General features: G+C 39.5%; 1 pseudogene; it reads right to left on the bottom strand.

The window, feature by feature from the left end:
• Positions 1-28,273: 28,273 nt before the first annotated feature.
• LOC118592041 lies at positions 28,274-130,426 on the bottom strand (annotated as a pseudogene).
• Positions 130,427-144,179: the final 13,753 nt, after the last annotated feature.

The following is a 144,179-nucleotide window of genomic DNA, read 5'->3' as shown; positions in this document are numbered from 1 at the left end:
TCAATTTCTTTTTGAAGGGACTTAAAGTTCTTGTCATATAGGTCCTTCACATGCTTAGTTAGAGTAACCCCAAGGTATTTTATATCATTTGTGGCTATTGAAAAGGGTGATGTATCTCTGATTTCCTTCTCAGCCTGTTTGTCTATTGTATATAGGAGAGCTACTGATTTTTTTTAAGTTGATCTTGTATCCTGCTATGTTGCTAAAGGTTTTTATATGCTCTACCAGTCCCTTGGTTGAAGTTTTGGGGTCACTCATGTATACTATCATGTCATCTGCAAATAGGGAAAGCTTGACTTCTTCCTTTCCAATTTGTATCCCCTTAAACTCCTTGTGTTGTCTTATAGCTATGGCTAGAACTTCAAGTACTATATTGAATAAGTATGGGGGAGGGGACAGCCTTGCCTTGTTCCTGATTTTAGCGGTTTTGCTTTGAGTTTATCTCCATTTAATTTGATGTTGGCTTGCTGTAGATTGCCTTTATTATGTTTAGGTATGTTCCATGTATTCCTGATCGCTCCAAGACCCTTATCATGAAGGGGTGTTGGATTTTGTCAAATGCCTTTTCTGAATCTACTAAGATGATCTTTTTTTTTTTCTTTGAGTTTGTTTATATGGTGTATTACATTGATAAACTTTTGTATGTTGAACCACGCTTGCATCCCTGGGATGAAGTCTACTGGATCATGGTGGATAATTGTTTTGATGTGTTCTTGGAGTCTGTTTGCCAGTATTTTTGCATCAATTTTCATGACAGAGTTTGGTCTGTAGTTCTCTTTCTTTGTTGCATCTTTGTTTGGTTTAGGAATCAGGGTAATTGTAGCCTCATAGAAGGAGTTTGGTAATATACCTTCTGCTTCCATTGTGTGGGACAATTTAAAGAGTATTGGTATTAAGTCTTCTCTGAAGATCTGGTCCAGGGCTTTTTTTTGGTTGGGAGACTTTTAATGACTGATTCTATTTCCTTAGGTGTTATTAGACTATTTAAATGTTTTATGTAGTCTTGATTTAACTTAGGTATGTGGTACCTATCCAGAAAATTATCCATTTCTTTTAGATTTTCCAGTTTTGTGGAGTAGAGGTTTTTAAAGTATGTCTTGATGATTCTCTGGATTTCCTCATTGTCTGTTGTTATGTCCCCCTTTTCATTTCTGATTTTATTAATTTGGATGCTCTCTCTCTGTCTTTTGGTTAGTTTGGATAAGGGCTTGTCTATCTTGTTGATCTTCTCAAAGTACCAACTCTTTGCTTCATTAATCCTTTGTATTGTTCTCTTTATTTCTATTTTATTGATTTCAGCTCTCAATTTGATAATTTCCTGGCATGTGTTCCTCCTGGGAGACTTTGCTTCTTCCTGTTCAAGGCCTTTCAGGTGTGCTGTCAAGTCACTAGTGTGAGATTTCTCCAGCTTCTCCCTCTTAGCACTGCTTTCATAGTATCCCATAAGTTTGGGTATGTGGTGTATTCATTTTCATTGATCTCTAGGAAGTCTTTAATTTCTTTCTTTATTTCTTCCTTAACCCACTGATGATCCAGTTGAGCATTATTCAGTTTCCATGAGATTGTAGGATTTCTGTAGATTTTTTCTGTTGTTGAAATCTAACTTTAAGCCATGGTGGTCTGATAGAACACAGGAGGTTATTCCAATTGTTTTGTATCTGTTGAGATTTGCTTTGTGGCCAAGTATGTGGTCGATTTTAGAGAAGGTTCCCTGAGGTGCTGAGAAGAAGGTATGTTCTTTTTTGTTTTGAGTGGAATGTTCTGTAGATATCGATTAAGTCCATTTGATCTATAACATCAGTTAAGTCCATTATGTCTCTGTTAAGTTTTAATTTGGCAGATCTGTCCAGTGGTGAAAGTGGGGTGTTGAAGTATCCCACTATTAATATGTGGGGTTTTATATGTGATTTAAGCTTTAGTAATGTTTCTTTTACATATGTGGGTGCCCTTGTGTTTGGGGCATAAATGCTCAGAATTGAGACTTTTTCTTGGTGGATCTTTCCTGCAATGAGTATGCAATGTCCTTCATCATCTCTTTTGGTTGATTTTAGTTTGAAATCTATTTTACTGGATATTAGGATGGCTACACCAGCTTGCTTCTTAAAACCATTTGATTGGAAAGTCTTTTCCCAGCCTTTTTTATTCTTAGGAGGTGTCTCTCTTTGAGTTTGAGGTGTGTTTCTTGTATGAAGCAGAAACATGGGTCCTGTTTTTGAATCCATTCTGTCAGTCTGTGTCTTTTTATAGGTGAATTAAGTCCATTGATATTAAGGGATATTAATGACCAGTGATTGTTCGTTCCTTTTGTTATTTTTAATTTTTTGGTGGTAGTGTGTATGTACTTCTCTTCTTTGGGGTTTGCTGCTGTGGTGTAATCTATTGCCTGTTTTTTCATGGGTGTATCTGCCTTACTTAGGTTGGAATTTTCCTTCTAGTGCTTTCTGTAGGGCTGGGTTTGTGGATAAGTATTGTTTAAATCTGGTTTTGTCTTGGAAGGTCTTTTTCACTCCATCTATGATGATTGAAAGTTTTGCTGGGTATATTAGTCTAGGTTGGCATCCATGGTCTCTTAGTGTCTGCATTATATCTGTCCAGGTCCTTCTGGCTTTCAAAGTCTCCATTGAGAAGTCAGGTGTTATTCTGATGGCTTTGCCTTTATAAGTCACTTGGCCTTTTTCCTTTACTGCCCTTAATATTCTTTCTTTATTCTGTACGTTTAGTTGTTTAATTATTATGTCGCAAGGGGACATTTTTGGGGGTCTAGTCTGTTTGGTGTTCTATAGGCTCCTTGTATCTTCATAGGCATTTCCTGTTTTAAGTTGGGAAAGTTTTCTTCTATGATCTTGTTAAATATATTTTCTGTGCCTTTGAGTTGGTATTCTTCTCCTTCCTCTATCCCTATTATTCATAGGTTTGGTCTTTTCATCGTGTCCCAAATTTCTTGGACATTTCAGATCATGACTTTGTTGGCTTTAGTGTTTTCTTTGACTCATGAATCTATTTCTTCTACCGTATGTTCAACACTAGAGATCCTCTCTTCCATCTCTTGCATTCTGTTGGTTATACTTGCCTCTGAAGTTCCTGTTTGTTTACTCAGATTTTCTATTTCCAGCATTCCCTCTACTTGTGTCTTCTTCCTTTTTTCTATTTCCCTCTTCAGGTCTTGGACCTGATGATTTTCATGATTTTCTTTCTAGGACTTATTTTTTTCTTCTGCTTTAATTGTCCTTTCCTCTAGTTTTTTTTTTTTTATAGCATTCTTGCCATTTTTTGTTTGTCTGTTCCTCCACTTTATTTTTGATTTTTCTATATAAGGCTCTAGCGTCTTCATGGTGTTACTTTTAAGGTTGTTTTCTTCTTCTTCTTCTTCTTCTTCTTCTTCTTCTTCTTCTTCTTCTTCTTCTTCTTCTTCTTCTTCTTCCATTCTGTGATGCTCAGGTCCAGCTGTTGGAGAAGGGCTAGGTTCTGGTGATGCTGTATTGCTCTTTATTTTGTTGTTTGTACTTCTGCCTTGACGTCTGCCCATCTCTTCTTTGGTTCGTTCTTGGTTGTATCAGTGTACTTGGTCCAGGGATAGCTGACAGATTTAGGGAGCCTGTCTCTGATCCAGATTATAAGCTTTGGGCCAGATGGGAGTGCTGGTCCAGATGAGAGTGCTGGCCGGATAGGAGCTGTGGGTCTGGACTCTGAGTCTTGGGAAGTCCCTGGGGTCTCCTTATTTTGTCCAGATGGGAGCTCCTCTTGTCTACATTGGAGTTCCTCTGGTCTCTGTTCCAGATGGGAGTTCCAGGGCAGGATGGAAACTGGGGGCTGGTCTCTGATTCTTAGGATGTGGCTGGGGTCTCTGGCAGATGGGTGTGGGGGCATGGTGTGGAGACTGCAGTGTCTCCCTGCAGTCTTGGAAAAGGGGAGTCTTCCAGCATTTCCTTCTTTAAGTTGGGAAAGTTTTCTTCTATGATCTTGTTAAATATATTTTCTGTGCCTTTGAGTTGGTATTCTTCTCCTTCCTCTATCCCTATTATTCGTAGGTTTGGTCTTTTCATGGTGTCCCAAATTTCTTGGACATTTTGGGTCATGACTTTGTTGGTTTTAGTGTTTTCTTTGACTCATGAATCTATTTCTTCTACCGTATCTTCAACACCAGAGATCCTCTCTTCCATCTCTTGCATTTTTTTGGTTATACTTACATCTGAAATTTTTGTTTGTTTACTCAGATTTTCTATTTCCAGCATTCCCTCTGTTTGTGTCTTCTTCATTTTTTCTATTTCCTATTTCAGGTCTTGGACTGTTTCTCTCATCTTTTTCATGATATTCTTTCAGGGACTTATTGCTTTCTTCTGCTTTAATTGTTCTTTCTTCTAGTTTTTTATAGCATTCTTCCCATTTTTTGTTTGTCTGTTCCTCCAATTTATTTTTGATTTCTTCTATATCATGAAGAAATTATTTCTTCATGATGTTCATTTTTGCTTTTGTAATATTGGTGTCCTTCCTTAATATTTTACATTCTAAGCTTACCTGTTTTTATTTTATTTTATTTTTCTTTAGAGCTGATTCTTTTGTGTTTTTTGTTTTAATTTCTTTATTTTCCATTATCACCATTGCTAAAATTACAAACACTATATTGAATAAGAGTGCAGATAGAGAATGTCCTTGTCTTCTACTTTGTTTATGAGAAAATCCTCTCAGATTTAACTCATCCAGTTGTAGACTGACAACATATTGGGTTGGGATATTAGCATACTGTCTCTTTATCCTTCAGTCTCTTTAAGCAGACTTCCTTCTCTCTCTCTCTCTCTCTCTCTCTCTCTCTCTCTCTCTCTCTGTGCATGTGTGCGCGTGTGCATGTGTGTGTGTGTGTGTGTGTGTGTGTGTAATGTGTATTACATGTACACACTGGTGCCTGTGGAAGCCAGTAGAGTCCATCAGACCCTCTGGAGCTGAAGTAAACAGCCACCATCAGTGCTGGGAACCTAATTTGTATTCTCTTCAAGAACACTGAGTGCTCCTAACCACTGAGTAATCTCTCCAGGCCATTCTTCAGGCCTTTGAATCTTGAGGGAAAATTGAACTTTGTCATAAGTCTTTTATGCAACTATTAAGTTGATCATGGAATTTGTGTTTTTTGTTCTGTTTTTATGCTGTATTATATATACTGTTCTATATGTGCTGAACCAATCTTGCATCCTGGAATAATACAAACAATATGGGATTCTGAAGTCTGGGACCAGGTCAGGTTTATTAAAGGATGAAAGTCAGTACAACACTTAAAAATATAGAACAAAGTTGAGCTGCTGCCTCTTTGTTCCCAAGGGTGAGCTGGAGACCAAACTGCAAGCCATATTTCTCTGCCTCTTGCTGCCCCAAGAGAGAGTGCATCCCTCCCCTCCACCTGTTTTTTTGTTTGTTTGTTTGGTTAGTTTTTGTGTACATGGTGGTCATTTTTATCAAGGGGAGTGTTGCTTTATCAATAGGAAGTAGGTCTTTTACTGTGAGGGAAAAATGTATTGGTGACTTGAATTAGTTTTCAGTTCAACACAGGTAGAAGTTTCTGTTCTAAGATGTTTATTGGAAGCATTTTAAGCATCTGATTGTAGGTTGTTTTACTCTGGTTCTTAAGAACAAATAAAATAGACTAGTGGACTGATAGTAAAATCACCTTGTTTTTTTCATATTATATCTGAATACTAAGAGTCTACAGAAGCTGAAGGAGAAAAGGGTTATATTTATTAAGAGTTTATGTGTGTGTGTGTGTGTGTGTGTGTGTGTGTGTGTGTGTGTGTATGCTATTTTGCCCGCAGGTATATGTGAGCACCATATACATCCCTGGTCCCTCTGGAGGTCAGAAGAAATCATTTAATCCCCTGAAGTGGAGTTACAGGTGGCCCAGGCTGGCCTCCAACTCACAGAGATCTGCCTTCCTCTGCCTCCTGAGTGCTGGGATTAAAGACGTGTGCCACCACTGCCTGGCCTGCCCTGGTTCTTAACTGGTCACATGTATTCAGAGAACACTACCCCCATTGTATCAAACTGCTACATCCAATTGGTCATTGGGCCAATATTGACTTCAGGAGGTTTGGAACTATTCCTTTCTATGTTACAGAATATCATCAGGAGCAACACTGTTCCTGTTAATGCCATGGCTTAAGGTTTATCATAAATATGTCTTTTAATAAATTCCAACTCTGCTTTCATACTGGACCATAAGGTCTTGTAGAATTCAGCAGTAGATTTCAGGTTTTTCATTGTTCAAACACTTTATTACTGATTCAACTCTGTTCTTTATTGATCTGCTTGGTATTTTATATCTTCCTTTTCAATTTTGGTAGATAATTTTCATTTTTTTATTTTATTGTAATATAATCTTTAGCAATCCTGTGGATTTTATAGGTTTCAGTGTCTCTCTTCTTGCCTCTAATTTTGTTACTTTGTTTCTATCTTCTCTCTATTGTTTTTAGTTACTTTGCTGAAGGCTTTCTCAAGCCTATCTTTTATTTTATTTTCTGTATGCTTGTCTATATGTGTTTTCACCATATGCATGCAGTGTCTGCAGATGGCAGAAGAGGCCTAAGAAACTCTGGAACTGGAGATGCAGACAATTCCAAGCCACCATGTGGGTGCTGGGAACCAAACCTGTCCTCTCTGCAAGAGTAGTTCATACTTGTAATCATTGAGCCATCTCTCCAGCACCAACCTTATCTTTTTAAACTCTGTAGAGTTCCACGATAGGGTTACACACAAAAACCCTGTCTTGCAAATTTTCGTAAAATATTAATGGGGAGTAGACCTAAATAAACACAGATTATTGTCTTTAGTACTTTTATCTCAGATGTCTATAGGAAATCATGAGTTGTGTCTGTAGGCAATACTGATTTTATCATGATGTCAGAACTTTCCTTACTTTGTCAACAAAGAGGGCAAAGTAAACTTCAAGACAAAGAGCCTCTTTTCCTTCCCACAATCTTTTCACGTTCTGCTCTTCTATGGAGCCTCAATGTCATGAGTGACATATCCTATGGCTGATATTTTATTTGTATTGAAATGTGATTTTATTTGTATGTCAATAAAGTTGCCTTGAGGTCAGAGCAAGCCAGAGCAGAAGCTGAGCAGTAGTGGGGCACGGCTTTAATCCCAGCACTTGGGAGGCAGAGCTAGGCAGATCCCTGTGTGTTCAAGGACACAGCCAGCATGGCAGACACACGCCTTTAATCTCAATACCAACCATAGAAGACCTGGAGGTCTGTACAAACAGGCAGTGACGAGGAGGTCATGTGGCTGGGTTTACAACCAATGAGAAAACAGAACAGAAAGTCTTTAAATAGACAGGACGCACAGAAGTAGGTCTCTGGCGGAGAGGAAGGACAGCAGAAGCAGTGAAGGGTAAGGTTTTCCGCTCTTGCTCTGACCTCGTGGTTTTTAACTCTGAAAAAAAAAAAAAAGGCATGTAGTGAATAAAGCATTCGGCTGGTTAAGCATTCAGGCTTTCGAGCACAGTTCAGCTGAGAGCCATTGGGATGAGGATTCAGAAGCTTGCAGTCTGAGGAAACAAGACCAGCTGAGGAACTGGTGAGGTGAGGAAACTATGGCTTGTTCTGCTTCTCTGATCTTCCAGCAATCACCCCAATAACTGGCCTCGGGTTTGGTTTCATTAATAAGAACTTTTAAGATTCCTACTACAACAGGACTATAACACTCTCTCATGTCTACATCCCTCCAGTGGGGGCCTTCCTTTTCTCATTAGCAGGCCAGTTCCTCCTGGTCAGAACTCTTTGTTTTCTTATGATTCCCAAGTTCAGGTTTTCTGGGTCTCATTTGGTCACCTGTCATCTACCCTTGAATTCTTGTCTTTCAGAAAACTCACTTCCATCTGAAGTCTTAACTGTCCTGGCTGGAGAGAACTATAGACTATAGAAACAATGGTTCCTAAAAAGTTTAAATTTCTCCAGGAACTTAATTCAAGGCAGGGAAAGAAAAAGCTGAAGCCTGGTGTCTGCCAGAGTAAAAACTTGTTTCTCAAAAGAAACTTCATGTGGCTTTGTTAACTTGTAGACCTCCTTGTAAGAAAAGACTGGAAACTAGACAATGAAAGTGGGTGGACAGACACCCTGACCAGTCTGGTTTAGCTATGCATTCCTGTTACTTTCTATTTAAACCAGGATTATCTTGGTTTCTCTGGGCCACAGTGGATGAAGAAATGCCTTGAGTCATACATTTAATCCAGGGTTGTCTAACCCATAGCCCAAGAGAGGATATGCATTATTTTGTGTGACACTACAATAAAATGTTGCTGCTTATACTAGCTACATTTTTGTTGTTGTGATAAATACCAGGACCAAAAACTACTTGGCAGGGGCTTATTTATCTTACACTTCTATATCACAGTCCATCTTTGATGAAAGTCAGAGCAGGTACTCAAGAAGGAACCTAGAGGTAGGAACAGGAGCCAAAACCATAGAGGAAAGCTGCTTACTGGCTTGTTCTCCATAGCTTACTCAGTTTTCTTTCCAATACAAACTAGAAACAGAGGATCAGGGTTAGTATGATTGGCAGTGGGCTGGGCTTTCCCACATCAATTATAATCAAGAAAATACCACACAGACTTGCTAACGGGCCAAATCTGATGGAGACATCTTCTCAATTAAGGTTGCCACTTCCTATATGACTCTAGTTTGTGTTAAGTTGACAAAACCTAACCAATACAATGATGAAAAGCAACTTAGTGAAGTAAGAGTCTATTTGGGCTTACAGTTCCAGAGGAATAAGAATCCATCATTGGAGAAAGGCATGACAGGCAGCAAGAGGGAGGCATTGTGGCAGGAACAGGAAACTGAGAAGTCTTATCTTCAATGATAAACACAAAGTAGAGAATAAACTGACTGTGAACTCTCAGCAATATGCTCCCCCCAGTAAGGCTGTACTTCTCTTTAACCTCCCCAAAAATAATGCAGCCAACAGAAAATAAAGTGTGAGCCTGTGGGGGTCATTTCTCACTTAAACCATTACACTGTTTACAAAGTTTATGTGTAAAAACTATGCAGTCAACTTATTTTAAAAATCACGAAAAGGCTAGGTGTGGTGGTGCACACCTTAAATCCCAGGACTCAGAAGGCAGAGACAGGTGGATCTCTGTGAGTTCAAGGCCAGCCTGGTCTACAAAGAGAGTTTCAGGACAGCTAGGGCTATTACACAGAGAAACCTTGTCTTGAAAAACAAACAAAAATCTTATAATGTTCTGAATAAGTTTATTGTTTTGTGTTGGGTTGCATCTACAGCTATCCCAGGGCTAAACCCTCTTGGTGCATTTTGGACATCCTTGACTTAAACCTGAACCTTAGAGACACACCTCACAGATAGATACAGCAGGGTGGTCACTGGATCTTGCTATTCTTCTTCCCAGTATGGTCACATTGAGTAAACTTCTTTATTCTGCTTTTCACCATTATGCTATCTTTTTAATTGTCTTACTGAGGGGAGGGCTAAAAGTTTAGTGCATCAGGCAGTCAAGACTGAGACTATGACCTTCCAAACTCAGCCACCAACCTGTTCTGTTTAAATCACATGGAGATTACAGAAAGTACTGTGTCTCTAATCTTATACTTCCTCTTCCTCTGAAGAATTCTTTTCAACTCCTCATATCTCACAGATTCTGTATTATTCTCAGTTCAAGCTCATTAAAATTATATTATTAGGCACTGGTTTGGATCTTGGTCTTAATCATCTCTCATATTATCGAACATTGTCTCTGAGGAAGAGAGTTTCCAGAGACATCAGTTGTCTTTTATTGCTCATAGTCCACATTATATCAATTAATATACTCATTTCAACAAAGATTTATTTTCACTTTCTGTGTATGAGTGCTTGCCTGTGTGTATGTATGTGTACCTTGTGTATACCTGGTACACAAGGAGGTAAGAAAGAGGCGTTGGCTCCCCCTGAGACTAGAGTTACAAATGGAAGTGAACCTTAATTTGAGTGTTGGGATTCAAACTGAGGTCCTTTGTAAGAACAACAAGTGCTCTGAACCACAGGGCAATCTTTTTAGCTCCATCATTCTTGATTATACGTTTCTTCTTCCTTTCAACCCCAGATACCAGAGAAAGCTCCAGAATGTAAGAACTCTGCTATCAGATGCTGCAGACCCAACCATTCTGAGGAAGCTTCCCATGAATGGGACATCATGTTTCCTGGGTTACCCACTCAGTATAGGATACTTATATGGCCCCAAAGAGAGGTACTCAGTTATTTTAATCAATATATTTCCCAGGAAAGAGAAACAGAAGAAAAAAGCCCTAATCCACACATATCCCCCTAAGAATTATAGGTGTTATGTTTTAGGGAGAAGAAAGGATTGACTGGAGAAGAAAGGCCACAAATTGACTGGAATTATTAATGGCAGCAGCACCACTATGGGAGCCCCACAAGACAAAGCAAAGTATCTTTCTCTTATGGTTCTGAAGGTAAGGGGAGGTCCTGCACTAAGAGAAAGCACACTTAAGATGTGGCATAAGGTATGTGACACAAGTGACATTTTCTAACATGCCAGTGGTCAGCATGTCTGTAAGCCCTGGGGAGTTGGCTGTGTTCTTGCCTTGCATGCAGACTCTTTACTTAGGGCTTGGTTACCTAGAGGGTCTGTGCTCTCTTACAGGGAGATATGGAAACTATTCTACTTTTCAGTTATCATGGGACTTTCCCTGGGGAGATAAAAGAAATATCTACTAATGCCACCTAGAGAGGGTACTAAGAAACTGAAGAAAGAACTCTGTTTATGTCTAGCTTGGTGAACCAATGAGTTTACAAGTGTTAGTTACAGAAGCATGGCAGCCACACCACCAGAGTCTCACCTTCAATCAGCTTTTCACCTCCTGCCTGCTCTCGTACATATCAAGACCACATGCAACTGCTGTAGGATAAAGCAGTGACTAGACTATCAAGTGAGAATCTGCTGAGCATTCATTCCTCCTCTGGAAAACATGAGGGATAGCTTCATTGCCATTACCAGAGACCTGGGTATCCCCAGTATCATTCTGCTTATTTCACTGACCCCAGGTCTTCTATAGATCACCACAAAAGTCCTGCTTCCTGATGACAATGCTCACATTGTGGCTAGAGGGAACAGTCACACTATAACAGCAATGGCAGTGAGTAGTAGATGAATATATAGAAAGTGTTTATGTCACTGAGAAAAGTATTATCCATGAATAAGCCCACTCTGGGCTTGAAGCAGGGTGATCTTTACTCTGGATTTACATACCTCTCGACAGAGTTAGATTGTACCCAAACAGGTCTGGGTAAAATAAATGGGATGTTGCTTGTGGTATCTACATCCTTCCACTTCCAAGGATAAATTCTTATCCAGTCTCTAAAGCCCAAACAAATGCTTCTTCACTTTTCAGAATGGGATTTTCTCTCCCTCTGCTTAATACTTTTAGCACAGATGTTACCAAACCTGAGAGCCACAGCCTGTGCCCCTACAAAGCCAGGTTCAGCCATTGATTCTCAACAAGGCAGTTAAAGGAGTCAAATTAATAGTGAAATGTGGGGGAAGGAGATTTGTTCAGTGTGGCTGAAATGGGAAATGGGACAAAGAGATACATGACAATAACCACCCAGCCCTCCAGTCCATCTTTGAGGTCTGAACATAAGAGCAGAGTTTAAATTGGAAATAAGAGACAAGTAACTCAACAGTCTACTCACTCATGATGAGCTCAGCTTTAGTCTCATTTGTAAGGTGCTCTGACAAGTTGTCAATTCTCCTGGAGACATTCTCCTTTGATATTCCTTCTCCCAGCATGAGATTCCTAGGGAAATTCTCACTTTTCTGGGACCCACTGTTTCAACAATACAATTGATTGTGAGACACTACTAGTATTTCTTAAAAATACCTTCATTTCTGTAAGGCCTGTCATGCAGACTCTGCCCTATAATCCACACTTTTCTTTATTCACTAAATGAAAAGTCTAGCATAGGGAACCCAAACCTGAGTTTGCCACTTCTTGGCTGTGTCATGTGAATCAAAGTATTAGCATGCCTGGTTTCATTTTCTTCACTTGCAGGGAGGACAGTAACACATGTTCTAGAAGGCCTATGAAGGGAATGCACAAATGAAAAGTGTGAATGTATTTGATGAAAGTCTGCTTCCAGGGCTGTGAAGTATTATTAGTAGACTTCCCAGATCAGCCACTGCTCATATGTGCTCTCAGCCCAAGAATCTTTGTTTTCTGAAATTCTCACTAGCCTTTTCACTGGAACAAATATTCAGGTCTCAGGAAAAGATAGAGATCTCAGAGAAGTTACCTAGAGCCACTCCAGGGAAGAAGTTAACATCTGGGTCTATAAAGCCTTAGGGAACAAACTAAGCAGTTGGAGTGGTCAATGCGAAAACACAAATCTCACCTCAAAGAGGACAAGACATAGTTTATTTTGGGACAGATATGAGTAACTATGGCCCAAGAACACAGATGTAAGTTACCCAAGACCCCATGTTCTAATATGGAAGCAGTTTTGTGAAGTTTTAATAGTAAAAGAATGAAGAAAAACATAAAGGAAGACACCTTTCAAATATTTACTGGGAACATCAGGGAGGGAGATAACAGCTAAGTGGAGAAACATCAACTATAGACCTCAGACACTATCTGATAGCATTCTTATGTTTCAGGTTAATGGAATCTACTAGTCTGCTAAGCTAGCTAATATATTATGAAAGATTTTTATCTGCAAACATAGGATGTTAAGTCCCACACAGAAGCAGACAAGGAATGGCTATTTATGGGGCTAAAGATAGCTTAAGATAAACTTTAATTAGGCTCTGAACTTGCCAAATTCCAAGCTCTTCACATCACTACAGTTCTAATAAAATCAACCAGCGTTTGAAGACACAGCTTATTTCCAGGAATTCTCACTCATAAGTGGGAGAAAAAGGTAAGCAGGACAGCAGAGATCACATTGAAACACAGTTCAACATTGTAGCCTTAAGCATAATCCCCCGCAAGAGTTGTCAGTTTTCATCCTGGAAATGGAAGGGACTGAAAGCATGACAGAGGTAAATGTGAGGTCTGGGGTTTCCATCCTGATGCCTGCCTAGCACAGAAGACAGTGGTCCAGGCATTTTGTAAAGGTGGGAGATGTGAGAAGACATGACATGTGAAATTATTATTTGGGTTTCTTTGGAAGTTTTAACATTTTAAGCATAGGGATTAATAGAAAGAAAAGTTGGAGAAAGATCAAATATACCCAAGTGTGGGTATAGCCTTGTCAAGAGGGTAGCTTGACCCTTAGTTGTCTTTACAACAGCCATGCATATGATTTTGTTATCAAGGGATTAAGGAACACTTTAATCTTTTCCTAATGATACTCTGCTATTCTTGTAGACTGGAGCCTGGCATAATCATCATTAGAGAGGTTTCATCAGGCAAGTGATACAGGCAAACATTTTTAGGTAGAGCTTGGGGAATCCTGAAGAAGGGAGGCAGGGGAGGATTGTATGAACCAGAGGAATCAAGGACACCATAGAGCAGAGCCCAAAGAACCAACTAACCAGGACTCATTGGGGCTCACAGAGACTAAACCAGCAATCAGGAAGAGTGTATGGGTATCATCTAGATCCTCTGCATATATGTTATGGCTGCATGGCTTGGTATTCTTGTGGGACTCACAACAGTGAGAGTGGGTCTGTCTCTCACTCTTTTGTCTGCTTTTGAGACCCTTTTCCTCCTATTGGATTGCTTCTCCCAGGCTTAATATGAGGGGATGTGCCTAGTCTTATTGCAAAATGATAGGACATGTTTGGTTGCTATCCCTGGGGGGCCTGCCCTTTTCGGAAGAAAAATGAAGGAGTGTGTAACACTTTCTTTTGAGCCACCAACCAGCTCCAAATCATGACACAGAGACTTATTATTAGTTTTAAATGCTTGGCCTTGCCTTATACTTGTCCCACCAGCTCATAATTTAATTTAATCAATTTCAATTCATCTATGTTTTTCCATGGGAGCATTTTACCTTTCTTTCCTTCTTTATGTCCTACTTTCCTGCTTCTCATATCTGGCTGCCTGGCAGATGCCTAGCTACCTGGCCCCAGGTATCTCTCTTTCCCCCCTCATTCTCTTCTCTCTCAAGCCTAGATTCTTCCTCCTATTTATTCTCTCTGCTATCCCTCTAATGCCTAGCTATTGGCTCTTCACCTTTTTATTAGACCAATCAGTTGCCTTAGGCAGGCAAGGTAACACATCTTTACATTGTTAAACAAATACAGCATAAACAAATGTAACACATCTTTATATTGTTAAACAAATGCAGCATAAGCAAATGTAATATATGAGACTTCTAATAAATATACAAAAAATGAAAACATTAGACTTAAGATCTATTCTACATTCTGTTGAAAATGTATCATGAATGAAAAAATTAGCATATATTGACTGTAATAAGATGATAAAGGTTATCATTTTGATATTATAGTGAAATACAAAGGTATGTTTGTGAGGAAGGATGTTGGGTTAGGGCCATTCCAGTCTGTTACTAGGACACTCAGAAATGGGATTCATGAGAATTACTAAGAAATGAAGCTGAACTTATCGAGAAAAAAAAATCATTAAAAGTTTGGCCCCTATCACAGGCTCCTAAGTTTGAATACCTAGTCTCCAGCTGATAGAACTTTTGGGGAAGGATTAGGAGGTGTGAACTTATCAAGGGAGGTCTATCACTGGATAAGGTTTCAAACACTATTTCCAGTATGCTCCCTGCCTTCTGCTTGTGGCTCCATAAATGAGATGTTAGCTGTCCCTGTCCCAAGCCTTGGTGTGACACACATAGATTCTAATGCTCTGAAACTATAAGTCCAACTACATGTGTTCTTTTACTTAAAAATAAAATAGAGAGAAAAAAATCAGGCTCTGTGACTCCATTTCTAGAAAAGCTTTAACAAGGAATTCCATTAATATAGTTGAAATGGAAAGATGTGAATGATCTACTAGGTCACTATAATGATTTGGTCTGGAATACAATCAAAAAAGATATTTGCAATTTTAACTTATGGGGAAGAGTTCTAAACAATTACTCTGAGTGATGAAACAATACAAAATGGCAGTCATTTTAATCATTAGCCTTTGTGTATAGTAACTTTGGCCCAGATACAATAATATAAAATATTTTATTATGGTATTGGAATTAAGTAAGTTAATTATACTCTTTATCTTTTATGTAGAAATACTGTAAATATAATAAATGTTGTTGGTATCTGCTAAATATTTTCTAAATTAGAATCACACATGTTGAAATCATTTGTATCTATCCTATAAACATCCTCCACTGCAATCACATTTATGTTTCCTAGCTTCTGTGCTTATGGTCAAAGCCATTGCTATCTCTTCCTTAACTGGGTTTTCTACAAACAACACAGAATTGTGAGATATGCTTGATATGTCATAAATATATATTTAGCCTTAAGCCATTTAGCATGTATCTTTCAGAATAAGGGATGATTCCCCACAAATTATAAAAAGTTTTATTTTTATTTTATGTGGATGATTGTTCACCTACAAAGTGTACTATGTATGCAATGCATGGTTCAGAAGAGACTACCAGCTCTCCATGGAACTGGAATTACAGATGGATGTAAGTGGCCATATGGGTGCTGGAACCCAATGGAAGTTCTCTACAAAAGCAGCCAGTGCTCTTAACCATTGAGCCATCTCTCTAGCTCTAAGAAATCTTTTAACTTTTAGCAAGGCCACAATATAGTTCCCAGTGTGCGTTGGGTGAGATCACAGCTCATAAGGTGAAACCATGACTCACAAAGGTTATACATGTAGGAAATTAGGATGCTTTCACTGTAAATAGACATATGTAATTTCTTTGTGAGATTTCTAGAAAAGTGAATAAGGCTGTACTCAAGGTCATAGACATCAGGCTTTAAGAAAGATTCATTACTATTCTAACATTTGAAAATATTACTATATAAAAAGAATATTGTCTTTCAGCATCCTTCACAGTAAATATTAACTGTTTAGGAACTATTTTTTCTTTATGTGTGTGTTTGTGGTTTATTGTGTGCACATGTTCATATATGTGTGTACATGTGTATGCAGGTGCACTTGCATGTTTATGTGCATGCTTGTGGAGGCAGAGGTCGATGGCTTCCTCCATCAATCTCCACCTTACTTTTTGGGACAGGGTCTCTTGCTGAGCCCAGAGCACATCAGTTCAGCTAGGCTGGCTGGCCAATGAGTATCAGAGATCTGCTTGTCTTTGTCTCTTCAGTGCTGGGATTACAGATGTGTACTACCACATCCGGTGTTTTACATAGTTGCTGGAGTGTGAACAAAGATCCTCATTCTCTTATGACAAGCACATTACCTATTTAAGCCATCACCTGGCCTCAGCTGATGGGAGGCTTTAACCAAACTCTAAGGTGAGGGTCTCCTTCCCTATTTAATATCCCCTTACTTGCCCCAGCTTTCTAGCCTGCTTCATTATACAGTTTGTTGAAAAATGAAAATCAGCCATAGATAATTTTGGGAAAGTTCTTAGCTGTATCTTCAAAAATGAAAATGGCCTTTGACCATGGCTAAACAAAACTACAAGAGAATAGAGCCAGAATATGGCTACTGCATTGTTTGAGTATGGCAAGCCCAGAATAGATGGCAGGATCAAGAAAAGCTTCATGAAGATGATGAGGTCATAATGGACATACCAAGATAAAACTGAATCAACAATCCAGCTAAATTAATTCCAGGTATGTCGCCGCCCCATCCTCCAAAAAAAAAAAAAAAAGTCAAAGTTGGCTTACTATAGAAACACCTGTGTACTCATTTTATTACTTCCATAGTGGCTGTTATAGAATCTATCTAGAGGATCCATCAGTGAATGACTGGAGGAAGAAATTGTACACATACACACACACACACACACACACACACACAATTCAGCCATAAACAATAATACAGTTAGGTTGTGGAAAGAACTAGAAATCATTATTTAAGCAAGGTAAGTTAGATCTGTAAATCCAAATGCTGAGTGTTTTCTTGGGGGTAGAAAAGGATATAGAAATCAAAAGGGGACTATTAGAGTTATGGAAGATAAACAGAGGGAGGAAAGGGGAGGTAAAGTAGGATAAGAAGGGACTGGGAAGATAGATCAGCAATTAAGAGCACTTGCTGCCCTTGCAGAGGATCCAAGTTGGATTCTCAGGACCTAGTTGGTTGCTCACAACCACTGGTAATTACAGTTGTAGGGAATCTGATGACATCTTTTAGTCTCTGCAAGCTCTGTATACATGTAGTAATCAGACATGCAGGCAGGCAGAACACCCAAACACACAAAAATAAATAAATAATTTAAAATGTTAAGAAAAAAAGGGATGGACACAGTAAGAATACATTATATGTGTGTAAAATAGCTATAATAAAAAATTAATACTTATAAAAAGGAAATGTGAAAATGATTAAATGTATTTTGGTTACTGAACCAATTTTTATCTAAAATAAAAGGTTATGTTCAATTAAAAAAACCCCACCTAATCCAACTAATTAGATAGTACAATAACCAAAATTGATGTGAATCAGGCATAGAAAACTTGAAGGTAAGAATGGCAGTCAAAGGTGTACCTCAGGGATAGGCTACATAAATAAATGTTTTCACTGCTATAGCCCCTGGTAAACACAATGAGCACATGTTCTTGCCTCTTACCCATGTGCTCCTGCTGTGTAAGCTGTGGAGCTATGTATTAGTGTTTTGGCACTCAACTGGCCTCGAAAGAACTGGACAGAAGTACAGCCAGCTGTGCTGGGCAGGGGTGGAGGAGATAGTATCTAGCCTTGTAGATTCTGCCAGGGCTATGGGCTCTCTCTTGTCACACAATGTTTCAGCACTCAAACTCAAGACTAAAGGGCATAGGATGGAAGGACAGGGAGAGTTGAGAGATGCTGGAGGGGAGGGAAGTCCAGAGCATGTTTGGGGCACCACTGGAGGGAAGAATGAGTGGCTGAGGCAGATTTGACTCCTCTATCATGGATAAGATTGGAAATGGGAGGCTGAAGTTGTCTGAAGAAGCCACACCTGTTTTAGATTCCTATAATCTGGAGACCTTGACAATGACTATGCAGACTAGAATGTGATAAGTCTACAGACACATTTACTTTGAGTAACCTTAAGCTCTTTATTACCCATTCACTTTTGCTTTTGTGTCTTAACTGTGATGATTGGTTTTATAATCAACTTGATACAATCAAGGCCCACTCAGTGGGGATAGCACTATTCACTGGGCTGGAGATCCTGAATTGAGTGAAAGTGGAAATGCAAGATGATCAGGTGAGTACTACCATGAATATGTTAACTTGTTCTCTGCTCCTGACTGTGGATATGATGTGACCAGCTGCTTCAAATTCTTTGAATTTCCCTGCTATGGGATTGTAATCTGGAATTGTGAGCTAAAATAAACTTTTCTCTTCAAGATGCTTTTGTTAAGGTTTTTAATCGTAGAAACATGAAACAAAACTAAGATACAAACTTTCTTATGGCTCAGGCAAGCCTTTTAGAATGTTATCAATAGCTTTAGCAGACCTCTGTCATTAACTCAAGATCTGTGAATGGTACCAGATGGTGTCTGAAATCTATGGAAACATTCTCTTCATCTTGCTATAGCTCACTGTGCTATCTAGATTTTGACACTAACTAGAGTCACCTGAGAAAAAGGAACTCCATTTGAGTTGTTTCCATCATATTTGTCTGTGGGTCTGTCTATGAGGGCATTTCTGTCATGTCTAGGCAAATAATCCTGGGCTATATAAGTAAGGCAGGGAGCAAGCCAGGGGACATAAGCCAGTAAACAGTGTTCTTCCATGGTCTCTATTTTTAGTTCCTGCCTCAAGTTCCTTTCCTGAATTTCTCCAGTGATAAATTGTGACTTGGACATGGAAGATGAAATAAGCCCTTAACTCCCCAGGTTGCATTTGGTAAGAGTTTTATCACAACAACAAAGAAAGAACTAGAACATCCACTTCCCTAAACCTCCGTCAATGCATTTATTTTGAATGTATTAATGCATGCTTGTTTTATTTTATGCCTATAAATAAATATTCATATGCTCTCTTCCATAGTGGAGTGTATCCTTCAGAATAGCCTGTGTTGGCCTTCCTGAACCATAACACTCATAGATAACTGAACATCAACTACTTTATTATTTTATTCTGTACTGAAGACTTGTGATTTTATATCTTCAAGGAGCTTAAAAACTGTGATACTGTCTTCCATGAAGATGGAACTTAGGAACTTGTTTCTGATTGTACAAAGATGGGGTTGGGGAAATACATACTTCAGCCATTGCTATGAGACTGGAAAAGATCATTTGACTCCAATTCTCAAAGGATGAGCTGAGGTGATGCTGAACAGAGACATATGACAGCAGGAGTGCCAGGGTGTGTGGCCTGTAGGATTTTTCTCTTCTGGGGTAACCTTCAACTTGATGGATTCCAATGCTAATTAACCAAAGCCACAGTGATGCACCTCTATAGCATCTCAGATAACTTATGGCAACTCCATGCCTGCCCTGGCCTCAGGTTCTTCCCTGCCAGGTACTCCTGAAAGGTCTGACATCACTTTAGAGAGAGATCAAGGTTCTCATAAAGTATTAAGTGTATCAAATTAAACAGAGCAGGTTTTCCATGCCAAAAGTAAATGCTCCAAAGGGAGCAGGAGCAGCTCTGGAGGTCAGACTCAGCATTCCTTGCTGTTGTATGTAGATTGGTGTTCTTTCCCCTGGATTTTCAATTGGAAAAATGTCGCTGTTCTCCACTCATATGCCTTCTGGCAGCCCAGAGCAAACTTCCTGGAGCCTCAGCAGTTTTGATTCACCTAAAAATATGTTTTGGAATCAGCTGCCATGCTAGCTGAGTAACAAATTCTGTTTTCCTTTCTATTTTTGCACTATCTTTCAGAAACATATTTTCCATAAGATCCTGGATATGAAAATGTTGTGAACTAAAGCCATATGGAGTGGAAGGAGAATTGGATATGGGGTGGAGGAAGAGCTTCACAGTTAGACTTGTTCCTTTCCTCCCCCAGCATTCCTGCCCCACAGTTCTTCCTTTGTTCTTAAATCAAGCCTGGAGTGGAGCCTGCTGAGTGCTGTGAGCCTGATAGATTTGCTGGGAATCTCTCTGCCTGTGTCTTAGATGATTGACTCAGTGTGATGATCTGCATGTTATAGCTAAAAATTCTTAGGCTTAAAGCTAAGGGTAATTCATTTGTCTCTGGGCTTCTGCTTACAGGGACACCAGACAGCCTTAATGCACAAGATTCTGCAAGAACCTCCCACATTTTTACCCAAGCCATTGCTTTCACTTGTGTAGACTTCAGATTTCCAAGAAGTGGGAGCTGGTGTCTCCTAAGACTTTTTCCCCACTTACCTGCAGCCGAATTTCTAAGTAGCCTTATTAAATATATTTTAAAAAGGATATAGCTAAATATAGGGGTGAAAGCCTTAGAGATCAGGAAAATAGTGAGAGCTTCCAAAGAGAGCTACTTCCTGTCTACTTGCACCTTTATTGCCTTGCTATTCTGCACTCTTATTGGCTCTTAGCCTAGCTACCTCATTTCCTTGTTACTGCCTGTCTATACAGACCTCCAGGTTTCTGGTTGGTACTGGGATTAAAGGCATGTGTCTCCACACTTGGCTCGATTCTTTAGTGTGACCTTGGACACACAGAGACCCTGCCTGCTAAGTGACTGGATTAAGGCCGTGTGCTAACACTGCCTGACTTTATGTGTGTGTGTGTATATGTGTGTGTGTGTGTGTGTGTGTGTGTGTGTGTGTGTGTGTGTGTGTGTGTTAATGGCTTGCTATTTCTTCTGATCTCCAGGCAAACTTTATTTATTAACATAAACAAAATACCACCACATTTCAACACATAAAATATCACTGCACTTATCTTTGAAGTATTGGGAATTTCATTTCCCAGGTTCCCTTTCAGCTGGCCTCTTCTAAGTGTGGCCATGAGGAAGCAGTGGTAGAACAGGAGAGGACCAAGGAGGGAAGGAAGGTGTTCATCTCTCTTGCTAAATCTTTCCCTTGAAAATTGTTCACTTCAGTAGCCCAGTCTCTTCCCACAGTCTCACCAGGGTTTAGCTCCTTCTCTGTGGCCTTGCCTCCTAGCCTCATATAGCCCTCTCTGTGTGGAATGGCTTCTGTAGTTGCTAATTCTTGATTTGTACGTGGATTCTCAAGACCTTTACCATCTCTGTGACCAATTTTCCATAGAACATGGGAAATTTCATTCACAGGGAATGGTGTACCCAACAGCCATTTATATTTAGTTTCTGCTGTTCCTTTTCTTTGACCACTTTTCTATTGTGTGATTGATTTTTTCCAATTAATTACAAACTATATGTGAATATTATTGTGTGACTTTTCCTGGGGACACATGAACAAACATCTAATCACCCAAAATAAAGCACCAATGACAAACCAATGAAGCAATTCCACCTGATTCTGACTTAGTGAATCAGTGAGTTTTTTGGAGCCATTTGAAGGAATATAAGTGATATAGGAGCAGCTGTGTCACCAGAAAAAATAATCCCACCTCAGTGTGGTTGATGACTCATGAGAGCTAAACTCTCTGAGTTCTTGGTACAGCTTTCAGGCAACATGACAGCTCAGAGAGTCTCTTAGCTTTAGCAGATTTTTAGAGGGCCAGGCAAATATTACAGGCTCCTAAAAACTCAGTTAAGGATTAGGCCTCACTCCCTGCTTCTTGAAACTGGACAGTTTCTGAGGAAGCCACAAACAAAGGACAAGCAATCTTTAATGCCACTGACAGCAGGGACAAGAGAGATAGGACCTACCAAGCCTGGGCCACTGAGGCAACCCCCACACTGAGTGTAAACTAGGCCAGCTAGCCCCCTCAGGTTATAGCTCAAAGTAATAACTAAATAAGAACAGAGCTTGGGACTTGTTCAGGCCTGCCCCAAAATGGAAAAACTGTAGCCCTAACTAGCCCCTGAATAGCCCTAGACAATTAGAACATACTAATATGATTACCACTTGCTTAAGCCAATTATATCTGCCCTAGGAATTCCCCTTGGCTGTGCTTAAAAGGAGCCTGTAAGCTGCTCTCAGGGTCATCACTATTTGCCTTTCTATAGGATGGTCAGATTCAACATGCTGGGGTCTTTCTTGAGATAATAAGCATTCTTGATGATTGCATATGTGGATGGTGGTCTTTTGTGGAACTTCTCCAGAATCCTAACAATGTTACTTCTTATATAATCTTATGGAGAGGTTTTATGAATTTTGTACATTCCAGAGATTTCCTGGGCCTTTTAAGTTTTTTAATTCCTATTCTTACAATCTCCACCCACCTTTATTTATGAGCCTCTTTTCTCCCATCAATGAAATAATGCTTAAATTCAAAAGAAATGTCTGTGCACTGCTTTTTTATTATGTGGCTGACTTTTTTCCAATCAATTTATCCTAAGTACCAATGCAGGAAATATTAGTCTCTGTTCTACAATATGAGCTGAAATTTTTTCCCGATTTTGAATATTGCTTTTACTTTGCTATGTTTTTGTTATTATTTTCTTTGGCACAAACCACATTTCTAAAAATTGTTTCAAAGACATGTTTTTACCACTACTTTTGATGCTACATTTAGAATGTCTAAATTAATCAGAGCTAAAATTTCTCTACACATTTTATTTTAGAATTTTTATGGTTTCATTTATTAAAATATGTAACTGATTCCATACTCTAATGAATAAAAATATATAGACATGACTTTATTTCTCTTACTTTTTTTGCAAATGGCTGCTTAATTTTACTAATGTAATCTGCTAAATAGGTCACTGTACTTGTTTATTTTTTGTGGCTATAACAAAATGCCTGAAGCTGAGTAGTTTATAAATGGAACTTTAGTTCATAATAATTGGAGTTCAAGGGCATGGCACTGACATCTGTTTGGCTCTGATGAGGGCCTGCAACAGATGGTATCACAGTGGTAGACATATGTGCAGAGATTACAGGATGATAGGCAAAATGAGAAGGAACATGGGTCATGCTGGCTCTTTCATAAGGTATATTTATTCAGTATTTATTAACTGCTCAAGTTAATAGATTGCATGTGATGTTTAGATATTTCCACAATTGCCTATGCAAACCTTTGATCATATGCCTTCCTTCAAAGCCCTCTGTTGCCCCTTTTCCTTTTCTCCAGACCCCTTCTCCATTCCTAGGAACCCTTCAGCCATTCCCATACCTTTTTGTTTGTTAGTTTTCAAACATAAATGAGAATATGTCATACTTGACTGTATGCTTTGGCTAACTTTGGTTAAGATAATGACCACTGGTTCCACCCATATTCCTTCAAATGACATAAGGTAATTTCACCCTTCTTACATATGACTGAGAGTTCACTGTGCATATAACCAGGCATTTAAAAATCCATTTGTCTATTGGTGAACATCAAGGCACATTCCATGTCCTGATTACATGGATATACGGTATCTCTATGGTACATTGACATCTCCTTTAGTTATATGCACAGAAGTGGTACAGATGTATTTTAAGGTACATTTATTTTTAGTTAAAGCATTTTAAAGAATATTCAAACTTTGTTTCCATAGTGTCTGCTGTAATTTATATCAACACTGTGCAATTTCTCCCCCTACCATATCTTCAATATTGGTTTGATTTGTTTTTAAAACAACCCACTCTTATGAGCAGTATGAGGGGTCCCTTATAAGCCATTTATGCTTTTTTGAGATAAGCCCTCACTATGTAGACCTCTCTTGCCTGGAATTTGCTGTGTAGACCAGGATGGCATCAAACTCATAGAGATCCACCTGCCTCAGCCTCCTGAGTGCTAGGATTAAGGCGTGCAGCACCCTCATATTAACTTCCTTTGAGATTAATCTCCCAGTACCTAATTACCTTTCACTAGGCCCCATCTCTCTAAAGTTCTACTCTTTCTCCACAGAGGCATGCTAAGGAGTGAACTTCTAGAACATGTAATCATAATTGGTCTTAATAATAAAAATCCAGAGCCAGATATCAGGATAAATGCTGAAAGATCAGAGAGACAAAGGAGCAAGCCACATCCACCTCTTACGTCACCAACTCCTCAGCCTGAAAAAAGCCAAGCTCCTGTCTCCACTTGACCTTATCACTCCTCTCTCTACCCAGCCATATCACTTCCTTTTTCCTCTTCCCAAATGCTGGGATTAAAGGTGTGTGCCACCACTGCCTGGCCTCTATGGTAAACTAGTGGCTAGCCCTGCCCTCTGATATCCAGGAAAGCTTCATTTGATATAGCACAATCAAAATATCACATTTCTCCTTTTTTGTTTAAAATAAAAAGATGGTTATAACACCTATAAAAATATATACAATAAGTATAATAACTATATACAATATATACAGGCAATAATTACATTAACAATATCTAGTCCATAAACATTTGACAAATTCAGAGAAAATACTCCGTTATCATTATCTATCTTATTTTGGTGAGTCCAAAGGTTGTACCTGATTCACTTTCTATTCTAACTTGTATTATCAAGACTATCTTTTAATGTCTCTCAACCCTATACAATTTACACCTCTTTAGTGAATTACTTTTCTGAATCTGGGAACAAGGAAAACTATAACTTTAAAGTCTTCAACTTCATCAGAGACACAAAAGGAAATAATATTACCTGAATAAGCAGGAAGTACAAGTAAGTGACTTCCAAAAAAATGTAAGAAATGATAGAAATAGCTGGCTGCCTGGACTGTCACCCTGGGTTCCTCTGCAATGTTGGGGCATCTATCTTCAGCCCATAGGTTTAGCATATCTGACAGAATTTTCTGTGAGGCAAGATATTCTGAAGGGCTGTCCTACCTTGTCTTGGCAATGTTCAGCAGTCATTTTCTTTTATGTCTTGTTTGTCCAATTTGTGCAGCATACTGTCAGCAGTCAAGGCAAGGGCAGTTTCTTACCCAGTGGTTAACTTTGGCCACAAAGAAAGTAAACTCCATAAAGAATTTCTTTAATGCCCATCATCTTCTCTGAAGTAGACTGGTGCTGCCAGGAGCAGCCATGTCTCATTGTCTTAAAAAAAGAAAAAGAACCTATGTTATTAAGACATCTTAAATGCCATATTCTGTAGATCTCTGAAGTGTTTGAAGACTACCTGTCTATGTAAAATATATGTTTGACTTTGAAGGCATACCTAACATGACTACAAGTTTAATTGTAGTAGGTGACTAAATACTAACCTTCATGTCTTTATTTTCCTAAATAGTTTGTAATAATAATTTTAAAGGACTAGCAATTTGCATAACATTGTTAAATGAGATGTATAGGTTTAATACCTTGAACAAGATTAGGAATGTATGTGCAGTATATTCTAACAAAAATCTCAACTTCATATCAATATATCCATAATATATAATAAATCCATGTCAATGTAAAATATTTTAAACAAGCAGTTGCTTTTTAAAAATCAATTCTATTATCTATGTCAATATCTCTCTTTTTTTCTTTTCAGAGCAGAGCAGCAGAAACAAACATTTAGGAAGATTTATGAAACTTTATCCTGTTGGAGATGTGATATATCATAGGCCAATATACTTTTTTTCTTAAGACTTTTTTTCTGGATGATTTGCTTTTTTCTTCACATGTCTCATTTGTCCAGTGGTATTCAGATTTCTTAGCTGGATTCCTTCATTCTCAAGAAAAGACAAAAACAAAACCCTTCCCCAACCCTAATTTTGGGGAGGTTACCTTTGAGAAGTATATCTGATCAAATAAAAAGTATTTGTTAGTTGTAAATTTAGTTTAGTTTGAGCATCCATGCTATTTGATTAACTGTCATCTCTTCTAATTAAGAGGTCTCTCTTGTTCAAATTGAACCTTTATCAATTTTGATGATATCCATAGGTTTTCTTTTCCTAAGGAAACAAAATCAAAACCTCTTTCCCAATGTAACACATATCTTGGTTTCCATTCTGAGGTCAACACATCTTTAAAGTATACAGACTAATTTAATTCAGTAGGTTTTTTGTTGTTGTTGTTGTTGTTATCTAATGTCTCTCTGCAGCTGTTGTTCCTTTCTCATTAGCATTTAGAAAACTAAAAGTTAATAAAGCATTATGCACTCTATTTCTATGGGTCTTTATTACCCCTTTCTGTTTATTTACCATATTCTTTAGAGTTCAATTTGATTTTTCTATAACTGCTTGGATTGTAGGATTATGTAGTATACCTGTAATATGCTTTATATTGTAATAAGCAAAAAACTGTTTCATTTTACTAGAAACATATGCTATAACATTGTCAGTATTAATTTGTACAGGTATTTCCATAATGGCCATTATTTGTAGCAAATATGTGCTTACAGAATCAGCCTTTTCAAAACTCAAAGGAGTTGCCCATTGAAATCATCAATAGGTATCAATGCTATAGTGTCCATATTTTAATTTTCCAAATTATACAAAATGAAACACATCCATCTGCCAGGTTTTATTCCTCTAAGTACCCTTTGGGTTACTTCCTGTAGGTAGTGGAGTTTGGTTGTATAAAGAACAAGTAGGACATTTCCTTATAATTTCCTTGGCTTGTTGCCTATGCCCTAGGATATTATCATACAGAGACATAACTCCCACCATTGCAGTAATGTTTTCCATTTTTTAAAGTGGAAAAAACTCTCTTTTAACTTATTTTTCCCTTTAAGGATTCCCAATCTTCTCACCAAATGTGCTGATGATGACAGTTCAGATGATGGTGAAATGTGGGGATGGCTGCTTCTGGGTAGAACAGTGGAAGCCCCAGTGGTTTGCAAGGCAGCTACATAGTTGTGGCAGCAGCCCAAGTAGGGAGTCCAGGAAAAACCCACATACCACTGGGAGAGAAGTCAAAGTCACATTTTTCATGAGGGAATGTACAAAAGTGGTTAACTCCTGGGTGTTTGGAGCCCAAAAGCCTATGGAGTTTGCTGCAGTTAGGCTGCAAGAGAATAATTCCAACTTGCTCAGAGGCTTGAGGAAAAGAAGGGAAATAGCTGGTGGGGTAGTGACTCTGGCAGCTCCAGCCTGTGCCAGTTGCTTCAAAGCCACAGACAAGCAGCTTTTTCATGAATTCATGCCCCAAAAGTTGGACACCAAATATAGCATGAATCCTAACTGGTCTTAATAACAAAAATCCAGAGCCAGATATCAGGATAAATGCTGAAAGATCAGAGAGACAAAGGAGCAAGCCACAGCCACCTCTTACCTCACCAAGTCCTCAACCTGAAAAAGGCCAAGCTCCTGTCTCCACCCGACCTCATCACTTCCTATCTCCACCCAGTCATATCACTTCCTGTTTCCTCCCCCTAAGTGCTGGGATTAAGGGTGTGTGCTACTGGCCTCTATGGTTAACTAGTGGCTATCTCTGTCCTCTGATCCCAAGGCAAGCTTTATTTCATAGAGCACAAACAAAATATCACCACAGTGCTTCCCCAAGACATACCCTTATGCCACACTTAAAGCATAGCAACCATCTTCACTCAAATGATTATAGATGGCACTTGCATGAACCTATAGTTTATCTTATATATTTCCTCAACTGTCATCTTTTTTTTTTCCTTTTTGGTCACTATATGAATGGAATTCTACCTTATGTAACTTTGGAGCATGGCTCCATTGGAGAGTAAAATGCATCTGAGTTTCAGTTTTTGGGTATGTATGCAACGTGTCACTCATTTTTTTTATATCTCAAATTGCATTCCACTGTGTGTGTTCTTACTTGCTTATTACTTGTCAGTTGCAGAATATTTCAGTTGTTTCTAGCTTTTCAATGATGGGGATGAATGAAACTGTGAGAAACATTCATATGTAGATTTATTTTAAAATTATATTTATCTTATTTTACGTGTATAAGTGTTTTGCCTGCATGTGTATCTGTGCACCATGTGCATGCAGTGCCCTTAGAATCTGTAAGAAGTTATTGGATCCTCTGGAACTGGAGTGACAGACAGTGTAAGGTGTGCTGAGCATCAATCCTTGGTCCTCTGGAAGAACAACCAGTGCTCTTAACTGCCGAGTTATCTCTCCACAATCATGATTTATTTATTTTTTATGGCAATGAATTTCCTTTAATCAAAGATAACTGTGACAAATTAATTAGCTCTCATAAGCTACATTTTACTAAAAACAATCTTCTTTAAAAACATTTAATAAACCATATATACAATGTATGTTGCTTTCCTTTCAGTATTGTCTTTAGTTCTTCAGCTGGTATCAGGCACTTAGCCACTGCCCTCTGACTCAGATCACAGGGTAAGAAATCTCAAAGATTTTTGTTATCTCCTCCCAGTTATGATAACTCAAAGCTATAATTCCTTGACTCCTAATTTGAGAGTTTTGGTCAATTCCCTCACTTTGTTTATTAATCACTGGTTCTATTATTGGTAGTCAGTTTCATTCAAGCTTTATTCTTGCAAAAGCATCCCTTATAATGAAGGAAACAGGCAAGATGTTTACCACTGTACACGGGAAAGTATGTGGATCAACTACAAAATCAAAAAAGGACATTGGGGTATCAAGGTCTTTTCTGAAGTAAGTCTGCAACAATTCCAAGATTCTTCCTACTTCATTCTCCATTGTTCCTTGGAGACCCTCCCAAGCCTTTCTACTGAGCATGCCTCCCCAACTGCTCTTCTTTCATATAAGGTTGTCTTGGATAATCACTTTGTGGCTTTGGCACAGGGAATTCTTCATGTATTGAAACTAGCAGAAAGTGGAATGTATGGGTTTTATTAAAGGTGTTTTCTACTGTTTTGCCTGATATTTGTCACAAATAATTATTTCAAAATCAGTTTTATCTTCATCATAGATGATTTCTTCAGATTCTAGTGGATTTACACCCATATGTATAAGTAGAGTTTCAATGTATGTTAACATCAAATGAGTTTAGGTCAGAGCATAGCTGTTTGGCTTTCTTTCTTTTTTTATTTTCAGACTCTCACTTTATGTACTTTTAATCATCAAATGATAGTTAATTACTTATCACAGAATCAGAAAAACACTTATGTAAAAGTAGAGTGGAGAAGCCAATGGTTGCTAGGACTGGACACCTGCAAGGAGCTTATGTCAATTTCTCTGAAAGAAATCAATACACACTGGCAGTTAATTAAAGATCTTTTCCTTTCTGGTCAGTCTTCAAAATTTTTAAAAATGGCCCTGTATCATAGGGAACCAAAGATTTTTATGGAGGGGCTATGTCTTAATGGCCTTGGAGTCTGGCTATTTCTCTTAAGAAAAAAAACCAGGAAAACAAGAAATGTGTATTAGATTTCCATTTAATCTAAAATGTGGCCCAAAATAAAGCACTATGTCTGACTACATTTTATTGGGTTTCTTTTTACCCAAGACCGAAGCCAGAACAACAAACTGGGCATTTAGAACTGCATCTCATTCTTGCCATACTTGGTTAAACAGAATGTTGGCTTCTGCAAGGATTTCTGTTAATTTTTCACCAACATTCAGTATGTCTTCCCAGTTTTTTTGGATGGAGTTGATGAGAATGTGGTACTGATGGCTGATCAGGTGGCACAGGGCCTGATTGTACTTGACCTCCTAGCAGGCAAGAACCATCAGCTCATCCCCAGAATCAGATGGGCTGATGTCCTCCTGCAGGCCAGCTAGACCATGAGCGGATGCGGTCCCAGTATGGGTCAGTGGCTGCTGTTCTCATAATTTATTTTTATTTTACATGTGTAAATTGTTGCCTGCATGTATGTGTGTACATTTTGTGCATTCAGTATCCCTAGATATCAGAAGAGGTTGTTAGATGCCCTAGAATTAAAATTATTGGTGGTTATGAGACACCATGTGGATGCTGTAACTGAACCTGGATCCTCTTAACCTTAGAGCCAACTCGTCAGCCTGTCACATATAGATTTTTATATAAAATTAAGTTTTTATTCATCTTAGATAGACATGTAGGTATAACATTACTCATTAATATATTAATACTTTTTAACTGTACATTTCACTTTCTGTGTTTGTTTGTTTGAGGCTGGAGCTGGCCTTGCACTTTCTGTGCTTCGAAGGCTGATCTTAAACTCTTGATCCTCCTGCCTTTACCTCTTAGTGTTAGAATTACAGGCATATATCACCACACCCAGTTGCACATTTCAGTTTGTATATATATAAAGCTGAACTGTTTCTAAAGAGGCTGCATTCCCATAGACATATTGTATAAGTCCATACTAAAAGTATAAGCTCCAAGCAAACAGGATTCTAGCTCCAATGAATCTCTGCACTGTCAACTGAGATGGGCCTGATACTCAAGAGAACAATCAGGGATCAACTTTGCAAGACTAAGAGAGGACCTGGGCACAGAGCTGCTGTCTTTTAGCCTTGAGAGAGAATGTTTCTCAATAACATTTGCCCATTGAGATACAAGGTGAATGAGGCAGCTCAAAAAGGAGTAATTGGGTATTCTGGACTTCCTACCTCAGCTGTAAGATTTTAGTCTAGGAGACTGGATGATGGAAATGTTATTTTCAATACCAGAGCAAACTCATCAATCATGTGACCTCAAGATGAAATTTGTGTCATGCAACTTTTTCTTCCTGTTGTGATCTGCTCCTTCACACTTACAAAGAAGCCAGACCTCTCTGAACCTACCTCATCTAGGCATACCTTCCTTAATCCGGGAAAGAGTGACACTGGTCTAGAGGGAACACAGCAGCCAGACACTCTCAGATGTTATCATTAAATAATTATCTAAAAACAAGCAATGACTATGCTTTGTCAACATTGTTCCCAGATGTTAGTTAAATTATTTTTTGACATGAATCTTCTAGAAACAATTAAACAATGAAAGGGTGAAAATTGCCAGGAAACAGTGGGCAAGCAGCCAAGATGGCAATGGTCAGGAGGAATCATAGTGGGCCATCAATAGAAAGAAAAGTGACTCTTCCATATCAGCCCCAGAGTGAAGACCATGATACTTTTTGTGCCATTTAGGAATCTAACTCATTTTGAGGCATATAAAATTTCACACTACATCTCCCCCAAGTAATTAAAGCCAATAGAATTTATCTTTAGCATTTAAAAAAAGGTACATTTTTCCCCACCATAAGAAAAAACATCTGTTTGATTTAAAAGTGTCCGGCTTCATACCCTAAAGATAAATTGGAGATCCAGAGTGAAAAAAGGAAGCTTGAAGTAATGGAGCATAAACACCATACAGAGAAAAGGTAATCAAAAGAAAGCTGTAGCTGGCATAGAAAGTTTGTACCCAGAAAATATGCCTTATTTGGGGGTGGAGGAGGGTGGGATGGTTGGGTCCTATACAGGTTGGTGCTGTGCACTTTACTGAGAGCTCTGAGTGATAAAAGCTCTAGATGCTGCAGAGCTCAGGATTTCTCTGGATTGTAGACTGTTCTATAGTCAAAAGATATTCCTAGATTCAAACTTATGGTTGAGATTATAAACATTCCCCTAGGGCTCCATCTAGTTTACCCTGTGTAAGATTTTTTTCCTTTTTATTATTATTATTATTATTATTATTATTATTATTATTATTATGTTTTAATTTTACACATCAGCCATGGGTTCCCCTGTCTTCCCTGCTCCCACCCCACCCTCACCTTCCCCCTATCCCCTCACCTCCATTCCCATCTCCTCCAGGGCCAAGACTCCCCTGGGGATTCATTTAAACCTGGTGGATTCAGTTCAGGCAGGTCCAGTCCCCTCCTTCCAGGCTGAGCAAAGTGTCCCTGTGTAAGCACAAGGTTCCAAACAGCCAGCTCATGCACTAAGGACAGGTCCTGGTCCCACAGCCTGGATGCCTCCCAAACAGTTGAAGCTATTCAATTGTCTCACTTATCCAGAGGGCCTGATCCAGCTGGGGGCTCCACAGCCTTTGGCTCATAATTCATGTGCTTCCATTCATTTGGCTATTTGTCCCTGTGCTTTTTGCAATCTTGGATTCAACAATTCACACTCTTGCAGACCTTCCTCTTTCTCGATAGTTGGACTCCTGGAGCTCCACCTGGGGCCTGGCTGAGGATCTCTGCATCCACTTCCATCAGTTATTGGACGAGAGTTCTAGCACAACTGTTAGGGTGTTTGGCCATCTGATCACCAGACTAGGTCAGATCAGGCTTTCTCTCGACCATTGCCAGCAGTCTACAGAGGATCTATCATTGTGAATTTCTGGGGACCTCTCCAGCACTCTGCCTATTCCTGTTCTCATATGGTCTTCATTTATCATGGTCTGTTATTCCTTGTTCTCCCTTTCTGTTCTTGATCTAGCTGGGATCTCCTGCTCCTCTGAGATCTACATGAACAACCTGGATGACAGTGGGCGTAATGAAGGGCAAGAATTGAAGTTTTTGTTTTTTGTTTTTGTTTTTGTTGTTGTTGTTGTTGTTTGTCTCTGTAAGAAAATACTTGAGGAAAAAAAAAAACTTCAGGAAATAAGGCTTATTTGGGATTGTAATTTCAGTCTATGAGCAGCTGGTCTGTTCAGGCCGAGGTATGTGTTGGAGCTGGTTACTTCACTATGTGAGGTATGTGTTGAAGCTGGTTGCTCATCTCATGGTAGACAGATAGAGGGTGACACAGGAAGAGGCCTGAGCAACCAATACTCTTCAAATACAAGTTAGGAACAAAAAATAATCACCATGTCCCATAAAGAAACATATGAATAAAGTGAAAGCGCAAGGTAAGGTAATGGTTGTTACAAAGACCCACACCTGCCAGGCAGTGGTGGCACACTCCTTTAATCTCATCACTTGGAAAGCAGAGCCAGGAGGATCTCTGTGAGTTCAAGGCCAGCCTGGTCTACGAGCAATATCCAGGATAGGCACCAAAACTACACAGAGAAACTCTGTTTTGAAACAACAACAACAACAAAACAACCAAAAAAAAAAAAAAAAATCAAAGACCCACACCTGGCTAGCCAGTACAAAGAAACAGAGAGGCCACTTGGGTTTTTATTCTAATGCAGGTAGCAACTGCATCTTTCACCCATTTGTTGGGATCTAACCTCACAGTCCTTTGTGATTGGCTAGTGTTAAAAGAATTGGTGCAAAAGAAATGAAGGCAAATAGGAAAGTCACTGAAGTTCTGAGAAAGCAGGGGAGACTGTATGTAAACAAAAGTTTTACTGGATGGTCATAGTAAAACATTTGCATAAAGGATTTTCAAGATTGGGAAAATAAAAATATTTGCATAAGAGTCTTACAGGTGCTGGGGTGAAAAAGATTTGAATTATTTGCCATAAACAAAAATTTTACAGTATTTGACAGAAAGACTAATATTTAATGTTTCTTACAGACACATCAGGTGACTGCCTTTTTCTAATCTGCTCCCACTTTCTAATATCCCCTTCTGTATGACTCATCTATGAACTTGCCTGTTGATGAAGTTAATGCCCTCAAAAGTAATTCACTTTCTGTTGATCAGTTAGAGAACAAGCTGTCAACACATGTACCTTTAACAAAGACATTTCATAATCAAACCATAATGCTCTTTGCTAGATAGAAGCAGAAATGGATGCAAGAGTCTCTGATAGCATAAACAGGTGAGGGAACATCACATCACTGCAGGACAGAGGAAGAAAGCCCCAACAAACCAAATTCAAGGCAAAGCCAAAATGTTATTTAGTCCCTTCACTTCTGTACATGAGCTCTCATTTCAGCATCTTTTCTTTTCTGGGATCCCAGACTATGAGAAAAAGGTGGAGAAACATCACACCCTCTAGTCTAATCCAACAATCATCATTGGATTTGAGTTAAAGTAAATTTGTGGCTCATACCTTTAAAATCAATAAACTCTATTTTTAAGAGCAGTTTTAGATTCACAGTAAAATTGGAAAGAAAGCATAGCCTTAACCACATAACAACCCCCATTATTTTTATCCCATACCTGGTGATGTATTTGTTGTAGTTGATAAACCAACATTGACACATCATTATCACCCGAAGTTCACAGTTTGCATTACGATCCACATGGGGATTGTATTTTCTATGGGTTTTGACAAATGTATGGTGACATCTAACCTCTATAATAGCATCATTCAGAAAAATTTCACTATTCTAAAAACATCTCTGTGTTCCACCAGTTCCTCCACCTTAAGCCTCACATCCTGGCATTCACTTATCTTTTTGTTGTGTCCATGGTCTTGCCTTTCTAAGATACCACACAGTAGGGATCATAATGTATTGAAGTATTTTCAGATTGGAATTTTTTTACTTTGTAATTTTCACCATATATGATTTCTTTTCAAGATGTCCTCTTTATTGAAAGGTTTCCTTACTTTATTTTATGTGCAAAGTGTTTGGGCTGCATGTGTGTAGATGTACCTTGTAGGTGACTGCTGCTCTTGGGGGCCAGAAGAAGGTATTAGGTACTCTAGATCTGAAGTTGCATGCGGTTGTGTACTGCTATGTGGGTGCTAGGAACTAAACCAAGGTCCTCTACAAAATCACCCAGTGCTCTTAACCATCCAGCCATCTTTCCAGCCCCAGGGGTCCTCTTTTCAAAGTACCAACATACACATGTGGCAAATAGTAAGTCTCACCCAAGAAGCTACTTTAGAAAACAGTCCCAGTTCTTGAATGGATTTCTCTGGAAAGGGGAAGTAAAAGAAATCTCCTGGATAACTGGTGTGATAGGGTGGGACTCATAGGAGCTCACAAACACTGAATCAACAGCTTGAGAGTCTGCATGGGACAGACCTAGGCCCTCTACATACGTGTGACAATTATGTAGCTTGTTCTATTTGTGGGACTCCTAGCAGTGGTATCAATGTTTGAGCTGGCCTTTGGGAATGTATTCCCCATTCTGGGTTGCCTTGCACAGCCTTAATACAAAGGTGGAGCTTAGCCCTACCTCAACTTGATATGCCATGCTTTGTTGACACTCATGGGAGGCTTGCCCCTTACTGAACACAAACATAGTAGGAGTAAATTGAGCTGCAGAGGGGAGGGAGGTTGAGGAAAGGGGAGAAGAGGAAGGGGGTGAAATTGCAGTAGGGATGTAAAATAAATTTAAAAATTTAATTAATAAAAAATATTTTTAAAAAGAAGACAGTACCAGTTCTAGTCCTTCTACTACTCTTATCCACAAGGAATTGAAAATAAAACTACCAGGGCCAGTTCTCTAGGTCCATGAGTAAAGGAGTTTTCCATCAAACAAAATGACTAGAGTCATTTGATTCTGGAAAACCACACGATAAAGAACTGACCCTCATATTGTCCTCTGACCTTGACACGTATGAATATTCATGTGCGCGCGCGTGCGCGCGCGCACACATACACACACACACACTCACACACACATTAAACAAATAAATGTAAAGAAAATTAACTATGAGTCATATTTGGTGGGGCATGCTTGTAATCTTGGCCCTCTTGAAGCTGAGGTAGATGGTCTGAGAAGTCAAAGTTGCTTTGATCGATATAATGAGGTCCTATCTCAAACAAAACATGAGGACAAAAAGGTGAAAAATAGGTGTTGGAGAGATTAAGACCATTAAGATCACTTGCTGCAGAGGACTGGTGTTCCATTCCCAGCACCTATATGGCAGCCTATGTCCATATCTCCAATTCCAGAGTATCTGATATTCTACAGTCACCAGGCACTGATGTGGTACATGTACATACATAAAGAAAAAAATACTCATACATATAAAATAAAATTTGAAAAAATCTAAAAGAAATACATAAAAAGTAAACTTTATAAAAGTATTGTTTATCTAATGTTCATCTTTCCTACTGGAATGCAGGCTCTTCAGGATAAATTTATTAATGATTTGTCAACCAATTCTCACAGTTTGGCTTACAACTTAAAAAGTAAAGAGAACAGGACAAACTAATTAAGGAGAGTGTAGATCCTTTTCAAGCCATGCCAACTCAGATGGCTATCTTGCTTTGCAATCTCACCTTTCAGTGCTGTATCAGAAACATGGGGTGGGGTGGGGCAGTTGTGGGTGCTTAGAACATTTTACATCCACCTCTCAAAATGATCTTTTCAATTATTCATTTCAAATATTGTGATTAAATTCTACTTTTGAGATCTGTAATTACATATCAGTCAACCAGTCATGTGATACACCATTCAGAACAACTGCTAACTGAGCTTGATTTTCAATTACTGGTCTTCCAGCAGAAGTTGTTACAATATGAGGAGAGCAAGAGAAGAGAACAAAAACAAAAAAAGAGGCAAATATTGCATGTTCTCTCTTACATGTAGAACTGACACTATGTATGTTTGTATTTGTGTATACATATATGTGTATGTATGTGTCTCTGTGTCTATTTCTCTGTGTGTGTGAGTCTGTTCATCTCTCTCTCGTGTGTGTGTGTGTGTGTGTGTGTGTGTGTGTGTGTGTATGACATGAAAGCAGAAGCGTAACTATTGGAAGTAGAAAGAAAGCACATGGAGGTAGGAAAAGAGAGGGTGAAAGGGAAATAAGAAAAAAATTGTCACAGTATAGACACAAAATAGGCATCTGTAGACCACAGTTACAACAGTATACTCTGTCATATGTGATGTCCATGTGTATGTATGTATGTGTGCATGTGTTGGATCATACCAGACTCTAGAAGCTTTGGAGTGCAGAAAGACCAGCTCTGTGTTTCCGTATTTTCTGACTATTTAACTTCAGCCTTGTGTTTGGGTATTTAGAGTAGATCATTCCACGCAATAATGAATTTTACTGTGAAGTTTCCAGATATGCATATAATGTTCTTTCATCATTTTGAATCCTTTACTGTCACTCTCTGTTGCCCTGTACCCTAAACCCCCATTTTCTATGTTCTTCCTCTTCCCAGGTAATGATTTGAATCAGAATGGCTCCATAGGCTCACATATTTGAATTATTGGTCCCTAGGTGATTGAACTGTTTGACGATTAAGAGGCATTGTCTTATTGGAGAAGATGTATCACTAGGGGCAAGCATTGAGATTTCTAAAGTCCACACTGTTCCCAGTTATCTCTCTTCACTTGTGGATGAGATATAAGCTCCAGCACCCTGCCTGCTACTGCCATACTCCCCACTATGATGGTCATAGATTCTAACTTTCTGAAACCCAAGTCCCCATTAAATGCTTTTTTAATAAGTTGCCTTGGTCTTGGTGCTTTGTCAAAGCAGTAGAAAAGTAACTAAGATACCGTCTTAGTAGTTTTATACCTCTAAGAAAAGCTTCTGTGTATGAGAGAAATGTGAGCCATTTGTTTTTCTGAATCTGCCTTATTGTTTCACATGATAATCTCCAGTTCTATCCCCTCTCTGCAGATGATGTCATTTTGTTCATTTGTCTTTATGACTTAAAGAAGTTCCATCATGGTTAGACAGTAGATTTTCTTATCCACTGACTTGACGGACATCTTGACTGATTCTATGTTTTGAGTATTCTTTACTGTTTGAAGATGTGTTTTTCTGTAATTGGTGCAATAAAAATTTGAATGCCCAATAGCTAGTCAGGAGATATAGGCAGGATTTTCTGGGAGAGAAAGGAAGAGGAGGAGGAATCTAGGCATTCAGAAGCCAGGAGACATGGAGAGGAAATAGGAAGTGCAAGATGGAAGAGAGGTAATGCCACATGATAGAAAGTAGATGAAAACAAATGGATTAATTTAAGTTATAAGAGCTAGTTAGAAACAAGCATAAGCCATAGGCAGAGATTTCATAATTAATAAGTCTCCATGTCATTATTTGGGAGCTGGCTGGTGGGACAGGAAAAGATTCATTACAGGGTATTGTGAGTGGTGCCATAACAAACACAGCTGTGCAAGTGTCTCCTCTGTCAGCAGACTTTGATTCCTTTGGATGCATATTAACAAGTGGTATAACTGGATCACTATTTTAACTTTCATAATTAACTTCTATTCAGATTTCTACAATGCCTAGGTTAACTTACATTCTCACCAATGGAACTTAGGGTTCCTTTCTTTGTGTGTCCTCACCTATTGCTTTCTGTTTTATCTGAGTGTGTGTATGTATGTATATATGTATGTATGTGTGTGTGTGTGTTTATGTATTGTGTGTATGTGTCTGTGGTGTATGTGTGTGAATGCTTGCATATGTATATATGTGTGTGTGTGTGTGTGTGTGTGTGTGTGTGTGTTTCTGGTGTGTATGTCAATGTTTGTGTGTCTATGTTATGAATATATGTATGTAGGCATGTATGTTGTATGTGTTGGTGATGTGTCTGATTGTGGTAAGTGTGTATATGCTATATAATACATGTACACGCTGAAGTAAGAGGAAAGTATCAATTGCCCTGCTGTTGTGAGACACTATTTCTGGGGAGGTATGAACAGACATCTACTCACCAGATAGGAAATTAATGACAAACCAAAGTACACATACCACCAAAGTCCAACTTGGTGAATTAATTAGGTTTTTTGGGGGGAGGGATATTAGCAGGAGTGTGGGGGAAGGGTTACTTACAGGAGCAGAAATAACTCAAAGACAGCTGCATCACCTAAGCCCACTCAAGCATGGGTAACAGTTCACTAAACCTAGAAACCTAGACTATACTGCACAGCCTGCAGATAACTCAACAGGCAGAAGACTATCTTTTCCTTGTGGCTCAGCTGGTCTTTGTCTTTTCCAGTTAGTTCAGCTGGTTTCTGATTCTTCTGGGCTGCTTGGCTTGTCTAACAGCAACTCTCAGCTGTCTTTACTGTTTATACTGTCTTGGGAGAAAGGGAGAGGAATACAGTGAATCTGATCATTTTCAGGGACTTCCTTTGCTCTTCTGAATTTTTTATTTCCTGTACTAATGAATTTTCCTGCAGGATGGAGTATTTTAGCTCCCTTTAGAGTGGTTCTGTTGTTTCACCTCCTTGTAAACATCCTGTCCTAAAGTATCCTGCTGTATCGCCTACTTTTTGTATTCTGTCTTAGAGAGTTTCCCTCCAAGATGGAAGGTTTTAATCTCTTCAGAGAAGACTGCTACACTACACCTGCTCTATTACCTTGGGTCTTATTCCTTTGAAACAAAGTCACTAATTGGCAGTTAGTAAACATTGAATAAATACCCTCATTTTCAACCTCAACAAAGCTGAGGTTCCAAGTGCATGCAGTGGCATGTACTCCTTTTACATACAGGTACTGGTTTCTGAATTCAGGTCCTCATGCAACAAGCAAGAATCCACTAAGCCATCTCTCTGACTCTTTTGTTTTGTTTTCTTTATGCTAGTCATTCTGACCAGGTGTCTAGAATCTCCTGTAGTTTTAAGTTTCATTTCCCTGTGAAAGCCTTCAGAAGTCATACAAACATCACTGTTAAGCCAGACTAACCCACTATCTTAGCTTCTTGTTGGCCTCTAGACCATCCCCACTAAGGCACCATCCTGCTGATTTGAGACTTGGAGGAAAGCAAAGTAAACAGTTTTTAGAAAAGCATTTAGTGTGAGGAAGGTATTTGTAGAAACCAGTGGTGGCTGGTAATGATGACACCAGGTTTCAGTCAAGAATAGGAACTAAATCACTGTTTTATCACTTGAATTCAGCACCAAATCAGCCATTTAGCTGAGATAGTGAGGGAGGCAAATGGTGATCTTGAAGACCAGGGCCTCCACACACTAGTTTTGTGTTGGATAGGTGAGAAAAGTCAGAAACTGCCTAGAAAGTATAGTGGGTCTTACTTAGGCTAGATCAGAAGTGTGAAGTTTTTATTGATGTACTATGTAACTAGAACCAAACCCCTTGCTTGTTTTGGATCTCAACCTCCCTATTTGGGAAATGAAATAATAAAAACAGGATGATAACCTTAAAGTAATCTGTGAGGAGGGATTGAGCATTGACTTTGCATTCTGGAAGACTCTCAGAACAGTTGCCCAGAAGGTAACTGCTGGAGGATATGAGTGGGGTCTCTCAAGGCTTTTAGCAGTTACTATTAGTATTAGGTGATGGTTCAGCAGCTGCTTCTTCTGCTATCAAAGACAATGCTTTCATTCAACCTCACAGTAGCTATCCCAGTTCAATTTTGATGTGTTTAGGTAACAATTGTTACCTAGACCATGCCTCTTCTCTTGGAATAGGAGTTTATTTTTGAAGTTTCTCACCTTACTTAGAATTTCCCTTGCTAGATAGCTGCAGTTGCTCTGAAAGAGAGAAAAGTAAAATATAATTAACTTTTAATTGAAGCATTCAATGAATGACAAAGGAGATGCTCTAATTTGTTATTACTTCATGAAGTATTTCCCCAAAGCTCTCACTAAACCTATTTAGTTTAGAGAAGAAGAAATTTCAGATAAATGTGAAGGGCATGTTGAATATCAAATATTTCCTTAGAAATATTATCAGAGTGATACAAGATCAGGTCATAGGATGTATCGGTGATCTCATTTCTGCACCTAAGACTAAATCAGAGACCTAAAAGAAGACAGTACATTCATGTGTTCCCATTCATCTTTTTATTTGTTAAATACTGAGTACCTGGTATATCTGTAGGATAGTAACTCACATTGTTTGTGTATCACTTTCCTGGGAAAATGTAGAAATCAGCTGTAGCTCCTTTAGAAAGTTGTCATGGAGCTTAGGTCAAGGACTAAATAGAATTTAGTACTTAGCCTCATCCCTGGCATTCAATGCTGATATAGGAGAGAATAATCCAGAGAATGCCACATGGCTACTCTGATTTGTACCACAGACTTCTTATCCTGGAGTGGTTCTGTGTATCAGACTACACCTTCTTCTCATTCTTTCTTTTCCTCCTTTTTCTCTCCTCCTGCTGCTTCCAATATCTTCCCCCTTCTTGTCTCCTTCCCCTGGTGTTTTAGCTCAGTTGCTAAATCAGAATGATTTGATCTTTCTTGTACCTCTAGAGCATTCCTGCAATAGTCTGTCTTAGCATTTATTTAATTCTACCTAGAATTATGACAATATTCTCTTGCTTAGAAATTCTTAGACTGCAGTGAACAGAAAATCAGAATAGCTTACTCAGGAAAAAAGTTATTTCTTAGGATGCTACAGAGATTTCTCATGGGGTCTGAAAAAGTTAGAACAGATTTTCCATCTTGTTTTTCACCTTTCTCTTTATAACAATAAGATCCTGAGCAACCTCTCCCCCAACTATGGCAGGACATTTTCTTCTTTAGCTCCTTTTTATTATTCAAATCAAGTTCCTGTCCTTATCCTTGGAGTGGCCAAACTCTTATCTATTCCTCATGGGTGCCTTCACTAGTCCCCTCTTATCGTGTCACATCTGCATAGCCCACTGCTTCAAACACTCTTTACAGTCACAATCCATGGACAAAGGTGTAGCTCAGTGGCAGTGCAGCCACCTACCTTGCAGAGAGACCTGGCTTCCATTCCCAGAACAAGGAAAACAACAAGAGAAACTTTCCAAAGTGTTGTCTGTCCTCTGTCCTTCCACCCTGCCTGCTTCACGAAAGCCCTGTGCAGACAGGAACTTCATTCTGGTTAATTAGCCCTGACTATGTGAGGCTGAAGAATGACTGCCTAGGCCAGACAACACATGAGGAGTGGCTGATCTGAGCCACATTTGCTAACTCCTTCACACTCTTTAAAGTAAAATATTCAGATCTGGACCAGAGGTGAGTGCCTGGGCTTATAGTCAGAAAGGCAACTGCCCCTGGGTCCCACCCCTGGGCACCAGCCATCCTGGGAGGACCTGCCCAACTTGGCCCCAGTTCCATTCAGAAGGCCCTGCAGGAAGGCTCCCCTTTTCCAAGACTTCAGACAGATCCAGCAGTCTCCACACCCTGCCCCCATACCCATTTGCCCAAGACCCCAGCCACTTCCTGAGACTCAGAGACAAGCCCCCAGCTTCCATCCTGCCCTGGAACTCCCACTTGGACCAGAGGTGAGTGCCTGGGGTCTCACCTAGAGAGGCCTGCACCTGGGTCACAGCCTGGGGCACCAACCACTTTGGGGAAGACATGCCCAACTGGACCTCAGGTTCTAGCCATAGGGCAGGACCCCCCATCCCCACCAGGAAGGTTCCCCCTCTCCAAGACCCTCTGGAGAACCCTACAACCTCCACGCCCTGCCCCCACACCCATCTGCCAGAGACCCCAGCCACTTCCTGAGACTTAGAAACCAGCCCACAGCTTCCATCCTGTCCCGGAAGTCCCATCTGGACCAGAGGTTAGTGCCTAGGGTTGTAGTCAGAGAAGCAACCACTTCTGGGTCCCAACCCTGGCCACCAGCCATCCTGGGAGGACCTGCCCAACTTGGCCCCAGTTTCCAGCCATTCCTCAGGCCCTGCAGGAAGGCCCCCCTTTTCCAAGACTGCAGGCAGACCCTGCAGTCTCAACACCCTGCCCCCACACCCATTTACCTGAGATCCCAGCCACTTCTTGAGACTCAGAGACCAGCCCCCAGCTACCATCTGCCCTGGTACTCCCATCTGGACCAGAGCTTCCATCCTGTCTTAGAACTCCTGTCTGGACAAGAGGAGCTCCCATCTGGACAAGATAAGGAGACTCCACAGACTTCCTTAGACTCAGAGTCCAGCCCCCCAGCTCCTATCTGGCCAGCACTCTCATCTGGACCAGAGCTCCCATCCAGCCCAGATCTTCCATCTGGACCAGAGAGAGGCTCCCTAAATCTGTCAGCTCTGTCTGGACCAAGTACACTGATAAGACCAAGAACAAACCCACAAGGAGATGGGCAGACATCAAGGCAGAAGTACATACAACAAAATATAGAGCAATACAGCATCACCAGAACCTAGCCCTTCTCCAACAGCTAGACCTGAATATCATGGAATGGAAGAAAACAACCTTATAAGTAACATCATGAAGAGGCTAGAGCCTTATACAGAAGAAATCAAAAATAAAGTGGAAGAACGGACAAACAAAAAATGGGAAGAATGCTATAAAAAACTAGAGGAAAGAACAATTAAAGCAGAAGAAAACAATAAGTCCCTGAAAGAAAATCATGAAAAAGCAAGGGAAACAGTCCAAGACCTGAAGAGGGAAATAGAAAAAATGAAGAAGACACTCACTAGCAGAAGGAATGCTGGAAATAGAAAATCTGAGTAAAGAAACAGGAACTTCAGAGGCAAGTATACCCAACAGAATGCAAGAGATGGAAGAGAGGATCTCTGGTGTTGAAAGTACATTAGAAGAAAAAGATTCATCAGTCAAAGAAAACACTAAAACCAACAAAGTCATGACCCAAAATGTCCAAGAAATTTGGGACACTATGAAAAGACCAAACCTATGAACAATAGGGATAGAGGAAGGAGAAGAATACCAACTCAAAGGCACAGAAAATATATTTAACAAGATCATAGAAGAAAACTTTCCCAACTTAAAGAAGGAAATGCCTATGAAGATACAAGAAGCCTATAGAACACCAAAATGGACTAGACCCCCCCCCAAAAAAGTCCCCTCACCACATAATAATTAAACAACTAAACATACAGAATAAATAAAGAATATTAAGGGCAGCAAAGGAAAAAGGCCAAGTGACTTATAAAGGCAAAGCCATCAGAATAACACCTGATTTCTCAATGGAGACTTTGAAAGCCAGAAGGACCTGGACAGATATAATGCAGACACTAAGAGACCATGGATGCCAGCCCAGACTAATATACCCAGCAAAACTTTCAATCATCATAGATGGAGTGAACAAGACCTTCCAAGACAAAACTAGATTTAAACAATACTTATCCACAAACCCAGTCCTACAGAAAGCACTAGAAGGAAAATTCCAACCTAAGGAAGTCAGATACACCCATGAAAACCCAGGCAATAGATAAGACCACAGAAGTAAACCCCAAAGACGTGAAGTACACACACACTACCACCAAAAAATAAAAATAACAACAGGAATGAACAATCACTGGTCATTAATATCCCTTAATATCAATGAACTTAATTCACCTATAAAAAGACACAGACTAAGAGAATGTATATGAAAACAGGACCTATCTTTCTGTTGCATACAAGAAACACACCTCAACTTCAAAGACAGACACCTCCTAAGAATAAAAGGCTGGGAAAAGACTTTCCAATCAAATGGTTTTAAGAGACAATTGAATAGCTTGAACTGCTTGGGAGGCATCCAGGCTGTGGGACTGTGACCTGTCCTTAGTGCATGAGCTGGCTGTTTGTAACCTTGAGCTTGCCCAGGGACACTTTGCTCAGCCTGGAAGGAGGGGACTGGACCTGCCTGTACTGAATCTACCAGGTTTAAATGAATCCCCGGGGAGTCTTGGCCCTGGAGGAGATGGGAATGGAGGGGAGGGGATAGGAGGAAGATGGAGTGGGTCTGGGAGGGGGAGGACAGGGGAAACCCATGGCTGATGTGTAAAATTAAAACACAAATATAATAAAAAAATAAAATAAAAATATTCCCTTTCGTTATTTTTAATTATGTGTATATTTGTGAGCATGCAGGTGGCCCAAGGGGCCAAAGGTATATTTTGGAGTTACAGGTGGTTGTGAGCCACCAGAAGTGAGCTCTGGTCCTCTGCAAAGCAGTGTGAGCTCTTAAGAGCTGAGCCATCTCTCTAGCCCCATCATTTATTTTTACTTTAACAAATTTTAATTAATTTATTTTTATTTGACATATAATCAGTTCATTTGTGGTACATAATGTGTTGCTTTGCTCTGTGTAGAAATTGTAGAAAGGTTTAATTAGTCTTAAATACTTCTATCATCTTGACAACCTGCAGTTTTTTGGCGGGTGAGAACATTAAGAAATATATATGTATATATGTATATATATACATATATATATATGTATATATATATACATACATACATATTCTTTCAGCAATTTGAAATATGTATCACCATTGTAGTCATTATGTTCTGCAATAAATCACTAAAATTTCACTCTTTCAATTTAACTGAAATCGCATGATTAAACATCTGCCACTTTCCTGTTACTCTTTATCCTCATATTTCCTTTGGGCCCATGGCTAGGAAAGGTATACGAACTCACTAGGAAAGTGTTGAGAAACTGAACCATTAGATAAGTCCATGTGTTTTCCAAAATGTGCACATCTCCAAATACTGCATTCATTTTGCTGAGTCTCCCAGGGAACTAGAGAGAATATTCCTAGGGGACACTTGTAGTTTCTAAATGAAAGGGTTCTTTGCTTGAAAACTATGACAACTGCTCTCAGTTACTAATGTTTAAACATTATTTTCTTTTTGTGACATTTGTGATATAAAAATCAAACTCTACCACATTTGTTAACCAGGCAAATAGAATTACTAGTTAATTAGAGAACACATAATAAATGTGTTGTCTTCTGGCTGATGAAGGAGGATTTCAGAGTCCAAGTTTTCAGTATCTAATACCTTTCAAAATACAAAAAATTGTTCAGACATAAGAGGTTTGAGGACTAAAAATGTGTGTTTCTTTCCTTAGACTTTTGCTATTCCATGGAGCAAGAAGCATGACCCAGGCCATGACAGTTGCATAGTGGATACCCAATGAATATTCATCAGAAACAAGGACATAACAAGACAAATAAAACAAATGCACTCTCAATCTGTGCTCTGGAATTAAAAGTTCACTGTTTATTGTTTTGTTTTCAAAGCAAGAAAAAATTGGAGACCTACATCTGGTAGAGTTTCTCTTCTGTCATTCATTTAGATCTACTTATAAGGTTTAGTATAAAGTTTATCAAACTAAATGTGAGGGAAAATGAATTCATGTTGACCACAAAGGAACATAAAGGACCCAAGTTCTTCCTTAACACAAAAATACACCAAGTGGGGTGTTGGTGATATGGTGTCCCCCAATATACTTATCTGGGATCAAAGAACAGAATAGCTACTAGATAAACATAGAGGCCAGAAAATGGTGGCACACACACCTTTAATCCTATCACTTAGGAGGCAGAGATCCATCCAGATCTCTGTGAATTCAGAGCCACACTGGAAATAGCCAGATATGGTGACATATCCTTTAATTTCAGGAAGTGATGGCAGGAAGCAGAAAGGTATATAAGGCATGAGGACCAGGAATTAGAGGATTTTTAAGCTTTTAGGCTTTTAGTAGCAGTTCAGTTGAGATCCATTCGGATGAGAACCCAAACTTTCAGCCTGAAGATTCATGGAAACAGGATCCAATGAGGAGTTGTAGAGGTGAGGTTAGCTGTGGCTTGTTCTGCTTCTCTGATCTTTCAGAATTCATCTCAAAGCCTGACTCTTGAGGGTTTTTTTAAACTAATAAGACTATTTAAGGTTTGTATTTCAATGGGACAATGTATGGTGAGGTCAATAAGGCCAAAAGCACTGGGCCATGCCTTAAGCAAACAAACAGTTGTGACATGTGCAGAGAGCACTCTAGCCAGAGGAAACCTAACCCATAAGCTCCAAACCAAAAGATGATGACATACACCTTGGAGCCAACCAAGAAATGCCACAGCAGCTAGGAGCAATAGCCCACCAAAAAGCCACATATATAAACTTCAGCCCTTTATTTAATAAATGAGCTTGCTTGCAACTATCAGAGTCTGTGTCATTGATTCTGCATCTTCTCATCCCCTGGCCCTAAGGGTACCCAGGTCAATAGAGCCAAAACAGCAACTGTATGGGGAAATCAAATAGAATAGTTTCAACATTGGTGTATCATTTGATTTTGAGCATAGTGCTCTTAGTTCACACATGTTTAGACAGACACTACCTCTGCTGTCTAAGGGGTGCAATTGAGTTAGAGTCTGATGTACCATGGTCCACCAAACAGAGCACCAGCCTAGAGACCCAAGATGGATAGTGAATAGATGTTCATTTGGAGAACTCACTCTTAGGTCATCACTGGTGATATTTTGATCATGTTCTGACAAGTGAAACTTGCTTGAATTTAGAGGGCAGAGTTAGCCAGGTAGCTGATCAAAATTAGCCACAGAGGTTTTAGAAGAATAAGGACAGATAGAAGAGGAAGTAGTAAGGTGGGGCAGAAAGAGATCTGGCTCAAGATATTGAAGAATTGATCAGTCCTTGGAATTCTCCTGTATTTGTTATTGAAAAGAAATTTGGAAAATGGAAATGGTAATACATCTAAGAACTACTAATAAGGTGATTCAGCCAATGGCCTCTTTACAGTCTGAAATTCCCTTACCTTCTCTACTATCTACAGGATGGTTTCTCATAGTGATTGATTTAAAAGATTGATTTTTTACTATACCTTCGCAAGAACAGGAGAGAGAAAAATTTGCCTTCACAGTGCCTACTTATACTAATTCCCAGCCATTGAAAAGATATCAATGGAAGGTCCTTCCACAAGGCATGTTGAACAGCCCTACCTTGTATCAATATTTGGTACAACAGTCATTGGAAACAATTCATAATTAGTTTCCTCAATCTATAATTTACCATTATTTGGATGGTATCTTACAAGCTGACTCAGAGGCAGATACCTTGGGGAAATATTTGAAGAAGAAAAAAAAAAAATGCTTTGTTGGGGATTACAAATTCCTCCTGAAAAACACAAATTCTATTAATTAACCAGGATATAAGATAGGATTACCAAAAATACAATGACAAACAGTACAAATCAGGAGAGATGAATTACAAACTCTTAATGACTTTTAAAAATTGCTGGGAGATACTAACTGACTATGGCCCACAATTGGATTTACAACTCAAGAACTAAGTAATTTACTTCTACCTTACATGACGATAAGGACTTAAACAGTTCAAGAAAATCATCAGCTGGCACTGAGAAACAATTGGCTCTGGTAAAAAAAAAAATGCAACATGCACATATGGATCATTTGGAACCACAGCTTGAATGTGTTCTGGTGATTTAGCCTTCTAAGCATTCTTCTACTTGAATTCTAATGCAGAGAAAAGATAATATCTTAGAATGGATATTTTACCTTACAAACAGAGTAAAAAAATTAAAGACTTGTGTAGAAAAGGTTTCTAAGTTAATTCTGAAAGGAAAATTAAGACTTTGTAAAGCCAGCAAAAACTGTGGTATATTTTACTAAAGCTGAAATTTCCTCAGAAAATGAACATTGGCAAAGAACTTGCAGAAATTTTTTTGGGAGAGATTAACAACAAATATGTCCAAAGCAAGAGACTTCAATTTAAAAAAAAAAAAAAAAAAAAAACAACTAATTGGATCTTCCCTTGCATTGTACATATAACACCAATTTCTGTAGCCCCTATATTCTGTACTGGTGCAAACAAGTCAGGAAATGTGGGTTATAAGTCAGGAAACTTAAATCAAGTGGCTCAAGGCCCTTATGACTCTTTTCAAAAGTCAGAATTATATGCTATTCTCCTAGTATTTTTAGATTTTCTAAAATGTCTTAACATAGTTACTGACTCTCAATATGCAGAAAGAGTTGTTCTACACATTGAAGCCACAGAACTTATTCCTGATTAATCAGAATTAACTTCATTATTTATTCAATTATAAGAAATAATCAGAATTAGAAATTATCCCTTATTTATAACACATATCAGATCCCATACAGGTATATCAGGCTCTCTAACACAATATAATGATGAAATTGATCAACTATTTGTAGGAAATATGCTAGAAACCTAAAAATTTCATAAGAAGCATCATGTTAATAGGAAGGGTTTTAAAAAAGAATTTTTTATTACTTGACAACAGGCCAAGGAAGTTATAAGGAAATGTTCTGTTTGTTCTTTGTACCTGCAGATAGTAACCAAAAAGGTACTCAAAGAAAGAAAATTTGGCAAGTGGATAAGTGGATTGCTTCATTTTGTATAATTTAGAAAATTAAAATATGTGCATTATACCATCAATACATATTCAGGATTTTAAGAACAACTGCTTTGAGTTCTGAAAAGGCTGATTCCATAATCACACTTTTTTTTTTTTTTTTAGAAGTTATGGACGTTGTGGGGACACCTGTACAAATTAAGAGTGACAATGCTCTAGCATATATCTCTAGCAAAATAAAACAGTTTTTTTCATATTAAAACATAAAGCATATTACAGGTATAGCACACAATCCTACAGGACAAGCAGTTATAGAAATATCTAATTGCTCTTTAAAAGACATACTTAATAAACAGAAAGGGGTAATAAAGACCCTCCAGAAATAGATGGCACAGTGTTTTATTAACCTTAAATCTTTTAAATGCTAACAAGAAAGGAATGAGAGCTGAGGAAAAACATGGAATAATAATAATAATAATAATAATAATAATAATAATAATAATAAACAACTGCTTAATTAAATCAGCCTGTATACTTTAAAGGTGTGTTAACCTCAAAATAGAAACAAGGATATGTGTGTTACATTGGGGAAAAGGCTTTGCTTTTTCTTCCATGCAGAAGAAAAGCTATGGATACCATCAAAATGGATACAGTTTAGATTCTAACAGGATTCTAACAGGAAAGGCACTGGATTAGGAGATGATAGTTCATCAGACAGCATATCAAAATTTATAAGATTTGTGTGTGTGTATGTATATATATATATATATATATATATATATATATATATATATAAACTTCTGTTATGATATTAATGGTCATATAGAGTACTAACTAATTCTAGAAAAAATGCTTCAATTAGCTTCCTATACATGTTTTTGTGTTGGAGTCTCTGTCAGTTTTTTGCAGGGAATCATGACCAGGCCTAACAGCAAATTTGAAGTCTCCAGAAAGATGAGATGAGGTCCCACAATTATGATTCCACATGGACAATAATAATACCACTAAGTTGACAAACATAAACCAAAGATCAGCTTTGAATTACAATGTGCTCCAAACAATTTTGAGATGGCTAGCTGAGATGATCCAGCTTCAAAGACTACTTGAACAAGACTTGAGATAACCCATGCACTTTCGCATTATGCAGAGACTGGACAACAAATGATATAGCTACCTCTCCCAGAACTTGACAATTAACCCCAAATTTTTCTTTTCAGGATTCCCTAAAGATGCCTTTGCCCACAACCAGCAGGAAGTAATTTTAAAGACATGATGCCCATATTTCCAGGAGTTGGGGCAGGTGGTTTTGCTCTTTCGATGGGTTTTGGGTTTGGGATAGTTGTTATTATTTAGAATAGTTGGTTACAAGTTGTTATTGTTAATGGTCAGGAAAGAGGCTAAACAAAGGAGATTAGATTTAAGGTTCTTGTTTGAAAAAAAGAAGAGAAAAGAAAAAAGAGGACCTAGATAAGAGGTAAATTATTGAATCTACACTGAAAAGAAAAAAGAGAGGATATAGATATAGAATAATCTACTTTTAGAAGATAATCACTAGTTTAAATAATTTACATTGGATTTAATTTTTATATACTGTATACAAATTATATATATATTAGTATTGATATTGTTAGAAAATGCTGTATGCATATTTCTAATCTTGTTCAGCATATTGTATCTATACAGTTCATTTAACAATGTAATACAATTTGCTTATAATTGAATGTTATTATTACCAACTATTGTGATATAAAGAAATGAAAATTAGTATTTAGACATTACAATCACACTTGTAGTCATATTAGGTATGTATTCAAGGTCAAGCAGAGATATATTTTAGATAGACAGGTCATCTTCAAACCCTTCAGAGATCTACAGAATATGGCATTTAAAATGTTTTAATAACATAGTTTTTTTTTTCCTTTTTTATGACTATGAGACATGTCTGATCCTGGCAGCACCAATCTATTTCAGAGAAGACATGGATATTGAAGAAACTGCATATGGAGTTAACTTTCATGTGGCAAAAGTTAGCCACTGGACAAGAAAGTGCCCTTGCATCAACTCCTGACAGTATGCTATCCAAAATGGACAAACAGTACACAAAACAAAGAACTACTGATCCTTGCCAAGACAGGTATGGCTGCAGCTTTGGCAACAGGTGTTCTCTGAGGCCAGGAAAATATGGCACCATTGCTGCTGAAATGGCTTTGCAATCCAGAAAAGACACAGTGCCCTTTCTTCAAAGACAGCAGAACAGGGAATGGACTGATGGCTTCTGGTGTGCAGTGGAACAGTAGCTGAAATAGTTATTCTTGAAGGAGTAACTAGACTGATGGAGTATAACGCCTCAATGGTAGACTGGCATTTAATAAATGAGATAAAGCCATCCAAGGCCGAGAAGAATGGGATGCCAAGATGAAACCACCTACACGCTGAGAATGGGCAGCCAAATATCAAAATCACCAGCAATTTCCAGAAATTAAAATTGTGAATCATGACAGGACAGTAGCAGAATTCAAGTTTATCTCATACATGGAATATCCACACTGAATGTGAGGTACATTCTACTTGACAAATGAGTCTGCCAGATACACTATGCCTGTAGGCCAAAGATGATGCCTCAACATGCAGAGAAATCTCAGGTGACTGTCCAGGCAGCTGGCTGTTTCTGTCACTTGTTTGCACTTCTTGTTTTACTAGGTAATATTATTTTCTTTTCGGGTCTCTAAGGACCCAAAGATTAGATAGTTATAGTTACACTTTTCCTTATTAAGAAATTGAGAAAAGAAACTCACTAAGAGTTATTAGGTGTATAAGTTTGAAAGACATTATAAGATAGTGTTCTTTGGTTAATATAAGTTAGGATAGAAAGTGAATTAGGTACATTTTGAACTCACCAAAATAGGATAGATAATGGAATATTTTTCTGATTTGTCAAATGCAAAGGGACTAGACATTTTTGATGTATTTATTGATTGTATATGTTTTATAAAGTTATTGTATTTATTGTATATACTTTTTTATATTAATTATAATTTTTTAATTTTTATTAGACAAAAAGGGGAAAATATGATAATTTTTTGTGCTGAAATGTGGTGATATTTTATTTGTACATTAATAAATAAAGCTTACCTGGAGATCAGGGGGAAAGGCCAGCCATTATAAATAAACAAAGAAGTCAGGCAGCACATGCCCTTAATCCCTTAGCAGGCAGGATCTCTGTGTGTTCAAGACCACACTAGGGAACTGAGCCAAGCATGGTGACACAGGCTTTTAATCTCAGTACCAACCATAGAGACGTGGAGGTCTTTACAGACAGATAGACAGACAGTGACTGAATTATGTAGGAAGAGGAAGTGAGGTAGCTGGGCTAAGAGCCAATGAGAGGACAGAAAAGCAAGGCATGTAAGCCTGGGTAAACAAGAAGTTGTTCTCTAGAGAAGGTGTGAAGTTGTTGAGGTGAGGTTAGCTGATGACTTTCTCTATTTCCCTGATCTCTCTAAGGCTTTAACCCAAATTTCTGGCTCCATGATTTTATTTAATAAAACCATTTAGAAATTCGTCTACAAAAATGTCTCAAGAAAAAGAGTAAATTGGTCTATTGGAATATCACATCTCCAACAGGATAAAATTTCATAAATATTCCCAATGTTTGTTTCTGCTGTTCTCTATAGACACATAATGGGAATGGTCTTTTTATAGTCTCAGTTCAATTAAAAAATAAAGCTGACTTTGGAGTTGGAGCATGGCTTTCTTCTTCTCTAAACCCAAGTATGCTTGTTAAAAGGAAAATTCAAAAATCTCTGTCTCATGGCAGAAGAGCCACCTGATATGGGACAAAAGAAAAACCAAAATTAGGGAACTATTCTACTGCCACTAATATCATAATCTTTTGGTTTGATTTTGACTCTTTAACACCTTTCTTAAAGTATAAATATTATCTCAAAATTTGCAAAATAGATATATGTATACACACACACACATAAAACTTTTTGTCATGATATTAATGGTCATATAGAGTACTAAATAATTCCAAAAAGGGGCTTCAGTTAGCTTTCAGTACATTATTTCAGGGTTGAGTCTCTATCAGGTAACTAGTACTAAGTTGTTTTTTTTTTTTTTTTTTTTTTTACTCTGGATGCCCATAGCAAATTATGATCTTCTAACATCTTCAATGTCTGCTTTACATGACATTTAAAAAGTTTAAGTTTTCTGCAGTGAACCGTAACTATTCCTAATAGTGTCCTTTGAAATCTCCAAAAGGAGGCTGGGACCTCACAATAATGATTCTATGTGTATTATGGTGATGTCACCACGCTGAAAAACACCACTCAAAGATCAGCTTTGGACTACAAATGGCTCAGGACAATTTCAAGATGGCTAGCTGAGATGGTCCAGGCTCACAGATTACTCTGTCCAAGAACTGAGCTAAGCCCTGCATTTTCCTTTTGTATAGAGACTGAGTGGATAACAAATGATAACTGGCTCTCCCAGGACTTGACAATTATACCAATATTTTTCAGGGTCCCCTAAAGATGCTGTCATTCCAAGACAACAAGAAGTAATTTAAAAACCTTGATACCCACATTCCCAAGAATTAGAGTGGGTTGGTTTTGGTCATTCAGTGGGTTATGAATATTTGCTATCATTTAAGTTGGTTGGTTACAAGTTGTTATTGGTAATGATCAGGAAAAAAGCTAAACAAAGGAGATTAGATTCAGGGATCTCCTATATAAAAAAAAAAAAAAAGGCGAGATATGAAAACGGGATAAAAAAAGTAGATTATTGAATCTACTTCTAAAGCCAAAAAAAGTAACTACTAGTTTTAAATATTTCACGTTGGTATGGATTTTTTTACATTGTTATAATTTGAGGTTATTGTTGTTATACTAGATATATGATTCTACTCTTGTTTAAGATATTTTTATATATTGATATAAATTTAAGGTTATTTTTGTTAGAATCTATTGTACCTACATTTCTATTCTTGTTTAAGGTATTGTACCTATATAGCTTATTTAACAATGTAATGTAAATTTCTAGTCCTTGAAAGGTATTGTTACAAACAATTATGTTAATAAATGCAAGTTAGTTGTAAGTCACTTGTTACAATCAAACTGGTAGTTATATTAGAAGTTTTCAAATGCTCCAGATATACACAGAATATGGCATTTAAGATGTCTTAACAATGTGCCAGACGGTAGTGGTGCACGCCTTTAATCCCAGCACTCGGGAGACAGAGGCAGGCAGATCTCTGTGAGTTTGAGGCCAGCCTGGGCTACCAAGTGAGTTCCAGGAAAGGTGCAAAGCTACACAGGGAAACCCTGTCTCGAAAAACCAAAAACCAAACCAAACCAAAACAAAAAACCAAACCCCAAAAAACAATGTAAGGTTTTTTTGAAAAAAACGAGACATATCTGCTCCTGAAAGCAGTGATCTACTTCAGAGAAGATGATGGACATTGAAGAAATTCCATATGGAGTTTACTTTCTTTGTGGCAAAATTACCCACTGGGGAGGAAACTTTCCTTGCCTTCACTACTGGTATGGTATTCAAATTTGATAAGCAGGAGAAAAAAGTGACTGCAGAACTTTGTCAAGACAAGGTGGTATAGTTCTTCAAAATTCCTGTTTCACAGAAAAGTCTGTCAGAGATTCTAGGCCTGCAAGCTGAAGATGAATGCCCCAACATTATAGAGAAACCTTGGTTAACTGTCCATGCAGCTGTTTCTAAGTTTTGGAAATTGGTTGCTTTAGAAATACATCCTGTTTATTCAGGTAATAGTATATCCTTCTCAGGTCTCTGATGGAGTTGAAGACTACATAGTTATAGTTTTGCTTGTTACCAGACTCAAAAAAGAAACTCATAAAAGGGGTGTAAAGTGCATAAGTTTCAGAAACATAAAAAGATAGTTTGGGGTTGGTAATACAAGTTAGAATGGAAAGTGAATTAGGTGCAACACTTTGAACTTATTAAAATAGGATAGATAATGGAATATTTTCTCTGAATTTGTCAAATGAAAATGAACTGGATGTTTTTAATGTAATTTTTTCTGTATATATTTGTATAAATATATACCTCTATATGATTGTACACATTATACATGGTTTGCTATGTTAGTTAAAAATCTTCCTTTTTTCTTTTTTTCCTTTTTTAGACAAAAAGGAGAAAATGGTTTTGTGATATTTTGATTATGTTCTGACAAATAAAGCATGCTTGGAGTCAGAAAGCAGAGTTAGCCAATAGCTGACCAAAATTAACCATATAAGTTTTGGAAAACTGAAGACAGATAGAAGAGGAAGTAGTAAGGTGGGATGGAAAGGGAACTGTCTATGTATTTGGAGGAAGGAATGGAACAGGTAGGAAGAACTGGTGGCTTCTCTGCTTCTCTGATCTTTTAGGCTCTTATCCCAATATCTGACTTTTGAACTTTTGTTGATAAAGAATAATTAGAGTGAAGCTTCATTTGACAGCTGGCCTATTTTCAGATGACACTGATTTGCTTACTTTTCCCACACAAAATGAAGACAAAATGTTCCATTCCCCCCAGGTTTTTTCCATTTTGACCACACCATTTAGTATCAGAATAACAAATGCAATCTCACTTATCCAGTGCATAAATACACAAAGAGGACATATCTCAAAAGCAGATCATCCAACTGTGGGCGGAACTTCCTTTTGTTTTCATTCTTGGATGAATGTGAACATTTTTGAGCAGTGGGGGGGGGGGTGAGTAGTAGTTGGAAAATCAAATGTTTTTAGAAGGTACAAATTCATTTAATTTCCATTTGTTAAATTTTAATTTAGAAGAGAAGAGAACAAACTTAATTCAGAAGAATGTCAATAAATAAATGAGAGAATTTAAATTCAGTTGCAAATAAACAAACAGCAGCATCAACAACAAAAAACAAAAAGAAACTTCAATTTCCTTATTCCAAGAAAATTTCAGTATCCCAGGAGAGAGTGGGAAGTTGTGCCCACATGGTTCCACTGCTCTGCAGTTATTGCCATTGATTGAACGGGAGTGATCAGCCTCTGTGCACAGGGAAAAAGCACTGCTTTCCTGATTTCAATACCTATGAAGACTCTTTCTACATAACAAGGGAAAGTGCTTCAGAATCCATATTTTCATGAGACTGGAGAGATATTTCAGTGATTAACTGCACTTACTACTCTTGTAGAGGACATAGTACCCACATAGTGGCTCACAGCCACCTGTAACACTGGTTTCAAGGGATCCAAATGCTACTTGGGCCTCCACAGACACAAACACATATACTCTTGAGGGCAAAACACCCATACCCATAAAATAAAAGTAGATAAATATTTTTTTAAAAAATAATTTCCCTTTCTCTCCACCCTTGCCAGAATGTGTTGTTTGTCTTTTTTATAATACCCACTCTGGTGTTGGTGTATGTGTGTGTGTGTGTGTGTGTGTGTGTGTGGTCTTTCTTTGCATTCCCATAAATGATTAGTGAAATTGAAAATTTTTCCCACATATCTTTGGCCACTCACACATTCTGTTTTGGGAAATGTCTGTGCAGATCTTTAGCCCATTTTAAAATCACATTTTTTTCTATCTCTTCATTTTTACTATAGAATTAAGCTCCTTCTATGTTCGGAATATTAACCTATTTATATATCTATAGTTTACAAATATTTCCTGTACTGTGAGCTATTACTTTCCCCTGATGTCCTTGTCCTTTGCTGTGTGGGGTTTTAAAGTCTGATTTGTACATTTCTGGCTTTGCCCCATATACCTGGGTCATAACCAATAAGTCCCACACCAGGCCACTGCCCAGAAGCATTTCTGTTTTCTCCTAGCATTTTCAATTGCTGGACTTACATGTGTAGCTGTAATATATTTTTGCATTGATTTCTGCAGCAGGTAAGAAACATTAGTCTAAATTCATCCTTCTGCATCAAAGCAATGAGTTTTCCCAGCACCACTTATTTCATTTTTATTTTTTGTAATTGAAGAAACTACCTAATCCCCTTTGTGTATATTTGACTTCTATTCAAAACTCTGTCTGAATGAAGTGAGTGTGGGCAGTAGGCAATAACAAATTCAAAAAACTAGTTAAAAATTGGACTCATTGTAATATGCCTTTCTATAAAAAGTGACAACAGAGTAGAGAAGATGCTGGAGTATAGATTTGGTGAAAGATGATTTCTAACAACTTCACATCTTGAGAAACCCTGTGCTTATCTCCCACAGGCTAGAACTTGTCCCTTTTCTGATTTCCTTATCTCATTGGTTTAGGAACCAACACATTTTTAATGAGTAACTTGGAACTTGAGGCTGCCCTCTTTTCTGATAGTGAGCTCAGTCACATAGCAGATCACCTGTAGCCCTCTAGATCTTAGAGTTCTGACACAAGCTGCCAGCTAGAGGAGAGAGGGGCCCAGTGCCTCCTGGTCATCTGTAACTTTGATGAATTCCAAGTATACCTCAGACTGAAAATGGACCATAACCATCTGTTTCTTCTTCTATGAAGAATTATTGTTTTGTCACTCTTTGGAAAGGCACAGGAGAGAAGAAGATATTTCCTTTTAAGTGAATGAGTTGTTCATGAATAAATGAAGGTGTATGGTGGAAATATTGTATTGGTGTTTGTATAGATGATGCTGGAGCATGAAAGTTACAGCTAGTGGCAATACTCATATTACCTGTATGCACATCATGATCTATTGAGAGGTATCCTCACAGCCAAAAACTTATCACTGGAGAGAGATTCTAGCTTTGTAATCCTATCCAAATCAGCAACCTCCTTGGAAGCCATGCCCCAGAGCCATCTGTCTTCTAATCTATGCAAAGATCTGGAGTGTGACTTCCAAAGCTTATAATATATGCAGGGGGGAAGGTGGGTCTCAGGCCTAAACAGATCATTGAAATAAAAGATGAAGTTATTATAAAGTAGAAATTGGAATTTACTTTTTCCACAATGACTTAGTTCTTTTGAAATTGTGCTGTTTGTAAGGTTTGGAAAAGTAAATGAAATCTTTTAAGAATGTCATTTCAAAAATTAATTCATAACCTATTTATGTACAAAGATAAAATTGAAGGACTTACTGTAAAAGTTAATATTTGGAAGAATGGTGTAGAAATAGTTGTTCAGAAATGTCTGTAGCCACAGGTAATTAAAATTTTTACAATAACACTTCTGTAATCCCAGCACTTGGGAGGCAGAGGAAGGCAGATCTCTATGAGTTCAAGGCCAGCCTGGTCTACAGAGCTAGTCCAGGATAGGCTCCAAAGCTACAAAGAAACCCTGTCTTGAAAAACAACAACAACAACAAAAATTTACAATAACCTTCCCAAAGAAGTAATAGTAAGACCTACTGCAGTTTTAAAAACACTTCGCTATACATCTTGATTCTAAAAACAATGTTGAGTTTGTAAAATACACTGAATTGAAAAAAGAAAGTAAATCCCCTACATTAAAACTTCAAGGAAAAGGACTGGAGAGATGGATCAGTGTTATGGTTGAGAACTTCCTACTTGTGGAGAGAACCTGACTTTAGTTCTCATCATCCAAAGATGGCTCACAATTGCCTGTCAGTCTAATTCTAGGGGACTGGATGAACTTCTCTAATTTCTAATGGCTCATGCATACACATGATGCACATACAGACGTGTAGTCATACACACATGAAGCACGTCTTTACAGTTAAAGAAGAATTTTCCAACATACCAAGTAACATGGGTTTAAAATTTCAGATTCACTAAGAGAGTTTTGGTGTGGGGCTAATCAGGACACAATTTCAAATAAGTTCTGAAACAGCTTGAAGCCTACCATTTTTTTCCTTTTTTTATTATTATTATATTTGTGTTTTAATTTTACACATCAGCCATGGGTTCCCCTGTCCTCCCCACTCCCACAACCACCTCCACCTTCTCCTCATACCCTCCCCTCCTTTCCCATCTCCTCCAAGGCCAAGACTACCCTGGGGATTCATTTAAACCTGGTGGATTCAGTACAGGCAGGTCTAGTCCCCTCCTTACAGGCTGAGCAAAGTGTCCCTGTGTAAGCACAAGGTTGCAAACAGCCAGCTCATGTACAAAGGACAGGTCCTGGTCCCACAGCGTGGATGTCTCCCAAACAGTTGAAGCTATTCAATTGTCTCACTTATCCAGAGGGCCTGATCCAGCTGGGGGCTCCACAGCCTTTGGCTCATAATTCATGTGCTTCCATTCATTTGGCTATTTGTCCCTGTGTCTCTCCATTCTTGGTCTCAACAATTCACGCTGTTACAGCCCCTCCTCTTTCTCGACAGTTGGATACTTGGAGCTACACCTGGGGCCTGGCTGAGGATGTCTGCAATCACTTCCATCAGTTATTGGATGAGAGTTCTAGCACGACTGTTAGGGTGTTTGGCCATCTGAACACCAGACTAGGTCAGATCAGGCTTTCTCTTGACCATTGCCAGCAGTATTGAGAAGATGTATCATTGTGGAATTCTGGGGACCTCTCGAGCACTCTGCCTATTCCTGTTCTCATGTGGTCTTCATTTATCATGGTCTATTATTCTTTGTTCTCCCATTCTGTTCTTGATCCAGCTGGGATCTCCTGCTCCCCTAAGCTTTCTTTCCTTCAAATCTTGCCCTTCATTACTTCCACTGTCGTCCAGGTTGTTCATGTAGATCTCATCCATTTCTCTGTCATTGGGTGATCCTTCTGTCTTTCCTAGGGTCTCATTTTCTAGGTAGCATCCCTGGAGTTGTGTAGAAGTCTAGTCATCTTTGTTTTACATCTAGTATCCTACTATGAGTTAATACATACCATGTTTGTCCTTCTGAGTCTGGGTTACCTCACTCAGGATGACTTTTTCTAGATCCATCCATTTGCCTGCAAACGTCATGATGTCATTGTTTTTCTCTGCTGAGCCGTACTCCATTGCGTATATGTACCATATTTTCTTTATCCATTCTTCAGTTAAAGGGCATCTAGGTTGTTTCCAGGTTCTGGCTATTACAAACAAAGCTGATATGAACATAGCTGAGCAAATGCCCTGGTGGTATGATTGAGCATTCCTTGGGTAAATGCCCAAGAGTGCTACAGCTGGGCCTTGGGGGAGATGGATTCCCAATTTTCGAAGGAAGCACCATATTGATTTCCAAAGTGGCTGTACAAGCTTGCATTCCCACCAGCAGTGGAGGAGAGTTCCCCTTGCTCCACATCCTCTCCAGCATAAGCTGTCTTCTATGTTTTTGATCTTAGCCATTCTGACAGGTGTAAAGTGGTATCTCAGAGTCATTTTGATTTGCATATCCCAGATAATTAGGGATGTTGAACAATTCCTTAAATGTCTTTCAGCCATTTTAAAGTCCTCTGTTGAGAATTCTCTGTTTAGTTCTATAGCCCATTTCTTAATTGGACTGAGGGGCATTTTGATGTCTAATTTCTTGAGTTCTTTATATATTCTGGATATCAGTTCTCTGTCAGATGTGGGGTTGGTGAAGACCTTTTCCCATTCTGTAGGCTGTCGCTTTGTCTTCTTGACCATGTCCTTTGCTCTACAAAAGCTTGTCAGTTTCAACAGATCCCATTGATTGATTGTTTCTCTCAGTGTCTGTGCTACTGGTGTTATATTTAGAAGGTGATCTCCAGTGCCAACACATTCAAGACTACTTCCTACTTCCTGTTCTATCAGGTTCAGAGTAACTGGATTTATGTTGAGGTCTTTGATCCACTTGGACTTAAGTTTTGTGCACGGTGCCAGATATTGATCTATTTGCAGCCTTCTACACATTGACATCCACTTATGCCAACACCATTTGTTGAAGATACTTTCTTTTATCCATTGTACATTTTTGGCTTCTTTGTCAAAAATTATATGTTCATAGGTGTGTGGGTTAATGTCAGGGTCTTCAATTGATTCCATTGGTCTACATATTGGTTTTTATGCCAGTACCAAGCTGTTTTTATTATGGTAGCTCTATAGTAGAGCTTCGGTTCAGGGATATTGATGCCTCCAGAGGTTGATTTTTTTGTACAACATTCTTTTGGCTATCCTGGGTTTTTTTGTTTTTCCATATGAAGTTGAGTATTATTCTTTCCAAATCTGTGAAGAATTGTGTTGGTAATTTGATGGGGATTGCATTGAATCTGTAGATTTCTTTTGGTAAGATCGCCATTTTTACTATGTTAATCCTGCCAATCCATGAACATGGGAGATCTTTCCATTTTCTGACATCTTCAATTTGTTTTTTCAGGGACTTAAAGTTCTTGTCATATAGGTCCTTCACATGCTTAGTTAGAGTAACACCAAGGTATTTTATATCATTTGTGGCTATTGTAAAAGGTGATGTGTCTCTGATTTCCTTCACAGCCTGTTTGTCTATTGTATTTAGGAGGGCTAGTGATTTTTTTGAGTTGATCTTCTGTCCTGCTATGTTGCTGAAAGTTTTTCCTAGCTGTATCAGTTCCTTGGTTGAATTTTTGGGGTCACACATGTATACTATCATGTCATCTGCAAATAGGGAAAGCTTGACTTCTTCCTTTCTAATTTGTATCCCCTTAATCTCCTTATGTTGTCTTTTTGCTATGGCTAAACTTCAAGTACTATATTGAATAAGTATAGGGAGAGGGGACAGCCTTGACTTGTTCCTGAGTTTAGTGGTATTGCTTTGAGTTTCTCTCCATTTAATTTGATGTTGGCTGTTGGCTTGCTGTAGATTGCCTTTATTATGTTTAGGTATGTTCCCTTACTCCTGATTGCTCCAAGACCTTTATCATGAAGGGGTGTTGGATTTTGTCAAATGCCTTTTCTGCATCTAGTGAGATGATCATGTGGTTTTTTTCTTTAGTTTGTTTACATGGTGTATTACATTGATGGACTTTTGTATGTTGAACCACTCTTGCATCCCTGGGTTGAAGCCTAGTTGATCATGGTGGATAATTGTTTGAGGTGTTCTTAGAGTCTGTTTGCCAGTATTTTATTGAGTATTTTTGCATCAATGTTCATGAGGGAGATCAGTCTGTAGTTCTCTTTCTTTGTTGCATCTTTGTTTGGTTTAGGAATCAGGGTAATTGTAGCCACATAGAAGGAGTTTGGTAGTATAATTTCTGCTTCTATTGTGTGGAACAATTTAAAGAGTATTGGTATTAAGTCTTCTTTGAAGATCTGGTAGAATTCTGCAGTGAAACCATCTGGTCCAGGGCTTTTTTTGGTTGGGAGACTTTTAATGACTGATTCTATTTCCTTAGGGGTTTCTGGACTATTTAAATGGTTTATCTGTTCTTGATTTAACTTAGGTATGTGGTACCTATCCAGAAAATTATCCATTTCTTTTAGATTTTCCAGTTTTGTGGAGCAGAGGTTTTTGAAGTATGACCTGATGATTCTCTGGATTTCCTCATTGTCTGTTGTTATGTCCCCCTTTTCATTTCTGATTTTGTTAATTTGGATGCTCTCTCTCTGTCTTTTGGTTAGTTTGGATAAGGGCTTGTCTATCTTGTTGTTCTTCTCAAAGTACCAACTCTTTGCTTCATTAATCCTTTGTATTATTCTCTTTATTTCTATTTTATTGATTTCAGCTCTCAATTTGATAATTTCCTGCAGTCTGTTCCTCCTGGGAGACTTTGCTTCTTCCTGTTCAAGGGCTTTCAGGTGTGCTGTCAAGTCACTAGTGTGAGATTTCTCCAGCTTCTTTATGTGGGCATTTAGTGCTATGAATTTCCCTCTTAGCACTGCTTTCATAATGTCCCATAAGTTTGGGTATGTGGTCTATTCATTTTCATTGATCTCTAGGGAGTATTTAACTTCTTTCTTTATTTCTTCCTTAACCCATTGGTGATTCAGTTGAGCATTATTCAGTTTCCATGAGATTGTAGGATTTCTGTATTTTTGTTTGTTTGTTTGTTTCTTTTGTTTTGTTTTTGTTTATTTTTGTTTTGTTGTTGTTGTTGTTGTTGTTGTTGAAATCTAACTTTAAACCATGGTGGTCCAAGAGAACACAGGAGGTTATTCCAATTGTTTTGTATCTGTTGAGATTTGCTTTGTGGTCAAGTATGTAGTCGATTTTAGAGAAGTTTCCATGGGGTGCTGAAAAGAAGGTATATTCTTTTTTGTTTGGGTGGAATGTTCTGTAGATATCGATTAAGTCTATTTGAGCCATAACATCAGTTAAGACCATTATGTCTCTGTTAAGTTTCAATTTGGCCGATCTGTCCAGAGGTGAATGTGGGGTGTTGAAGTCTCCCACTATTAATGTGTGAGGTTTTATATGTGATTTAAGCTTTAGTAATGTTTCTTTTACATATGTGGGTGCCCTTGTGTTTGGGGCATAAATGTTCAGAATTGAGACTTTATCTTGGTGGATCTTTTCTGTGATGAGTATGTAATGTCCTTCATCATCTCTTTTGATTGATTTTAGTTTCAAGTCTATTTTGCCAGATATTAGGATGGCTATACCAGCTTGCTTCTTAAGACCATTTGATTGGAAAGTCTTTTCCCAGCCTGTTATTCTTAGGAGGTGTCTGTCTTTGAATTTGAGGTGTGTTTCTTGTATACAGCAGAAAGATGGGTCCTGCTTTTTTATCCATTCTGTTAGTCTGTAGATGTATCCTGCTTGTTAAATAAGAAACACAGAATCAATTGCAGAGTTAAAAACCACGAGGTCAGAGCAAAAGCGGAAAACCTTACCCTTCACTGCTTCTGTGGTTCCTCCTCTCTGCAAGAGACCTACTTCTGTGCGTCCTGTCTAAAAACTTTCTGTTCTGTTTTCTCATTGGTTGTAAACCCAGCCACATGACCTCCTTGTCACTGCCTGTTTGTACAGACCTCCAGGTCGTCTATGGTTGGTATTGAGATTAAAGGCGTGTGTCTGCCATGCTGGCTGTGTCCTTGAACACACAGAGATCCGCCTAGCTCTGCCTCCCAAGTGCTGGGATTAAAGCCGTGCCCCACTACTGCTCGGCTTCTGCTCTGGCTTGCTCTGACCTCAAGGCAACTTTATTGACATACAAATAAAATCACATTACAATACAAATAAAATATCACTATACTCTTTAGTTAATAGTGAGAAAGGCATTGGGTCCGTTAACTGTGTAAATTCATTTGAGACCAAAATTCACTGGGTTTACCAGAAATGAACTCTTGCTTGTAGGAAGACACAGATACTGGGATTTACCTCCATTTGTGATGGGAAATTCAGACCAGTGTTCCCATCTATGAAACACACTCTTTTAATGCAAGAAGCATGCTCTTCTTTCCAGCGTCTCCAATACAGCAAGAAACATGAGCATGCCCAGAAAAAAAGAACTGTGTTTCCTACTCATACGGACCATATCTAGTTCAACTCTGCTTATGAAACTGATAGAAATCACAGCTCCTCTTATATAAATGCTCGTTAGTTAATAGGGATAAACGTGTCGGGTTCATGAACTGTGTAAATTCATTTGAGCCCAAAATTCACTAGATTTACCAGAAATGAACTCTTGATTGTAGGAAGACACAGATACTGGGATTTAACTCCATTTCTGAAGGGAAATTCAGACCAGTGTTCCCATCTATGAAACACACTCTGTTTTAATGCAAGAAGCAAGCTCATCCTTACAGCGTCTCCAATATAGCAAGAAACATTAGCCTGCCCAGAAAAAAAGAACTGTGTTTCCTACTCACACGGACCATATCTAGTTCAACTCTGCTTATGAAACTGATACAAACCACAGCTCCTCTTATATAAATGCTCTTTACTTAATAGTGAGAAACGCATTGGGTTCGTGAACTGTGTAAAGTCATTTGAGCCAAAAATTCACTAGATTTACCAGAAAGGAACTCTTGCTTGTACGAAGACACAAATACTGGCATTTAACTCTGTTTCTGAAGGGAAATTCAGACCAGTGTTCCCATCTATGAAACACACACTGTTTTAATGCAAGAAGCATGCTCTTCTTTCCAGCGTCTCCAATATAGCAAGAAACATGAGCATGCCCAGAAAAAAAGAACTGTGTTTCCTACTCATAAGGACCATATCTAGTTCAACTCTGCTTATGAAACTGATACAAACCACAGCTCCTCTTACATAAATGCTCTTTAGTTAATAGTGAGAAACGCGTTGGGTTCGTGAACTGTGTAAATTCATTTGAGCCCAAAATTCACTGGATTTACCAGAAATGAACTCTTGATTGTAGGAAGACACAGATACTGGGATTTAACTCCGTTTCTGAAGGGAAATTCAGACCAGTGTTCCCATCTATGAAACACACTCTGTTTTAATGCAAGAAGCATGCTCTTCTTTCCAGCGTCTCCAATACAGCAAGAAACATGAGCATGCCCAGAAAAAAAGAACTGTGTTTCCTACTCATACGGACCATATCTAGTTCAACTCTGCTTATGAAACTGATACAAACCACATATCCTCTTACAGTTAGTCTGTGTCTTTTTATAGGTGAATTAAGTCCGTTTATATTAAGGGATATTAATGACCAGTGATTGTTCATTTCTGTTATTGTTTTTAGTTTTTGGTGGTAGTGTGTGTGTACTTCACTTCTTTGGGGTTTACTGCTATGGTCTTATCTATTGCCTGTTTTTTCATGGGTGTATCTGCCTTACTTAGGTTGGAATTTTCCTTCTAGTGCTTTCTGTAGGGCTGGGTTTGTGGATAAGTATTGTTTAAATCTAGTTTTGTCTCAGAAGGTCTTGTTCACTCCATCTATGATGATTGAAAGTTTTGCTGGGTATATTAGTCTAGGCTGGCATCCATGGTCTCTTAGTGTCTGCATTATATCTGTCCAGGTCCTTCTGGCTTTCAAAGTCTCCATTGAGAAATTGGGAGTTATTCTGATGGGTTTGCCTTTATAAGTCACTTGGCCTTTTTCCTTTGCTGCCCTTAATATTCTTGGTTTTTTTGTATGTTTAGTTGTTTAATTATTATGGGGTGAGGGGACTTTTTTCGAGTGTCTCGTCTGTTTGGTGTTCTACAGGTTTCTTCTATCTTCATAGGCATTTCCTTCTTTATGTTTCTTCTCTGATCTTGTTAAATATATTTTCTGTGCCTTTGAGTTGGTATACTTCTCCTTCTTCTATCCCTATTATTTGCAGGTTTGATCTGTTCATGGTGTCCCAAGTTTCTTGGACATTTTGGGTCATGACTTTGTTGGTTTTAGTGTTTTCTTCGACTGATGAATCTATTTCTTCTAATGTATTTTCACCACCAGAGATCCTCTCTTCCATTCTGTTGGGTATACTTGCATCTGAAGTTTCTGTTTGTTTACTCAGATTTTCTATTTCCAGCATTCCTTCTGCTAGTGAGTGTCTTCTTCATTTTTCTCTATTTCCCTCTTCAGGTCTTGGACTGTTTCCCTTGCTTTTTCATGATTTTCTTTCAGGGACTTATTGTTTTCTTCTGCTTTAATTGTCCTTTTCTCTAGTTTTTTATAGCTTTCTTCCCATTTTTTTCTTTGTGTTTTCCTCCACTTTATTTTTGATTTCTTACATATAATGCTCTAGCCTCTTCATGATGTTACTTATAAGGTTGTTTTCTTCTTCTTCTTCCATTCTGTGATGTTCAGGTCTAGCTGTTGGAGAAGGGCTAGGTTCTGGTGATGCTGATTGTGGGTTCGTTCTTGGTCTTATCAGTGTACTTGGTCCAGACAGAGCTGACAGATGTAGGGAGCCTCTCTCTGGACCAGATGGAAGTCTGGGCCGGATGGGAGTTCTGGTGCAGATGAGAGTGCTGGCCGGATAGGAGCTGGGGGGCTGGACTCTGAGTCTCAGGAAGTCCCTGCAGTCTCCTTTCCTTGTCCAGATGGGAGCTCCTCTTGTCCAGATGTGAGTAACAGGACAGGATGGAAGCTCTGGTCCAAATGGGAGTTCCAGGGCCAATGGTATCTGGGTGCTCTCTGGTCCAGTTGGGAGTTCTAGGCTGGATGGGAGCTGGGGGCTGTTCTCTGAGTCTCAGGAAGTGGCTGGAGTCTTGGGAAAATGGGTATGGGTGCAGGGTGTTGAGACTGCAGGGTCTGCCTGCAGTCTTGGAAAAGGGGAGCCTTCCTGCAGTGCCTGAAGAATGGCCAGAAACTGGTGCCAAGTTGGGTAGGTCCTCCCAGGATGGCTGGTCTACACCAAGCCTACCATTTTATAGTACATATTTAGAGTAAGTAGCATCCCCAGCATTGACAACTATAAAATAATATTCATCTAATTAGGAAAACATTGAAGATGCTCTATGTCCTAAAGTATAGATATTAAGCTCAAGTAAAAATAAAATAAAATCCTCTTCATTAACATGAAAATTTGTGTTTGACTGATTGGGAACAGGTAAGATCCCATTTCTGGACTGGGCAGACCAAGTTCCTAGGACCTAGGTCCTGGGTGCACATTCTGTGCCCCTCCTCCTAGCCATTGAAGCTCCAGGCACCAGCCTATTGCCTCTTCCCCCTCCTCTTTACCAAGACAGCCATCCCCTGTGACACCAATTACCACTTGCACTATAAGTCCACCATGCACTGATTGGGAATATGTAAAGCCCCATCTCAAACTAGACAGACCAGTTCTCTAACCCCTAGACCCAGGAGGCACATTCTGTACCCCTCTTCCCTACCACCCTGCCTGTGTAGCCCTAGAGACTGGGCAGCTGTTTCTTCCTTCACCTCACTCACCAAACCAATCATCCCTGTGGCACCAGTGACAACTGGAGCCATAAGCTCACCCTGCACTGATTGAGAACAGGTAAGGCCCCATCTCCAGAATGGGAAGACCAGGTCTCTATCCTCTAGGCCCTGGGGGGACATTCAATGCCCCTCCACCCAGCCATTGCAAACCCAGAGACTGAACAGCTGCTTCTTCTAACCCCCTCAAGACAACCATCTCCTATGACACCAGTGACCACTGGAGCCACAAGCCCACCATGCACCCTGAGAATAGCTGTTCCCTGAGATAGATCCGACTAGTGCCTTTTGGACTACGATTTGCTCCCTGAGACAGAGAGTCCATCAGCACTGATTGGACCAAGAGCCTCAGTTAGACCAAGATTATCAAATGGACCAAGAGAGGCTCACTCAGACACAGACACAGCTTGCATGGAGTAGAGGATGGGAAAGGTAAATGTCAGTGCAAAAACACAGTCAACAACATAAATACCAACATGGCACCATCAGAACCTAGTGGTGCTACATCAGTAAAACCTGAGTATCTCAACACAGAAGAAGCAGAAGAAATTGACCTTACAAATGACTTTAAGAAGGTGATAGAGGCATTTAAAGATGAAATAAAAATTCCTTTAAACAAATCAAGGAAAAGATAAACAAAAAATTGGAAGAAATCAATAAATCCCTTAAAGAAAGCCAAGAAAAAGCAATTAAACAGGTGAATGAAAACACTTCAAGATTTTAAAAATGATATAGAGGCAATAAAGAAGACACAAAATGAGGGAATGCTGGAAATGGAAAATCTGAGTAAACAAACAGGAACCACAGGTGAAAGCACAACCAACAGAATACAAGTGATAGAAGAGAGAATCTCTGCCATTGAAGATATGATAGAGGAAATAAATTCATCAGTCACAGAAAACACTAAAACCAAAAAAACTCATAAGAAAAAAACATCCAGGAAATTTGGGACACTATGAAAAGACCAAACCTAAGAATAATGGGATAGTAAAAGGAAAAGAATACCAACTCAAAGGCACAGAAAATATATTCAACAAAATCATAGAAGAAAACTTTCTTAACCTAAAGAAGGAAATGCTTATGAAGATACAGGAAGTTTACAGAACACCAGGTAGACTTGATTAAAAAAAAAAAAAGTCCCCTTGCCACATAATAACAAAACCACTAAATATGTAGAATAAAGAAAAAATATTAAGAGCTGCAAAGGAAAAAGGCCAAGTAACATATAAAGGCAGACTAATCAGACTAACACGTACTTCTTAATGGAGACTCTGAAAGTGAGAAGGTTCTGGTCAGAGGTTATGCAGACACTAAGAGACCATGGATGCCAACCCAGAGTATTATACCCAGTAAAACTCTCAATTGCCATAGATGGAGTAAACAAAATATTCCATGATAAAACCATATTTAAACAATACTGATCCACAGATCCAGCCCTACAGAAAGCACTGAAATGAAAATAATCCAACCTCAGGAAGTTAGATAAGCCCATGAAAACACAGGCAATAGATAATTCCACACTAACAAATCCCCCAAAAGGGAAATACACAACACTACCACCAAAAAATAACAGGAATTAACAATCACTTTTCATTAATAGCCATTAATATCAATGGCCTCAATTTTCCTATAAAAAGACATAGGTAACAGAGTAGATACAAAAACAGGATCCACCCTTCAGCTGCATATAAGGAACACACATCAACTTCAAAGTCACTACCTCAGAATAAAAGACTGGGAAAAGACTTTGCAATCAAATTGACACAAGAAACAAACTGGTGTAGCTAATAGCTAATAAAATATATTTCAAACTAAAAGCAATAGAAAAAAAGATCAGGAAGGACATTACATAGTTAATATAGGGAAAATCCACCAAGATGAAGTCTCAATTCTGAACATTTATGCCCCAAATACAAGGCACCCACATTTGTAAAAGAAACATTACTAAAGTTTAAATCACACAACAAACCCCACACACTAGTAGTGTGAGATTTCAACACTCCACTCTCACCAATGGACAGGTCTGCCAGACAGAAAATTAACAGAGAAATAAGGGAACTAAAAGATATTATTACTCAGGGCTGGAGAGATGGCTCAGAGGTTAAGAACACCGACTCTTCTTCTAGAGGTCCTGAGTTCAATTCCCAGCAACCACATGGTGGCTCACAACCATCTGTAATGAGATCTAGCACCCTCTTCTGTGTACAGAATAAATAAATAAATCTTTTAAAAAAAGATATTATGACTCAAATGGACTTAATAAATATCTACAGACCATTCCACCATAACACAAAAAAATATACCTTTTTCACAGCACCTCATGGAACATTCTCTAAAATTGACCACATACTCAGTCACAAAGCAAATCTCAACAGATACCAAAAAAAAATTTGGAATAACCTCCTGTATTTTGTCAGATCACTGTGGCTTAAAGTTAGATTTCAACAACAAAAATTACAGAAAGCCCACAATCTCATGGAAACTGAATAATGCCCATGAGAATCACCAATGGGTCATGGAAGAAATAAAGAAAGAAATCAAAGATTTCCTAGAATTCAATGAAAATGAAAGTACAACACAACCAAACTTATGGGAAACTACAAAATCATTGCTAAGAGGAAAACTCAGCACTAAATGCCCACATAAAGACTATGAAGAAATCTTACACTAGTGACTTAATAGCATGCCTGAAAGCTCTAGAACAAAAAGAAGCAAACTCACCCAGAAGAAACAGATGCCAGGATATTATCAAATTGAGGGCTAAAATCAATAAAATAGAAACAAAGAGAACTGTTGCTGGAGACCTTCTCTCCAGCCCCCACCAAGCCCTCTCAGTCCAACAGCCCACTTATGAAATAAACACACAGATGCTTATATTATTTAAACTGCTTGGCCATTAGCTCAGGCCTACCATTGTCTAGCTCTTACTCTTATATTCAGCCCATTTATATTAATCTATATTTTACTACATGGCTCGTGGCTAACCAGTACCTTACATCTTGCTTGTCATGGCGATGGTTGGCAGGTCTCTCCCTCCCCCCCCCCCCCCCCAAGTCTTCAGTTCCCCCAATTCTCTTTTCTGCTTGTCCCACCTATACTTCCTGCCTGGCTACTGGTCAATCAGTGTTTTATGTATTAACCAATCAGAGAAGCACTTTCACAGCATAGAGAACATTCCACAGCAGAGAACAATAAAAAGAATCAATAAAACAAAGAGCTGGTTCTTTGAAAAAAGCAAGATAGACAAGCTCTTATCCAGACTAACTAAAAGGCAGAGAGAGAGAATCCAAATTAACAAAATCAGAAACAAAATGGGAGTCATAACAACAGTGAATGAGAAAATCCAGAAAATCATTAGGTCATATTTCAAAAGCCTATACTCTACAAAACTGGAATATCTAAAAGAAATGGACAATTTTCTAGATAGGCACCACATACCGAAGTTAAATCAAGACAAGATAAGCTACTTAAATAGACCAATAACCCCTAAGGAAATAGAAACAGTCATTAAAAGTCTCCCAACCAAAACAAAAAACAAACAAAACCAAAAACCAAAAACCAAAAAACCCAGGATCAGATGGTTTGAGCACAGAATTCTACCAGATTTTCAAAGAAGAGCTAATTGCAATACTCTTCAAATTGTGCCACACAATAAAAACAGAAGGAACATTAACAAACACCTTTTATGAGGCTACAGTTACCCTGGTAACCCAAACCACATTAAGATGCAACAAAGAAAGAGAATTACAGACCAATCTCCCTCATGAACATTGATGCAAAAATACTCAATAAAATATTGGCAAACTGACTCCAAGAACACATCAAAAATTATTCACCATGACCAAGTAGGCTTCATTGCAGGGATGAAAAGATGGTTTGAAGTACAAATATCTGTCCATGTAATACACCATATAAACAAACTCAAGGAAAAAAAACACATGATCATCTTACTAGATGCAGAAAAGGCATTTGACAAAATCCATCACCCCTTCATGATAAAGGTCTTAGAGCTATCAGGAATACAGGGAAAATACCTAAACACAATAAAGATAATTTACAGCAAGCCAACAGTAAACATCAAATTAAATGGAGAGAAACTCAAAGCAATTCCACCAAAATCAGGGACAAGACAAGCCTGTCCACTCTCCCCATATTTATTCATCTCAGTACTTGAAGTTCTAGCTAGAGCAATAAGACAACAGGAGATCAACAGGATAGAAATTGGAAAGGGAGAAGTCAAACATTCACTGTTTGCAGATGATATGATAATATACATAAATGACCGGAAAAATTCTACCAGAAAACTCCTACAGGTGATAGATAAACTCCTTCAGTAATATTGCAGGATACAAGATTAACTCAAGGAATCAGTAGCCCTCCAATATACTAATGATAAAAGTGCTGAGAAATAAATCAGAGAAACATCACTCTTTACAATAGCCACAAATAATATAAAATACCTTGGGGTAACTCTAACTAAGCAAGCAAAGGACCTGTAAGATAAGAACTTTAAGACTCTGAAGAAAGAAATTGAATAAGATACCAGAAAATGGAAAAATCTTCCATGCTCACAGATAGGTATGTTTAACATAATAAAAATGGCAATTTTACTAAAAGCAATCTACAGATTCAGTGCAATTACCATCAAAACCCCAACACAATTCTTCACAGACTTGGAAAGAACAATACTCAACTTCATATGGAAAAACAAAAAACTCAAGATAGCTAAAAGAATCAATAAAGCAACCTCTGGAGGCATCATGATCCCTGACTTCAACATGTACTATATAGCTACAGTAATAACAACAGTTTGGTATTGGCATAAAAACAGACATGTGGACCAATGGAATTAAATTGAAGACACTGACCTTAATCCACACACCTATGAACACCTGATTTTTGACAAAGAAGTCAAAACTGTAAAATGAAAAAGAGAAAGCATCTTGAACAAATGGTGCTGGCATAACTTGATATAACATATAGAAGACTGCAAATAGATCCACATCTGTCACCATGCACAAGACTCAAGTCCAAGTGGATCAAACACCTCAACATAAATCCAGTTACACTGAACTTGATAGAAGAGAAAGTAAGAAGTAGTCTTGAATGCACTAGCCTAGGAGACTACTTCCTAAATATAACACCAGTAGCATGGACACTGAAAGCAACAATTAATAAATGGGGCCTACTAAAACTGAGAAGCTTCTGTAAGGCAAAAGACATGGTAAATAAAGCAAAATGATAGCCTACACAATGGGAAAAGTTCTTCACCAACCCCACATCTGACAGAGGGCTGATCTCTAAAATATATAAAGAATTCAATAAACTAGACATCAAAATACTGAACAATCCAATTTAAAAAAAATGGGCCATAGAGCTAACAGGGAATTCTCAACAAAAGAATCTAAAATGGCCGAAACTCAGTTAAAAATTGCTCAACATCTTTAGTCTTCAGGGAAATGCAAATCAAGGTGACTCTGAGATACCTGTCAGAATGGCTAAGATCAAAAACACTGATGACAGCTTATGTTGGAGATGATGAAGAGCAAGGGGAACACTCCTTCACTGTTGGTGGGAGTGCAAACTTGTACAGCCACTTTGGAAATCAGTATGGCAGTTTTTCAGAAAATTGGGAATCAATCTACCTCAAGACCCAGCTATACCACTCTTGGGCATATACCCAAGGAATGTTCAATTATACCACAAGGACACATGCTCAGCTATGTTCATAACAGCATTATTCATAATAGCCAGAACCCAGAAACAACTTAGATGCTCCTCAACCAAAGAATGAATAAAGAAAATGTGGCACATATACACAATGGAGTGCATTCTATGAAAAAGCAATTATCAATTTCGAAAGTGAAATTTTACAATAGGGAACAAACAAAGAAAGAGAGACACAAATTTAGTTTTAGTACTTATCTACGAGCCTAAAACAAAGTGTGTCTTTCCTCCCTTCCTTTTTTACTTCCCACCATAATATTCATAGTATAATGAATAAACCACTAATTACATGGAGAAAAAAACAATGACATCATGAAATTTGCAGGCAAATGGATGGAACTAGAAAAATATCATTCTACATGAGGTAACCCCAGCTCAGAAGGACAAATATGATATGTGCTTACTCATAAGTGGATACTAGAAGTAAAGCAAAGGATAATCAGACTACATTCAACAGCTCCAGAGAAGCTAGCTAATGAGAGAAATCCTAAGAAGGATGTATGGATCACATTGGAAAGGGGAAATAGAAGACATCTCTATGAGTAAACTGGGGTGATGGAGAGTAGGGAATGGGGAATGAGAACCTAAGGGAAGGGGTAGTTGAGCTGGAACAGGGACAGAGTAGAAGAACAAAGAAAGAGATACCATGATAGAGGGATAGGGAAAATCAGGTGCTAGGGAAGATCCCAGGAGTCCACAAGGATGACTCCATCTTACACTACTAGCAATAATGGAGAGGGTGCCTGAACTTGCCTACTTCTATAGTCAGATTCATGAATGCCCTGTCATCATAGAGCCTTCATCCAGTGACTGATAGAAGCAGATGCATAGATCCACAGCCAAGCACGTGGCTGAGTTCCAGGAGTCCAGTAGAAGAGAGAGAAGAGGAATTCTGAGCAAGGGGCATCAAGATCATGATGGGAAAATGTATAGAGACAACTAAACCATACTAGTGGGAACTCATGAACTGTGTACCAGTGGCTGTGGACCCTTCATGGGACTGAACCAGGCCCTCTGCATAGGCAAGACAGTTGTGTAGCTTGACCTGGTTCAGGATCCATTCCCTGGTGCCTGTGCAGGCTTTTTGGAGCCCAGTGCCTATGGTGGGACCCCTTACATACCCTTGGTTTAAGGGGAGGGGCTTAGACCTGACCCCAACTGAATGTGCCAGGCTCTGTTGACTCCTTTTGGGAGGCCTTGCCTTGGAGGAGATGGGAATGGGGACTGGGTTGGGGTGAAGACTGGGAGTAGGAGGAAGAAGGTGAGGGGGATCTATGGTTGGTATATAAAATTAATAGAAAAATTCTTAATCATTAAAAAAAAGAAACTAGCTTTCAGGCCTGAAGATGCTGTTACTTCCCCCTACTAGATGCTGAGATTCTTCTCCATAGATTCTATTTCCTGTTCAGGAGTCTACTTAATACACTCTAGTTCATGCATGGTAGCCTCTCTCTCTCTCTCTCTCTCTCTCTCTCTCTCTCTCTCTCTCTCTCTCTCTCTCTCTGATATCTAACTGGCTTTTTCTATATGATAAAATAAAAGGTTTTTTTTTTTGAAAAGCAAGATTTTTTCCACTCCCCAATTGAATGTTCTCCATGTTTCTTTACAGGTGTATGAGACCTTTTGCTGTTATTGCTACTTCATCACTTGCTTTCTGAAGAAGGCATGAGTGAAAAAAGAGACAGGAAGTCTCTGGAGATGAGCATCTCTCCTTGTCTCTAAGCCTCTCAGGGGAGAAGTTTTGTGTTGGCAACAGTCTTGAGTGTAGGGAGATGATGTGTGTTTCAACAAGTTGTGTGGTTCTTGGCCAGTCATTTCTCAACTTTAAGGGGAAATTTTTTCTGAGGCCATTCCAAAGTTTCTTTCAACTATAATGTCTCGACATATTAAGGCTGTTGTATGGTTGTTCAAGCTAGTGAAATTAAAAATGGTCAATGAATTCATGAATCAATAGCAGAATGAACTAAGAAAGATGATGTGGGATCTGAAAGAATGGTTTGCTAAAAGAAATTCTAAGAACAGTCCAATAGAAATTTTGTAAATAGAAATCACAGTGAATAAAATCTTTCTAGAATGTCTCAGTAACAGATCATATTAAGTAGATGAAAGAGCAGCAAACCTTCAAGAAAGGCTGATGACTTACCACCTCTGATAATAAAGAAAAAAAGCAGTTAATAAAATTATACAAAACCAATGGGCACAAAATGTCAAATTTATGCAAAACAGAAACTCATGAAGGTGCCAAAGTCCTGACTAAAGGAATAGAAAGTTGTTCAGCAAAGACTAACAGAAACTGTCTCAAATATTTGGAATCTAAGGACAGGAGGTACCTAGATCTCCAAATAGAACAACCAGAAAAGAACATCTGTTTTTCACCACAGTTAAACTGCCAAATGAGCAAATGAAAAAAGAATGTCAGAACCTTTGAGTGGCCCCATAAAAAATGAAAAAAAAAACAAAAAACAAACAAACAGAGGAACATAAGAAATGGGAGATCATGCTGAGGACTAGAATATATCCATGCAATGATTTAGTAAACCACTGATTCTCTCAGATTAATAGCGTGGAAAAAAATCACAGCTTACTTGGAATAACAAAAGAACACAGCTAAGTAGTCAGAGTTAGTTTGTAACTTTATCAATGATCATTCTAAATGTAAATAATCTTGATTCCCTAAATAAAGATGCAAATGGTAAAATTGAATTTAAAAACCAAGACCCAACAATTTCTGCCTGCAAAAAACACATCTCACTGTAGGAGAAATATATTGACTGAAAGTGGCAGGATGGAAAATCCTACAAGTAAGTGGAACCTGAAAGAAAGCAAGAATGGATGCCATGTGTCATACTCATATCCAACAAAGCAGACTGAAACAAAATTCCGTCAGAAGAAATATTTTTAAAAAAATCTCATTACATAGTGAGAAGAGGACTAGTCCATCAAAATGTAACAGATATATAATATATATTTACCAAATTTTGTAAGACAAATACTGCTTGAAATAGAGGAAGAGATAGACCCAGACACACCAAAGGTAGATTTCAATAGACTACTCTTATCAATGGACAGATCTCTCTCTCTCTCTCTCTCTCTCTCTCTCTCTCTCTCTCTCTCTCTCTCTCTCTCTCACACACACACACACACACACACACACACACACACACACACACACAGGCATGCATGCACATACACCACCATCACCACCAAAGAAATTACCAAATTAAACTGTACCATAAGTCAAATAGACAACATTCTAATGAATACTCCATTTAACAGCGAAAACTCATTCATCTTAGGGGCCTATTCAACAGAACATAAAATTGATCATATTTTAGCCATAAGTTGTTTGAAGACATTGCTGGTTGATTAGAGGTGGCAAGCTGCCATAAGCCTAGCAGCTTTTTCTCTAAGCTCAGCAATGTGGAACTCCCTTCTTCCCCAGCAAAGCTTCCTTCTCTCTGCCTGCTCCAATATGGAAAATGTTCCTGGGTTTGGAGCACTGACCTTATCTGAAGGCTGCCTCTAAACCAGGTGCCTGATTTATCTTTAGTGTGACCCTTGGCATAGATCCCTGCTGAGAAGACTAGTGCTGGGAGCTCTGCAATAGGACACTGCTGCCATATAATAAGCCTTGTGATAGGAGCATGCCACTTCATGCACATTAGAACTTGTCCCCAGGCTCCCCAATTCTGTATATTTCTTATACTCTGGCATAAAATTGAGCCATTTCACTAAAATCTGTCTCCAGGGTGGCTGTCTTCATTCATGCTCATAGGCCATGTACAAAGCTTTCTGTCACTCTTTCTGCCTCTTTCCTCTCTTGACCTGTGGCCAACAGGCTGAGAGGGAAAGAGGACAACCTCAATAATATTGTCTTAGAACATGCACACAATTTAAATAATATGTGATTTTATCAGATCATAATGAAGTAAAACTAAAGATTCACAATAAAATGAACTACAGAAAATATACAAACAAATGAGATTTAGTAATAATACATTTGAATTCTCTGTGAACAGTGATAGATTTTAGAGTTGGAGGATTAAAACTTATCAGAATCAAATAAAAATGAAATAGCACTTACCACAATCTGTGAGATACAGTAAGGGCAATGCTAAGATGTAACTTGCTAAGCAGGTCAATGGAAACACAAAAGCCTCCACCTGTGGCTTGGGGTACAAGGGAGCACAGCCTTTGCTTGAGGCCAGGAGTGGAGGATGAGTCCACTATGAGAAGCTGGAAACTCAGTTCTTATGCATGCATACAGGATATGACTTAGAATCATATGGCATGGACACCTAGAAGGGATGATTGGCATTAAAGCTAAGAAGGGAACTACTGTTAGGAGGATGGGAGGAGACTAAAGAGGTTAATGGAGGGATGAATGTGGTCATGATACGAGTGTGAAAGTGTAACGCAATCAGATATTTTATACAGTGAATATGTACTTAAAGAAAAGGAACGGAAAAGTAAAAATCATAGTTAGAACTCAAATCTCCAGTCTGGTGGGAAACATTCTCTCTTAATGTTACTAATCCTTAGGATTTAATTTAATTTAATAATTTAATTTAATTTAATTCTCAGATACAGAAATACATGTCAACAGAGCCAATGTTATGAGGAAAACCAAATGTCTAGTTTTCTAATTTTACTCTCCAGTGCTCATACTTGATGACATTACTTCAATAAGTATGTACAAAATCTGAATGCATAGGTCCATGTATCCCTGTAGCCAGGCCCTTCTCTCTGGCCTGTAACCACCAATTCCAGAGTCTTATCATCCATTCCTATCTTACCTATCACTGAAGCTCACACATTGTTTTCTCCTGATTTCTGCCAGAGTTTCTGAAGTATTTCTACTAGCAGCACCCTTTCACTCAAGAAATATGTACATCATTTTGGACATGAAACTGTTGAAAATAGGTAAATATTTCAAAGATTTACTGGTAATAAATAATGAAGTAAATTTAAAAATAATCCTTTAGAATGCATGTTTATAACTTATTAAAGATTAAAGCAAATTTTCTTTTTTTAATTATTATTAAGAAATATTATTATTAAGAAATTTTCTATTCATTTTACATACCAACCACAGATCTCCCACTCCTCCCTCATCCTGCTCCCCAGCCTTCCCCCCATACCAACCTCATTCAAGGCAAGGTCCCTATGGTGAGTCAGCAGAACGTGGTACATTCAGCTAGGCAGGTCCAAGCCCCTCCTCCCTGCATCAAGGTTGCACAAGGTGTCCAACCATAGGCACTGAGCTCCAAAAATCTGGCTCATGCACCAGGGACAGATCCTCATCCCATTGCCTGGGGGTCCCTAAACAATTCAAACTAAACAACTGTCTTTCCTATCCAAAGGGCGTAGTCCAATACCATGGGGGCTCCACAGCTATTGGTCCACAGTTCATGCATTTCCACTAGTTTAGCTGGCTGTCTCTGAAAGTTTTCCCATGATAATCTTAATGTCCCTTGCTCATAGAATCCCTTCTCTCTCTCTCTCTCTCTCTCTCTCTCTCTCTCTCTCTCTCTCTCTCTCTCTCTCTCTCTCTCTCTCATCAGTTGGACTCCTAGAGCTTGACCTGTAACCTAGTCCTAGATCTCTGAATCTGTTTCCATCAGTCACTAGATGAAGGCTCTATGATGACAGTTAGGGTAATCACACATCTGAGCACCAGAGTAGACCAGTTCAGGTACCCTCTTGACTATTGCTAGTAGTCTAAGGTGGGGTCATCCTTGTGGATTCCTGGGAACTTCTGTAGCACCTTGTTTCTATTCCCGTGATGTCTTCATTTATCATGGTTTCTCTTTCCTTGCTCTCCTACTCTGTCCCTGTTCCAGCTTGAACCTCCCATTCCCTATGTGCTCATTTCCCATTCCTTGCCTTTAATTACCCTCCTCACCCCCAGTTTGTTCATGTAGATCTCATCTATTTCTCCTTTACAGGGTGGTCCATGGGTACCTCTTAGGGTCCTCCCTGCTAGCTAACTCTCTGGAGCTGTTGAATGTAGTCTGGTTATCCTTTGCTTTACTTTTAGTATCTACTTATGAGTGAACACATATCGTGTTTGTCCTTCTGAGTTGTGGTTTCCTCATGTTTTAGTAGGTCCCGTGTTTACCTTGTGTTTAATAGGTCCCATTTATTCATTGTTGTTTTCAGTGTCTGTGCTACTCGTAATATATTTAGGAAGTGGTCTCTTGTGATAGCTAGTTTCTGTGTTCCAAGTCTTACTGAAGGGTGATGCTTGAGACTGAAACTTGATGATGTCACCCAGCACCACACAGGTGATCATATACTAACTTGCCACTCCCTTTAAGTGGTTGCTTCCCTTGCCTAGGTAAGAGAGAGGTTAATAAATGAATAGCTGCACAATGACATGGACAAGGCTGGTGTGATGAAGATGACAATGATGATGATCTCCAGCTGCCTTATCACTGTGGCCAAACAGAGTTTCATCTGAGTTCATGATGATATTGTTAAGTGGATACAATCACACTTTGCCAATTTTCTAAAGACACAAGACAATGGGAGGTTTATTAACCTGTCCAAAGCTTTCAAGTAGAAGCAGAACTGAACTTAGGTCTGATCCTGATATCTAGACTCCTATTTCTTTCTTGATTTGCATGCATCAATTGTACAAAGTAAAGGATTTTGCTCTTGCATTTTATGAATATAATGAACTTCAACCATTTTCTCCTTGTGTTACCCATTCTTAATTCCTCTCCCAGTTTTCCTTTTCCATATCCTATATAATACCTCTTCCACTTTAATGCCTATTCCTCCCATGGATTCCACATGAGAGAAGAATATACAGTGCCTGTTGTAGGTGTAATTCTGAATGGTTTTATTAAATAAGAAACACAGAGCCAAAGGCAGAGTTAAAAGCCTCAGAGGTCAGAGAGCAGTAGCTAAGAGTTGAGACCAAGACCACCTTCTTAACACATGCTGCCACTGCCATCCTTCCCCTGAGAAAGAGACCTACTTCCTATGTGTCTGTCTTTTTATTGACTTTTTCTTCTGATTTCTCCTTGGTTGTAAACCCAACCATATGACCTCCTCGTCACTGCCTGTCTATAGAGTCCTCCAGGTCTCTATGGTTGGTATTGAGATTAATCTAAAGGCATGTGTTTCCAAAATGACTATGTCCTTGAACACACAGACTCTGCCTGCTATGTAATCTGAGCAAGTGTGTGTGCTACCACTGCCAGACTTCTGCTATGGTTTGCTATTAGCTCTAACCCCCAGGCAACTTCATTTATTAACATACAAATAAAATCACATCTCAGCACAAATAAAATATCACCATAGCCTGTTTTGCAGTATCAATTTGTTTTGCTTACTGTGATGACCTTTAGTTCCATTCATTTTCCTGAAAATTATGTAATTTCATACTTCCTTTTGTATGAAAAAGAAAACTCCATAAGTATCATACATTATCTTTCTCCACTCATATACTGATGAGCACCTCGTCAGATTCCATAGCTTCCCTGTCATGAATAGTGTCCCAGTGATCATCATGGTTGTATAAGTATCTATTGTTAGAGTGCTGCAATTTTGGGGGATATCCAAAGTCTTAGTCATAAACTACCCAGGTGTGCTTTTGTGTCTGAATATTCTCTAGAAAGTCTCAAAATACCTTTTTTCTTTTTAAATCCCCAATTAAATTTCTGAATTGAAAAGCTATATCAGCACATTAGATCAATGTGTTGAAGTAGCCTGTGAGCCTGAACAGAGAAAGATGTGGAGTCCCTTGCCGGTGATATTCAGCTGCTATTACACAATGACATTTCAAAGTGAGATCATGTTAAAATGTGTACAAGTCATCAGGGCTGGGATCTTAAGCTGTTCCCCAAGATTTAGCCTTCATTTTTCCCAGTGTGTGCCTCCTCTGGGTTCTGGGAGACCTACTCACTGGCACCCAATTTATAATCAAGCTTTAAAAGCTTGGTAGCATTAAATGATTAATGCAATCATGATACAATATAGAAATTCAAATATGATAGTCTATATGTCTGCCACCAATTGTTTCATCATATGTTAAATATTAAACAGTTTTTTCTTAATGCTTTATATTATACAGTTAGTGTAGGTTTTAGGACAACATCATTTTCTCCAGTTTGAACAATAGAATACTGATTCTCACTAAACAAAATGTCACTGCCCACCACATTCTATTTAAACTTTGGTAAGTAGAGATACTGTCAACTAACTGTTACTTAAGAGTCACCCCTTTCTGATAAAACAAAAAGAAAATTCTGAAACCTCTCAGTTGCTTCTGGCTGCACATTGATGTGACTGCTGTATGGGTGGGAAGGTGTGAGAGACTTTCCTAGACATGTGTTTCTAGGCTGTGAACACGTGGTATGGTGTCTCAAAAAGAATAGCTGCCCCTACCTTGTCTGGAGCAAGCTCCATGTAAAGAAGGCCACCTGGTCTTTTTGTTCTTTGTAGGGGTTTATTGATTTGAGTAGTTCAAAATGATGTCCTAACATAATTGTAATTATGCACTGTAATTGTCCTCATGTCATTTCATAACTGAATGTTTCATTTACCCTGGATGCCAGGAAACAAAGAAGGGACTGGAGAGCTGTCAGGATCATTGTATAGAAGAAGAATTTGAGGAGTCTGGGTTGTCTTGAAGGGCAGAAATTGAGAGCCTTAGACAGGCAGAACCAGCTCCCCACAAAAAAGCTGTCTCAGCAAAGGGGTCTTCTGAGAGGCCAACTTGTCTAAATTGTATAGAGTATGAACTGTGTGCATGGGGTGTGATATTAGCACCAATAGGGAAATGATAACTCACAAGTCCTGGTGTTCTTATTTAGTTAACAAGCCTCTAACAATAAGATTACAAGAGGTATATACTAATATTTCTTGATTCAATCTGACACTATATAGGTTCTTGTGGTGATATTTTATTTGTGCTAAAATGCGGTGATATTTTATTTGTCCTTTAAAAATAAAGCTTGCCTGGAGATCAGAGGAAAGAGCCAGTCACAATACAGAAGTCATGCGATGTTAGCACATGCCTTTAATCCTATCACTTGGCAGGCAGGATCTCTGTGTGTTCAAGGTCACACTGGAAACAGAGCTAGGTATGGTAGCACACACCTTAAATTTCAACACTAGTTAACCATGAAGGTCTGGAGGTCTGTACAGAGAAACAGAAAGTGACAGAGCTGGGTAGGAAAAGGAAGTAATGTCGCTGAACAGAGAGAGCAAATCAGATGGAAGAACAGCAAGGCACATAGCCGTGGGTAGACAGGAAGTAACTCGAATTTGGAAGCTGGAGAGTTGGTGAGGTAAGGTTAGCTGTGGTTTTCCCTATTTCCCTGATCTCTCCCATATATCTGGCTCCATGTTTTTTTTTTTTTTTAATGTTATAAGTCCATTTAGATATTCATCAACAGGTTCTGTAGATTAGATTATAAATGTGTAGTATAACATTATATAGGAACTGGGAAGTGGATCTGGTAAAAAATAAAACACCTGTTTCTTGCTTCCAATCTGTCCCCTGATCCCATTGCATTAAGTTTTGGTGTCTCTCCCTCCTAATGTAGTTTTGTTCTCTGAGACTTGGGTCAGTTTTGAGCTGGATATCTGAGAGTGGAAGTGGAAATTGAAGTCCTCTGGGAGCCCTGTAATCTGTATCTAAGGGTTTCACAGAGGTTAGGAAACTGATTTTTCCACAAAACACAATACATTTTGCCCCTAATACAAGCTGAAATGGTAGTAGAGGTCAGGCTAGTGAGAGATTAGGCACCACACAGTGAGCTGGTGTTGTAGGCTGAACAGTGTGACTGACTGTGGTGGATAAAGCTAGGGAGGAAAGTTGGCTTAGGGTTGACAGATTTTTTTGTATAAAAATTTTTTTGTATAAAAATTTTAACTTAAATTTCTAAGTGTTAACCATGAATGAAAACACACACACACAATCATACATATGCAATGCAGAAGAGCAAAAGTAAAAAATAACCATTTGCTAATTTTAAACAATGTGACATTAGTTTGCAGTATTTCCTTCCATTTGGCACATGCTGAAGTACTGTCTCAGAGACTCAAACAAAATGAAGGCTGTGAATCCTCCCCCCAAAAAATAGCCCCCATGAATAAGTATCAGCTGTTTGGCTCATTGGCTGAGATGGGCTGGCTTCTAGGTAACTAAAAATTTGTGTCTACCCTCTTTTTAAGAAGCAGCCTGTATCAATAAATAGAAAGTAAATCATTCATAATCTCACTCTTATTTTTTGATGTACTACATTTCACTTCTAGATGGCTGCATAAATTACCATATGAGATTTTGATGAGTGTACCCATAATTCCTGTAGATGTGCACACAACAAAAAAGAAAGGGGGAAAGTAGTTAAATCACCTACTCTTAAGCAAATATGTCTCAGATCTTGTTTGCAATGGTCCAATCCATCAATTGCTCATGAGGTGCCCTGAGGACATTGCCAGAGTATCTACCTTTACCCTCTGCAGAGAAAGGTTGGAACAGGTGTGAGTTTAGGGGGTTCTCATAATGTTGAACTAAAATTTGCTTGTTTGGGGAAAAAGAAGATTCACTGAATCTGCCTGGTCTCTAGTTTGTTGCTTTTGGATATTGTTATAATATCCCAGAGTCTCCCATGTCCACAAGGGTCCAAAACACACAAGCATCTGCATAGCACTTGTTCACAATAAAAGGCTCCAAGTTGGGGAGGGCCTGAGTTACAAACTCCCCTGTCACCTGTCACCTGCATCCTCACCCACTCCCAGCAGTTTTATGGATTTAAGGGGCATCACTATATTCCTTTGGCTGGCCAAGAAGTCACTGTATAGACAAGATGGCCTCAAACTCACAGGGATCTGCCTATCTCTGCCTCTTGAGTGCTGAATTATTAAAGGTATTTCATAGCATGCAGACACTTGGCTTTCTCTCTATAATGTGTGTCTAAGGAACACTGAGGGTAGGAGAGTACCAATCATACACATCATGCAGAACAGTGTTAATGGATAACATAATGCTATGTGGATAGGTGCTAAAGTTCCATCCACTGCTAAGTTGGCAGAATTAGAGAGGCTACCTTGCCTTGCATGGCTCCCAGTTGTGTCAGTAAAGAACATGCCTATGTTTGTTTATGAGGGTCTGCCACTTCAAGTAGGAAAGCCAAGACATCATCCTCAGAGGTTTTTCTTGTCACTATTTAGATTCAGGGTAGTCTCAATAGTGTCTGAATACCACACTGATCATATAAACTGAATAAGGCATGGGATGCTTCACAGCTCTAGATTTTGTCTATATACTGGGATTTTTTTTAGACGGAGTTTTTCTGTGTAGCTTTGAGCCTTTTCTGGAACTCACTCTGTAGCCCAGGCTGGTCTCAAACTCACAGAGATCTGCCTGCCTCTGCTTCCCAAGTGCTGGGATTAAAGGTGTATGCCACCACCACCCAGTATTGGAATTGATTTTCAAAACAAGCAAAAAGTCAACAAACCATACTATCTGTCTCATAAGAATTTTTTATGAGAAAGAATCAGGTGCAAATGAAAGAGACTGCCATGTGCCTTCAGAATACAAAATTGTCAAATGGTGCATTTTTTTCTTATTCCAGCAGTTACCACAAATGCAATAGATTAAAAGCATACAGTCTTTGTTACCTCACAGTGCTGGAGATAAGAATGGGTCATACCAGATTAAAATTAAAGTGTCATCAGAACTGAGTTCCTTCTGGACCACCTGAGAGTGACGGATTCTAGTCATTGCCTTTTCCAGTTTCCATAATCATCCTGCAAACCTTGGTTCATCATTCCTTTTTCCATCTTAAAAACCAGCAAAATAGTTATAAAGACCTATCTACTCCCTTACATTATGTTGTCTAGGCTTCTGTTGATAGATTGTCTTCTGAAACAAGGTGCCCTGGGCAGCTTTCATAGGACCACCTCTCTACATTCCTGTACTCTATTCCACCTTGACATCAAAATTTCATCTTGTTTCATTGCCATTTTTGAAGCTGTATCTAAAGTAACATTTCCAAGGAAATGTGTGCAAATGTGTGCCCTTGCTGACTGATAAGATGAGAAGTAATGCAGATGAAAACTGGTAGATGAGATACTGTTCTGGGTTCACCAAGGTCTGCTCAAATTATAGATGAAAAATAATACCCATAGAGACTTTATCTTTCCCACTTCTGAGACTCTGCCTTTTGTTTCACCATTTCTTCTCTCTAAGCTCAGCCTGATTCATGATATAGTTATTAAATCCAGAAGCCAGATGGTGAGGTAGCCTAGGAGCTATCTTACAACATCAGAGAATAGGACTGGGTTATTTTGACCAAGCTGATACCAAAGTGCACTGTAGGGTGAAGCGGCTCCTGCTAAGTAAGGAAGTGACTAATTTCCCACACTCTGCATACTCACTCTGCTTTAAATGTTTTTCATGTTCTTCTCATCTCTTTAGTCTCACCTACCCCTCAAATTTCATCTTTGTCATCATCCATAGCAATAGATGTATCAGGAACATGACTACTTGTTGATATCACATTGTAACCAGGTGGTCAGGATCTATGACTACTTTCTTGCCTACAGAATGTGAAACACACACACACATACACACACACGCACACACACACGCACACGCATGCACGCACATAGCATATATATGCATTTTTGCCTTGTCTGCTTAAAGGAAACTCCAATCTCTAGATTACATCTTTCTTCTATTCTTGTTGACTGGAATAGTGTTAAAGTCATACGCTTGAAGGCTGAAGAGTTTCTGCTAGCCTGACAAGGCAATGAATATCTGATAAGATGTTGGCTGACTTGATACATCTTACTGCCACCATATTCTCCATGTCCTGGAAGTTTTATTTAGTCATAATTGCCTCTTTGCCTGCAACCAGCCTTGAGATCAATATTCAAAAGGAATCCAGCACTCCCATCTCTTTGGAGGCTGTTGAAAATTCCCTTTAAAGGGTCAACATTTAATATAAAACTTGTTGTAGAAAGTGCTTAATAACTAGTAAGGTAGGGGCAAAGCTGTTTTGACTATGGCCATGTCCACTGTCAGCATCTCTGCTTGTACTGTAACTGGCTAAGGGTACTACTTTGTTTTTTAGCTCCTAAGAATGGGCATGAACATTCAATTGGGTAATGAGAAAGGAAGTTATACTGTCTTGTATAATATCACAGATATTACTGAATGTGAGGAATAGAGTTCCTCTATTTTTATTAACATGAAGTCAACCACAGCCCTTAAGGCAAGTGGCAAAAAGCGCCTTGCCATTTCTGATGTTCCTAAGTTTAGCCTGAGATGCATAGAGGTCAAGGATACACATACCTTGACATTGGGAATCTACTTTAGAGCATAGAGGATAGATTAGATTGTGTGAGGTTAGATTCCTAGATTGAAAAGCCAATTTTCTATTTTCTTTAATAGAATTAGCCAGGCGGTGGTGGTGCATGCCTTTAATCCCAGCACCCAGGAGGCAGAGTCAGGCGGATCTCTGTGAGTTTGAGGCCAACCTGATCTACAGAGCGAGATCCAGGAAAGGCGCAAAGCTACACAGAGAAACCCTGTCTCAAAAAACAAAACAAAACAAAACAAAACAAAACAAAAAACCAAAAAAACAAAAAACAAAAAAACAAAACAAAAACAAAAACTGTCTTAGTTTGGTTTCTGTTGCTGTTATAATCCTGATGGCCAAAAGAAACTTGGGTAGTAAAGGGATTGTTTCATCTTATAGCTTACAATCCACCTTCCCTTAGAGGGAAGTCATGGCAGGAACTCAAGGCAGAAACTCAACATTGAAGCCATTGTATAAGGCTGTTTACTAGATTTCTCTCCTTCACTCTCCTAGGACAACTTGCTCAAAGTTGATATCACCCAAAATGGGCTGAGTCCTTGCAAATTAATCATTAATCAACAAAATGTCCCACAGATGTGCCCGCAGGCCAATATGATGGAGGCGTTTTTCAACTGAGGTTCTCCTCTTCCCACATGAATCTGGCTGTTGTGAAGTTGACAAAATCTAATCAGCACAGGGACCAAGCAATCTATCACAGTAGTTAAAACATGGACTAGTTCTTTTTTCCTACTCTATGTGAGGGCAATAGTCATCCCAGGAAGCTGCTAGATTCCATTTGCCTCCTTTGCCTCCTTTGCTGTATGACACCATTCTCTGTGTCTTAATTCATTGTCAAACCAACCATCAAACAATATCAGTCAGATAAAAAGATGAATTTCTACTTCCCCATATAAAGTGCATTCCAAGTTTCCCAGCCTGAATACTTTTAGTATTTAAGACAAATTTATTACTTAAAAGCAGTGCATAATAGTACTAAAAATGTATTATAGAGGATCATAAATATATCTCACAATCTTATCATCATATAGTGATTATACTAATTCACATGGAATTGAATAATAGGCTTATGGAAGGAGAAAATGAAAATGGACTTAGACTAGACTTCAGTGGCTTCCTGCTGTGAGCAATTCACTGATTCCAATATGGCCCCAACCAAAAGAACTGGCCTCTTGATGGTGACCTCAGCACACACCTACCATCACTATATGATTGTTTAGCCATAACTAGTGCTCTAAATCATCCAAGTGTGTTCTCTGATCCACCACACCTCTTGCTTGCCACTTTGCCATATTCTGTTGCCAAAGCTATTTATTTCTTCATTAAAAACTAAAACACAAATTACTGACTATTGGTTTTGTCTCCAAACCCACATATCTCTGGTGTCTCACTTTTGAGACATATGTTCCAAAAGAGCAGCTGGGCTGTGTCTATGTTTGTTTTGAACACTGTTTTTGTCATAAGCAGGGGAGGGATTCTGATATCACACATGAAGTGACAAGGGTGAATCAATACTTCAGAAGACCTTCACACTATTCCCACAAAAAGGCACAACTTTGCCACAGGGTAAAGTCATATGCTGAAATAGAACCCCCAAATCTTCCTGTCTGCTGGATCAAAGTAAAAAGTTGCTTCACATTATCATTTCTAATCTGAGATGACTCTGAATGGATTGCCTCAGGACTTTACTATACAAAGCAAGATGTGCCTTTCTATGGGAACCCTTCTTAACACTCCTTCATTTTTATAAAGGGAGAAACGGAGGCCAGAGTATGAGGGATGCTTTGCTTAATATTAGAATATGATGTAGTTGTTAAGCCAAGGCTTAAACTTATGTCTGAGCTCAGCCCTTTTTCAAATGTCACACATGTGCCCCTTCATTGACCACACTGGGTAAGACACCTGATTTTTCTGAGTCCTGTCTTGCTTGCTTAAACATCAGATAATATATTCTTTTCTCTGTTTATCTCACAGGAATGTTGGGAGGGACCATGTGGGTAAGAAACAGTATACAACTTTTGTAAACCTTACCGTCATGTTAAATTAAGACATATTAAATAGTGTCACTTATTTAGCAAATGGGAATATCTTACTGGGAAAGTCACATTTTACCATTCTGGATACAGGGTCAAGGATGGGGACTGGCTAGATAGATTAAGTGACCCTTGGGGTCAGCTCAAGAGTCTTAGGTCCAGAGAGTTATTTGGAACAACATTCAGAAGCAACACTTGGGAGCAAAGTGGTTTTCATGGAAACTACCACCCTCATCCCTCACACCAGAAAGCCACTACCAAGTATTAGATACAGATTTGCAGTTTACTGAAGATACTCCCCAACCAGCCCCAGCCAGAGTCCACTCATTTTGAGACTCATAAATCTCTCAGTTAAGATATCATTAACTATTATAATGGTGGCACATGAGGACAATCATTATTATTTATTTTGTTTACTTATTTTTATTTAAAACTTAGTTATGCTATGGAGGCAAAGCAACATATATAACCAGAACAGATGACATCTTGATATAATTATCAAATACTGTCCTAAGGCTTTCAAAAGGTAGCAGCCAGGTGGCAATACTGACTGAGGAGTTCTTAGGATCTGCCATGTAAAACATTCATTTTTAATGAAAGTAACCTCAAATGCCATCAGCTTTTACTCTTTGAATTATCCTGGAAGAATTAGTCACTGGGCATCATTTCCCTAAGTTAACCCCTACTAGTGATCTCATATTCTCCCAAAGGAACTCTACCATTTAGATTAAGGCTTTGATACCTTAAGAAAAAATAAGTTCCCTGAAGAAATAACACTTGAACGTGTTAATCACATATAATTTAGTATATTAACCAGCCTTTCATAACTCTTATGAAATACCTGATGTAAGCTAATTTTATTTTTTTTAAAAGAGAGTTTTATGCATTTCAGGTGTGGAGTCTCAAAATTCAAACACATGCTATGGGTCCTGGTGATGCCTTAGTTGAGTTTCTTCATGGGGAGATGGATCACAGGAGACATGTGGATCAAGGTTCACATCTCAAGGGAGAGAGCACAGTGCTAAGTGGGTTTTCCGAGAAAGGCTATCATTAGTGGATCAAGAGAGGCAGTATGAAGAACACTTAAATCCTAAACCAATTCTGAAGGTGCTCTCCTCAGGACCCAAAAGCTCCCCTGCTATTAGAATTTCCAACCATCCCTAATCCTTCTAGCTCTAGTAACGAGCCTCCAACTCTTTGACCTTCAGGTACACTTGAGGACACTGATAATGCATCAAAACTACATCATTTCATGAGGAAGATTTCTGAGTTCTCACTAAAGTGAGAAGGTCTAAAATAGCAAATTGCATCATGCATTGCAAACTTTGTGAGTTCATCAAAGAATAATAGATCACTTCACATTTATTGATGCTAAATCTGTATAATCATTTTGATATGCATTATCTTATTTAACCCTCATAGCCATTTATAAGGAAGAACTGGTTGTGTTCCCATTTTATAAAGCGACTGAAGCTTCAATATGGAAAATCACATGGCCACTGTCACACAGCAATCGATCTCTTGGCAGGGTTTTGAGCCTAGATGATGCTCACTCCAAGGGTCACATGCCAATCACCACACTGCTTAGGGGCTTTTTCAAAAATTAAGAATTCTTCTGATGACAGTAAATATGGGACTGGGACTAAGAGATGATGAGACAGTCTCTTCCAACAATTAAATCCCTTAGGTTGACTTACTTTAAGGAGTATCTTTGCTTTGCTACAAATTTATGTACTGGGTGTGTATGTAGTTTTATCTTGTCGTATGTGGTGTGTGTGTGTGTGTGTGTGTGTGTGTGTGTGTGTGTGTGTGTGTGTGTTCTGTTTAACATGATGATCTCAAATGACAGGATTTTTTTCTTTATGACTGAAGCAAACTCTCTTGTATATCTATACCTTATTTTCTTTATCCATTAATATGTTGCTGGGCATTTAGGCTGATCTCATAACTTGTACCTTGTGAATAGAGTTTTAATAAACATGGACATACAGGTATCACTATTGTTTGCTACTTAGATACTTTTGAGTATCCACACTGATTTCCATGGTAGCTAGAATAACTTAGAATACCTAGTAATGTATGAAGTCCCACCCCATCCTTGTCAGTGTTTCTGATCATTTGTTTCCTTAAGGTCATACAGTGCATAAGATTTTTCATGTTCCTGTTTTATGAGTGAAGAAACCAATACCCAGAGGGTCACATTACCAGTCAGTAAGCTGAACAAGTCCTCAAGCCTGAATTCTTCAGAGTGCCTTTTATTTCAGTCCAACATTGAGAAATGCTTACACCATTGTTCCTCCTATATCATCAACTATATCTTACTAAGATGTGTCAGGCAGAAATTTAAGAGAGTAATTGTATGTTTCAACTAGGAAATGGACATTCTGTGCATCTAATGAAGTAACCCAAGGTATATCCATGCCACTTGAGAGATAGTTGGTGAAATCCCACAAAAGGCTCAGTAACCATAGAAACTTAAGTGCATATCCCTATGAGCATACACATGACCACAAATAGAAAATAATACTTCCAGTTTTGCCTTTCTGAAGTTGTGCATATATCTAAGAAAGAAGAGCTGTTTGGGGCAGGTTTGCTCAGCTGGATCTTACAACACATCTTTTTAAAAATTTAAAAATAAAAATAAATTTATTCATTTATTTTACATCCACAATTTCCCCCTCTCCTCTCCTTCTATTTCCTCCCCACCACTTCCCCTCTGTCCCCTCTCCTAATCCACTCCACCTCTGTTTCTGTTCAGAAAGGGGCAGGCCTCCCATGGGTATCAACAAAGAATGGAAATATCATGCTGAGGTAGGACCATGCTCCTCCCCTTGTATTAAGGCTGGGCAAGGCAACCCAGGATGAGGAATAGGTTCTCAAAAGTCAACCAAAGCATTAGGAAAAGCTCTTGCTCCCACTGCTAGGAGTCCCAGAAGTAGACTAAGCTATACTACTGTCACACTTATATAGAGGGCCAAGTTTGGTCTCATGCAGGCTCCCTGGCTGTTGGTTCAGAGATTTTGAGCTCTTATGAGCCCAGGTTAGTTGTTTCTGTGCATTCCCCTTGTTATGTCCTTAATCTCCCTCGCTCTTACAATCCTTTCTCCTGCTCTTCATTGGGATTCCGCAAGCTTGGCTCAGTGCTTGGCATGGATCTCTGCATCTGCTTCCATCAGTTCTGGATGAAGGCTCTCTGATAACAATTGGAGTAGTCACTGAATGCTGAGTATAACAGATTATTGTTAGGCATCCTTAATGTTGACTTTTTTCTTCCAATAGTATTTGGTTCTATCCTAGGTCTCTGTACCATCCAGCCTCTGGGTCCTGGTTACTCCAGGCAGTGTTGGGGGTTGAGGGGGTGCCTCACTCTCTTGGTATGGGTCTGAGGTTGGACCAGTCATTGGTGGGCCATTCCCACAATCTGTTAGTCATTCTTACCCCCTTCATCCCAGCACATCCCATAGACAGGACAGATTGTAGATCAAAGATTGTGTGGCTGGGCCAGTATCCCAGTCCCTCCACTGGAAGTCCTGCCCAGTCACAGGAGATGGCCAGTTCAAGCTACACATCCACCATTGCTAGGAGTCTTATCTGGGGTCATCTTCATAGCTTTCTTAGAGTTTCCCTTACCTCAGGTTTCTACCCGATATGGAAATGCCACCCCTTCCCAGTCCCCTCTTTCAGTACGCGCCCCCTCCACTATAGTGGGTAGCTGTTCCAGCTATGACCTGGAAGTACTATCCCCATTGAGGTTTCCAGTAATTGTCATGCCTACAATGTGGGGCTGAAAGAGGAGCCCTTATGACCCAAGATCTGGATGTGGCAGCTCTCTTGGTTCCTGGATCTTAGATGCTGGAGGTAAACCTAGCAGAGTTCTCCAGAAAACACTGCTGGACTGCATTTCACCTCTCCCAGACCCTGTAACCTATCCCTTTACTTGTAAGTTATCCCACAAAATAAACCTCCCTTTTAACTATGTGGAGTTGCCTTAATACTTTCACCAATACTCCACCCACTCTAACCCGATCCCTCATGTTCCACCCTCACCAACCCCCAGTCCACCCATGAGATATCTTATATTTCCCCTTCCCTGAGTGATCCATGCTTCCCTCCTTGGTCTTTTCTTATTACCTAGCCTCTCTGAGACTGTGGAGTGTAGCATGGTTCTCCTTCATTTTACTACTAATATCCATTCATAAGTGAGTACATACCATGTTTGCCTTTGTGAGTTTGGGTTACCTCACTCTGTATGATTTTTTTTTCTTCCACCCATTTGCCTTCAAAATTCTAAATATCTTTGCTTTGAAGAGCTGAATAATACTCCATTGTATAAACGTGCCACATTTTCTTCATCCATTCTTCAGTTGAGAGGCATCTAGGTTGTTTCAAGGTTCTGGCTATGACAAATAAAACTGCCATGAACATAGATGAGCAAGTGCCCTTGTGGTATGATTGAGCATTCTTTAGATATACCCCTAAAAGTGGTATAGCTGGGTCTTGAGGTACAGATTGATTACCAGATTTCTGAGAAAACACTATATTGATCTCCAAAGTAACTGTACAAGTTTGCATTCCCACCAGCAATGGAGAAGTGTTCTCCTTGCTCCACATCTCCTCCAGCATATGCTATCATTTGTGTTTTTAATCTTAGTCATTCTGACCAGTATAAGATAGAATCTCGGAGTCATTTTGATTTACATTTCCCTGATGGTTAAGGATGTTTAACATTTCTTTAAGTGTGTCTCTGCCAGTTGATATTCTTCTGTTGAAATATATCTGCTTAGATCTGTACTCCATTTTTAAATTAGATTATTGGGGGTTTTATGTCTAGTTTCCTAAATTCTTTATATATTTTGTAGATCAGCCCTCTATTGGATGTGGAGTTGGTGAAGATATTTTCCCATTCTGTAGGCTGCCCCTTTTTCCTATGAATCCACACACCTATCAACACCTGAGTTTTTTGACAAAGAAGACAAAAGCATACAATGGAATAAAGAAAGCATCTTCAACAAATGGTACTGGTCTAACTAGATGTCTGCATGTAGAAGACAAATAGATCCATATCTATGACCCTGCATAAAACTCAAGTCCAAGTGGATCAAAGACCTCAATAGCAATCCAGGTACACTAAACCTGATAGAATAGAAAGTGATAAATAATCTTGAACACACTGGCACAAGAAACAACTTCCTGAATAAAATGCTAGTGGAAGAGACACTGAGATTAACACTTAATAAATGTGACTTCATGAAACTGAAAAGTTTATGTAAGGCAAAGAACAGCACACCTTAAGAAGTGGAAAAACAATAAAGAACCCAGTTTTACACTTTCTCAGGAGAAATAAATCTTGGGAAGAGATGGTAATGCACTGCATATGTCATTAGCTCTTGCCTGTCCCCCAGTATTAGCCTGAAAATACTTGAAAGCTGATGGGTCTCAGAATCTGGGATCAGATTCTACACAACTTAGAACTGTGAAAAAAATAAGCCCATATGGCTTACAATAGCCCTGGTACTGTGACTTTAAAGAACTTCTGGTTTCACATTTTTAATAACTACATGAATGTGGCTGGCTTTTAATTGACCCATGTGTAAAAGATTAAACACACACCCAAAAGATTACCTTACCAAAGCCACATAAGCCAGTAAAAGGAGGGCCAGAATGTGAACACCAGTCCTTCAACACAACAGGTTAGTACTGTCTATGGGTTTATTTTTACACTTTTTTTCTTATTTTTCATCATGGATAAAGAAGCATGAAGAAGTACTTTTATTTATTTGTTTGTTGGTTTGTTTATGCAAATTTATGTACAATTTTTGCAGCTACTTATTTTTGGGAAGACACTTTCTGGATTATATAGATATAATTCAACTAGGTATACATAGATATAATTCAGTAAGGTAGGTAATCTTCAAACACTTCAAAGACCTACAGAATATGGCATTTAAAATGTTTTAAAAACATAGACTTTCTGAACAGTGAGACACATCCGCTCCTGGCAGCACCAATTTATTTCAAAGAGAAAGATGGGAATTGAAGACAATCTATATAGAGTTTATCTTCTTCTTGGCACAAATAACCATTTGGGGAAGAAACTGTTATTGCCTAGAGTGCCTGACAAAATGTTGTATTGAGTGGACATGCAGGACCAATAGAAAGGTAACCAATGAAATTTTTAAGGCAAGATGGTCCTTTAGGTTTCTGCTTCACAAAGGAAACTGCTAGACATTCTACAAGACACAGAGAAAAGTGGCTGAGAGACTGTAGGCCTGTGGGCTGAAGATGGATACTCCAACATTACAGAGGAACATTGGATGACTATCTAGGCAGGCAGTAGTCTCTGTCATTTTAGATTTTTGGTAGTTGCTTACAAAGCCTTTCCTATTTACTTAGATAATATTATATCCTTTTGAGGTCCTTGATGTAGTTGAAGGTAGTTATAATTTTTCTTAATTATGTTGAAAGATAAGTTAGATATGAAAACCTTAGACTCATAAATATAAGATAAATAGAATATTTTCTTTGAATTTGCCAAATATAAGTAGGCCAGATATTATAGCTGTGATTCTTGCTTGATAACTGTGTTGTTATATATACTTTTACTATATTAAAATTAAAACCTTCCTTTTTAATTAAACAGAAAATGGGAAATGCTATAGGATAATGCTTTTTTACACTGGTTTAATAAAACTCTCATTGGTCAGTATCCAGGCAGGAAGTATAAACAGGATAAGCAAACAAGGAGAATTCTGGGAAGAGAAAGGCTGGGTTAGGGGATGCTAGTCCACCATCCAAGGAACAGCATGTAATGGCACACATGTAAAGCCACAGAACATGTGGCAACATATAGATTAACAGAAATGGGCTGAGTTTAAGTGCAAAAGCTAGTCAGTAGTTAGCCTTAGCAAATGGCCAAGCAGTTATAAATAATATTAAGCTTCTCTGTGATTATTTTATAAGCAAGCCACAGGACTACAGGGCCCAGGCAGGACCAGAGAAACTTTTAGCTACACCTGTGTTCTGCATAAGGCACACTCATGTTGGGATCTTTTATAAGCAAGTGGTATGCTTAGTGTAATGAGTGAAAGGCATCTTGGGAAGTTTCATGTCTCACTGACTAGAGTTGTGTCATGATCTGGGGAACTGGAAATAATTCTGTAGTAAAGGGCAGGCCAGGCAAGGATAGCATGGGTGGACCTCGCTTAGAGCCTACCCTATTTTATTTAATTATGTACTGAATGGTCATGCATTTCTGAAGTAAATGTCTTCAAGAGAAAATAATAATAGTGCTTCAAAGCTGAGCATACATGGGTTTGGATTACCAACCTCAAGGTAAGAAAATATGAAGATACCCAACACAAGTGCTGTTTCTGGGTAAAGTTCAATGCAGTGTGTTCCTGGACAAATGCTTATTTAGGGGTTAAAAACACTGGCATATACACAGAAAGATTAGGTCTCATGATATCTTTAATTTTAGGTGAAAAGAAGTATTCAGTTATAGACGACAGTTGTGAGTAAAGTGGAGAAGGAAAAATAAGCTTGACCTTGGTTTACTTTAGAATCTGGAAAAGACAATAACTAATAACAAAGACAAATAATTTTTCAGCACTTACTATATAATACATTCCATATGTCAAGGCTTTTAAACACCACACCTTACTTAGTCCCCTTGACAGCAGCAGTAAGTAGATCTTAATCTGGACTGAGACTCCAGATCACCCTTACTGGACAGTGAGCAAAAGCTGAGTTTACTACACACACACACACACACACACACACACACACACACACACACACAGGAAATGGCTGTGTCTTAGTTTGTAGTAGAAGGAGAAAACTGGGAGAGAGATCTCAGATCTAGGAGCCACAGAAGCAGGAGGACTCCAGGGGCAAACCACCCAGCTACACTGCTAGCCATGGAGTAACAGTAAGATTTATGGAGGTTAGAGTATGGGAAAAGAGGTAGATGGGATAGTTTAAGAAAAACTGGCTAGAAACTATGTCAAACTAAGATTGGGCATTCATAATTAAGAATAAGACTGTGTGTGATTTAATTGGGAGATGGGTGGTGGGCCACCCAAAAAAGAGCCAAAAACAAAAACAAAAACAAAACAAAACAAAACAAAACAAAACAAAAAACCCAAACAATGAATTGTTACCCATTTTAGGGCTCTTGAATTTCCATAGGGTCTGAGAAAGCTTGAAAAGTACAAAGAAAAAGGACAAGGTTCCTTTAAGAGGTGCTGCTGTTCAGTTGGCAGCACTAAATAAAAACTGCAAGCTAAGTAAAAAACTACCTATCGCAATACTGGCTTCCTTAGCTGGAAAGGTTGAATGCAGTTTTGGTCACCTATTTCAAACTAGAAGGAGAGTTTTAGGCTTGTCTTTCATGTGAAGTGGGCAGAACCAGCCAAGAGAGCTACTTGGAGAATCCAGGTGTACCTGAGTAACTTAAAAGTTTGCTCATGTAGTCAAAAAAGACTAGAGATACACAGTAAAGGAGGTCCAGATGGAAAAACCTCTAAGCAGGTTACAATGTGTGTAGGCTTAAGACAAGGAAAAGGGTATAGTCATAGAAAAAATGAATACTTTATAAAATAAAAGAGTCTTTAAATAGAGAAGAAAAATAGCATAAAAAGAGGGGGGGAGGCCACAAAAGATGGAAGATACACAGGTAGTTTGGATTCTGTTTGTTATTGTTTTGATTTTGAATTTTTTGACTGTTGAGAAGCAAAAGACTGCTGTTAAGGTACATGGGATTGTGAACTGGACTGATAAATTGAACTAATTTAGGTATTTTAGAAATACCTTACCTTTAAAAAGAAGTCAAAAATATATTTGTCAAATGGAAATCAACAATGCTTTGTAATTTTGTTCCCATAGGTGATGAGAGGCTATGGATTCCTACAGGGTTAATATGGATCAGGTTTGATCAGGCAAGACCTCCTGAGACTTGACAGACTTGATATTATCCCAAATTTTCTCTCTGGAACCCTAAATATACTTTGTTCACAGACAACAGGAAGAGGTGTGGAGAATACTATGCCCACCTTCTGAAGAGATGGGGTGGGTGATCTTTGGTTATTTAGTGAGTTTTGGGATTTTTGTTAACATTAGAGGAATAGAGACTATTGATACATATTTAAAGGTGTTTTTTTTTATACTATGTATATGTTTCTACTCTTGTTTAAAGGATTTTTGTATATTGATAAAATTTTAAGATTATTTTTATTACAACATGTTGTATATATGTTTCTATTCCTGCTTAAGTTATTGTACCTATGCAGTTTATTTAACAATGCAAAGTGAAGTTCTAGTTTTTGAAAGCTATTATTATAAACTATATAGGATAATCAGGAACATAAGTTAGTGGTTACTCATTTATAACAATCAAAGCTGTAGATATGTATGCTTTTCAAATCATATCAAGATATATTTTAAATAAATAAATGGTCTTCAAACCTTTAAAAGACCTACAGAATATGGCATTTAAAATGTTTTGTTAACTTAGGACTTTTTGTGACAATGAGACATATCTGTTCCTGGCAACACTAATTTACTTCAGAGATATGGGCATTGAAGAAACTCCTTATGGAGTTTGCTTTCATTGGACCAAGATTAGCCACTGGGCAAAGAAACTGCTCTTGCCTTTGACTGCTCACAATGTTCTGTGCAGGCTGCATATACAGGACACAGAGGAAAATGATTGACAAACTTTGCCTAAACAAGACAAGACAGTCCAAAATTCCTGCTTCATAGAAAAGTCTGCCATATACTTTGGTCCTGAGGGCTGAAGATGGATGCCCCAATGTTGTATAGGAACTTTGTGTGACTGTCCAGGCAGCCAAATGTCTCTGTTGTTAATCCTTCTGGGTCTTTGATGGAATTGAAGTTTTCCTTAGTTAAGATAGAAGACAAATTAGGTGTAAAATTTTGGATTCACTACAATAGGAGAGATAATACATTATTTTACTTGAATATGCTAACTACAAATGGACTGAATACTATAAATTAATTCTTACATGGTAACTGTTTTTGTTGTATGTAATTATACTGTTAAAGTTAAAAACCTTTATTTTTATTTTAGACAAAAAGGAGGAAATGTAGTAGAATATTATTTTAAGGTGTATTACTTTTGTTTATGCTGCATATGTTTAACTATGTGAAGATATGTTACTGTGACTATGTAAAACACCTGTTGGTCTAATAAAGAACTGGCTAATAGCAAGACAGGAGAAAGGATAGGTGGGGCTGGCAGGCAGAGGGTATATATAGAAGGAGAAATCCGAGAGAGAGAGAGAGAGAGAGAGAGAGAGAGAGAGAGAGAGAGAGAGAGAGAGAGAGAGAGAGAGAGAGAGAGAGAGAGAGAGAGACAGAGAGAGAGAGAGATCTAAAATCTAGGAGCCATAGAAGCAGGAGGATTCCAGGGTTGAGCCTCCCAGCTACACAGCAAGCCATGGAGTAAGAGTAAGATTTATGGAAGTAAGAGTATGGGAAAAGCCAGAGGCAAAAGGTAGTTTAAGAAAAACTGGCTAGAAACTAAGTCAAGATAAAACTGGACATTCATAATTAAGAATAAGCCTCTGTGTGTGATTTAACTGGGAGATGGATGGTGGGCCCACCAAAAAAAGATCCAAAAAACAACAACAATATTCCTCAGTATTCTACCTGTGTAAAGAGACACCATGACCCTGGCAATTCTCATAAAGGGAAGCATTTAATTGGAGCTGGCTTAGAATTCATAGGTTTAGTCCATTATCCACATGCCAGGAAGCAAGGTGGTGTCCAGGCAGACATGGCTGGACAAGAAGCTGAGAGTTGAACAAATGGATTCACAGGGAGCAAGAAGAGAAAGAGCCACTGGGCCCAGCTTAGGCTCTGAAACTCCAGAGCGCCCCACCCCCAGTAACACACTTCTTCCAACAAGGCAATGTCTGCCCCAACTAGGCCACCCCTCCTAATCCTTACTAATAGTGCCATTCCCTGAGCATTCAAATATATAAGCCTATGAGAGCCATTCATATTCAAATCACCACAAGCTGCATCTGAAAACAGCCTTTGGTTTTATAGTTCTTTCTATATGCAATTAGGAAGCACTGTTTCTCAAGTACCACTCAGGCATGTCTTGTGCTTATCATCTGAAACCAAACCTTGATCCTGAGTGCTGAGGACTTGGGAGGCAGCCCTATGATAATGAAAATTTACTCAGTAGAAGACAAGTCTCTAAAATGCAATATGTATCATTTACAGAAAATCTGTAGATGACATGTGCCCTTCTAATGGCACAAAGGGGCTACTAGCTGCAAATTGCAGAAATGTGTAAGGTCAGCCTGGAAACTCTGGCGTTGAATCATTACTCTGCTTACCAACTCAGGTAATTGAAATAAGAGAAAACTCAAGCCATTTGCTTTTATATTGTAGAGCATTTGTTAGGCATTTTTATAAGTCATCTCTATTTCTTCTTGGGGGGAGACGGGTTATTAAAATATTATACCTAACCTCAGGTAATGCTGTAGATTCATTAAATATACACAGTTTGAAAGTGTGAAGGGAGTGGTGAGGGGCAATTTTGAATTAATGGAAAGCAGTAAATGTAATTGCCTAAGAGATAAGTTCCAGAGATTAAGAGACAGACTCATGAAGGAAAATAGGTTAGGTTGATTCTGGTGATGTGAGACACAGCTTCTTGGCTGACGAGGATTAGGCACACTGTTACCCCTTGCTCAATATTCTAGGTGTTACTACATATTCATATCTAAAATGTAATTAGAGATACATACAACAATCAAAATATAAATAAAAAATAAGCATCTGCTAATGATCCTAAAAAAAGAGAGGTGAATCCCACCTCTGTCTCCTGCTTTTACTTTCAGGCTGTTTATACCCTCTAAATGTCCTTACTGTCTCTCTTCCTGCTGTAGGACTTTGCAACAGTGATGATACCCAGGTTGCAGGTCTTAAGGCCTTTCTGAGGAGAAAAATTTCAAACACAGTCACATGTGTTTGTGACAAAGGATATCAAAAGAGAAGTTATTATTATTATTTTGACACCATGAAAGAGGGTTTTTATTGCTGCCTATTAAAAGAATCCTGATTCCTGCTTCTTGTCCTGGAACTTGGCAGTGTCCCTCTTCTGGGAGCCAGGGATACTTTTCCACCTCTTGATTCTGTTTAACCACTTGCTTTGCTTAAGGTGATGGTGGATAAGATCCAAAAGGAGCTTCAACAGCACTTGTATAAATGACTTTTCCTCTTTGGCACCCAGTCACTGCCATGAAGAAGGTGTATGAGTCATTTGCTTATTTCTGAAGACTATGAAACAAATGCTGAAACGTCTCCAAAGAACTCATCAGACATTGCATAGAACAGCTTTTCTTGAAAATATTTCTTGCTGTTAAAGAGACTGAACATTTGTTGCACCTTGCAAGCAAGTAAATAATACACCTTATCATCATTTAAAATTAGACTCAATGTGCTGTTCTACTTTATACTCAGCCTGTTTAAGTTTAGTCTGCCTAAAAAAAAAAAAAGCAGTGTAGCCAACTGTACTCTCTCCCTTGGACTTCACACATAGTCAGCTTTTACAAAACCTAAACTAAATATAGCTTTAATCTTGAGGTCTTCCATAGCCCCAGCCCAGAAGAACATATGTGTGCATGTGTGTGTTGTGGAAATCATTTGCTGAAAACAACCAACAGTTGAAAGCAACCATAGACAACAAATACCCTATAAATGTTGGAAGCCACATGTGGATATAAGTTGATAATGTGTGTGTGTGTGTGTGTGTGTGTGTGTGTGTGTGTGTGTGTGTGTTTGTTGAGTGCTATTCTAGATCAGTAAAGTAACTTATTCCTTTGTAAATCTCTGTTAAACATTTTTGTGGAAAATTCTCTCATTTCTTTCTCACACTGAGTTGTTTGTGCTGTCCAATAAGTACAGAGCAAAGCCTTTTGTTAACAAGAGGAAACAGACATGTCAGAGACATATTTCTCTTTTACCCCTCTCTGCCCCTTTCTCCCCCTCTCTCCCCTTCCTCCCATTTCTCTCTCTCTCTCTCTCTCTCTCTCTCTCTCTCTCTCTCTCTCTCTCTCTCTCTCTCTCTTCCTCTCTCTCTCTCTCTTCCTCTCTCTCTCTCATACTCTCACACACAAGCAAACAGCAGACATAGAGCACAAACTACAGATAGATGGAAGACACAGGGGGAGAAGCAGAGAATTCAAATTTGAGCTTGCTTTTGGACTAAACTACTCCACATTTTCATTCCTTAACAATATCCACACACCCTTGCATCTACATCAGTGATTCTCAACCTTCCTAATGCTGCAACAGTTCTTCATGTTGCAGTGACCACAAACCATGGAATTATTTCATTGCTACTTCATAACTGCAATTTTGCTACTATTATGAATTGTAATGTATGAATTTGATATGCATAATATCCAATATGACCCCTAAATGGGTCATGACTCACACATTAAGAACCAGTGATCTATATAAATGAATGAATGTTGCTTTAAACAACAGAATTTAGCAGGGGCTTGTCTCACATAGATTTTGTTTTAGGTGGCAACAGCAGGAGGATGTTAATACCATAGAAATAAGACTACATGCAGCAGCTTACTGTCATATTCCAAATCAAACCTTATTCCACAACCATCTCTGAAGAATCAAATGTCCCATAGGAGTGTAAAGTTTCATTTGTTACTTCTACCTGATCAATTGTAGGTAATATGTTTTCTATGTTAGTAGCTTCATGGGGAGTTAGACTGTTATATTCTTCAATGTTTCAGTTTCTTATTTTGTGATGTTTTTCTGTTGGCTTAGCAGCTGCACATGAATCTACTAATATTTTAATTACCATCTGTGGCTCCACAATCTGGCAGTCAATACGCTGACAGCCACTCAGACTGCAGCCTGGCAGGGCTTCTGCTCCCATGGCCCTGGCTTTATTGTTCTATTTAGCAACAAAGACTCAGAAGTCAGTTGTGAAGATGAGAATCTGCTAGATCAGAGAGGCCAAGAAGCAACCAGCTGACCTTGTTTTTTGCCCAGAAACAATGCAAGAGATGCATCTCTTCCCTCATCCCAGAATCAAAAAGAAAGCTCAAACTCCATTCCAAGCCCTTTCCTTCCTGTGTGTCTTCTCTATCTAAATTGCTGGCTTCTCTATGGCTAATTATGGTCAGCTAATCACTGGCTCCACTCCCTGATTAAAGGTAAACATTATTGATAGTCTGGACTGTCACGGTGTGATCAAAACATTCCATAACAATTTTGTTCCATTTTATCTTTTTTTTTTTTTTTTTTTTAAATACAAGATCTCACTTTGTAGCCCTTGCTGTCCTTAAACTCAGACTGATCATCCCGCCTCAGCCTCCTAAGTGCTGGGATTAATGGCATGAATCATTATGATTGTGATTGTTTATCTACAAGTGTAAGTATTATAAATTAAGTGTAATGTGATATATCAGAGTTCAGAAAAGCAGTCAATTATAAAGAAAATCAAAGTATCAAGTTTGATATAAACAGATTCTGACAAGAAAACACAGTGGCTAAAATTGTCTGATTCCCCACCAGAGAAAACATAACAATAAGCAAACAGAAATAATATCAAAATGTGTATTTCCTTATGACTGTCTCAAATGTCATTAATGTTAATTATTCTTCCACATGTTTTTCTCTCTACCTTTTTCTCCTATTCTACACCCCACTCAGTGGTTCCTGCTCCATTATTCCCCACCCCTCCTTCACCCAACCTGTGTTTCATCTCCTGTCCATTGAGAGTCATGACTTTATTTTATCAATGCTTTATAGGTTTGAAATTTGTGTGTATGTATGTATGCATGTGTATTCATGTACATGAATGCAATATGTGTGGAGGTCAAAAGATGGCATCAGGCCACCAAGAGTTGCAGTTGCAGGTAGTTTTAAGACAACCAAATAAAATACTAGAAAGTGAACTTGAGTTCTCTGTGAGAGAAACAAGCTCCCTTAACCACTGAGATCTCTCTCCAGACCCTGTGATTTTTATTTTAGAGAACTCTTATCTGATTAAGTATATCCCTAATCATTTAATTTTATAGCTGTACTAAATAAGATGTTTTTCATTTCAAATGTTTCACTATTCACAAAAAAAGCAACAATCATGATTTATGTTGTTTTTGCATCCTGCCACTCTGTTGAATTGAAGTATTAATAGTAACAGTTTACTTGTGGAGTATTTGGGTTTTTCTTTGTATAAAATCATGCCTTTTGCAGACAACGATGTTTGAGTGACTTCTGTCCCAATTTGGATCACTCTGGATGGTACTTACAATACCATATTGAAACAAAATGCTGGCTGTGGACATGCTTGTCTTGCTCTAGACTTTATAAAGTGCTTACCCTTTCCCATTTACTATAACATTAATAATTGGATATTCTTTTATGGTCTTCTTTCTAGAGGTATTTTTACTCTGTATCTTTCAGTATTTTATCACAAAGAGATACTGAATTTTACTAAATGCCTCAATTATATTTATTGAGATTACTACATTGTTTCTGTTGATCTGGTGTACCATGTTTATTTATGTTCATTTGGCTATTTCAAAATAGGTCTATCTGCTTTGGGAATCAGGGTAATTCTAGCTTCATAATATGTATTTAGAAGAATCTTTTCCTCTCATAAGCCTTGGAATAACTTCAGGATAATTGATATTATTTTTTCTATAGTTCCTCAATAGGACTTATCAGTGATAGCATATGGTCCAATGCTTTTTCTATAATCAGAGAATTTCCATTACTGAATCTGTCTCATTACTAATTATCAATATGTACAAATCTATTTCTTTGTGTCTTAATTAGGGTTTCTATCACTGTGATGAGACACCATGACCATAGTAACTCTTCATTTAATTTTATAAATAAAGGAAAACATTTAATGGGTTGGCTTACAGTTTCAGAGGTTTATTCTGTCATGGTGGAACATGGTGGCCTGTAGGCAGAGATAGTGATGGAGAGGCAGCTGATAGTCCTACATCTTAACCTGCAGTGAACAGAAAGTGAACTGATACACTGGACATGGCTTCAGCATGTATAAGACATCAAAACCTGCCTCCACAGTGACACACTTCCGCTGATAAGGCCAGACCTACTCCAAAAAGGACACACATCCTAATAGTGCCACTCACTAAGACACTATGGAAACCAATTACATTCAAACTACCACACTTTGTGATTTAACTTTGTTAAGTTGTGTACATGTAGAAACTTTCCCAATTTTCCTAGATGTAAATATTTGATGGAGATCATTTTCCAAAATAACTCCTCATGATTCTTTGTAGTGCCAGCTGCTGTCTCTTTTCATCTTATTGATTTATTTTATTTCTTTGTCCTTTTCTCTTTCTTAGTCTAGATAACTGTTTGCTTGTCTTTTTAAAGAACATGCCTCTCTCCCATTTATCATTTGCAATGTTTCAGTTTTCATTACGTTTACTGGTATGACCTTAGTATTTTTAATTTTAGCCTATAATAAGTTTAGGCCTAGGTTTTCTTACTATTCTAATTTCTTGAGATATGAAAATAGATTATTTATCTGAGTTCTCTCTACTCTTTTGATATGTGATTATTATAAATCTCCAACTAATACTGCTTCTACCATATCCTCTTAGTTTCAGTATGTAGTATCTCATTTTAATCTGTTGCAAGACATCTGAAATTTTCCTTTTTGGCACATTTGACTCACTGGTCATTTAAAATTATTTTGGTAGCCATGCATTTGTATAATTTCCAAAGCTTTTCTGTTATCATTTTTTTCTTTATTATTATGTGTTTTAAATTATATACATCAGCCATGGGTTCCCCTGTCCCCCCCGCTTCCACCCCTACCCCCATCTTCCCCCTAGCCCCTCTCTTCCATTCCCATGTCCTCCAGGATCAAGACACCCCTGGGGATTCATTTAAACCTGGTGGATTCAGTACAGGCAGGTCCTGTCACCTCCTTCCAGACTGAGCAACGTGTCCCTGTATAAGCCCAAGGTTTCAAACAGCCAGCTCATGCACTAAGGACAGACCCTAGTCCCACAGACTGGGTGCCTCCCAAACAGATCAAGCTATTCAACTGTCTCACTTATCCAGAGGGCCTGGTCCAGCTGGGGGCTCCACAGCCTTTGTTTCATAATTCATGTGCTTCCATTCGCTTGGCTATTTGTCCCTGTGCTTTTTGCAATCTTGGATTCAACAATTCACACTCTTGCAGACCCTCCTCTTTCTTGACAGTTGGACACCTGGAGCTCCAGCTGGAGCATGGCTGAGGATCTCTGCATCCTCTTCCATCAGTTATTGGATGAGAGTTCCAAGACAACAGTTAGGGTGTTTAGTCATTTGATCACCTAGTCAGATGAGGCTTTCTCTCAACCATTACCAGCAGACTACAGAGGATATATCATTGTGGATTTCTGGGGACCCCTCGAGCACTCTGCCTATTCCTGTTCTCATGTGGTCTTCAATTTTCATGGTCTGTTATTCCTTGTTCTCCCTTTCTGTTCTTGATCCAGCTGGAATCTCCTGCTCCCCTACGCTTTCTTTCCCATTCTGTAGGCTGTTGCTTTGTCTTGTTGACCATGTCCTTTGCTCTACAAAAGCTTCTCAGTTTCAGCAGGTCCCATTGATTGATTGTTTCTCTCAGTGTCTGTGCTACTGGTGTTATAGTTAGAAAGTGATCTCCAGTGCCAATGCGTTCAAGAGTACTTCCTACTTTCTCTACTATCAGGTTCAGAGTAACTGGATTTATGTTGAGGTCTTTGATCCACTTGGATTTAAGTTTTGTGCATGGTGACAGATATGGATCTATTTGCAGCCTTCTACACATTAACATCCAGTAATTCCATGCTGTTATCAATTTTTTATTGCCTCACAGTTTGAAAAGATACTAGATATGAGTTAGTTTCTATCATTTGTTGAGGCATGTGTTAAAGTCTGTCATGTAGAATCTGTCCTCAATAATGGTTCATAGACTGTTGAGGAGAATATGCATTCTGCAGCCATTCGATGAAGTGTTCTGTAGATGATTGTTAAGTACATTAAGGCATCATTAAAGTTTGCTGTACCATCATTGATTTTCTTCCCAGATCTGTATGTTTAGAGACATAAGATTTTAAAGCCCCCAACCAGCATTGTATCTTGTATCAACATCTACACTTCCTTTTGGTCTGTTAACATTTGGTTTACATATGTGAGTGTTCTTATATTGGGCTCACACATACATAGAAATGTTGTTACTATTGCTAAAGTGCCCCTTTGTCATTACAAAGTGATCTTCCTTATCTTATTTTACTGCCTTTGACTTAGTTTATTTCATCTTTTGTGAATGAGGCTGCTGAACCTCTATTTGTAGTTTTTGTGTATGTGTGTGTGTGAAATATCTCACTCAGTCTCAACTTTTATTTTGTGTATGCCCTTAAAAATATAGTCAGTTTGTATAAGAATTATATAGTAAGATTTTGACTTATATCACCTCACCCACTCTAGGCCAATTAGATAATTTGAAACCATTTATATGGATGCATTTAATCAGTTCTTAAATCAGCTGTTCTGCATTATTTTTTCAATCTTATAATTTATTTCTTTTCCTTGCTCTTTTTATTGTCTACCTTAATATTTAAGTTAGAGATTTTCTCTAATGGTGTGTTTTCATTCCTTATTTATTTCTTTACATTTTTGACTTACAAATACACTTTTGACTATAACATACAATTTAAAAATAACAGCAACTAAGTAATTATAAAGATGAGAGAAACAAAATGAAAATATAATAAAGTCATATACTTGTACATCATTCTTCCCACACTTAATGTTTCTACCATCTTATTTTATGTCTTTCCACAATGCCGATCTGCTCTCATTTTAAAAGATAGTTATTATTTTGTCATTTTTTATACACTGAAGATATTTGTAGTTTATGTCCTGCATTTATAATAAACATTAGCCCATTGTACATTGTTGTAAATTTTTCATGGGGTTTTATACCTCTAAATGTGCTCTTCTTACTCACAAATACCTTTTTCATTCCTTTGGATGAACTCATGTTATGGAGATACTATCTGTTGGCTTCTGTTTGAAGATTCCCTTGTCATTGCTCTATAAAGGAAGGCTTCACTGCCTGCTATATTCTGGGATGACATTGCCCTCCTCATTTCCATGAAAACTATCATGCTTTTCTCTCCTGGATTGTAAGGATTTTTTTTCTTTTTTGCAAACAGGGACCTTAATAATGAACTAACACAAGAAACTATAGGAATCATGTGACACTAAGCACCTGATATGCATGGCTTAGAAAAGATTTTTTTTTTAACAGGCAATGAAAGAACTGCTCATAACCTAGCAGGTGATGATGATGGTCAGGAGGGAAGATATAAACAGTTTGAGTGTCATGAAGGCAGAAAACTGAGTAGTATAACTTTACCTGTCTCTCCTTGGAAGAAAGACTAGATTAGCTGAGGCAATATGTGGGAAACCAGCCCTCAATGAACTGCTTTGTATGTGCTACTGGGAATACTCAGTTATTATTATCTGAGATTCTTATGAACATAGGGGAATGAAAGACAATAGAAGAACAGATATTTCTCAGGGAACTGGGAATGACAGAAGCCACATTTAATCCTTAGTTCACCAAGCCAGACATAACTGTGTTCAGAGAAAAATCAAAAAGGAAATTTATTCAGCAAGGACCTCAAGACTGATATGAGGCTTTAGTGTTTTTTTCTGGGTCCCATGTTTGGACTTTCTGCTACAGAAGGGGTTTTAGTGGATACTGGGGCCAAGACTACCTTCATTCTTGGCAATCTGCCAAAAGCACCAGGGGCAATAGATAGTGAAATAAAATAGTGGTGAATAGGTAGTGAAATAAAACAGTACAGGTTAAAAACCATCAACTTTGTTCTATAGAAGTGTAATAATTATATCAATCAAACTGTTTAAGTTTCTCCCTTGAAAAAAAACTAGTATGCTGGGGAATGGAAATTGTTCACCTATCATGTGGCTCCCACTACAGTTAGGGATGGCTGAGGGAGAAACAATGGAAGTGACTGCAGCTATAGTTGAGACTCCAAGTCAGGTGAAGTTCCTGAATTAACTCAATCAGCTTGAGCTAGCCTCACCATGCCCATGAGAGTACAAAATTTATGAAGACCCCAAGAAGGTGCCCCAGGATAAAGACAGACAACTGGTAGAAGAGATGGAATCTTTGCAAACTATATTAGATCCTGTTAATGCTCTTTTGAAAAACAAACAAACAAACAAACAAACAAATAAACAAACAAACAAAAACATTCACTTGGTTCCTGGATCCCAAGATTAGTTTACATCTACTTGAAATATTCAACAATGGGTTTTCAGAATAAGTATCCAAGTTCACTATAGGGTAATAGGCCAATGGAAAAATTACTCTGCCCCTTGCATGTCCCCAAACCTAGGAGTTGGAAATCTCCACCCTCATGACTCAGGGTAAATGGCCACTCACTACTTCATGGCATGTTATACTTTTCCACTAGCTCACTGAGCATGCTCCATTAGCTCACTGCACATAATACAAAGACCCTCTGAATAGAGGCAGCTAACATTCTTTTATTCTCTCCAATAAACCTCTTATTTGAAGTTTATTTCATGGTGTGACTTTGTGGTATTCCTTAACTCTCAGCTTCCAAGATGCACTTGTGTCAGAAAAAAAACTTTTCATTAGTGTCACGACTCCTGCAGGCTCTTCTGGTGCTCCCTCTCAGGGTCAGAGCTACACCAGGACCCTATTTTCAGTTCACCCACAACAGACTCACTTTCCAGCTCACTGAATGCCCAGCATCCCATCCACCATTAGTAATTTGGTAAGTTTCTCCTTTGATTGGCATAAGAACCTCCCTGAGACAAGCATCCAGCACACTTCTTGTACTCTTGAAGGAGGAGATAACCCCCAGCCACACTTTTTTTTTTCAAGGAATCATATTATTTTATTTTTATCTAAAATATACACAATCCATACATGAATCATATGAAACTTCAAAGCCCATCCCTAGTAATATGCTTCCTTAGTAAAGTCAAACCTAATCCACCCAAACCACCAACCATTCAATGACAATGTATTCAAAGGCCCAAGACTTATGTGTGGACATCTTATTCAAACCATCATATTCTTCAAAATTGTAGTGGATTTTTTTCTTTATTAAGAAATTTTCTACTCACTCCACATATCATCCACAGATCTCTCCTCCTCCCTCCTCCCACCCCCCAGCCCTCTTTCCCAAGCCAGCCCACATCTCCACGTCCCCCAAATCGAGGTCTCCCATGGGGAGTCATCGGAGCCCAGCACACTGAGCCTAGGCAGGTCCAAGCCCCTTCCCACTGCACCAAGGCTATGCAAGGCATCACACCACAGGCACCGGGTTCCCAGAAGCCTGCCCATAGACCAGGGACAGATCCCGATGCCCCTGCCTGGGTGGCCCCAAAACAGTTCAAGCCAAACAACTGTCTTCCATATCCAGAGGGCCTAGTCCAGTCCCATGGGGGCTCCACAGCCACCAGTCCACAGTTCATGGGCTTCCACTAGTGCTCAGCCACCCTCTTTATGGCTACAGCTGGCCCTCTTCACTGACATCACCCCACAACACCATCAGAGCTGTAATCCTGGGCTATTGTCACCCTTTCCTGACCCACTCGCTCTTTTGCCTCTTCCTCAGAGCTGCCTGTAATCCACAGCTTCTCCATGCCCTCGTGGCTTTTATAATACTATGCAACCCTGTTTCCCATCCTTTTCCCATAGATGAGACCTCATTCATGAGCCTAGATTTTTGTTGCCTTCTGTCAAGTCCTCATGCCTTGTCAAAAGCCCTGGTACCAGATGCTGAGACTCCTCAGGCAGTTAGCCCTGACTCCCCTTGAGTGTGATGATGACCGAAAATGACTTGGTCCTCTTTTGGTCCTCCTTGCATTCTGGGAATGCCCTCAACTACAACCTGCTACAACTTCCCCCTACCTCAGCCATGGATTGGTGTCAGCTATTTCCTCTCATTCCCTCTTGGGATACTACTTTGAAAACTTCCAGCCTGTCCACCTGGCACCCAAGCTGAAGGGCCCCAAACTTACTTTTGCAATCAGATTTGGCCTCAATATCCCTTAGATAAGCAATACAAATAGCAACATAATGGCACCCTAAATACCAATATTATTTGGGACTTTGACAACTACTGTGATTGATTGGGGAAATGGGAAAAGAGTTCCTATTCCCTATGTTCTAGCTTTCTCTTATCTCTACTCCAAGCTCTCTCCATTCTTTCTCTTCCCCCACTTAAATTTAGCTATGAAGCCCAAACCACTTCTGATCCAGCCAATAAACTGTCCTCCCACTTTTATCAGCCCAAAGCTCCCTCTCTTCCCCCAACCCTTTCAGTTTCCCCTTTTCCTATGCAAATCAAGTCTCTATGTTGCCCATGTTCAGCACACTGGCAATCTTTAGTCCTCCTGCTACTCATTCCTGCTCTGCCACAGGACCCATTCTACCTTCCCCTACCTGGCTTAATCTGGTCACAGTTCTCCCTTTGCAGAAAGCTGCTGGGGTGAATAGCTTGGTCAGGTTATATGTCCCCTTCTCACTAAGTAAACTGTCTCAAATAGAAAAAAGAGTGGGGTCCTATACTGCTAATTCCTCCACATTTATTAAAGAATTTCAATATTTTACCCAAGTTTACAACCTCACCTTTCATGACAGTCACATGATTCTCACTAATAAACTTCTCTCCAAGGAATGCAGATGAGTCTGGGACCAAGCTAGGGAATGTGCATATGAAACTCACTAAACTAATGCAGGCCACCCATTTGGGGCTGAGGCAATCCCCTACATGGATTCATAAGAGGACTACAGTACCATGATGGACATTCTCGATTGTGATGAATTTATAACTTGCCTCCTAGCCGGTCTCCATAAGGCCTTAAAAAAATTATATTAAAAAAAAAAATCTAAGATATCATCGAGGACAAACATGAAAACCCATCTCAATTCCTAGACCACCTTACAAAGGCTCCCTTTCAGTAAACCAATATGTATCCTGAAACCCCAGGTGGGAAACAACTCCTTATGACCTACTTCTCCCAGAGTTTCCTCAACATCAGGGTAAAATTTAAATGCCTAGAGAGGGAACCAATGACCTCACAGGCAAATATCTTAGCAGTGGCCTCAAGGTATACCATGAGAGAGATGAAAAGACCGAAAATTAAAAAAAAATACCTAGTGTTGGTTAAGGCTGTTCAACTGATCATAGCAACTACTCAAGCTCTATCACCTCCAAAACCCTGAGAACTTCTGGGTCCCTGAATCAAATGCAGTGAGAAGAGACACTGGACCTGGGCCTGCCCGAGCCTTTGTAAACTACTTCAACCATGTCCAATGTGCCATCAAAAAGGACACTGGGCTATTGATTGCTTTGATGTCCCTCATGGCATGGGAACATCAGGCCTAGATTGCTCTATAGCCAACCTCTTAGGCCTGGCCATGGATGACTAAGGAGCCTCAGCTCCCTTGGGCCTACTACCTCTCTGACAGGGAGCCCTACATAATCATCATGGTTATGCAAGCTCCCTGATACATCTGAGTATAAGACACCCAAAACCCCTCTATAGCCAAACATCAAAAATTTCCCTCTCATCCAACTACAAAGCCCTTTCACTCCCATCTAGGGCAAAAAGCAAACCTGCTTGCCAGGTTCTGATTGTATGGAAAGTTTTATATGTCATTTTTGGTGTGCATATGGGTCTGTGTTGCCTGATGTGTCCACAAGTCTTGTCAATAACATGAGAGATGAGGTAGAAAAGAGTCAGGCTTAGTTGAATGTATGAATAATGGTGGCCACTGAATGTTTTGTTTCTGGTTGGTCTCCTTGGACTGTGTGAGCTTTCTGTGTTCTGTGATTATTGGTTTTGTTTTTGCTTTCTCTGCTGCTGCTGCCAACTGCCAGTCATCACCACTAATGTTGATTTCATTGGCTACTTTGTGGCTAGGACTCAGAATTTATCTCTGGGCTTTCTGCTCCCAGGATTCAGTTTAGCAGGGATTCAAATGTCTTTTTAGTGTGGATAATATTAAAGTTGTTTTGTGCTGTTCTGCTTTATTGAAAAGCTGACTCTGGAACTCGGTTATGGCTTCCCCTCCTCTAGACCCAAGCATGTTTGTTTTATGGTTTCTTTCACAATCTCTATCCCTGTCAGGTGGATAGAGCAAAAACGAGGAGAGCAAAACAAGATAAAATGATTTAACCAGTAGTTCTCAACCTTTCTAATATTATGACCCTTTAATATAGTTCCCCATGTTGTGGTGACCCCCAAACATAAAATTATTTTGTTGCAACTTCATAACTGTAATTTTGCTCCTATTATGAATTATAATATTAATATCTGATATGTTGTGACCCACAGGTTGAAAACCGCTGATTTAATGAACTTGCTTTGAAATGGATGCTCTCAGTAATAACTACTTGTGTCTCTGATAAATGGTTATATGGGAAATGTGAAAGCTTAAGTGGGTTCTGAAGTTCTAAGAAAGTGTCTGAGGATGTGAAATCTAGTGTTTTACTATATGTAAATGAAAATTATAAAAGTATAAGAAAGTAATCTAAGGTAATGAAAAATGTTTCAGATTTCTTTGCCCCTTTATTTTATTTACTTTGAAGGTTCAGAGTTTTAACATTGATCAGTGGAGTTTGGATAAACTGATAAAGCATTGACGATTGTTGTCAGTTATAAGCTCAAGATTGTAAATTTCCTTCAGTTGTCTTCTAAGTATAGACTTAAAGGTGCTTCTCACCATGCTAAAACATCTCTGTCCAATCCATATTTCCAGCTCTCTGGACAGATATTTTACATATCAACCACAGTTTCTCCTGCCTCCTGTCCTCCTCTCCTCCCATTCCCTAACCCAAACTCCCTTCCATCTCCCATCCACTCCTCCTCCCTCTCCATTCAGATGGGGTAAAGTCTTCCTCTGGAATCACCAAAGCATGGCATATCAAGTTGCAGCAAGACAAAGCTCCTCCTCCCTGGATCAAGGCTGAACAAGGCACCCCACAATAGGGAATAGGTTCCAAGGAGCCAGCTCATGCATTAAGGAAAGGTTCTGGTGCCCGTGCTAGGGGCTCCACGAAAAATCAAGCTACACAACTGTCACCCAGATGCAGAGGGACTAGGTCAGTCCCATGTCGGCTGTCTAGCTTTCCGTCCAAAGTTCATGAGCTCCCACAGGCTCAGAACAGCTGTCTCTGTGGGTTTTCTGGTCATGATCTTGATGCCCCCTTGCTCATATAATCTATCCCTCCACCTTCAACTCCTGGAGCTCTGCTCAGTGCTTGGCTATGGATCTTTACTTCTGCTTTCATCAGGTACTGAATGAAGGATTTATGACAATTAGGTTATTCACCAATCAGATTACCAGGACAGGCCAGTTCAGACACCCTCTCCATTATTGCTAAGAGTCTTAGCGGGGGGTCATCCTTGTGGTTTCCAGGGAGTTTCACTGGCACCAAATTTCTCTCTAGTCCCATAATGCCACCCTCTATTAAGATGTCTTTAACACAGGCCATCCCGGGAGGACCTGACCAACATGGCACCAGTTTCCGGCCAATTGCCAGGCCTTGCAGGAAGGCTCCACTTTTCCAAGACTGCAGGCAGACACTGCAGTCTCCACACCCTGCCCTGACACCCATCTGCCAGAGACCCCAGCCACTTCCTGAGACTCAGAGACAAACCCCCAGGTACCATCTGGACAAGAGGTGAGTTCCTGGGGTTATAGTCAGAGAGCCAACTGCCCCTGGGTCCCACTGCTAGACACAGGCCATCCCAGGAGGATCTGACTAACTTGGCCCCAGTTTTCAGCCAATCAGAGGGGCCTGCAGGAAGGCTCCCCTTTTCCAAGACTGCAGGCAGACAATGCAGTCTCCACACCATGCCCCCAAACCCATCTGCCAGAGACCCCAGCAACTTCCTGAGAATCAGAGGCCAGCCCCCAGCCTCCATCCTGCCCTGGAACTCCCATGTGGACCAGAGACCAGAGGAACTCCCATATGGACAAGAGAAGATCCCATCTGGAAAAAATAAGGAGACGTGAGGGACTTCCCAAGACTCAGAGTCCAGCCACCCAGCTCCTATCCGGCCAGCACTCTTAACTGGACCAGAGCTCCCATCTGGCCCAGAGCTTCCATCTGGACCAGAGAGAGGATCCCTAAATCTGTCAGCTCTGTCTGGACTAAGTAGAATGATAAGGCCAAAAACCAACACAAGAGGAGATGGGCAGACGTCAAGACAGAAGTACATACAACAAAATAAAGAGCAATACAGCATCACCAGAACCTAGCCCTTCTCCAACAGCTAGACCTGAACATCACAGAATGGAAGAAGAAGAAGAAAACAACCTTATAAGTAACATCATGAAGAGGCCAAAGCCTTATATAGAAGAAATCAAAAATAAAGTGGAGGAAAAGACCAACAAAAAATGGAAAGAACACTATAAAAAACTAGAGGAAAGGACAATAAAAGCAGAAAAAACAATAAGTCCCTGAAAGAAAATCATGAAAAAGCATGGGAGACAGTCCAAGACCTGAAGAGGGAAATAGAAAAAAGGAAGAAGACACTAGCAGAAGGAATGCTGGAAATAGAAAATCTGAGTAAACAAACAGAAACTTCAGAGGCAAGTATAACCAAGAGAATGCAAGAGATGGAAGAGAGGATCTCTGCTGTTGAACATACAGTAGAAGAAATAAATTCATCAGTCAAAGAAAACACTAAAACCAACAAAGTCATGACCCAAAATGTCCATGAAATATGGGACACCATGAAAAGACCAAACCTATGAACAATAGGGATAGAGGAAGGAGAATAAACCAACTCAAAGGCACAGAAAATATATTTAACAAGATCAGAGAAGAAAACTTTCCCAACTTAAAGAAGGAAATGCCTATGAAGATACAAGAAGCCTATAGAACACCAAACAGACTAGACCCCCCAAAAAGACCCCTTGCCACATAATAATTAAACAACTAAACATACAGAATAAAGAAAGAATATTAAGGGCAGCAAAGGAAAAAGGCCAAGTGACATATAAAGGCAAAACCATCAGAATAACACCTGATTTCTCAACTGAGACTTTGAAAACTAGAAGGACCTGGACAGATATAATGCAGACACTAAGAGACCATGGATTCCAGCCTAGACTAATATACCCAGCAAAATTTTCAATCATCATAGATGGAGTGAACAAGACATTCCAAGACAAAACCAAATTTAAACAATACTTATCCACAAACTCAGTCCTACAGAAAGCACAAGAAGGAAAATTCCAACCTAAGGAAGTCAGATACACCCATGAAAACCCAGACAATAGATACGAACACAGCAGTAAACCCCAAAGAAGTGAAGTACACACACACTACCACCAAAAAATAAAAATAACAAAAGGAATGAACTATCACTGGTCATTAATATCCCTTAATATCAATGGACTTAATTCACCTATAAAAAGACACAGTCTAACAGAATGGATATGAAAACAGGACCCATCTTTCTGCTGCATACAAGAAACACACCTCAAATTCAAAGACAGACACCTCCTAAGAATAAAGGGCTGGGAAAAGACTTTCCAATCAAATGGTCTTAAGAAGCAAGCTGGTGTAGCCATCCTAATATCCAGCAAAATAGACTTCAAACTAAAATCAATCAAGAGAGATGATGAAGGACATTACATACTCATCACAGGAAAGATCAAACAAGATGAAGTCTCAATTCTGAACATTTTTTGCCCCAAGCACAAGGGTACCCACATATGTAAAAGAAACATTACTAAAGCTTAAATCACATATAAAATCCCACACATTAATAATGGGAGACTTCAACACCCCACTTTCACCTCTGGAGAGATCGGCCAAATTGAAACATAACAGACATAATGGTCTTAACTGATGTTATGAGTCAAACGGACTTAAAAGATATCTACAGAACATTCCACCTGAACAAAAAAGAATATAAATTCTTCTCAGCACCCCATGGAACCTTCTCTAAAATCGACCACATACTTGGCCACAAAGAAAATCTCAACAGATACAAAACAATTGGAATAACCCCCTGTGTTCTATCAGACCACATGGTTTAAAATTAGATTTCAAGAACAACAACAAAAAAAAAAAACTACAGAACTCCTACAATCTTATGGAAACTGAATAATACTCAACTGAATCACCAATGGGTTAAGGAAGAAATAAAGAAAGAAATTAAAGACTCCCTAGGGATCAATGAAAATGAATAGACCACATACCCAAATTTATGGGACATCATGAAAGCAGTGCTAAGAGGGAAATTCATAGCACTAAATGCCCACATAAAGAAGCTGGAGAAATCTCACACTAGTGACTTGACAGCACACCTGAAAGCCCTTGAACAGGAAGAAGCAAAGTCTCCCACAAGGAACAGACTCCAGGAAATTATTAAATTGAGAGCTGAAATCAATAAAATAGAAATAAAGAGAACAATACAAAGGATTAATGAAGCAAAGAGTTGCTTCTTTGATAAGATCAACAAGATAGGCAAGCCCTTATCCAAACTAACCAAAATACAGAGAGAGAGCATCCAAATTAACAAAATCAGAAATGAAAAGGGGGACATAACAACAGACAATGAGGAAATCCAGAGAATCATCAGGTCATACTTCAAAAACCTCTACTCCATAAAACTGGAGAATCTAAAAGAAATGGATAATTTTCTGGATAGGCACCACATACCTCAGTTAAATCAAGACTAGATAAACCATTTAAATAGTCCAATAACCCCTAAGGAAATAGAATCAGTCATTAAAAGTCTCCCATCCAAAAAAGCCCTGGACCAGATGGTTTCACCGCAGAATTCTACCAGATCTTCAAAGAAGACTTAATACCAATACTCTTTAAATTGTTCCACACAATAGAAGCAGAAAGTATATTACCAAACTCCTCCTATGAGGCTACAATTACCCTGATTCCTAAACCAAACAAAGTTGCAACAAAGAAAGAGAACTATAGACCTATCTCCCTCATGAACACTGATGCAAAAATACTCAATAAAATTCTGGTGAATAGACTCCAAGAACACATCAAAACAATTATCCACCATGATCAAGTGGGTTTCATCCCAGGGATGGAAGGGTGGTTCAATATACAAAAGTCCATCAATGTAATACACCATATAAACAAACTCAAAGAAAAAAACCACATGATCATCTCACTAGATGCAGAAAAGGCATTTGACAAAATCCAACACTCCTTCATGCTAAAGGTCTTAGAGCGATCAGGAATACAGGGAACATACCTAAACATAATAAAGGCAATCTACAGCAAGCCAACAGCCAATATCAAATTAAATGGAGATAAACTCAAAGCAAAACCACTAAAATCAGGAACAAGGCAAGGCTGTCCCCTGTCCCCATATTTATTCAATATAGTACTGAAGTTCTAGCCAGAGCTATAAGACAACATAAAGAGATTAAGGGGATACAAATTGGAAAGTAAGAAGTCAAGCTCTCCCTATTTGCAGATGACATGATAGTATACATGTGTGACCCCAAAAATTCAACCAAGGAACTGATACAGCCAATAAAAACCTTCAGAAACATAGCGGGATACAAGATCAACTCAAAAAAATCGGTAGCCCTCCTATATACAATAGACAAACAGGCTGAGAAGGAAATCAGAGATACATCACCCCTTACAATAGCCACAAATGATATAAAATACCTTGGGGTTACTCTATCTAAGCATGTGAAGGACCTATATGACAAGAACTTTCAGTCCCTTCAAAAAGAAATTGAAGAAGATGTCAGAAAATGGAAAGATCTCCCATGCTCATAGATAGGCAGGATTAACATAGTAAAAATGGCGATCTTACCAAAAGCAATCTACAGATTCACTACAATCCCCATCAAATTACCAACACAATTCTTCACAGATCTGGAAAAAATAATACTCAACTTCATATTGAAAAACAAAAAACCCAGGATAGCCAAAAGAATCCTGTACAATAAAACAACTTCTGGAGGCATCACAATCCCCAACCTCAAGCACTACTGTAGACCTACCATAATAGAAACAGCTTGGTACTGGCATAAAAACCAACATGTGGGCCAATGGAATTGAATTGAAGACCCTGACATTAACCCGCACACCTATGAACATATAATTTTGACAAAGAAGCCAAAAATGTACATTGGAAAAAAAGAAATTATCTTCAAAAAATGGTGCTGGCATAACTGGATGTCAATGTGTAGAAGGCTGCAAATAGATCAATATGTGTCACCGTGCACAAAACTTAAGTCCAAGTGGATCAAAGACCTCAACATAAATCCAGTTACTCTGAACCTGATAGAAAAGAAAGTAGGAAGTAGTCTTGAATGCAATGGCACCAGAGATCACTTTCTAAAGATAACACCAGTAGCACAGACACTGAGAGAAACAATCAATCAATGGGATCTGTTGAAACTGACAAGCTTTTGTAGAGCAAAGGACATGGTCAAGAAGACAAAGCGACAGCCTACAGAATGGGAAAAGGTCTTCACCAACCCCACATCTGACATGGGGCTAATATCCAGAATATATAAAGAACTCAAGAAATTAGACATCAAAATTCCCAACAGTCCAATTGAGAAATGGGCTATAGAACTAAACAGAGAATTCTCAACAGAGGACGTTAAAATGGCTGAAAGATATTTAAGGAATTGCTCAACACCCCTAGTTATCCAGGAAATGCAAATCAAAATTACTGTGAGATACCACCTTTCACCTGTCAGAATGGCTAAGATAAAAAACACAGAAGACAGCTTATGCTGGAGAGGATGTGGAGCAAGGGGAACTCTCCTCCACTGCTGGTGGGAATGCAAGCTTGTACAGCCACTTTGGAAATCTATATGGCGCTTCCTTAGAAAATTGGGAATCCATCTCCCCCAAGACTCAGCTATAGCACTCTTGGGCATATACCCAAGGAATGCTCAATCATACCACAAGGGCATTTGCTCAGCTATTGTCGTATCAGCATTTTTGTAATAGCCAGAACCTGGAAACAACCTAGATGCCCTTTAACTGAAGAATGGATAAAGAAAATATGGTACATATACACAATGGAGTACTACTCAGCAGAGAAAAACAATGACATCATGAGGTTTGCAGGCAAATGGATGGATCTAGAAAAAAATCATCCTGAGTGAGATACCCAGAATCAGAAAGCCTGATCTGACTAGGTGATCAGATGATTAAACACCCTAACAGTCGTGCTAGAACTCTCATCCAATAACTGATGGAAGTGGATGCAGAGATCCTCAGCCAGGCCCCAGGTGGAGCTCCAGGTGTCCAACTGTTGAGAAAGAGGAGGGACTGCTAGAGCATGAATTGGTGAATCCAAGATTGCAAAAAGCTCATGGACAAATAGACAATTGAATGGAAGCACATGAATTATGAACCAATGGCTGAGGAGCACCCAGCTAGATCAGGCCCTCTGGATAAGTGAGACAACTGAATAGCTTGATCTGTTTGGGAGGCACCCAGTCTGTGGGACCAGGGTCTGTCCTTAGTCCATGAGCTGGCTGTGTGGAACCTTGGGCTTACACAGGGACACATGCTCAGCCTTGAAGGAGTGGACAGGACCTGCCTGTACTGAATCCACCAGGTTTAAATGAATCCCCAGAGGTGTCTTGGTCCTGGAGGACATGGGATTGGAGGAGAGGGGCTGGGGGGAAGGTGGAGTTGGGAGCAGGAGGGGGAAGGACAGGGGAACCCATGACTGATGTATAAAATTAAAACACATAATAATAATAATAATAATAATAATAATAATAATAATAATAAAACACATACACACACAAAAGAAATGCTGAGAATAATAAAATGCAAAGGAAGTAAGCCACAAAAAAGATGTCTGTAATTACTCTCCCCTTGCATCTCATCCCCAATGCCACCATCCTCATCCCTCATGTTTCTATCCCCGATCCTCCTTGTTTACCCAGAAGATCTTATCTATTTCCTCTTTGCCAAAAGATTCATGCATCCATCTTAAGTTTCTCCTTGTTAGCTAACTTCTCTGGGGCTGAGGATTGTAGTCTGATTATGTTTTGCTTTACAGCTAATATCCACATATGATCAGTATATACTATGTCCTTCTGGGTTACCTCACTCAGGATTTTTTTTTCTCTTTCCATTCATTTGCCTGTAAATTTCATGATGTCATTGATTTTCTCTGCTGAGTAATGCTCCATTGTGTAGAAATTCCACATATTCTTTATCCATTCTTTGATTGAGGGGCATCTAGGTTATTTCCAGGTGTTGGCTATTGTGAATAATGCTGCTATGAACACAGTTGAGCAAGTGTCCTTGTGTTGAGCACCCTTTGGGTATATGCTCAAGAGTGGTATAACTGGGACTTGAGATAAATTGATTCCCAATTTTCTGAGAAACTTCCATACTGATTTCCAAAGTGGCTTTACAAGATTGTACTCCCACCAACAGTAGAAGAGTGTACCTCTCCCACATAGACTGTCATTAGCGTTTTTGATCTTGGCCATTCTGACAGGTGTAAGATGGTATCTATGAGTCATTTTGATTTGTATTTCCCTGATAGCTAAGGACAATGAACACTTCTTTAAGTGTCTTTTGGTCGTTTGAGATTCTTCTGTTGTGATTTTTTTTATTATTTAAATCTGTACCCAATTTTTTAATCGGATTATTTGGTATTTTGATGTCTAGTTTCCTGAGTTATTTATATATTTTGGGTATCAGTCTTCTGTCAGATGTGGGGTTGGTAAAAATATTTTCCTATTCTGTAGGCTGCTATTTTGTCTTACTGGCAGTGTCTTTTTCCTTACAGAAGCTTTTCCACTTAAAGAGGTTCCATTTATTAATTATAGATCTCAGTGTTTGTGCTCCTGGTGTTAGATTCACAAAATAGTCTCCTATTCCAGTATATTCAAGGCTACTTTCCACTTTCTCTTCTATCAGCTTCAGTATCATTGGGTTTGTGTTGAGGTCTCTGATTCACTTGGACCTGAGTATTGTTCAGGGAAAGATTTATTTGCATTCTTCTACATGCCCCCATCCAGTTATGCTAGCACCATTTGTTGAAGATGCTTTATTTTTTCCATTGTATATTTTTGGTCTCTTTGTCAAAAATCAGGTATTCATAGGTATGTGGATTTATGTCAGTGTCTTCTATTCAATTCCATTGATCCATGTGTCTGATTTTATGCCAATATCAAACTGTTTTTAATAGTATAGCTCTATAGTAGAGCTTGATGTCAGAGGTTGTAATACCTCCAGAAGTTCCATTATTGTACAGGATTGTTTTAGCTATCCTGGGTTTTTTGTTTTTCTATATTAAGGTGAGAATTGTTCTTTCAATGTCTGAGAAGAATTGTGTTGGGATTTTGATGGGGATTACATTTGATGTCAATTGCTTTTGGTAAAATTGCCATTTTTACTATTTTAATCCTACCAAGCCATGAGCATGAAAGATCTTTCCATTTTCTGATCTCTTACTTGCACTGTGTTGGTGGTATAACGGTGAGCATAGCTGCTTTCCCTATTTTCTTCAAACACTTAAAATTCTTGCCCTATAGGTCTTTCTCTTGTGTAGTTAGAATTACCCCAAGATATTTTATGTTATTTGTGGCTATTGTAAAGGGTGTTGTTTCTCTCATTTCTTTCTCAGCCAATTTGTCATTTGTATGTAGGAGGACTACTGATATTTTTTTTTAGTTAATCTTGTATCTGGCCACATTACTGAAGGTGTTTTTTACAGTAGGATCTTGGGAGGTTCCCTTTGGGGGAGGGACCAAGTAGGCACATAGTCAACAGCATAGACTATGAGAGAATGGTTGAAAACAATAACCTCAGTTTATTCAGGAAGAGGCAAGCCTTAAATAACCTCCACCCCATCCTGGGGGAAGGTCTGATGAATATGCATCTCCTTATGTGGCATGGCTGCTTCTCATTGGTCCAGGTCATCTCAAATTATGGCTCCGCTGCTGTTGCTAAGGTTCTTAGGTAGACCCATGTTGGCTCTCAGGAACCATGTGCATGCTTTCATTACTGGCCTGGGCTGGCTGGCCCTCAGGCCTGTTAAAGCTGAGTCATCCCACAGTTTATCAAATGTACGAGTTCTCTGGTAGAATTTTTGGGGTTTCTTATGTATACTATCATAACATCTGCAAATAGTGGAAGTTTGACTTCTTCCTTTCCAATTTGTATCCTCTTGATCTCCTTTTGCTGTCTTATCACTCTAGCTAGACACTCGGGTATGATATTGAACAGATACGGAGAGAGTGGACAGCCTTGTCTTGTCCCTGATTTTAGTGGAATGCTTTGAATTTCTCTTCACTTAATTTGATATTGGCTGCCAGCTTGCTATAAATTGCCTGTATTACATTTAAGTATGTTCCTTGTATCCTTGTTCTCTTCAGAATCTTTATCATGAGGGGGTGTTGGATTTTGTTGAAGGCTTTTTCAGCATCTAATGGGATGATCACAGGGATTTTTCTTTCAGTTTGTTTATATGGTGGATTACATTGACAGATTTTCATATGTTGAACCCTCCCTGCATCTCTGGGATAAAGCCTACTTGGTCATGGTGGATATGTTTGTTGTTGTTGTTGTTGTTGTTTTAATGTGTTCTTGGATTCAGCTTGCCAATATTTTATTGAGTATTTTTGCATTAATGTTTATGAGGGAGATTGGTCTTTAATTCTCTTTCTGTGATGAATCTTTATTTGGTTTGGGTATTATAGTAACTGTGGCCTTCTAAAAAGTATTTGGCAATATTTCTTCTGTTTTTATGGTGCAGAACAATTTGAGAAGTACCGGTATTAGCTCTACTTTGAAATTCTGATAGAATTCTGAGGTGAAACCATCTGACCCTGAGTTTATTTTTGGTTGGGATACTTTTAATGATAGTTTATATTTCCTTAAGGGTTATAGGTCTGTTTAAACTGCTTATCTGGTCTTGATTTAATTTTGGTATATGGTACCTCTCAAGAAAGTTGTCCATTTCTTTTAGATATTACAATTTTGTGGCAGTGGTGGCACACACCTTTAATCCCAGCACTAAGGAGGCAGAGGCAAGCAGATCTCTGTGAGTTCAAGGCCAGCCTGGTCTCCAAAGCAAGTTCCAGGAAAGGAGCACAGCTACACAGAGAAACCCTGTCTTGAAACAAAAACTAAACAAAGAAAGAAAGAAAGAAAGAAAGAAAGAAAGAAAGAAAGAAAGAAAGAAAGAAAGAAAAGGAAGGAAGGAAGGAAGGAAGGAAGGAAGGAAGGAAGAAAGGAAGGAAGAAAGAAAGAAAACACTTTTGTGGATGCAGATTTCAAACTATGACCATATGATTTTCTGTATTTCCTTAAGGTCTGTTGTTATTGTTGTACCAATGTCACAGAACCCCCAGAGACCACCAAGAAGACTGTCTCTGATGCAAGCACACAAAGCTCTTTTTATTGTCAGGCTCAAACCTGGGCTGCCACCCAGCAGATGGAGGGAAATGTGGTGGCAGCAGAGGGCCCAGGTGTAGGAGAGATTTTAAAGGGAAAGAACACAAGCTGGGAATTACATGCCTTGGCATTTTGAGATTGGGAAGAAGGGATACTAGGTAGATGATTTTTTTTAAAAAAAACTATTTGTTTAGACTTTTGGTGCAAAATCACATTTGAAACTATTGGGGTTAGACTTTTGGTGCAGAACCACAACCTACTGACAGGATTCTCTAGATATCTACAAGGGCCATAAACCGCAGAAAGAATGTCTGCAGGAGCATCTGGATCTTGTTGAACTTTACTGTCCTGCTTCTTAATTGACTGACTCTAGGGTATCTGGTTGAGTTGTCATGGCACATTCCTAAGGTTCTTCCTGCAACTGAGTATGGCTGCCTGTCAGCAGGTAGCCTAAGATGGTGGTCCTTTCCTAAGATGGAGTCTGTAAAGTCAAATCTAGGCCTTCATATTGCCTTCACATTCCCCCACTTCAGAAGTACTAATAACAAGATTCAATCATGAGTCCTACCTGTCCAGAATTTCAAGGGTATTGGGACTCACTTATGATCTGCTAACAGATTTTTTAGGGCAGAGAAACTTGTATCTATTGCCATTCTTAAGGCCCTATAGTTCCAATCTTTGAGTACAACTAGGTTATCATCTTATATAATACCTCTTTGGTTCTGCACATAGAAGGTCAAGTGTCTTATCTTACTGCAGGACCATTTTAGTTAATAAATTTATCAATTGAAAATTCTGAATCTTTTTTCCTTTTGATCCAGCATGTCAGCCTATTCTGGATGGGGAATATGAGAAGATGTTTTCTCTTCTGGAACTGCTTCTAGCTCATATTGGGGTGTCATTGTCAGGGCCCAAAAAAAGTCTGAAAAGTTGGGCAATGGGGCATCTGTCAGAAGCATGTGGCTACCTGACCCTACTGTAAAGACAGGAACAATCACATTGGCTGGGCTAGTCCATGTCAGCTTTTTAGAAAGTCCAGAGCTCATAGTCATCTGCAGCAGGGTAGTCAGAAACTGAAACTTGGAGGTGTCTGCCAGCCAAGTGAAAACCTGTTGAAACATACTTAAACTAGAAACAGAAGTTAAAATTTATGAACTTATTTGGTTTCACATTCTTAGTAACTAGGAAGATCAGGAGTCCTGAGAGCAGGAGAGAGAAAAAATATCATCCTTAGGAATAGACAAGTGGAGAAAATTTAAGCTGTACTTATCTGGAGTCGTAACCTCTGTGAAGTGGATCTACATTTTATGACTCTTTTAATCCTCTGAGGCCTACATGAACTATCTTACAAAATGACATAAAAGCTTTAGATATATTAGTATTACCAATCTGTACTGAAATCCATATCATAGACAAAGCAGGTGATAGGTATCTGTAAAACAGTAGAAGTGGACTCATACCTTTGTGTCCCAACAAGAACTACAAATTTGGGTTAAAAGTTTGTGCATTTTCCTTTTGTCCAGAGAGCCAGGTATAAATTAGACAGAGTTTTTTGGCCTGATAAGAAACACCTTTGAGTTTATATTTAGAAGACAATCAAAATAAATCTAAAATGTTGAACTTATGACTGAACAGTAAGTCGTCATTGCTCTACCAGCTTATCAGAACTCTATTAAATGTTAAGCTCTGAACTGTTATAGCATAGAAGGGGAGAGCAATCTGAAACATTTCTCATAATCTAAATCATTTATTTATCTATTTACAACTTGCATTTATATCTTAAGTCATTTTCTGAGATCCTCAAAGCTTATAAGCTTTATACATCTTAAAGCATTTTCTTAAAAATGGGCTAACAAGCTGGCTATAGCCATGCAAAAGGATCTGGTTGTCTGATGCTGTCAAGTTGACAAAGTTATAGGCACAAGTATCAGAACAGCATCAATCTTCTTTGGCCAACAGGCCCATAAGGCAGAGTTTTTCCTGTGCAAGAGGGACACTGGGGGAAGACTGATTTTATTTTGACTAAGCAAAAGGGGTGCAACCAGTTTTGAGTTGCTGATTATCTACAGTCTGAGCTGGATCCTGGTGGCAGATATTGCATTGGGGGCATCTTGCCCTGTGGTCAGCATTGTCATAATCCAGGTAGAGATGTTGTGGTGCCCTGTACATAATCTTCTTTGGAACCCTTGTGTCACTGCTAGGATCTAGAAGTATGTGTGATTTAAGCTTTTAGATCAACATTTTAAATGCCATATTGTGCAGATCTCTGAAGTATGAGGGCTGTCCAGGTATATCTGAATAGATAAACTTTGTTTCTAGTTACTTGTTTTATGCTCAACCCTGAAAACGTATGCAAGGTACTGAATAAAGCTTATCCCTGCAATGAATTACATCAGTACTTAGCATGACTACAGTTAAGGAACTTTGTTAGGGACCAAGATATCAGGAACCAAACATGAACCATGGAAAGTACTAGCTAGACCAGAGAATAAGTCATAAGCCCCTTCCCAGAGCAGTAACCAGAGGCCCCCAAAGATAACAGAACATCCCACAGTCAGGTGCCATGACAACTGAATGCAAAGAGCATTCCACGGTCAGGTAGCCTAGCAACAGAATAAACTGCCCCTGACCAGTGACCTTAGCCGACATCTTGCAGTTGCACGATCTGCCTCACATGTCTTGCACCCCTTCCTTGTTCTGCATGCCCTTTTTCCCTTTCCCTTCTTCCTACCCCTTCCCCTCCTATGCTATATAAGCTTTGTGGATTAAAATAAAGATTGGCAGCTTGATCAGAATCCTGTCTTGCTGTCCTCCTTTGTGTCGCCCTCCCCTTTCATTCGCTCCCACAGGTGGGTTGTCCCCATTGAAACCCCGCTGGCCGGGCATCTGGCGCCCAATGTGGGGCTCGACCCTCGCCTTGTCTGGAGTTGAACGTCCTTCTCCAGGAAAGTCCAGACGTCTGGTGGAGATTTAAAGCGATCATCCGTCAAGACCACCAGACTTGGCGTCCAGGTGATCTGGGGGAGAGTGGGAAGGAACTTTAGATGTGGCCATGGTTTTCACTGGGTGAGGGAATGTAAATCTAAAACTGATGCTCATGGTCACCTGCTCCCTCCCCGCCCACTCCCTCCCCACCCATTGGGAAACTTTCTTCAGGGCCAGCCCCTGGCCCCTCTGCTCCAGGGAGTGCCCCATGGGGCCTCACAGGCCACTCCCCAACTGTCTGCTCCCTCCAACAGGCAACTCCAGGCAGTGCAGGACTGGACCTCTGTGCCGCCACCAACACAATACTAGATCCATTACAGGGCCCCCAAGTCATCCCTACTGGGATTTGGGGCCCCCTACCCCCAGACACCCATGCCCTTATCCTTGGCTGTGCCTCATGCACCTTAAAAGGTGTCCAGGTCTACCCTGGAATTATTGATAATGACTATACAGGAGAGATTAAGATTTTGGCCTCTGCACTCCAGGGTCTTGTTTCCATCTCACGAGGCACCCACCTTGCCCGGCTGGTTACTCTCCTTGCACTTTGCTTTGATAACCCCGTTCAGTCCGCCCAGCCCTGAGGAGCTGCTCAGATTGGCTCACCAGTGGCTTATTGGCTTCAGTCTATTTCTCACTCTCAACCCACACTTACCCTTAAATTAGATGGCAAAAAATTCCAAGGGATTTTGGATACTGGTGCTGATGCCACTGTAATTTCCCAAGACCATTGGCCCACCTCTTGGCCTCTTACCCCCTCCCTCACTGACCTCAAGGGCATGGGTCAATCCAGTACCACCCTCCAATCCTCTAAAGTTCTGGCCTGGACAGATGAAGAGGGTAATCAGGATACTGTCACCCCCTTTGTGGTCCCTTTGCTCCCTGTCAACCTTTGGGGTCGAGATATTCTCTCCCAAATGAAGGTCATCCTCTGTAGCCCAAATGAGGTGGTTACCCAACAAATGTTATGCATGGGCTTCATCCCAGGAAAGGGTCTTGGTAAACTTTAACAGGGCCGAACCCAACCTATCACTCCTACTAATAAAACAGATAGGCTCGGTCTTGGCTTTGAGAGTTTTTAATTGAGGCCACTGCTCCCCCTATATACCATGCAGATAAAATCACTTGGCTTACCCAAGAACCTGTGTGGGTAGACCAGTGGCCTCTGCCACAAGAAAAACTACAGGCGGCAGAGCTGTTGGTGCAGGAACAGCTTGCTGCTGGTCATATTGAACCATCCAGTTCCCCCTGGAATACACCCATCTTTGTCATAAAGAAAAAAACCTGGGAAATGGAGACTCCTCCAAGACCTGCGAGCCATTAATAAGGTTATGCAGCCATGGGTGCCCTCCAACCAGGCATGCCCTCACCCATCGCCATCCCCGAGGCCTATCATAAAATGGTTATTGATTTAATAGATTGCTTCTTTACCATTCCCCTAAATCCTGATGATTGAGCTTATTTTGCCTTTAGCCTCCCTTGGGTTAATTTTCAGGGCCCCATGCTCCGTTTTCATTGGCATGTCTTACCCCAGGGAACGGCAAATAGCCTGACTCTCTGCCAAAAGTTCATGTCCCAGGCAGTCGATCCCAGACACCAAAAATGGCCCTCTACTTATATCTTGCATTACATGGATGACCTTCTTTTGGCTACCCCTAGCTCCTCCATCCTAGAAGCAACTTTCCAAGATCTGTCACAAGCTCTTTGTGCTGCTGGCTTATAGCTCACCCCTGATAAGATCCAGCGCTCTGAGCCCTTTAGTTATCTGGGCCTTGAATTACATGCCAATCGAGTCTTGGTCCCATGCATCCACCTGCGCACAGATAACCTTACCACCCTTAATGATTTTCAAAAACTTCTCGGGGACATTCAATGGCTTCAGCCATACCTAAACCTCCCTACTGCTGATCTTCTACCCCTCTATGACATTCTTCAGGGCCCCAGTGAGCCCACCTCCTCCCATCCCCCACCCACCCCCGTGAATTGACCCCAACTGCTCACAAGGCTCTATCTTTAATAGCCAAGGCCATTTCCTCCCAAGCCTCTTTTCAGATTGATTATTCCCTCCCACTGGTTTTTGTTGTCCTATCCACTCCCCATGTGCCCACAGTGGTCCTTTGGCAGAGTTCCCCTTCTACCTTAAGGGCCCAGAATAAACTTAAGGGTCATTCCCTCTTATGGATTCATATGCCTGCCAGTCATACTAAGGTCATTCCCACCTATCCCCAACTTGTTTCTTCCCTAATCATGCGCGGCCGCCAGACCTCACGTCAGATTTTTGGTAAGGACCCCGATTCCATCTTAACCCCCTACACCTGTGAACAAACTCAATTTTTATTTCAGACACTGGATTGTTGGGGTGTTGCCTTTTCAGGGTTCCTGGGCCTTCTTGACAATCACCTCCCCAATGACCCAGTCCTTCATTTTACATCCACTCATCCCTTTATTTTCCCAAAAGTCATTTCCCCCAGCCCCTTGCCTGAGGTCCTGACCATTTTTACAGATGGGTCAGCCAATGGCACTGCAGCTTATGCCTTTCAAGGTCACTTGTTTCCCTTCCCTTCGCCCTTTGGTTCAGCTCAGCTGGTTGAACTTTTTGCTGTTTTACAGGTTTTTTTAGAATTTCCATGATTCCCCCCTCAACATTTACATGGATAGTGCATATATCACTCATCCGATACCCCTTCTTGATACAGCCCCCTTCATTAAGCCCATCTCCAATGTCGCTCCCCTTTTCACTCAAATTCAACAAAAACTTAGAGAACGCTCCCATCCTGTTTTCATTGGCCACATTTGTGCTTATGGGGAGCTTCCTGGACCCCTCACAGAGGGAAATGCTTTGGCCAATAAAGCCACTTGGCAGGTTTTTCCAGTTCTGCAGGGGCCCATCCTGTCGGCTTCTCATGCCCACCACCTCCACCATCTTAATGCCAAAACCCTTCAATTAAAGTTCAAAATCACAAAAGAATAAGCTAGAAACATAGTTAAACAATGCCCTTCTTGTGTAGTTTCCCATCCCGTACCCCATGTTGGAGTTAACCCCCGAGGGCTCTTGCCTAATATGATCTGGCAAATGGATGTTACACATGTTCCCAACTTTGGTAGACAAAAATATCTCCATGTTTCTGTTGATACATTCAGCAGTTTTATTTTTGCCTCCCCTCAAACTGGCGAGGCCGTCAAGGATGTTATTGCTCACCTCTTGGTCTGCTTTTCTACTTGGGGTGTCCCGAAACACATAAAAACAGACAATGGCCCGTCCTACACAAGTGGAGGACTTAAACGGTTCCTTCAACAATTTGAGATCTCTCACACTACTGGTATCCCTTATAACCCTCAAGATCAGGGCATTGTGGAACGAGCCCACCAGACCTTAAAAACATGGCTCTCTCAATTAAAGATGTCCAAGCTTTCCTTTGTCTCCCCCCAAGACCGCCTGAGCCATGCTCTCTTTGTCCTTAACTTCCTCACCCTGGATGGTGAGGGTCGATCAGCGGCTGACCGCCATTGGCACCCCTCAGCAGACGCCAGTCGCCCTTTGGCCATGTGGCGAGACCCCCTTATAGGCATTTGGAATGGTCCAGATCCTGTACTTATCTGGGGCCGTGGCTCTGCTTGCATCCTTGATCAGGCACATGATGCCCCACGCTGGCTCCCTGAGTGCCTGGTCTGATCTGTAAATTTACCTAACATTCCCAGGGGACCGGCTGCTCCCCCTGAGGACTCTCCTTCTTCTCTTTCAGATGCTAAAGCTACCATCAAAGACTGAGGCCTCAAAGAGATGAAGATCACCCACGAAGCTGCCCATTGCGAGTCAGCTGGCTGCCTGGGGTCTCATACTCCTCCTCCTGAGCCACAGCCTCTCTAGCCTATCCCAAAACACCAATCACCACCAGCCCCTAAACCATACTTGGCAGGTGCTGATGGAGCGACAGGATGTCATCTGGCAAACCTCCCTAGTCATCCCCGGCCCTTGGTGGCCAGACCTGTTTCCGGACCTCTGTAAGCTCGCATCAGGCTCTACGGCCCCTTGGGGTCTAGAAAATGACTCCCTGCCTCCCCACACACCTCCTAACAGCCCCCTACAGGCCCATGCCCTGTCTGGATGTAGCAATGCCTTCTGTAGCTCCCACCTCACTAGGCCCACCCTCTATGTCTGCCCTGGTTACCATCATCCCCGCTTGAGTCACTACACCTGTGGTGGTCACCCTGAGTGCCATTGCAAGGCCTGGGGCTGTGAAACCACCGGTGATACATACTGGGGCCCTTCCTCATCCTGGGACCTTATAACTGTTAGGGCCAATTACTCCCGCCCTAAGAATCCCTGGACTATTAGACCTGAGTGCATTAATTCATGGTGTCATCCTCTTAGGATCTGATTTACTGACACTGGAAAGAAGGCTGCCAATTGGGAGAGGGGCTATGAATGGGCCCTCTTACTCTACCAAGATGGCCATAATTCAGGTGTCATCTTCTTCATCAAACTTTTAAAACAGCCTGTTAATTCCCCTAACGCTGTTGCCATCGGTCCCAACTCTTTTCTTGGCAACAATGATTTTCTTACAACCAATGTATCTCAGACATCCATGGGTTTTTCTCCCATGTTCCCACCTCCCCCACCAACTACCAAAGATGTGATTACCACCCTTATCGCAAAAAACTACCAGATACTTAATACCTCCAAGCCTGATTTGGTTGACTCCTGCTGGCTTTGCTATCATTCTGCCCCACCATTTTACGAAGGAGTGGCTGTTGATTTAGATTTCTCCTTAACCACTGACCCACATGATTGTCGCTGGCAATAGCCACCCACATCTCTCCTTACACTCTCCCAAGTTATGGGCTCAGGCCGCTGCCTTGTCACCCAAGGTGCTATCATTCCCCCTGTTTATCAACCACTTTGCAATGTCACAGACAACCTAAGTACTTCCCTTAAGTCTGGATATCTTCTCCCTGCCAATGATACTTGGTGAGCCTGTACTGATGGCCTAACACCATGCATTTCTCTTCATTTAAATAATCCCTCTGCCCCTTTATTTTGCATATTGGTTCAGCTTATCCCTAGGCTAACCTATTATTCTCCAGATCAATTCTCCGAAAGATGGGAATAGAAGACTGTCAGAGACAGCTGCCCTTGTATCCCCCCATTGCTCAAAAAGGGAGCCTGTGACCACAGTCACTTTAGCCATCCTCCTGGGGGTGGGGGCTGCAGGGGGCCGGTATGGGCATAGCCTCCATGGTCTTATCTAATCAACATTATTCAGAGCTTAGAATTTCCATAGATGAAGATATAGCATAGCTCGAGCGAGGCATTTCCATACTTGAATCCTCCCTCACCTCCCTTTCAGAGGTGGTCCTCCAAAACCTCCAAGGGCTAGACCTCCTCTTTTTACAGCAAGGAGGCCTCTGTGCCACTCTTAAGGAAGAGTGTTGCTTCTATACTGATCACACAGGAGTAGCAAGAGATAGCATGGCTAAGGTCTATGAAGGCTTAGAGAAGCGCAAAAAAAGAAAGGGATCAAGAACTAGGCTGGTTCCAAAATTGGTTCTCTGCATCTCCCTGGCTAAGCACCCTCCTGCCATCACTCCTGGGACTCTTGGTTGGCCTCATTCTTGTCTTGACATTCGACCCGTGGGCTTTGTCTCCATTAACTCAATTTGTGTGCAGCCAGCTGGCTGAACTTCAGGCAAAACAATTTCAGGTTCATTACCATCACCTCGACCTCCATGAACGTGGTCTCAATGAACCAGATACAGACTCCATATCAGCACAGACCCCTCTGCCCAGGGGAGGATGCACCTGTGCCTGGGAGCTGGAGTCCACTGCTTACGGGATTGAAGATGTAGCCAGGACTGCAGAAGGCAGGGAGACTAAAGTGCTCCACCATCCTGGGTGCCTTGAATGACATGCTCTATTGCATGCAGACCCTATACTCTTCCCTCCCGGATTAAAACCCACCCCCTGTAAAAAAACTGCATTGTTCCAGCTTCCTTCAGGACATGTGGGGACGCCTACATGAACCGAACGATTAACAAAGGAACTCAAAACTTATCAGGGATAGAGGCTCTGTCACCCCTCCCCCATCACGGTGAAACATTTGGGCCTCCTTTCTTTGTTTTGCTATATGTATAGAAGGGAGAGATGTTAGGGACCAAGATGTCAGAAACCAAACGTGAACCATGGAAAGTACTAGCTAGACCAGAGAATAAGTCATAAGCCCCTTCCCAGAGCAGTAAGCAGAGGCCCCCAAAGATAACAGAACATCCCACAGTCAGGTGCCATGACAACTGAATGCAAAGAGCATTCCATGGTCAGGTAGCCTAGCAACAGAATAAACTGCCCCTGACCAGTGACCTTAGCCGACATCTTGCAGTTGCACGATCTGCCTCACATGTCTTGCATCCCTTCCACGTTCTACATGCCCTTTTTCCCTTTCCCTTCTTCCTGCCCCTTCCCCTCCTATGCTATATAAGCTTTGTGGATTAAAATAAAGATTGGCAGCTTGATCAGAATCCTGTCTTGTTGTCCTTCTTTGTGTGGCCCTCCCCTTTCATTTGCTCCCACAGGTGGGTCGCCCCCCCTTGAAACCCTGCTGGCCGGGGCAGAACTTGATTATTTATAAGATGACTATTTACTTATGTTCTCTAATAGTCTACAATAAGTAGCCTTAAAAATAATGATTTTGAATTGAAGCTCTTCTAGTATCAAATATGGGTTCAGTTAAAAAAAATCAATATAAAACATTTGTATGACTCATTTTATCCAAACAGTTTAAGCTTAACAAATTTATCAAAGACAAAGAGGCTAAGCATACATTCTTAAGCATGAATGAACCTTGAGTAAGGAAAAACATTCTCCAAGTCACTGGTTCTCAATTTTCTCAATGCTGTTCCACAACTTCAGTTTTGCCATTGTTATGAATCTCAATGTAAACATCTGACATGCAGGTGGTTGTAGATGTAACCATCTTGTTAAATAAGAAACATAGAGCCAATTGCAGAGTTAAAAGCCAAGAGGTCAGAGCAATAGCTGAGAGCTGAAAACCTTATCCTTCACTGCTGATCTGTCTTTCCTCTCTGCAAGAGAGCTACTTTCTGTGTCCTGTCTATTTTTAGACTTTCTGTTCTGCCTTCTCATTGGTTGTAAACCCAGCCACATGACCTCCTTGTCACTGTCTGGTGTACAGACCTCCAGGTCTTCTATGGTTGGTATTGAGATTAAAGGTTTGTATTGCCGTGCTGGCTGTATCCTTGAACACACAGAGATCCTGCCTAGTTTTGTCTCCCAAGTGCTTGGATTAAAGGCCTGTACCACCACTGCCCAACTTCAGCTCTGGGTTGCTCTGACCCCAAGCCAACTTTATTAATATGCAAATAAAAATCACATTTCAGTAAAAATAAAATATCACTATAGGTGGTCCTAGGCTACCCCTGTAAAAATGTTTTCTCAGCCCCCAAAGGGTCAAGAATCATGGAGTCAGAAGCTGTTCCAAGCTCTTTGCCTAGGTCACTGTCTTGCTACATCACAAGATATGAACATTTCAGTTCCTGTGACTATCACTTTAGTGGTTCTTACATTACAAAGCTTAGCTGTCAGAGAAAGGTACATTCTTGCATATAAAAGCATTGAAGTGCACCTTTAATATTTATCAAATACCTTATATATTAAACACTTGTAGCCATTTATTTAAATTCTTTTTAATAATAATAATTTGGCAAAGACATAGTACTTAGGTGTAAATCTCCAAGTTAGCTTTGTTAACCTGAATAGAGCTTTATAACCTCTAGTAAAAGATGGCTGCCAGCCATGTGGTTGCTTATGAGGTCACCAGCCAAGATGGAGGAAAGCCACATGGTTGCTATTTAAAATATGTTTTTCTAAACAACAATTTCTTGCACCCATATGCACAGTTGGATCTGAGTTATATACATATAAATAACAGTTAAAGATAACTTATATTCACATAGAGTAACAATCAAGTCACATATGTGTCCATATACATACATGTATATATCTCCATTTTTTAACAATAACAGTTTGCAGAATCATCAGCTAATTTAAATGAAAATCAACCAGAATTAACTTTTAAATTCAGTGTTTTCAGATATAAGAAACCACAACAAACATAGTTCACATCATATCCCCTCTGACCTTCTACAGCCTTCAATGTACTCTCAGTCCATTCCTTTGATTCCTTACACATTTACTTCAGACAAATTTCTCTCCTCCCTTTTTAAACACAGAAACTCTTACCAAAGTCTTTCCTCTGATTTCCCTCAGTAGTCTAGAATATATTGTAAAGCTAAAATAACAGAAATACATGCATATATCATAACAAGAGTAACTCTAAATTTGCATCAACACTGTAATGTTGTGCAGAATCTATTGGATCTGAATGATAAAGGCAGCCCCAGCTATAGCATTATAATATAGCCACCATAGCTTAGCAAACATAGGCAGTGACATTTCATTCCACCTTTGGAGCCAATTTTTTTTTTTTTTTTTTTTTTTTTTTTTTTGAGACAAGGTTTCTCTGTAGCTTTGAAGCCTGTCCTGGACTAGCTCTGTAGATCAGGCTGGCTTCGAACTCACAGAGATCCACCTGCCTCTGCCTCCTGAGTGCTGGGATTACAGGTGTGCACCACCACCGCCTGGCTTTGGAGCCAAATCTTGGTCAGGTTTGGCAGGCAGCCCCCAGGGCAGGTCTGGAGGCCCCACCCATCAGCATGGGAGAGGAAGGGCACAGTGTACAGCTTGAGGACAAAAGGTTGTTGTTAACCTCGGATTCTCAACTGCGTAAAAACAGTAGACTGGAAGGGACTCCATGCCCTAGCCGGGCCCCTCTCTGGGGCTGTGACACCAGAGGGACAGTTCTCCCTCAGCCCTGAGTTCCACATCATGCCTGGGTCAGGCATGCTCCAAGCTACGCAAGGCCCCACATGCTCTGCACTACTCTACCCTTTGGCTCCTCAAGCAAGCAGGGGCCTGGCCCTGAACCTGCCTTGTGTGGGCGCTGCAGTGCACACAGCCTGCTCTAGCTCCTGGCCATTCAGCAGTGGCCCAAGTCCTTGCAGTAGCCTCTGGGATGCCCTGGAAGTGCCCACCCCATTCACCACACCACACAACAGTGTGTTCCCAGCCTGCCACAGCCTGTACTCCTGGTCAGAGAGCAAGGAATTGATGGAGGAGTACTCTTAGTCTGTCCCAGTTCACCAAAGGGTCCCTCTGTCCCTTCTGCTGGCCATCCAGCCCCAAAAGCTGTCCACAGGAGTTGCAATGCACAAAGAAGCCCAGGCATAAAACATTCATACTGTGGCCATGATTCTAACACATTCACACATTGATGTAGGCAGGACATTCCAACAGAAAGGCACACAATTTTCCTAGGGAGACAGTGTCAACTGGCTACAAACAGATATGGAGTGCTCTGCCCCACTACAGATCTGAGGTCCTTTGTCCTCTTCAACCAGACAGAGACCCAGTAGGTCTCTACCCTACTACAGATAAACAGATGTGGGGTTATCCACTCCCACTACTGGGGTCTGAAACGTCTTTCAGCCCCTTGTAATCATGATCCTCAGGCCCTTGTAATCATGATCCTCAGATGTGACCACCCCTTAATTATTCCTGACCACAATCATTGATTTAGGCATGTCACACAAATAAAATTGAACACAGACAAACAGGACAGACAGACACTTAGAGACACAATTATCCCCTAGTCCAGAGTTCAAATTACATGCCTTGGCATCTTGGGATTGGGTAGAAGGGATATGGGACAAGGTGATTCTTTTGAAACTATTGTTCTAGACTTTTAGCATGAAACAACATTTGAAACTATTAGGTTAGATTTGGGCACAGAACCACAACCTGCTGACACGATTGTCTAGATATCTGCAAGAGCCATTGTTATTTATTAAGTGGTACTGTTTCCTGTACGAGAGAAGCCATGAAGTACAACAAAACCCACTATAACAGTTTATTAAGGGAAAAAATTAGAAAAGATGTGCATAGGCCTATGGAATGACCATGCAGAAAGAATGAGAAGAAATAGGTGGAACCCAATTTTATAGTACTCCCCCTGCACATGCACATTGGGCTTAGATTATGCCACACATGTGATCACACTGCGTGTAGATTACATGATCAAGCAGCACACGGATTACATAGGACATAAGGCCCTAGGATGACTACAACATTTTAAAACAGGGACCTGGAGGCCTTCAAGTCGCCAGTTGGAAAGCATGAGATAACATTTAGCAGTTCTGTTTATAGACTTTCCCATCTCTCCCATGGTACACCTTAAATACCACTGCTAAGACTTCTGCCTGTGGAGTCAAAGGCCCTCTCTCCAGATGTTTAAGTTTAGCCCTAATTCCAGGGAAGCTCTGTGAGATAAAATGGGTCATAAGGAGCTGTCTGCCCTCTGGGCCCTCAGGATCCAGACTAGTATATTGTAAGAGAGACTTTGTAAGCTGTTCTTAAAAATGAGATATATTTTCTTCATTATCTTGAATTATGGGTTTTTTTTTTTTTTTTAGCTTTTCATAGTTTACTGGTTTGAGGGCAGCCTTACAAAGACTTGACAGGAGGGAGGTTGTATAACATTCCCTAGTTAGAGAGCCACCTGGGTTATTATAATTCCAATGTGGGTCCTGATCAGGAACCGCTTCAGCCTCAGGTGGATGGGGAGCATTAGTCTAATGTACTTCATCTGCATGCATCCTAGCCTGCTCCCAAATCTATCTGTGCTCCACAGGAAGTAGGTTATTGGAAAGGATCATGTATATATCATGAAAGGTGAGACTATAACATTGGATAATATATTGGAATTGCTTAATAAGAGAAGTAGAATTAGAGGTATAAGAAAACAGTTTTTTTTTTTTTTTTTTTTTTATCTGAGAATGTTGTGAGAGGGAGAAAGGGATGTGAACCTTAACCACTCCAGCCACTCCAGGCACCTCTTGCAAAGGGAGAATGGTTGCCAGGTTGCCACAGCTGGAGTTGGGTCCCTTAGCAGCTCAAGAATGAGTGACAGAAAGAATAAAGGTTGAAGCCAGAGTCAGACAGTTGGAGTGACCCAATATCAGAGAGGAGGAGGGGTTAGAGGAGTCATAAGAGCAGAAGTCCAAGGAGTGGGAATGGACAGTTAGATAGGCAGAGGTTCTTTAACAGGGTTCAGAGCAGTAGTCAGAAATTCCTCAGGTTCAGGTTGCATAACTAGGAGCATATGGGCAGGAGAGAAGGAATCAAGAAGGGAGAGTTTAGAGCTGAGATAGAAGAAAGCTTGGATGTAAGGTAACTCTTTCCATTTGCCTGTTGGCTAGCAGAAGATAGATAATTCCTGTAAAATATCAGGGTCTAGTGAACCATTAGATGGCCATTTTTTATTGTTATCCAAGGGATATTTAGGCTATTTTTAATGCATGGGTGGAAAAGCTTAGAGGTTTTTAAGTAAAGCATTAGCCGAGAGGCTTAAGAATTTCTAGAAGACATCCCAGAGAAGTGGGACTAATGGAATTGGAAGCCTTGTTTCCCATGGCTATGGCAGAAAGAATAAATTAAATAAACAAACAAACAAACAAACAAACAAAACAAATGTAATCCAAAGGCTATAATCTCAGGCATCCCCGAGATCAAGTGAGAGCCACAGCTTATGTAGCCTGAAGACAAAGGGGCAATATTGAGAACAATATGTCAGACTGCAGTCCTGGTGAATGGCTAAAGATTTAAGCCTGCAGTGGGGGCTGATCATAGCCAATGAAGGCTGTGGATAGGGGTTCCTCCAGTCTGAAGGACACTAGAGGGACTCCAGATGATTGATGGTCATTCCCATGGGTTCAGGGAACAGTTTACACTGCCTGGTAAAGAGAAAACACACCAATCTAAGCAGGCAGTATTGTGTGAAGTGTTCTGGAGCCTGGCAAATGGAAAAGTGGGCAGTTGTAAGTAGAGCAAACTTCAGTACAGGATCCCAGCACAGGGTTCAGGGAAGGCCCACTTCATCTTGGCACCAATGTTATTTATTATGCATCACTGTTTTCTGTGTGAGAGCAGCCACAAGGCACAACAAAACCCATTCTAAGAGTTTGTTAAGGGAAGGGAATAGAAAAGATGTACATAGGCCTGTGAAATGACCATACAGGAAGAGATAGAAAGAATAGTTGGAAATCACTTTTATAGGTCTGCCCTGCACATGCACATATGGGCTTACATAGCTATACCACACATGTGCATAGATTATGTGATCAAGCAGCTCACAGATTACATAGGATATAAGGCCTTAGGATGACTAAGCATTTTGCCTGGCTACTGGACAACACACAGGGTCATGTAGCTTGGGGAGTGGCTAGGAATTCTAACATCCATAAACAGCAGGAGCATCTGGATCTTGTTAAATTTTACTGCCCTGTTTCTTAATTGACTGCTTCTAGGGTATCTGAGTTGTCATGGCACATTCCTGAGGTTCTTCCTGGAACTGAGTACAGCCCTGGTCACCACCAGGTAAACTAAGATGGTGGCCTTTCCCTAAGATGGAGTCTGGAAATTCAAGTCTAGGCCTTCATATTGCCTTCACAGTTAAGTTCCCCTTTTCATTTCTAGTTTTGTTAATATGGATATTCTATCTCTGCCTTTTGGTTAGTTTGGATAAGGGTTTGTCTATCTTGTTGATTTTTTTCAAAGAACCAACTATTCGTTTTACTGATTCTTTGTATTGTTCTCTTTGTTCTATTTTATTGACTTCAGCCCTGAGTTTGAATATTTCCTGTTATGTATTCCTCCTGGGTGAATTTTCTCCTTTTGTTCTAGAGCTTTCAGGTGTGTTTTTAAATTGCTTGTATGAGATTTCTCAAATTCTTTACATAGGCATTTAGTGTTACGATTTTTCCTCAGTACTGCTTTCATAGTGTCCTATCAGTTTGGGTATTTTGTGGTTTCATTTTCATTGAATTCTAGGAAGACTTTAATTTCTTTATTTCTTCCTTGACCCAGAAGTGGTTCAAATGAGAGTTATTCAGTTTCCATGAGTTTGTAGGGTTTCTGTAATTTATGTTATTGTTGAAATCTAACTCTAGCCCATGGTGGTCTGATAACATACAAAGGATTATTCCAAGTATTTTATATCTACTGATGCTTGTTTTATGACAGAACATGTGTCAATTTTAGAGAAGGTTCCATGGGGTGCTAAGAAGGTATATTCTTTTGTGTTTGAGTGAAGTGTTCTGCAAATATCTGTTAAGTCCATTTGAGTCATAAAATGTGTTAGTTCTGTTGTTTCTTTGTTACGTTTCTATCTGACAAACTTGTCCATTGGTGAGAGTGAGGTGTTGAAGTATCCCACTGTTAATGTGTGGGGTTTGATATGTGATTTAAGCTTTAGTAAGGTTTCTTTTACAAATTTGCATGCCCTTGTATTTGAGGCATAGATGTTCAGAATTGAAACTTCATCTTGATGTTTTTTTCTTTTGATGAATATGAAATGTTCTTCTCTACCTCTTTTGATTGATTTTAGTTTGAAGTCTATTTTGTTTGGTATAATGATAGCTACACAAGCTTGCTTTTTAGGTCTATTTAATTGGAAAATCTTGTCCCAACCCTTTACTCTGAGGTAATGTCTATCTTTGAAGTTGAGGTATGTTTCTTGTATGCATCAGAAAGGTGGATCCTGTTTTTTTTATCTATTCTGTCAGCCTGTCTTTTTATTGGTGAATTGAGTCCACTGATATTAAAATATATTATGGACCAGTGATTGCTAATTCCTTTTATTTTATTTTGTTGTTGTTGTTTTGGGTGGTGATAATGGTAGTGTTTCTCTTCTTTGGGTTTTGCTGTTGTGAGATTATCTATATTGCCTGTGTTTTCATGGATGTAACTGAGTTGATGGATGAAAAATTGGGTTGGAGTTTTTCTTCTAGTATTTGTGTAGTGCTAGATATGTGTGTTGGCATTGTTTAAATCTAGTTTTGTCATGAAATATTTTGTTTTCTCTGTCTATGTTGATTGAAAGTTTTGCTGGTATAGTAGTCTGGGCTGGCATTCATGGTCCCTTAGTGTCTGTAAAACATCTGTCCAGGTTTTTAGAGTCTCCAATGAGAAGTCAGGTATAATTCTTTATATGTTGCTTGGCATTTTTCCTTTGCAGCTCTTAAAATGCTTTCTTTATTCTGTTTGTTTAGCATTTTGATTATTATGTGGCAAGGGGATTTGTTTTTGGGTCCAGCATATTTGGTATTCTGTAAGCTTCTTATACCTTTTAGGCATGTTCTTCTTTAGGCTGGGAAAGTTTTCTTCTGTGATTTTGTTGAATATATTTTATGTGCCTTTGAGCTGGTATTCTTCTCCTTCTTCTATCTCTATTTTTCTTAGGTTTGGTCTTTTGGTCTTTTCATGCTATCCTATATTTCCTGGATGTTTTGTGTTAGGAATTTATTGGATCTAACATTTTCTTTGACTGGTGAATCTATTTCCTCTATTGTATCTTCAGCTGCTGAAATTCTCTCTTCCATCTCTTGTATTTCTGTTGGTGATGTTTGCATCTGTAATTTCTGTTCATCTTCTATCTCCAGGATTCCCTTGGTTTGTGTTTTCTTTATTGTTTCTGTTTCAGTTTTCCAGTCTTGAACCATTTCCTTCACTTTATTGATTGTTTTTTCTTGGCTTTCTTGCTTTCATTAAGTAATTTATTGATTTCTTCCAACTTTTTGTTTGTCTTTTTCTTCACTTCTTTAAGGAAATTTTTCATTTCCTCTTTAAGAGCCTCTATCATCTTCATTAAGTAATTTTTATGTTTGTTTCTTGTGGTTTAGCAGCACTGGAATGTTCAGGTTTTGCTGTTGTGGGATTATTGGATTCTGTGGTGTCATATTGCTTGTTCAGTTATTGAACACATTCTTACACTGGCATTTACTCACATTTTCCAACTGGTGTGGCTAGTGCCTGTGCCTGTTCTTCCAACTGCTGTGGTTTGCACCTACACCTATGTAGTCTGCTATTTTTCCAATTGATGTGGCTTTTGCATGTAGTAGTCTGCTGGAGTTATGGGGGAGGGCTGGCCATGGGGAGGGTATTCACATGCGTGGGGTTGGGTAGCAGAGTGGGTCTTGGCAGTACAGCATGCAGTGGGTGGCCAGGGTGGGTTGCAGCCTGGAGACAGGTATCTCACCTTCCTGCAGGCTGCTCAAGACTACAGCAGAGCAGTAGAATGCCACCAATATTTGGGGCAGAGTCCAGCTGCCTTGCTAGTAATGGGATGTGAGTTGGCAGGGCACATTCTGTAGGTTCTGGACTATGGTGCAGTCCAGCTTTGAGGCCAGTCACTTACCAGTTTTTCCAACTGGTGTGGTTTGTGTCTATGCCTATGTAATCTGCTGGGCTTATGGGGGAGGTCTGGCCACAGAGAGGATGTTACATGCTTTTCGTTGGGTAGCAGAATGGGTCTTGGTGGGAAAGTGTCTAGGGTGGGCACAGAACCTGGAGGTAGGTACCTCACCTGCCTATATGCGGGTAGTGACTGCAGCAGAACAGTCACATTCATATTTTTTTAACCTTAATCTTCTGCTATGTCTTCTGCATAACACCTGGGAGCTGCTTTTTTTACAATGTGGATTTCAGTACAGATTACAAACAGCAATAATGCTAATATATCTAACCTTTATCTCTTCTTCTAAACAAAAAAATCCTTGTAAGTTTAAGGGAATCCATCTCTCACAGGCCAAAGGACTGCAGATAAATACAGCCTAGGTTTCCCCACTTCACTATTCTTGAGGGTGTAATCCTTTCTCCTCTGGGCTTGGAACTCTTCTTCTCCCCCAACTACCAGGACAATGGGCCTGAAAGTTCCAAATATATGATTTTCCTCTAAGTTTCTGAACTCTATCTCATGTCCCTAGTTTACATCTCCTTCAACATATTTCCACACAGCTTACAGATACTATCCAGAAACCAGCTACAGTTTAAAAACTACCCCAAATGGCTCTAAGTCATGGACTTGCTGAAAAATGATGTGAATCAGTCTAGACAAAGTGATTGTTCCTTGTATCTTCAGCTCTGTCAGCTAACAATATGCTTCTGATGATTTTCATGATGATTCCATTTCTGAATTCCCTCCTGGCCTTTGACTAACATTCCAGCCTTTCTGGTCTTAACATCAGCAGGAGGCAGTTACAGAAGACAGCACATTGCCCCTTATCCTCTACAAAAGGCTGGAGTTTTAGGTCCAAATGAAACTCTCTGGCATAGAGGACAAAATGATTACCCATAGTGCCTATTGGCATACCAAGAAAGGTACCTGGTAAAACCAAATAGACACAAATCTATAAACACATGGATTTGTTAACTAAAATAGTTCTACAATATGATAGGACACTTGACATGCCTTATGCAGGACAAGAAGGTTATTATGTGTCTTTAAAATTATTGTTTCTATACAAACCACTTGAAAATCATTAAAGAAATCAGCAATAATTTGATCTATTAACAGCAGAGAAGGGAAAAATAGTTCTTCTATGTCAACCAAGTAAAGGACAAGATGCAAGAACAACAAACATATCTCCAAAATAGTAACAAATAGCTCAATGCTGATAGAGTGTTGACAGTCCAATATAGAATGGGATACTGCCCTCCTAATCCCCCTTCTCCTTTTCCTAACCTGTAGTCAGAAGTTTTCCTGTGTCTTGCCTGTCCCATAGCTGCTCAGACAAGTAAGCACATAGAGGCTTATATTACTTACACACTGCATCACCTATTGGCTCAGGCTTCTCATTAGCTAGAGCCTAAAACTTAACCCATTTCTATTAATCTATACATTGCCACATGGCCGTAGTTTGTCAGTATTTTCACATCTTTCTTCTCCTGGTGGCAATTGGCATTTCCTCTCTGCCTGTGCCTCTCCTTTACCTGTCTCTGTCCTGGCCTATGTATATTTTTACATATAATGTAAACCATTTAGATTTTTATTCCATTTGAATCTGTTTTATTGTGAATCTATTGCTTTAAACTTTAGTGTGCCTAGGGCAGAAGCAGTAGCCTTGCTGCTGACTCCACCAACCTCATGGCAGAGGTAATTCACCACCAGCTCTGGGAGCCATGCTGTCTGCTGACTCTAGGAGGCAATGAGTCCCTGCCTCCATCCAGCAGTGTATAGCCCAGAAACCTCTTTTTTTTGTATTAACAAAAGCTAAATCCACCAAGCAGTGCACTGCATGGCTTGGAGAAACCTCTGTGTACCTCAGTAGGAATCTGTCATGCTGCAGCTCAAGCCTGCACACCACGAACCTGTCATGGCCAGGGGACATGTCATTGTACCTCGGCCCAACATGAGTGACATGAACTAGGAAGGTGCTCTTAGCTTCATTTATAATCTCTTCTTAAGCT

Source organism: Onychomys torridus, chromosome 1, assembly GCF_903995425.1.
Source record: "Onychomys torridus chromosome 1, mOncTor1.1, whole genome shotgun sequence".
NCBI lineage: Eukaryota > Metazoa > Chordata > Mammalia > Rodentia > Cricetidae > Onychomys > Onychomys torridus.
The sequence above is the reverse complement of the archived record's forward strand: the minus strand, read 5'-3'. Positions and strand labels throughout refer to the sequence as shown.